The sequence below is a fragment of the Lagenorhynchus albirostris genome, chromosome 13, assembly GCF_949774975.1.
Source record: "Lagenorhynchus albirostris chromosome 13, mLagAlb1.1, whole genome shotgun sequence".
Classification (NCBI taxonomy): domain Eukaryota; kingdom Metazoa; phylum Chordata; class Mammalia; order Artiodactyla; family Delphinidae; genus Lagenorhynchus; species Lagenorhynchus albirostris.
In genome coordinates this window covers 81791658-81935836 of record NC_083107.1, presented here as the reverse complement: position 1 = coordinate 81935836, position 144179 = coordinate 81791658, and the positions used below count along the sequence as shown (strand labels likewise).

The 144179-nt window shown below is 44.6% G+C and overlaps 1 protein-coding gene across 3 annotated transcripts; it reads right to left on the bottom strand.

The window, feature by feature from the left end:
* Positions 1 to 39733: 39733 nt before the first annotated feature.
* NOL10 (nucleolar protein 10) lies at positions 39734 to 127299 on the bottom strand. Of its 3 annotated transcripts, none has more exons than XM_060168923.1 (21): positions 127139 to 127299; positions 123379 to 123424; positions 120994 to 121092; positions 118204 to 118281; positions 116925 to 116962; positions 115575 to 115711; positions 114770 to 114835; positions 113268 to 113328; positions 108525 to 108610; positions 103662 to 103740; positions 102310 to 102459; positions 99755 to 99821; positions 97386 to 97438; positions 69866 to 69992; positions 66241 to 66320; positions 65941 to 66039; positions 64836 to 64925; positions 56489 to 56662; positions 55978 to 56225; positions 46373 to 46475; positions 39734 to 40465 (listed from the first exon to the last, which is right to left on the bottom strand). In XM_060168923.1, the coding sequence occupies exons 1-21, from the start codon at positions 127202 to 127204 to the stop codon at positions 40346 to 40348; spliced, it is 2067 nt and encodes a 688-aa protein (XP_060024906.1). In that variant the 5' UTR covers positions 127205 to 127299; the 3' UTR covers positions 39734 to 40345. The 3 variants fall into 3 exon arrangements, with proteins under 3 accessions (XP_060024906.1, XP_060024908.1, XP_060024907.1); XM_060168925.1 differs by lacking the exon at positions 127139 to 127299 and adding an exon at positions 126811 to 127043; XM_060168924.1 differs by lacking the exons at positions 108525 to 108610; positions 113268 to 113328 and having other exon boundaries at positions 127139 to 127298.
* Between the last annotated feature and the right edge of the window lie 16880 nt (positions 127300 to 144179).

The window sequence follows — 144179 nt, the reverse complement described above, 5'->3', positions numbered from 1 at the left end:
TTGAAGTTTTTTGGCCCCTTCAGAAGATGTGAATGTAGGCTACCAGTCTGCACAAGGGTTAGCATGTGGTTACAACTTCCCAGAGATGAACTTCTCCCCTGACCTCCTCAGTGTCAAGAAACTGGTCCTTGTAGTCTCTAAAGTGGGAGAAGAAGGGAAGTTTGCTTCTGGTCACACTCATCCTGGGTGTGTAGCCCTTTGAAGATGAAGTCTGATGGGCATCAGTGGTTGTCTTCCCCTGCTGGGTAGACACAGTACCTGTCTTTTACAGGATTTATAGCTGGGTCTGTCCTTGGAGACCTCAATCTGGGAACCCACTGGCGATTGTGCAGCAATCCACCCCCCAACCCCCTTTCCACATCCCAACATGGACAAAACATCTCTGGTCTTCAGTCCTGGGGGCCTGGTGAGTGACAGTCAGGACCTCCCAAAGTTGGTGAGTTGGGGTGGGGGGTGGCAGGGTGTGTGGATGAGCAGAAACCCATCCCTGTGAGGATGTTTTAGGGAGGAGGGGGCTGGCTTTCTCCATGCTGGCCACACGCTTTTCTTCTCATTCTTCCTGTATGCCACGCACTTCCCAGACCTTGAGCTACCTGCCTAAAGTGTTACCTCCCAGCCACACCCTGATTTAAATACTTCCCCACAGCCTTCAGATCTTAGTTTCAACACCAGTTCCTGACAGAATCTCCTGACCAGGTGGGCGCTCCTCTCGTTGTCACCCAGAGCAATCACACTTCTCCTTCATAATGCTTGTCACCCTTCAAATGACTATTTACCACTCAGCTTTCCCACTGGATGGGAACCTGCTCAGGGGCAGGAATCACATCTGTTTTATGGCTTCTGTGTTATCAGTGTCCGGCACATGCACAGCTGGCCCGGAATCTGCATTTGCTGAGTGAATGAAAGAATGAAAAATCAAAATCCACAAATGGAAAAATAGTTACTGACACGTTGAAGATACTCATGATACAATGTTAAGCTAAACAATCACACCAGGACTTCCCTGGTGGCGCAGTGGATAAGAATCCGCCTGCCAATGCAGGGGACACGGGTTCGAGCCCTGGTCCGGGAAGATCCCACATGTCGCGGAGCAGCTAAGCCCATGCACCACAACTACTGAGCCTGCGCTCTAGAGCCCACGAGCCACAGCTACAGAGCCCACGTGCCACAACTACTGAAATCCACGAGCCTAGAGCCCATGCTCCACAACAAGGAGAAGCCACTGCAATGAGAAACCCGTACACTGCAACAAAGACCCAACACAGCCATAAATAAATAACTTTATTTAAAAAAGTAATCACACCAGTGAATGAAGGGGCATGAAATTATATCTATAATGTGAAACAATTTGGGGGGGAAATGCCCATAGGAAAATACTGGGAGCAAAATGGAAAGAAATACAGCAAAATGTTAACCTTAATTAATTCTGAATGGTGTGGCTACAAGTGATTCTAATATTTTTGTATCTTTCTGTAATTTCCAAATTCTCCATAATGTACATTTTTGTTCTCAAAATACAAAAGACGAAAGTCCTTCAAGAGACAGAATACGTGGAGACTTGAGTTAAACTTGGGATGTGTTTGCTCATGGTCAAAGCTGCATCAGGTCAACGAGGAGGGAGGAGGGAGCTGGGAGCCCGTGTGACGGCTTCGTCAAAGGGCGTGGAGCCTTGAAGGTCACTCTGTGGTCCGAGGGCACGGATGTCTTTCTATATGGTAAGCCCCGGGGCCCTGAGCGTCCATCATGGGCACATTCCCAGGCATATCTGAGGGCACACTGTCCACCCAATGCAGGTGTGCTTCATGTAGGGCCATTGTCTGTTAGCAGGAGAATTCACTGCAGGTGTGATTGTGGTATTTCACCTGTGTATTCATCTGCATGGGCTGTTATAACAAAATACACCAGACGGGTGGCTTGAGCAACACACACTTACTTCCCACAGTTCTGGAGGCTGGAATTCTTAAGATCACGGTGCTGGCGGATTCAAGCCCTGGTGAGGGGCCCACTTCCTGGCCTGTAGATGGCCAACTTCCTTCTGTCTTCACAGGGTAGAGGCAGAACGATGGTCCCTCTTCCCATCATGGGGGCTCCACCCTCATGACATCATCTAAACCTAATTATCCCCCAAGGCCTCACCTCCAAATACCGTCACATGGTGGGGGGCAGAGGTGGTGGTGGGTAGAGCTTCAACATAGGAATGTGGGTGGGGAGGTGACACAACACTGAGTCCATAGCAACCTGCCTTCACACCTTCCTTTGAGCAGAAATTACATTGTTGCCCCCCTCCCTATGGGAATGCCTCAAAGCACATTACTTATATACCCCTTAATGTCTTCCTACCTGTTCTCCCAGGACACTTTATTTGAATTCAGTCATCTGCTTACCTTATTAATTGATTCACTCATTTATTCATTGAATAAAGACAGACAATACAATGGACAGCATGTGGTCCTGGATTCTGAGTCCCCAGGGCAGGGCCATGCTTTGGTCATCATTTTATCCTCACCGCCGACCTCAGGGCCGGGGTGCCCAGTAGGAATGCCCAGTGGACAGAGGAGTGAGGCAGGGCACTCCTGGCATGAGAAACAGCCCACAGAGCCACGGCAGGGAGTGAGGGGGCAAGGCTGGGGCACAGGACGGCAGCCAGATGGCCCTGAAAGCTAAGCCCCGGGCTTCGCGCCTGGAGCGCAGTGGACCATTCGTTTGAGCTGGTCCGTTCAATGGATCAGGGAAGTCACACCATCTAAAGGACTTTGGAAAGAACCTGCCCAGGGAAGGAAGGACTGGAGAGGGAGGAGACCAGAGGCAAGGAGACCTGCTAGGAGTCCCAGGGCTCCCGGGGTTGCCGCAGCCTTTGGGGTCATTTTGGCGCGTCTGTCCCCCTGTGAGCTTTGGAACCCGATGCCACACAATGCTCGGCCCTGAATGGTGCCCAGTGGAACCGGGGGAGAGCAAGACCTGCCAGTCCCTGCCGTGCAGAGCCACGAACACCTGGTTGAGGCTCCCCCACACTCTGTCCTGTTGAAAGGACACAGCTGGAGGCATCTGGGAAGGCAGGAGGGTCGGCGAGGCCCTGATAGAGGCACTCCTGGTCCAAGTCCTAAAGGCTGAGCAGGTGCCAGCCAAGTGGAAGCAGGAGGTGAAGGACGTGCTGCTGAGGGGCTGCTCGAACAAAGGAGCAGGTGTGAGAACAAAGTGACAGGGCAGGCGGCCAGGAGCAATTTTTTGTCGTTGGAGGGAGGCCAGGGCTGAGGCTGGGGAAGTGCAGTGGCCCTATCAGGTGGCCGTGCTCACCCTGGAGGGATCGGGGGCCTTGTCTGCGTGGTGCTGGGAGCTGGGCGTGAGGGGGCCCTTCCAGCAGGGTCTGATGCATGGGCGCTGTGGACGGGCCAGCTGGGCAGGGGCGTGGAGGCAGGATGGGGGCAGGGACCACAGTAGAGGCTGCTGTAATTACCTGCATAGGAGGAGCGGAAGAGATCCCCCACAGTTAGGAGGCAAAATTGGGAGGGGCAGGTGATGGCCTGCATGTTGCATGTGAGAGAAGGGGGCAAGGAGACCCCCAGGTCCCTGGCTCAGGCGGTGCCAAGACGGAGGGCGGGGGGGAAGTCAGGAGCCAGTCCCGGACGCAGCGAGCCTGTGGTGCGGATGGGACACCACGGTGGGCCGCCGAGGGGCATCTGGATGTGGGGCTTCAGGAGTCACGGGCAGGCAGGCGGGGCCTCCAGAGCCCGAGCAGAGCTCAGGGGGAGCTGGGGGCTAAAGACAGAGCCTCGGAGCCAGACCCTGAAGAGGCCAAGGAGCTGAGGAAGAAGAAGCTGGAACCGCCCAAGGGGCAGGAGGAGGACAGGCAAGCTCTCCTTTCAGAAGAGCGCGGTCCACACAGTCAAACATGACACAGAGATCCAGAGTAAAAAACAACAACAACGGCCCAGCCCAGAGCACGAGAGCGCCATCCTGTGTCCTTGGCCTTGGGTCCCAGTTCTTCTACTTACCTGCTCTGTCATCCTGGGCAAGTCATCTCTTTTCCTCATTGACAGAGAGCATAACCCCTCTCAAGGCGACGTGAGGGCTGCTGCATGGCGCGGGCCCCCTCTAAGCAGTGCCCCTCCAGCGTCAGCTGTTACTATTGCGGGCGTGGAAAGAGGCCAGCTGCTGAGTCAGGGCTTTATCCGTTGTCTCAGCTCCAAGCCCACCCTTCCGCTCCCGGCTCTAAGGATGCTGGAGTGGGGACCCTGCCAACCGCCGTGCCCACACCCCTTGTGGCTGCCTCTGCCCCTGGGAGGCTGGAAGATGGGAGAAGGGGAGAAGGGACCTCCCGTCTGTTTTCCACGTGGGTCAGCGTCACTTCAGCAGCAGCCGGGGACCACACAGCGGGCCTGTAACTCGCAGGTCTCCTGAGCGCCCAGATGGCTCCGCAGATCTGGCCTCACCTGCCCGCTTCTGTCCTTCACACACACGGGCAGACTTCGGACGTTTGCTTGGTGTTCCTCTGACACCACCATCCGCAGATACCCACTAGGCTCGCTCCCCCAGCCCCCAGCCCGGCTCAGCCCGGACCCCTGTTTACTGGTGCTGCCCCCTCTCCCCAGCAGCCTCTAGCCCTCCCACGTGCTTTGGCCCCTCTCTCCTCCACAGCACTTACTTAGTATTTTTGTGGGTCCGCCCCAGCTGGAGTGGGGCCCCCCAGGGAGGGATCTTTCACTGTTTTGTTCACGGATGTATCCGCTGTCTGGCACCTATGGGCGCTCAGGTGATATTTGTTGGATGAAGAACCGGTGAACAATTGAATGAGCGGTTGGGAGTCAGTGCTCTGGAGGGGTTGAGGGTCCGGAAGAGATGAGGGGTAGGGATGTGGGAGGCAGGCATCTCCCCCAGAATGAAGCATGGCCCCTGGGGAGGCCAGATAAGCCAGGAAGGGGCTTCCGGCCACACCGGCGGGCAGGGGGAGAGCAGAGGGAGTTGGCAGGGGGAGGGGAGGCAACCATGCAGGGAGAGGTGGGGAGAGGAGAGGTGGGGGTCCAGGATGGCTCCACAGAGGATCCGACCGGCCTCGAGGCCAGTCAGAGGCAAGGAGGCCCAGGCGGCGCCGATTCCTGGGCGGAGAATCCAGGCCCCGGGCGAGGCAGCTGCAGATGCTGGGGTCGTTGCTGAGGTCAAAGGCACCAAACTGGAAGGGGTAGACCCTCACGGGCATCGTTAGGCCCACCTCACACTGGCCCATCCTGCCAGGCTCAGGTAACCTCGCGCGCTCAGTCCAGCCCGCTGGGGGGGGGGGTGGCGCAACTCGTGGGCTCTGTGGTAGCTCCTTGGTCGTGGTGGCAGAGGGCGGGGCCCCAGAACAGGGGTCACAGCGACCCGGGGTCAGGTCCCCATCCCAGCAGACTGGCTGTGTGGTCCTAAGTGTGTCCCCTTCACCTCTGGATTAGTTTGCTGTTGCTGCCATAACAAATGACAACAGACTTAGTGGCTTACAACAGCCCAGGTTGTCCTCACAGCTCTGGAGGCCAGAGGTCCAAAGCAAACTCTGGGGCTACGATCAAGGCACCGGAGGGCTGATTCCTTCTCTGCTCACCAGCTTTTCTGAATCCTGCAAGGTTACCCACTGGTAATAACTCTAGGTCTGCTGCAGGAGAACCAGCCTGTGCTAGCCTGCATTCTAAACAAGTGAAAATTATTATGTGCCTTTTCTACAAGTGAAAATGGGGGCTCGGAGAAGACGAGTGACTTGCCCAGAATAAATGGAGCGGCAGGATTTGAACTCAGGGCATTCCAAGAGGAGCACCCCGCCTCTCTGCCCTGCAGGAGCCCCTCGGCCGCCCGGGAGCCCGTACACCTGAGGGGCAGGCTGCCTCTCTCAATGGCCTGACACCTGCCCTGGCAGAACTGACTTGAGTTTGTGTCTCTGTGGGCCCAGAAAGCTGGCCTGTCCTAGCTTCCCAGTTGAGAGAGAGAAAAACTGGTGCCTTAGGGTCCATCATAGAGACTCACATTGATACAGCACTTTTCCTAAGTGCTTTGCATGTCTGATCTCATTTGAGCCTCACGACAACTATTTTCCACTTTGAAGATGGGGAAACTGAGGTATCCGAAAGGCCAAGCACTAGGTGCCCACGAGCAGCGCCGAGTGAGGACCGCAACCCAGGTTTTCTGATTCCCCGTCCCGCCTGCTTCCACCACACCGGGTGGGTCCCCGGGCAGGGGCTGTTTCATAGGGAGATGGGCTGTCAGAACCCCAGCGGGAGCCTGGCCAGGCCGTGGCCACACTGCCGTCCGACAAGCCCAGGGGCCTGTCCCAACGAGACTCAGATCCGTGTGGAGACAAGTGTGCAGAGTGACCGGCTGTCCGGGCAGACCTGCCGGCACCCTCCGAGGCACAGAGGGCCGGCTCGAAGGCTGGGCTTCCTTCCTTCTGTGGCAGCACCTCCGGCGCCTGGGTTCCCAATCTGGCCGTCAAAGCCAAATTTCAGCTCTAAGTAAAAATGAGTCTGAGCTATAAACCTTTGAAGATGCGGGTTCTTAATGAAAACGGAGAGAAGCCAATTAGAGTGGCATGAACAGTAATCGCTATAATAAGGGTAACTGAGTTGGATTTATTATAGCTGATGACGGACTTTTTTTTTTCGTTAAGTAGAGAAAAAGAATAATTTACCGATATTAAAACATGGTTTAAGTTTTCCTTCAAACCCCTGAGAAACAGATCGGTTTCTGGAACTTCATCTCAAATGGGTAAGCTGGGACGAAGTGAGAGAGTAGCATTGACATATATATACTACCAAATGTAAAATAGCTAGTGGGAAGCAGGCGCATAGCACAGGGAGATCAGCTCGGTGCTTTGTGTCCATCTAGAGGGGTGGGACAGGGAGGGTGGGAGGGAGACGCAAGAGGGAGGGGATATGGGGATATATGTATGCATATGGCTGATTCACTTTGCTGTGCAAGAGAAACTCACACAGTATTGTGAAGCAATTAGACTCCAATAAAGATCTATAAAAAAAAAATAGAAGGAAGGCATGGTGTTTAAAGGAAATTAATGCCAATTTGAACCCTGTACCAGACCAAAATATTCTTCAAGGATGAGGGCCCACTCAAGCCACTTGTAAAAACTGAGAGCAGTTGTTACAAAGAAACACTGATTCATTTGTTATGCAGCAGAAACTAACACAACGTTGTGAAGCGATTATACTCCAATAAAGATGTTAAAAAAAAAAAAAAGTGAGGCTGGAAGAAAACAAGGAGAAAAAGCCACCCTTAGTGAATTTGACTTTCTCAGGTAGGAGCTCTTCATTTCAGAAGCAAAATCAAATGAATCCAGAAGAATCTGGGAGGCAGTAACGGAAAGTGAGAAGAACAGAAATTGGGAAATCGTACTCCATCGTTGTCTGTGTGATTTAGACAAGTTCCTCAGCTTCTCTGAGCCTTAGTTTCTGTGTCTATAGAATGGTGATAATAATACTAACACTGCAGGTTTGTTGGGAAAATTAAATTAAGCTAAATTACATTAAATTTAATTAAAGAAGGTATATAATATGCCTGGCAAGTGGTACACTCAATAAATGTTAACAACATTGCCTAATAGTAGGGAGTTATCTATGGAGAGAGCCCAGGGCTCCAAAAGTCCAGCCACACTATTTTGTTTTTTTAACAAGATAGAAATTTATTTCTCTCTCATCTAAAATTCTACAGGTAAGTAGACCCAGGCTGACACGGCAATTTCATAATCTTCTGGGACCCAGGCCCCTTCTCTCTTAGTGTTCTGCCACCCGCAGAATGAAGCTTTTTACCTCGGGGCCCAATATGGCTGCCAAGCTCCAGCCATCATGCCCTGTTTTCAGTTAGCAGGAAGGAGTAAGGAGCATGGTGGGGTTCTCTGAGGTTCTTTAAAGAACACTTCCAAGAAGCCACACACAACACTTTAGCTTACGTACGTTTGGACAGAATTTGTCACATGCCCCACTCGGCAACAAGGAATTCTGAGGAATGTAGTCTTTATTGCAGCAGCCACGTGTCCAGATAAAATTAGGATCCTTTTGCTAAGGAAGAAGCGGGAGGAGCACCGGGGTAAAATAGGCCATCTCTGACCCGTTGCCCCGTTTGACAGGTTGGCCACGTGAGCTGATGGGATAACGCACATGTACTTCTAACATCAGTGCCTGCAGCTCCCCTCGTTACACGGGTGCCTCCAAATCTCTCGTGTCTGACTTCCTTGGCTCGAGTCAGAGCCTGAGACCAGCCAGCTCAGAGGTGGAAGTTGTGCAATGCAGGGACAAAGTGGCATTTTTATGTAGATATTTATTTGGCAGTGGGAATTTACCATGTGCCATGCACCACGGGTATCATAACCTCTCCAAAAGTTTAGGCTTAAAAAAAAGTGAATTTTGCTTTTAGATAATGTTTATTAATGTGGGAAAATCCACAGAATATTATATTCAGTTACAAAGCCCACCCCCAGCGTACAAAACAGCAGGCAGTGTGATTCCAGTTATGACTGTTTTTACAGTTATCCTTTTTTTTTTTTGCGTTACGCGGGCCTCTCACTGTCGTGGCCTCTCCCGCTGCGGAGCACAGGCTCCGGACGTGCAGGCTCAGCGGCCATGGCTCACGGGCCCAGCCGCTCCGCGGCATGTGGGATCTTCCCGGACCGGGGCACGAACCCGCATCCCCTGCATCGGCAGGTGGACTCTCAACCAGTGAGCCACCAGGGAAGCCCTACAGTTATCTTTATACACTGAAAACGGCCCAGAAGAAAGACCACAAACACCTACTGTCACTGCTCAGATGCGCGATTATCAGTGATTTTTGTCTTCTTCATCCACTTTCTCTATTTTCCAAGTTTCTCACGAGCACAGGTTACTCTCATAATCATAGAAAGCAATTGAATTATGAACTTATATTGGTGCTCCGGGAATGGTACCCAGGAGACGGCCAAGCAGGGCAGGCAGAGGAGGGGGAGATTAGCACTTCTTGGCCCTGGACTGAATTTGGAGTTTGGGACAAACCCCTGGGGACCCAACTACACCTCCTGCCAGTTGGAAGATGAACACAGTGGCTCTGGGTCACGGGAGGCCATGGCAGGGAGAACATCTTGCTGCCAGGTTCTCACGAGAGGGCCCTGCACTTCGGGCTGTGCTGTCTGTAAGCCAATTGAAGTCTCCAATCAGACGTTTAGCGAGTTCAACATTGCTGTGAGTGAATTCTCCATTTTTCGAGAGCTCCCTGCCAAGAGCTGTGCTCTGCTCTCTCCCTTGGGTGGGGGGCTTCTGATTTATTTTTTGCACAGGGCCTGGGGCAGATCTGCAGGGAAGGATACAGGCTCTGCTGGGTAGCCTGAAACCCCAGGGGGTGGGAGGTAGAACTGCCCGGGAAGTTGAACGAGGCCGAGAAGGCGGGCAGGGTTCAGGTCCCAGCTCCGGGCCTCAGGGTCCCCACCTGAGCAATGGGAGTGCGGGGCTATGCCTCCCAGGTTCTTCCAGCTGGGACGGTGTGGACTCAGGCTAGAGACTAGATTCAGAATCTCTGGACTCAGAAACAGATCCACTGGGCAGGTTTGCTCTGGGGTGACCACTGGCCTCCCTCTAATCAGAACTGTTTCCCCGCCAGCTCCCTCTCCCACTGGGTCCCCTCACGCCCTGCCCCTGGTGTATGGGTGGGCCAGGCGCTCCCCTGGGCCCCCGGAGGAAGGGAAGCTGGAGAGGATGGGTACGGTGGTCTGGCAGGAGTGGATCCGGGGAGGGAACAGGTCACAGAGGACCTCGAGTGCGGCTCAGGCGGCCACCCGGCCTGGAAATGAGGAGAAGCCGCTCCTGGGGCGGGGCCCCCTCTGATCGGCTCAGTGAGTGGAGGACACCTTCGCACCCAGTGAAGAAAGGCGTCCTTCTCCGGGGGGCACAGCTGGGCGGCCCCTCGCAGCCCTCCTCCTATGATGCCCAGCCCCAGGAACCGCTCCTGGTGCTTCTGCTATGGCCTCTGATGCAGGGATAAAATGGGGATGAAACGGGCAAAAGGCACTTTAGACAAATGAGCAGAAGGGCATGAGCCCCGCCGTGGGCTCAGAACGCAGCATTTGTGGAGAGAGAGGTCACACGACAGCTCTGTTGTTTTTTTAAGGTAGAAAGTTACATGGTATCTCTCTCTCTTTTTTTTTTTTTTTGCGGAACGCGGGCCTCTCACTGTTGTGGCCTCTCCCGTTGCGGAGCACAGGCTCCGGACGCGCAGGCTCAGCGGCCATGGCTCATGGGCCCAGCCGCATCATGGCATGCAGGATCTTCCCAGACCGGGGCACGAACCCGTGTCCCCTGCATTGGCAGGTGGACTCTCAACCACTGCGCCACCAGGGAAGCCCCCTGACGTACATGTTTTAGTGAAGGGCTCTTTGTAACACCTGCTCTCAGCTTTTATCTGCAAGTGGCTTGATTGGACCCTCATCCTTGGGGACTATTTTGGCCTGGTACAGGGTTCAAATTGGCCTTAATTTCCTTTAAGCACCATGCATTCTATTTTTTTTATAGATCTTTATTGGAGTATAATTGCTTCACAATACTGTGTTAGTTTCTGCTGTACAACAAAATGAATCAGCCGTATGCATACATACATCTCCACATCCCCTCCCTCTTGAGCCTCCCTCCCACCCTCCCTATCCCACCCCTCTAGGTGGTCACAAAGCACCGAGCTGATCTCCCTGAGCTATGCAGCTGCTTCCCACTGGCTATCTATTTTACGTTTGGTAGTGTATATATGTCCATGCCACTCTCTCACTTTGTCCCAGCTTACCCTTCACCCTCCCTGTGTCCTCGAGTCCATTCTCTACGTCTGCATCTTTATTCCTGTCCCTAGGTTCTTCAGAACAATTTTTTTTTTTTTAGATTCCATATATATGTGTTAGCATACGGTATTTGTCTTTCTCTTTCTGACTTACTTCACTCTGTATGACAGACTCTAGGTCCATCCACCAACGAAATAGCTCAATTTCGTTTCTTTTTATGGCTGAGTAATATTCCATTGTATATATGTGCCACATCTTCTTTATCCATTCATCCGATGATGGACACTTAGGTTGTTTCCATCTCCTGGCTGTTGTAAATAGAGCTGCAATGAACATTGTGGTACATGACTCTTTTTGAATTGTGGTTTTCTCAGGGTGTATGCCCAGTAGTGGGATTGCTGGGTCATATGGTAGTTCTGTTATTAGTTTTTTAAGGAACCCACATACTGTTCTCCATAGTGGCTGTATCAATTTACTCTCCCACCAACAGTGCAAGAACTTCTATCCCTAAGAGTTTGGTCTGCAACCGTTCAGAGGGTGACACTTGTGACATCCCTCCTAGGGCTTTGGGTGTTGCCACCTATTGTGCCGTAAACTCACCTGATCTCTTTCCGGCCACAATGTGATGTCTCACTTTCTGCTCCTGATATATGGAACCGACACGCCCTAGGTTTCGGGGGTACGATGAGGTCGTGGGTGTGAAAACGTCTTTCACAGGAAGGAATGGCAATGGGGACGATGAGGCGGCCACCAGCTTCCTTTCTCCAAAGCCCTTCCCAACAAGGCAGACAAAGGCCAGAACTTGGGCCCAGCCCAGCCCTGGGGGCAAACACGAGACACCTCTGTCTGCTCTGACTCTGGATTTTGGTCCAAGACCAATCGGTTCAACCCCTGGCTTTAAGCTCAGTCATTATGGGACTTTAGAAAGTCCCCCATCCCCTCTGAGCCTTCACCTCCTTGTCAGTAGAACTGGGACAATAATCTCTAGCTCAGAGGCTTACTGCAAAGAGCAGACAAGACAGTGCGTGTACGACGCCTCGCAAACACTCAACGCAGAAAACGGCATCCCCAAGTGAGCAGCCCCAGAGTGGCGCTGGCTCCAAGGCTGCTGCCCTTCTCTGATTGGCTTAGAGCTGAGTTAGAGCTGCCTGTAGCACCATCAGTCAGTTCTCCTGAGGAGCTGCAGCCCCAGGAATCTCCGCTCTTTGCAAAAGGTGCCTCTAATGTGGAAATACCCAAAACGGGTCTGGTGAGGTACACAGGCAGTTGCGCTGGGTAGTACCCAAACCTGGGGGCCCGACGGTATGAGGGCAATCCTCTGGAAGTGGCACGATGAGAAAATGATTCCCAGCAGTGCTTCCATCGGTGTGTGTGTGCAAGGTCCACGGAGCGTGTCCATGCAAGAGCCAGAGCTTTGCCCACGTGGCACAGCCAGGGCCTCTCCGGGCAGCCCCAGGCCCCCTTCTCCTGCTTCCGGGCCCCCTCCCCAGGCTGCCTGCTAATGAGCGAGCAAGGGAAGGACCCAGGAAACTCCACGGAGACCCCATTAGTAAACCGACTCCTTACATGTTAAACAAACAAACAAACAAAAAAAACGTGTGGTCAGTTTTCATTGTGCATAAAGGCCCTGATGGGTGGAAGGACACCCATCTGCCCCCACGAGGCAGATTTCACGCTCTGAGTTGTGTAGACCTGATGGGAAAAGTATGTTTGGGGATAGGGCTTTCCTGGTGGTGCAGTGATTAAGAATCTGCCTGCAAATGCAGGGGACATGGGTTCGAGCCCCGGTCCGGGAAGACTCCACAGGCTGCGGAACAACTAAGCCCGTGCGCCACAACTACTGAGCCTGCGCTCTACAGCCCACAAGCCACAACTACTGAGCCTGCGTGCCACAACTACTGAAGCCCACGTGCCTAGAGCCGGTGCTCCGCAACAAGAGAAGCCACTGCGATAAGAAGCCCGCGCGCAGCAACGAAGACCAAACGCAGCCAAAAAAATAAATAAAAAATAAAATAAAATTAAATTAAATTAAAAAAAGGATGTTTGGGGACTAAGAAGTAAAACCAGGATAGGAGATTGGGGAAAGAGAAGGACCTGGCAGGAAGCCAGACGACAACATATTCACAGGCCACAGTCCAGGTCCTCTGGGGGCCGAGCAAGGCTTCATGGCTGCGTCCCTGTAGTCCGTCCCACCCTCCAGGCCAACCCAAGTGTTTTCCAACATCCACACCTCCTTCGCAAATGTCCCAGGCCCTGGTGGTCCTGCTGGTACGTCTGGTCCCCTGGGCACATGGCAGGAGCTCTGAAGAGACCCGAGTCGCCAGGTGTACTTCTGTCTGGGGCAACTGGGTGGCGTTTCTGCAGGCCACCTCTGCTTCTCTCCCGGGCAGGGGATGAAAGTTCAGGCTGTGCTCTCCCAAGAAGGTCAGAAAGAACCTGTTCATACCAAGGATGGACGACGAGGTGAGCAGCGGTCTCAGGAATAGCATGGGAGGTTTAGTGGACAGTCAACCTGCCCTGCAGGGCTTCAGAGGACAGAGGTCGGTGCTCTGACTACAGGCTGCAACACCGGGCAAGGGAGTGAGGCCCGACCAGGTCCAGTGCCCACCCAGACCGGCCAAATGAGCCCAACCTCACTCCCCAAGCAGGCCGTGGACACGCCAGGGGGCATCCAAGAGGGAGTGACCAGGTCGGGAGCCGTGCGGCCCTGCAGTCACACCGGACCCCGCTCTGGTTTAACGCCCCGTTCCGGAAATTTGTAATAATTTCTGAATAAGGGCCCTACCTCTTTTGCACTGGTGTGAGCTAGTCTGGTCTCTGCCCTGGTTCCTGGCACACAGCTCCCAAGACCTTTGGGATAAGAGCTCTAGAAGAGTCTTTTGCTCTAATATTTGGCCTTTGATCCCGGTTCCTGGCATGAGTTCTTAAATCCCTTGGAATTTCCTGGGTGATAGCAGGTGTGTTTTGTTCTAATGAGGTGACTCTGGACAGCTCCTGGGTGGCGGCTGGTCACCAGAAAGGCCAAGCCACAATGAGAAGCTTGGAATTTTCATTCCCGCCTCCGTCCACCCCTCACCGCCCCCCGTTTCCCAGAGAGGGGAGAGGGAAGATGGTGTTAACGATCAGTCATGTCTGCATGATAAAATCTGCATAAAGATCTCAAAAGTACAGGGTTCAGAGAGCGTCCAGTCTGGTGGACATGCGTGGGTACTGGGGGGGCAGGGCAGCTCCACGCCCCTTCCCACACACGTCGCCCCACGCATGTCTTCCATGCTGGTTACTGATGTAAACCAGTAAACATCAAGGAAATTGTTTTCCTGAGTTCTGTGAGCCACTCTCGCAAATTAATCAGAGGAGGGGGTCGTGGGAAACTCCCCTTTACAGCCGGTCGGTCAGAAGCACAAGTGACACCTGGACTCACAACTGGTGTCCAGAGGGGAGAATGAGTTTTTCCTAAATTATGAAATTATGACATTTTCCTGCAGACTCTGCAGCTGGGCCTGAGCGCTGTGGCGAGGGGCCTGGTCATAGGCGGACCCCTTGCAGGGCCAGGCCTGTCAACTGGGAACACAGGGAGGACTCACGAGGGGAAGGCCGTGTCCATATACCTGCAGCGCCCGGCAGAGAAAAGAAGGACCGGCTTCCTCCGAGCGGCCCTGGAGGACGGAGCCGAGGCCGGTGGCCGGAGCCGGTCTGGGGCGCAAGGGGCTGCAGGGCTCAAAGCTGCAAGGGCTTCGCACCAGAGGTGGGGACGCCTGGCAGACATGCAGGGGATGCTGTGAGTGAGACCTGGGTCCTGGATCTGATACCTGGAACAGCCTTCCTGGACCTTGAACCTCAATTGAAGGCTGTGAGCCACCTGGTGATGGAGAAACCACCATCCAGCACCCAGAGGGAAGTATGACGATGACGGGGTCTCCTGAGCACAGGCGGCGCCCCCTGCCCCGGCCCAGATCACAGACAGGAGGCCTTGCCTTTCCCAGGTGCTCTTCCCCACGCGGGGAGCTGGCAAGCTCCCAGACCAGGCGCTGGCTGAGCCCAGCTGAGCTGCAGCGGCCAGGCCTCCCAGCATACCCTCCAGTCCCGTCATCAACTTCTCGGGCTGCCGTTTCAGATTTGGCATCTCTCGGCCCTGGGGCTTGACACATGCCTCCTGTCTGACTGCTCCTCAGCTATTAAAGATGCAGCCGGCTCTCCCCGTGCTGCCCCAGTCAGGCCCCAGTGGTGGTCCTTTAACCAAAGATGCAGCCGGCTCTCCCCAGGCTGCCCCAGTCAGGCCCCAGGGGTGGTTCCTACCAAGACCTGTAAGACGCAAAATCACCTGAGCCCCGTTGTTCGGAAATTCCTTGCCTTGGAACCTAATATTCTTCTGGCTTTTCGCTTTGATCTTGTGTCTGGAAAACCTTTCTTTCTTGGCCTGGTGAAGGCTATTCTAGCTCGAGTAGCATGTTTGGCGCAGAGAGGTTGTGTGGGCAAACTGGAGCTGGGGATGGTGATGTCCAGCATGGGAGCGGCCTCCTTCCTTCATTTCTCAGGAGTGAGTTGCTGCTGACGCAGGGGCCAAGCTGTCCTGGTTTGCCCAGGACTCTTCTAGCACGGGACGTCTCACAGTCACACCAGGCCTCGGCCAGGAAGGAGGGGCTGGGGGCCCTCAGCGGAGGTGGCAAGGATGGGGGAGGTTACCTCAAGGACAGGGCTCAGAATTCTCTCCCACTATCCCCCCTCCCCACCCCCTCCCCGCAGCTCTGCAAGGTGGCGCTGGCTCGGAGACACCAGCCCACAGCCAGTGATGGGCTAAGAAAAACAGAGTCTGCTTCCCAAGCCCTTCCCTGTCTCCCCCCATTGATGCCCCTCCAGCAGTCCATCCCACCACCATCACTCCGAAGCCCTCCCTTTCCAGCATTTCCTGTATGCCTCACGTTCCCACAGGGTCCTGTGCAATAGACACTCCGACTGGCCTGTGTCCGCTCCTTGGAAGAGCATCTAAATCCGTGGGATTTCCCACATGGTGAGGTGTCTTGTTATTCACAGTGGGCCCCCAGACCACACCTGACGGTTTATGCTAACCGACGGCTCAGGATAGGGGCTGGTCACACCAGGGAGACCAACCGTGTGACTAGGGGGTTGTGGCTTGAGCCACAAGATATCAGACCGGACCTGGGGGGCGGGGACGGAGCAGAGACTGAGGTCAACCACACCGGCTGTGAGTCAATCAATCATGCCACGTACTGGGGTGCCCCCCAAAAGTGCTGACACTGACGCTCAGGCGAGCGTCCCTGCTTGGCAAACACTCTGACAGTCGTACTTTGCTGCTGGAGGCGCGCCATGACCCTGAAGATTATGGAAGCTCTAGAACGCTCCTGACCTCACCCTACACAGGGTGAGGTCCTCTGGGCGGTTCTAATTCATTATCTTGCTGTAATAAAAGTGTAACCACTGAGTCTAGCACTTTCCTGAGTTCTCCCAGTCACTTTAGGGAATTATCAGACCTGAGGGAGTCTACGGGAACCCCTGGATTTGTAGCCAGCTGGTCTGAGCATGCAGTTGGTCTAAAATGAGGTCTGTCTCGGGGAGGATGGGGCCCTTAACCTTGAGTTTGCTGACCCCCGGAAGCTCCCCTTCCTGAGGCCTCATCCCTCCACACCACCCCCCAATTACAACATCCCTCTCACTGGGTCCCTGACTCCTGTCTCTTCTTCTCTCTGCATCATCCTTCAACTTGCTGCCAGAAAGACCTTCCTAAAACTCGAATCTTACCTTGATCCCTTCTTCTGCTCTTCACTGGCCCCCGTTACTTTCTGGGTAAGATCTAAACTCCTTGGCCCAGGGCTCTTGCTGACCTCTTTTTTGCCCATCTCAACCTCAGGCAACTTCCCTCTGGCTTCACCGCCTTCCTTGGAGTTTCCTGAATCTTACTGTCACGACATAGGTCATAACTCTACTTTAATCTTCGAAACTCAGCCAGAACGTCACCTCCTCCTGGAAGTTTATCTTCGACTCTTTTCCTATGCCTCATGACTGACGTAGGCGCCCCCGTACTGGTCCCAGCACTCACCATCACCCCATGGTGCTTACACCCGGCAGCGCAACTGTCTATCTTTCTGAATTGATGGCTACACTGTGCACTTCTCAAAAGCAAGGACCGTGCCATTCAACCTCATGGCTTCAGCCCCCTCACGTCATTTGAAACCCAGGAGGCTCCTAGCACATGTTTGTGGGATGAATGGGTGAAACTTGAGAATCGTCACTGACTCTGTCATCTGAAGAAAGCAAGATTTACAAATATTTATTATTCCATTTGACACTGGTCCCACGTAGCCTGTATGTCAGAAGGTTGTCCTGCTCACAGTATACAGAGAGCTCCCAACCACATTTTGTCCCACATTTTGTCCCTTTTTAGATTTGTGTGACATTTGCAGATCACTTGTGCCCAGGGGATTCCTATAGATAGTTGGATTACATCATCTGATATTAGCTAAAGTAACTGTGTTAAAATGGAGAAGTGGTTTTGAAATATTCAGCAAAAAACCAAAAAAAAAATACCCCAAAAACCCTAAGAGTGGAAATAATCCTAATATGCAGGCCCAAGTGGATAATAGATATGGTATAAAAAAATAAAGATTTGGTCTCTATCCCAGTTCCTGGCATAGAGCTCCTAAAATCCTTCCTGTGTGATGAGTGTCTTTTGTATGCCGATGGGATGACTCCTGGGGGGGCCAGCTAGATAATTTCAGGATGGGGGTTGCTCACCAGAGAGACCAAGTCATGATTAGGGAGTTGGAACTTTCAGCGCCAACCCCTGACCTCCAGGGAGGGGGGCGGGCTGGAGATTGAGTTCAGTCGCCAATGGCCAATGATTTACTCAATCGTGCCTATGTAATGGGACCCCATTAAAAACCCCTAACCACTGGGTGAACACATCCATGTGCCAGAGGGGGATGCACCCCAATTCCATGGGGATGAGGCGCCTATGCTTCAGGCCATTGCAGACTTGGTCCTATGCTTGCTGTTCATTTGTACCTTTTATGATACACGGAGACAGTCCGTAAAGCGTTTCCCGAGTTCTGAGTCATTCTAGTGAATTAGCAAACCAGGATTGGGGGCAGGGGTGGGCTTGGGGATGTGGCTGGGGGCAGAGTTGTGGGAATGCCTGAATTTGTAGGCAATGGGGTCAAATCACGGGCCAGCTGGGGATCCCAAGTGTGGCTGGCATCTGAGATGGGGGCCATCTGGGAATCCCCTGGCGGCCCAGTGGTTAGGACTCTGGGCTTTCACTGCCAAGGACGTGGGTTCAATCCCTGGGGGCCATCATATAGGACTGAGCCTCTAACTTGTGGGGTCTGACATTAACTCCAGGTAGGTCATGTCAGAATTGGGTTGAATTCTTGGTCCCCCAGAGTACTGGAGAATTAGTTATTGGTGTGGAAAAACAACACGCGTTTAGTGCCACCAGCGATGGCAGAAAACACTGCACGATAGGTACCGAGCTCACAAACATCTAGTAAAAACCGTGCATATCTAGTGACAAGTCTGTGACAAGAAGTCAGCCATTCTTTAAAAGCTACCAAGACCATTCGAAATGTGGATTTATACTGATTGCTCTTACTGACAGGAAGCCTCCCTCCAAGTTCACGTTCATGCATTGCATTGTGCCACGCCACTTCAGTCAGCAGCACATTTATTTATTTATTATTTATCGATGGCCGCGTTGGGTCTTCGTTGCGGTGCGCGGGCTTCTCATTGTGGTGGCTTCTCTTGTTGCGGAGCACGGGCTCTAGGCGCACGGGCTCAGTAGTTGTGGCTCGCGGGCTCTGGAGCACAGTCTCAGTAGTTGTGACGCACAGGCTCAGTAGTTGTGGCTCGCGGGCTCTAGAGCACAGGCTCAGTAGTTGTAACGCACGGGCTCAGTAGTTGTGGCTCGCGGGCTCTAGAGCGCAGGCTCAGTAGTTGTGGTGCACAGGCTTAGTTGTTCCGCAGCAGGTGGGATCTTCCCGGACCAGGGTTCAAACCCGTGTCCCCTGCATTGGCAGGTGGGTTCTTAACCACTGTGCCACCAGGGAAGTCCCTCAGCAGCACATTTAAAAACTAAGCCCCCAGAGCCCAAGACACACCTCAATACTTTTCTCTACAAACTTTAGTTAATCCAGTTCTTCACAAACTCTTGCAAATGAACTCTTTTCACTCTTGTAGTGAAAAGTGTCTAGAAGCTTCTTTTGAGTTTTATTTTAATAGAAAAAGCCTAAGAGGCATTACCAGTGTGCAAACGCTTAAATGGATGAAACAGTGATATAGAAGAGGGTAACAAACCAAAACACATTCCTTTGTCAACAAATACTGTTGGAAAATGCCTAGAAAACACAAGTGAAAATCTGAACATTCATTAGAACAGATTATTCAGTGGGAAGTTTGCTATATACAGTTGGATAAAACTAGGGATATTGTTACTGTATCTGGAAAAGATTACGTTTCAAGATCGAAGCGCACAAAGAACTACTATTATTTTCATGAGCCACCAAAGGAAGGTATTTTCTCAACTCTAAGTGACTCTTCAAAACAATGTGTTATTGAAAACCTCTGTGAGCAACGGGAGCTTCATTTTCCTTGGAATTAAAAAAAAAAAAAAAGGGATTCAGAATCAGGTTACAAAGCGGGAACTCATTGCCTCCATCGCTGAGGAAGGCAAAGAGTGTGACGCCAACGAGCAATGGGACCAGAAGTGGTTAATTTTATAAAAACAACACTTTTAAACATAGTAGGATCTTTTCAATACTTTGCAATAAGATAGGAGTGAAGAAAATCTCTCATTCCACGGAGATCCAAAGGTGACCTTGTGACAGAACACTTAAAAGACCCACTGAGCTGAGAACAAACGAAAAACAAGTGCTCCAAACGCAGGGAGCCTTTCTCTGATCACGTGACCACCACCTACAGATACTTTCAACATAGACACCCGCCCGCACATGATCTGTCCCTTCAGAAAAAAAAATGACATTCTGATAATTCTAAGACAGTCCTTGCTATAGTTTGTGCAACTGAGCATTTGAAAAATATATTTGAAAATGTTCCCATTGTCGTGTGATTTTTTTGAGGGGGACCACTGGTAATCAAGGTGTCAATAAAAAACTTCCATATCTGCGCACCCCAAAAACTTGGGAACAACAGCAAAGACACTTGGGAACACAATTCTCTGTTTCCAATTCATCCCAATAAAAAGTCTTGGTGGGTTTTGAATACCTTTATGAAAAATATAATAAAAGCGTCTGATTAGTTTGCAAAAACAACAGGTAGACAACAGGGAAGATGGAAAGTTATTGGCCAGATTTTAATGATAGAAAGAAGATCTTTGTGTCATTGGTGGATTTATTTATTTATTTATTTATTCATTTATTTATTTTGGCTGCACGGCTTGTGGGACCTTAGTTCCCTGACCAGGGATTGAACCCGTGCAGTGAATAAGCAAAGTCCTAACCACTAGACCTCCAGGGAACTCCCTGTAACTGGTGGATTTAGAAGAGAAGCGTGATTTAGTCAGAGTAGACAGATGACAAGGCCCTCATTTGTTTGTTTGTCCTTTATTATCATTTACTTATTTCACTTAGCATAATACTTTCCAGGGTCATCCACGTTGTACCATGTGTCAGAACTGTACCTTCCAAACTTATCTCCCTCTAGACCCCGCCACGACCTCTGCTGCTCCAGCCAGGCTGATCTATTGTTCCCCAATACACCTTCCACATGTCTGTCTCTGACCCATAGCTCATCCTATTTCTCCCTTCTGGAATGTTCTTCCTTTGTTCTCACCAACTCAAGCCCTGCTCATGCTTGGAGCTCAGCTCCAACCTAACTGTCTTTACGGAGCATTCTGAATGACCCCTTTATCCTCAGAGGAGGCTTTCTCCTGGGGTCCCTCAGCACTTACAACTGCACCCAGCACGCTGGGCTGTCCCCTCTGTGTGCACCCTGCTTCCCAGACTCACAGGCGGTTCTTGAAGGAAGACTTGGCCTTGCGTGTCCCTGGTACCCCTATGAGTTCCACACCAGCCCACTTGCACAGCAGGTGCCTGGTAGGTGCAAACATGCGTGGCCCGCGATACATTGTCCTCAGCGCCCTCTGCACCTGTAGGTCAGCACAGGAGCCACTTGCCGTGTCTGCCAGCCAGTCAGCGGTCAGGACCGCCCCGCTGGAGCAGGCGTGGCTCAGCTTTGAAGACCGACAGGCCCCAGCTCACACTCCAGCTGGGCCCCTCGGTGGCTGGGGGACCTTGGTTGGTCAGCTTCGATTTCTTCATCTACAGAATGGGCAGACACTGTGGGCTTTCTGGGGTCCGTGTGCGCAACAGTTGGATCCCACGTGTGAAGCGTATCGCCCACAGTATCCAGCTCTTACAGGTGCGAGGTCCGCAGTGGCTGAGGGACCTGGACACCGTCCATGGTGGGGGCATGCCTTCCCCACCCACCTTAACCTGGGTGGGTAGGGAACACGACGCTCACCCCAAAGCTCTGCCGTCATTGGCCTTTTCTGACGGGAACCCCACTTAGTGGCTACAGGAATAAACTGAGGGTGGAGAGAAAGAGATTCCGTGGGGTCCTTCCACTGTGGACGGCCGCGTGACGGTCATGACCCCCTGGCTTCACCCCAACCCAAGCCATGTGCCCACCACTGCCATCTGCCTCTTTATTTCACAGGAAGAAAAGAACTGGAAACAAAACTGAGTGTGAGGCTGGGCTCTGGGTCAAGGGACGACAGGGAGGTGTTGGGACCCGGGACCCCCCTGGTGCCCAGAGGACAGGGACGCCACTGCCCCTCCAGTCTGCGCCTGCGGCTACTGGCTTCCGTTCTGACATTTCCCCCCAAAGCCAAGTTCTCACAGCAAGTGGAATTCCCAAAGCTTTTCTCACCAGTGACCCCTTGTCTGGTTGACCCCAAGGTTGGAAACAAGTCTCATTGTCAGAGAAGGCTGCAAAAGACATTCCTGGGATTTTATCTTTAATTGTTAACGAGTTCATATTTATTTATTTGTTTGTTTATATTGAAGTATAGTTGATTTACAATGTTGTCTTAATTTCTGCTGTAGAGCAAAGTGACTCAGTTATACATATCTATACATTCCTTTTAATATTCTTTTCCATTATGATTTATCCCAGGATATTGAATATAGTTCCCTGTGCTATACAGTAGGACCTTGTTGTTTATCCATTCTAAATATAATAGGTTTCTTTATCTTTCTTTCTTTCTTGCTATTGAAGTATAGTTGATATATACTATTGTGCTAACTTTTGCTGTACAGCAAAGTGACTCAGTTATACACATATACACATTCTTTTTTATATTCTTTTCCATTATGGTTTATCTCAAGATATTGAATATAATAGTTTCTTTCTTAAGAATCTGTTTAAAATGTTTCTTTTTCAATGACAGAAGTGGGCAAATAGGCTTTGAAGAACTAGAAATAATACAAACGTGTACAGAGGAGAATATAAAAGTTCCTCCCCTCTCCCCACCCCAAGCTGGGAGGAAACTGTCAGTGTCAGAAAAAGAGCCTCTGCTTTTCCACCCAAAGGAAGCTGGCCTCGTGGCCCCGACGCTTTGTCCTCTTTCAAGCCTACACAGACGTTTCCTCAACAAGGCTGGCGTCGGGCTGGCCCGGCTCCCCAGCTCCAGCGATTCTCCTATGTTTGCGGCGTGTGCTCACTTCTGCCGGGATGGCTCCCGTTCCCAGGGCGCCGCAGGCCCTGCACCAGAAGGCCTGCTCCACCCGCCGGGAGCTGCCCAGCCTTGAACAGCTGACCCCAGTACTTCCTTCCTGGAGGCCCTTCCTCTCTGGGACGCTGACCCGCACATGGCCTGGGCCAAAGGCTTCATCCAGCAGCCTCTGGAGGGAACTTCCCATCTGGAGAGATTGGTGCTAAGAAGTGATGTCATCCAGACCTGTCCTCCACATAAATTAGGTCAAAAGTGAGCTTGGCATCCCTCAAAAGGGGCCTGTCTGGAACTTAAAATAGGTAGTTTTTAGAGTGAAAAAAGAGAAGTATTATTGGCACAGCAGGAAGTCACTGTATAGATTTTGTTACTCCTTAAGTAACACGATTTTAAAAGGTTGGATGAAATCAAATTAAAACACTTATTACGTGCTAGATGGTGAAAAGAATAAAGACACATAAACCCTGGTCTCTCCCTTCAGGGAGATTTAAAGTCATGGCTATTGCTGTCATTTGGATATATTAGTCATTTGATTTTGCACTGTGAAGCAAAGATCTAAAGCTTCATCCTTTCATATTCCAGAAGTTCAGCCCACAGCCTTGCTGGTGCTGGTACAGGAGCTCCACGAAATCACCAGGATCTGGGCTCTTCCCAACTCTCAGTGCCTCGTCCTGGGGTGCGTGCCTTGTCCTCATGGCCCAAGACGGCTGCTGGAACCTGGCCATTGTGCTGAAATTCCAGCCATTGTGGAGAAGGCTGGAGATTGGAAAGGATGCTCCCTCCATAAGAAACATTGGCTCCCAGAGTGGCACTTATCACTGCCATTTTCCCTTGTCTAGAACCTGGTGACATGGTCACACCTAGCTCCAGGGAGGCTGGGAAGTGCAGTCTTTATTCCAGAAGGGCATGTGCTAACATTTGGGATTTCTATTGGAAGATGGGGAGAGACGGTATTGGGGATGTTGTTACTACTATGCAGTAAACATAAAGGAAGTGCTGGGCTTTGGAGGGCTGTGGCCTCGGGGAGAAGCTGGGCGGACAGGCCTCTCGACACCATGCCTAGAGTATGCAGACCACTGGACCTGTTTGCTCTGGTTAGTTATATAGATTCTGAGACACTCAGGTTGAAAGTCCTGGAGGACACTTGTTCCCGCTTCAAACCCCGAGCTGACTTTGCAGGCCCCTCACAGGCTGCCCCTCTTCTGTTTGAACAGACCCGTGACACGCATCATTTCCTTCCAAGGCAGTTCTCATTTCTTCAACTTAGACGGTCTCTCTGTAGCTGGAACTTAAACCAGCTCACAATTTCTACCCAGGAATAACTAGATTAAATTAAAACGCGAATGAGGTGTGGGTACCTTGCCAGGCCAGGGGACGCGAAAGCCACTGAGAGGGGAACCCCCGATGTGCACACAGACCTCAGGGCACTCAGGGCATGAGTATGTGCCCTGTGGGTGGGCAGGAAGGGACCTCCTGCCCAGAAGTGAGAGCAGGCAAGGAGGGGGCTGCCCCAGATGAGGGGCCAGAGACAGGCTCAGGGCTGGGCTTGAACCCGGGGCCGCTGGTCTGCAAGCACCTTTAGCAATAGCATTCTTTCCCCAGCCCCTGCATAAACCTGTGTGCAAACCCCAAGGGCAGCTCCACTGAGGGGGGGCTAGACGGGCAGGACACCCCCTGCTGGGATTCCCAGGCCCCCACATTGCTGCAGGCAGTGGGGAGCCCCCAAGCACCCCTGAAATGATGCTGCCCTTGTCCTGTCAGGCCCAACAGCCCTACAGGTCATCCTGACAAAAAGGCCCGGAGGAGTGAGACACCCCCAATATCATGGCCACGTTCCCAGGGGCCGGCCACACCTCAAGGGTCAGGCGGGTTGCCTGCCCACGCTGTTGGCTTTTTCCATATTTACCCCTGAGAGTTCCTCCAAACAATTGAGAGGAAATACTATCAACCCCAGCTGTCCAGGATACACGTGTCTGCAGCCTTTTTCCAGGGAGGGATCTGCTGATCACAGGAAGGAAGCCCAGCCCGCAGGAAGCAATACTGTGGCATCGCTGATTTCTCAGCCACTGCGTTCTCCAGGCCGTGAGAGACGCATTGCCTGCATCCTTCCCCAAATGTCGGGTTTGCTGTGGTCCCCGGGGCTGCCACCGTGCTCCACCAGCAAACAAGATGCCACGGAGGGCTGCACACCAGGCCACGCGAGGCTCCCCTCATACACACACGCAGCCTGGCTCGAGCCCCACTTTGAGAGGTTTGGGGTCCCTCTAGCCCAGGGACCCTACCTTCTGACATGTATTACAAGGCAAGCCTCAATCAGCCACTCATGATCTTTCTGTCCGCTATCCCTGAGGACCACGGGAAAGATCGAAAATACAACCGGAACATGCAGTCCATCCCTGTCGAGGACCCGGGCCCAGGTGGGAGAGGGAGATGGGCCCAGCACCACCCTCTCAGCCCCCAAGCCCTACTTCTTCAAACCAAGTGACTCTGTGTCAGCTGTTTGGTTCACCAGGGCTGCCATAACAAAGCACCACCAACTGAATGCCTTCGACAACAGAAATTCATCAGCTCATGGTTCTAGGGCTGGGAGTCCAAGGTCAAGGTGTTATCAGGGTTGGTTCCTTCTGAGGCTGTGAGGGAGAATCTGTGCCAGGCCTTCCCCCAGCTGCTGGTGGTCTGCTGGCGATGTCTGGCATTCCTTGGCTGGTGGAAGCGTCACCAGGATTCTGCTTTCATCTTCACATGGCTTCTCCTCGTGTTTGCATATGTGTCCAAACTTCCCTCTTTATAAGAACACAGTCACCTTGGATTAGGATCCACCCTAATGACCTCATTTTAACTTGATCATCTGAACGACCCTATTTCCAAATAAGGTCACGCTCATGGGTACAGGAGTTTAGGACTTCAACGTGTAGATTTGCGGGGGACACAACTCAATCCATAGTAGAGATAAACTACAGGACCCCTGGTCATAGGTGAATATCAGTGTGTCCCATGCAGGAGATGGGACATACTTACAGTAAAAAATTATTGGTTGTTTATCTGAAATTCAGATTTAACTAGGCATCCTGGACTTTTTTTTTCCTTTCCACTGGCAACGCTACTATGAGTAAACCCCACCTATGAGAACTGAGATATTCTCAACAGAAAAATGGGATGATTCGTTGTTTTATGAAAAGATTAATCATAGGATGCCTTTAAACAGCAAACTCCTCTGGAGGCTTTAAGGCAATCGGAGTAAAGACCAGCATCTGCACAGGCTAAGGCAGAACCCCCCTGTCTGTCCTACATCCAGGGCTGGGGTAGGGAGGGTCAGCCTGGGGAGATGTACACGATGGAGCCCTTCTGGATTTGGGCTCCCAGGTGTGTGAGGGTGTCAGGGGTGAGCCAGGTGGGTGACCCTCCTCTGGGCCTGGGGCCCAGGACCGTCTTGGCCCGGTCGTCCACCCTCTGAGCCTCGGTCTCCTCTCCCGCACACCGGTCTCTTCCTCCCCGTCTTCACAACCCCTGTGGCAGCTCCCCACACAGGCCCCCCAGGGCCACGCCTTCAGTCCTGGGCTTTAGACAGTTCTCCAGGTCGAGCACGAGGGGGAACAAACATGCCAAACTCCAAGGCCAGGTGACAACGAGGACACCAAGGGACATGAGAGGCGGGTAAGTAAGGTAAGGGATGCTCAGGGCAGGGGCAGGTGCTGAAGTCCCCACGTCCAGGGGTCTGGGTCCCCTCGGGGACGTGAACTCCTCTGTCCTTAAGGCGAGAGGCTGAGAGCCTGAGCCCACCCATGGGAGGCTGGCAGGCTGGAGGCTCCCTTCAAGGGAAGCGCCCTTGGCCTGCACCCCCCGGGCCGCCAGGCCCTTCCCACACAGTCAGCTGCTCAGTTGAGAAGACATGGCCGGTCTGGCCGTGGGCTGCCGGTGTTGGGAGCTTTCTCCACTGAGAGAAGGTCTGAGGGGAGCTGAAGTACATCACTCTCTCCAGGGTTCCAGAAACCCAGATTTTCCATTGTGGTGAGCAGCTCCCCAGAGATAATGGCAGGAAAATTATTCAGACAGATGGGATCAGATGTGGTTAGAATTCACCTGGAGTTCTTCTGTGCCGAGGAGCTGAGCTCCGCCGTAGCTGAGGTGACAGTAAATCACAGTGTCCATGTAAGCGGCATTGGGCAGCATGAGTCACCAGCAACTAGACAAGGGGCAGTTAGCAGTGCCAGGCAGAAGCTTCAGGGGGACAGGGCCTGGCACCTCTGCCTAGTGGCTCAGGGCTGCCTCAGCCCCATCTGGCTGGCATAGCAGAGCTGAGCCGAGGGACAGAGCCGGCATTCACTCCTGGCAGCCACAGAGGCCCCCTCATCCCCTCGAGCCGCACTGAGCGCCCCATTCCAGTCTAGGACCTGACCCGTCACATTTGGCTTGCATCTTCCTTCAGACGTGCTGCTCACTACCTATTCCCAGGTCCTACGGAGCCTCAGGTGTTCACTCCTGGAAAAGCGCAAATCCAAGTGGTGACAAGGTGGGCCTAATCCTTGGAGTCTGACTGTGGGTGGCAAACACCCATGAGAGGAGGAATTGGTCTGTCTGCACAATTTGAGGAATCTGACAGATTGGGTATGACTCAGATGGGTAAGTCTACCATCTCCTTCGAATGCATCATACCTCGTGTAATAATACTGGCGTGGGTTTTGTTCTCTTTTTCCATCACTATTATTTAATGTCCACACTCATCGTTTTCCCTGAATGATGAAACTGCATCCACAGACAGCCGTCAAGCATTGCAGACACAATCCCTCCCCCAGAGCGGATGGGTGCTGATGGGCGCAGGGAGACGCACGAGGTACAGGAGGGGAAGCAGGCGCCGGGCATCTGCAGGTGGTGTCTGGGGGTCACGAGGGGCGACCCTGATGCGCCCGGTGGGCAGCGGGAGGTAAGGACAGACCGTCCTGGGCGGGAGGGGCCGTGGCTGTCCTCCCTCACGTCACCTTGGCAACCACGCGACAGCTCCACGGATCAGGGCTCAGTCACTTCAGTCAAGCCTCAGAGAAAAGACGGAGCGTCCCAGCCCCTAGATGGGACACCAAGAAGTGGGGTGTTGCTGTAACAAATACCTAAAAGATGTGGAAGTGGCCTTGGAACTGGGTGATGGGTAGAGGCTGCAGGCGTTGTGAGGGGCGGGCTGGGAGTACGGAAGCGAAGGGTGATTGCGGTGAGGACGCAGAAGGAAGCGGGGAGAGCTGGGAGGAAGGCCCAGTCTTCTTAGGGAACATCGAAGCGGCCACGAGCAGAACGTGAGCAGAAATGTGGACGGTGTCAGAAGGACCCACCGTGTGGCACAGGGAACTCTACTCAACACTCTGTAAGGACGTATACGGGAAAAGAATCTAAAAAAGAGCGGCTATATGTACAAGTACAACTGACACACTTCGCTGTGCACCTGAAACTAACACAACATCGTAAATCAACTACACTCCAATAAAAATAAACAACAGGGCTTCCCTGGTGGCGCAGTGGTTGGGAGTCCGCCTGCCGATGCAGGGGATACGGGTTCGTGCCCCAGTCTGGGAAGATCCCACATGCCGCAGAGCGGCTGGGCCCGTGAGCCACGGCCGCTGAGCCTGCGTGTCCGGAGCCTGTGCTCCGCAACGGGAGAGGCCACAACAGTGAGAGGCCCGCATCGCAAAAAAATATATATAAAAAATAAAATAAATAAATAAAAATAAACAACAAACAAACACACACACAAAAAAACAAGAAATGTGGATGGTAAAGGCCATTCTGATGAGGCCGCAGATGGAAGCAAGGAACATGTTATTGGAACCTAGAGAAAAGGTGATCCTTGCTATGAAGTGGCAAAGAACTTGACGGAACTGTGTTCATGTTCTAGTGTTTTGTGGGGGGTAGAACTTGTGAGTGAGGGAATTGGATATTTAGGAGATCTCTAGGCGAAGTGTTGAAGGAGCTGCCTGGTTCCTCCCGACGGCTTCTGCTAAAATGCAAGAAGAGAGGAATGATTTGAACGCAGAACTGTTAAGCAAAAAGGAACCAGAACCTAAAGATTTGGAAAACTCTCAGCCTAGCCATATTGTGAAAAATAAACCAGCGTGTCTGGGAGAGAACACTAAGGGTGTGGCCAGCGACCATCTGTTACGGAGTGAACTAAGACAGAAATGGAGACAGACGGGAGTCCTCCGGAATGTTTCTCGGGAATGGAAGGGACTCTTCAGGGTCTGGTTTTGTCATGTTTTGTTTTCAAGCTATTTATGTGGTGCTACAAAGAAAGGCTCGTGTTATTCCAACAAAGCAAGGTCAACTTGTCAACTTCACGTCAACTTTAGGACTGAAGACATTGGCCCCAAGTACTCAGAACTTCCAGATAATAGGAATTTGGCTTCTGCACTCAGGTCTTAGGAGAAAATGGCCCAAGACAACTAGGAGAGCTTGTGTTCAAAGGGCAACCTGCTGCAGTCAAAGCCACGTCTTTGCAAGAGGTGCCCTAGCCCCTAATTCTTCCTACCTGCTCTCAAGTCAGTGCCAGGCCCTGGGCCTGGGGACCCACCAGGGATTCACGGCTGGGTAAGATCCGGTCCTGGTCTTGAGGACTCAGTTCGCTCCTGTGGGGAATTATAACCCCCCAGTGCAGCCCTCAGTGAACACGGGAGGGCAGTTCTGGGCACTGAGGGGGCCGCTGTCCTCAGTATCCCTTTGGAGTCCTGTCCAGTGGTACCTGAGTTTCAGAACGAGAGACCAGCCACATCCAGTCCGTTTCTATTCCAAGACAGGACTTACCACGGCAGCAAAGGAAATCACAACTCTTTAGAAGGTTTTGCTAGAATGGGTAACTTTCCCCTTAGCTGGCTAGAGAATGGATTTAACTGCCCAGCCATGAGATTCTGCTACCCCGGACACTTGCTCTCACACGTCGAGATGGAGCCTGGAGCTGGCGTGACGTGGGCCTGGCTGGTCCTTACTGGCAATGCTGCAAGAATGTCACCTTAGCGTTTACACCCATTAGTGAGGCTTTGGGCAAAACCACAATGGCCAGAAGACTGGAGATGATAGAGAGCTCAGGAAAGAGCCTTGTATTTCTCTCATGTCATGGTCTGTAAGGAAGTCGTCTGAGCCGACGGGGCAGCCCAGCTGCAAGAAGTCCCTGAGGGGCCCAGGTTCCCTCCCTCCTGTGGCTCCGCCACCTCCCCATGCGCGTGGTCAGAGCTGGCCAGCAGCTTATCTGACACATCCCCACCTCTCGGGAAGAGAAAGAGAGGAGGTGCAGGAGAAGACATTTCTCTTCGATCTGGTGACGTGGAAGTAACACATGTGACCTGCTCACATCCGCTCCCGGGGGCTCGAGGACGCAGCCTTGGGCTAGATTGTGCGCCCAGCTAAATCCGGGAGTGTTCCGTGACTAGAGGAGTAAGGGGGACAGTTAGCAAACACCTGCACAGCCGGAATATACAACGGAATATTATGCAGCCATAGAAAAGAATAAAATGTGGATAGATGCTACTGCCACAAAGATGCATCTTGAAAACACATGGTTAGTGAAATAAGCCAGATGCGGAAGGACAGGTATTGTATGGTTTCAGTTATATGAGGTACCTAGAATTGTAAATTCACAGAGATGGAAGGTAGAGTAGAGGTCGCCAGGTCAGTGGGTATCGCGTTTCTCTTTGGGATGATGACAGATTCTGGAGACGGACGGTGGTGATGGCTGCACAACAAGGTGGATGTGCCTAGTACCACTGAAGTGTTCTCTTACAAATGGTTAAAATAGCAGAATGATTCTCCCCCATGAATGGCACAGGCCACTGTTACTTGTATTAAGAATGGCATTTTCAGTGAGCAGATGCCCCGGTTAGCAGAGTGAGGCTCGCTGGGCACTGGGGCCTGAGCCGGCCCTGGGGAAGGGCTGGTGCTATGACAGAGCAGGAGCCTGGCCCGGGGCCCCCACTGTGCCGCTCGCTCCACGGTGCAGGCCCGGCAAGCATGGGGGACGGAGGGGGCGAGTCGAGTCGAGTCATCTGCAGGATGTGTAGATCCGGGGAGGGTCTCCAAACCTGGTGGCCGTGGAGGAAATAATTTTCATTTTTTCTGAACTCTCATATAACCTAGACATTCAGCTGGGACTCTGAATTTCAAGACTTCTCCATACAGTTGTGTTTGCAGAGACCTTCATAAACAGACATCCAGGGGAAGGAACCAGAAGGAACCGGGCTTCTCTGGGGCCGCTGGTCAATCCCTCGGACCCAGCGCGCCTCGAGGGTTTGAACAGGAACACGGTGGCGGAGCCAACCGAGGGGCAGGAAGACTCTCAGAGAAGCTCTCTGGATTTGACCTCCAGCCATGAAACCACTGTAAACAGGAACGGGAGTCAGAAGACTTCCTGAGCATCTATTTACTGGCACCTACAGAGCCCTCCGCCTGGCTGGCAGAGGAGGCCTGAGCTGGTGCAGTAACGCCGGCCTCTGCCCCCCCCCCCGATATGGGTTAATAGTCCCCTTTCTCTTGTGGCTTTTCCAGGGCTCTCAGAGGGAGCACGAGGGCCGGTTTCTGGATGGGGCCTCGGATTGCTCTCTCCTGGAACATCCGTCTTGCTTCCTTCGCCCCCCATGTGGCTGGGAGGTGGTCCCCGGGTGAGAGCCCCTTGCGCGACCACCCCCGGAGCCGAAAGCCTTGAGCTTCTCCTACCTCTGCACACCGCTTACCATTTTGCCTGATCTGTGTTTCCGGTTTGTCTTTTATTTATTTTTTTTAAATACACTTAATGTTTTTCAACAGCTTTAGGGTTACAGAAAAATTGAGAATATGGTACAGGCTGTTCCCAGGTACCCACACCGGTTCCCACTCTTGCGAGCATCTCAGATTCGAGTGGCACATTTGTTACAGCTCATGAATCGATGCGGATATTTTATCCTTAACTTAAGTCCAGACTTTACTCAGATTTCCTTGGTTTTAACCTAACGTCCTCTCTCTGTCCCAGGACCCCAGCCAGGACACCGTGTTACATTTAGTATCATGTCTCTTTAGGTTCCTCTTGGCCTAAGTTTCTCATGGATTTTTGCCTCCCTCCTTAGACTGGAAGCTCCTTAAGGACAAAAAGCACCCCCAACCCCTCACTGTGCCCTGAACGTGCTTTGCCCACCGAGTGCCCCATAAATGAGGAAGCATCGGCCTGTAGCTGTTTTCTCCCAGCAAATATCCAAACACCGGTAAGATCAAGCGAGAAAAACCAGTGGTTGTTCCTGTAGAGACGGGGTTCTGGGGGAAATTCGCTTTCCTTGTTACATTTCTATAATGTTTAAATCATTTTAAATAATCAGCATGTATTTCTCTTCTAATTAGAAAGAATAAGGGAAAATCGAGTTGCGAGTTGGGGCCTGACGGTTTGAGAACACAGCCTGGGGGCGTTCGTTCAGCACCGGAGGTGTCCGGACGTCACCGCCTCAACACACGAAGAGGCTGGTGCCCTGAGCTATGGGGTGGCCGCCTGGGGTGACCATCGGGTACAAGATGTGCCCAGAGCACGGTGTACTGGTTCCTTCCAGCCCTCACCCACCCACCCGGGATGCCAGAAGAGACGAGAGCTTCAAAGCCATTTGGTATAAATGAAACCCGACGCACGCCCATGACCCCCAGGCTCCTCCTAAGGCATTTTGGACACCCAGGTCCCACTTCCGAAAAGAACCATTGTTGGAATGAGCAAGGCGATGTGGTGATGGAGGAAACTGGGGCTCAAGGTGGCCAAGTCACCCTTGGGCGCAGGAAGATGCCGGGGTACCCTTGCTCCGGAATCGAGGCCCCGCCCCTCTGGCTCCCGTGCCCCGCCCCCCCCCCCCCCCACTCCCGAGCCCTTTCACCTCCCGGCATATCTGCGGGCTGTCACATTCCCTGGGCCAGCCCTGTGCCTGGAGGTTCCGACTCCACTCCCCCAGCTCCCACGTTTCCCCTGCACTCCCCATCCGCTACTCCCAGCCTGCACTGCCTTGCCCTGTCACGCTTTTCTTAGCTGAATTCTGTCCCCATGCAAGGAGGGACCCGGTCTTATCTGTCTCTTATATGTCCCCGCCTCTCATCCACTGTCTGGGACAATGCCAGGCACACACTGGGGGCTCAGAACACACCTTGCTGAAGGGTTTGAAGAGCAAACTGATTGAACAAGTATTTTCAAGTATAATTGACATAAACCCTGAAGCCTCAAGCCGTGTCTAGAGACCATATCCTAATAAGGGAAGCTGGGAATCCAGGCAGACAAGCCAAGTCAGGTCTCCAGGGCCTGACTGCCCCCAGCTCTGGGGCCTCCAACCCGTAACAGCCATGCCCGCCTGGCTGCCTTCCCGCGTTTGCCCTGACCTGGTGACCGTCTTCCCAGCAAGGGCCCTCGGGGAGAAATGGGCAAACAGTGAGGTTTTTCCACCAGACACTCTGCAGCCTAGAAATGATGGAAATATTTTCTAAAACCGCTGAGCTATAAGTCAGATTTATATATTGTGTGTTGTTACTTAAACTGCAGATTTGCTTTGGGCAGAAGTCAAATATTCGGTACCCAAGAAATTCGGATTCTGAAATCAAAGGCAGAAAGGACAGGGGTGAATGGGTGCAGGGGAATGTTCAAAATTCACCCGAAGCTCAGGGTTTATTCTCATCCAGAAGACTGCAGGGAAAGGAGCAGCAGGGATTTTTCCATTAGGGGTCTTGGCAATGTCCCAAGCAAGGGAGGAGAGGCCATGGCGACCACCAGGCAGCGGGACGAAGGAGGGGGGAGAAGCAGGCGGTGAGTCCTCTGGTCTTCGTCCCCAGCATCCTCTGAGATGGCCCTTCAAAGATAGAAGCTGTCTGGCAGGTTGTATCGGGAAGCGGGAGTGACCATCTGGTGGAGATTTGGCTACTACTGATGAAACTTGTGGCGCAAATGGGGTCAGGCAGTGGGGAGCGGAGAGTAGGACTGCATCAACTGTTTCCATGGTAACGGAGCCTGTGACCCAAGTGTGGAGCTCACGTCACTGACACGGGGCCTGGGACCTCATTTGGGGCTGAGTCTCCACCGTGGGGCTACCTTGTCACACAGTCAGATGACTGTCCTGTGGGCAGAACCCACCGGAAGGGTGTTCCTGCAGTGCCACACTTATGTGCCAAGCTGGGTCCACACTGGACCGAACGTGTTGACAAGACTGGGCAGGGAAGGGGGGTCAGATGTTGAACAAGGAACCTACCATTTTCTAAGCACTGTCTGGCTCTTTACACACTTTATCTCATTAAATGGCCCTGCAGCCTCGTGAGGTAGAATTATGCCCACTTGACAGAGAAAGAAATCCAGGGGCTTTTAATGTTTCCAAGTTTCTAGATGTGGTAACCGGTGAACCTGGCTGTTTCCTCTGAGCCTTTGGTACCCGGAGATCTGCAGGTGGGAGGCCAACGGTGGGTGTGGTCCCTGTCGAAGAAGTTGTTGCTATGGTTACCAGTAGCAGGGAGGAACTCTCAACCCACAAAGTTCACAGAGGTGCAGCCCAGTCTGATGGCCTTTTTTGTACGGGCACGCTCAGCCCCACGTCACAGGAGCCAGAACAGGGTAGAGACGTGCAGTGTATTCTGTCCCAGCCCCTCACCCTTTATCAGCATCGGTTGAGACGGGGCTGCGTGGGGCTGACACAGCCCATCTCCTGGGGCCTGTCAGGGCTGGGAGAGTTAATTGGAGGGTTAAGGGTAGAGACGATGGATGGCCCTGTGACGGAAGAGCGAGGGGTTAGAAAGTAATAAGAGATGAGGATGAACAGAGAGTGAGGAGAGGTGGATAGAACGCTTAGATGGTGCGGCCCCTGGGGGCTCCCCAGGCTACGGGTGAGCTGGTGGGTCTTAGTCCCCAATCCTGATTTTTTCACCTAGTGCCTGCCACTCAGCTCTCCACAGTGAAGAACACGCTGGTTCTCCTTCACGTGCCGCTGCACTCAACTACACGAAAAGCAATGACCCATACTTGCTAGGCCAAAACCTGAGGAAAATCTGCAAAAGCAGAACCCAGACTTCTCAACTCTTACGTCCTGTGTTTTATTACTCTGAGGAAGCAATTGGTGTTCTACAGAGATGCTCACGGTGGGTGGAGGGGCAGGAAGGAGAGAAGGAACGGGATGGACAGTTCCTGGGGATTGAGAGATTCGGCCAGAACAAAGGGTTCTGAATAAGGGTGAGCCTGGTGTGTAAGCACAGAAGTTCACGACGCGGTGAGCGGGGGAAGAAGCTCACCTCGGCCCAATGAGAAAACGGAAGCTATTAGAAGAGAACGTCCACCTGCCTGCCTGTCGCCTATCTGAACCGCAGTGGCCTCTGCCCGTGTGTCTGTGTGAGGTGGGTGTCTCTGTGCACTCTATCCCATTCCCTCTCAGGCTAGTGTGTGGGTGCTAAGATTTGTCTACAGATTCTTTCTAGGGTTGTCAAATCTAGCAAAAAAAAAAACCAGATCATCCATCACATTTGATTTTGAGATGAATGATTTTTTTTTTTTTTTTTTTGGTACGCGGGCCTCTCACTGCTGTGGCCTCTCCCGTCGTGGAGCACAGGCTCCGGACGCGCAGGCCCAGTGGCCATGGCTCACGGGCCCAGCCGCTCCGCGGCATGTGGGATCCTCCCAGACCGGGGCACGAACCCGTGTCCCCTGCATCGGCAGGCGGACTCTCAACCACTGCGCCACCGGGGAAGCCCGAATGATTTTTTTAAATCTAAGTATGCCCCATGTAATATTTGGGACATATCTATACTAATAAGTTATATTTATCTGAAATTTAAATGTAATTGGGTGCCCTGTATTTTATCTGGCAACCCTACGGGATACTCCCTCCACTTAAAAGATGGTACCCAATTCCTCTCCCACTGTGAGTGGGCTGTACTTAGTGACTCACCTGTAACAAATCAAAGAAAGGGTAAGTGATGACGTGCCACCCCTGACACCAGGTCATGAAAAGCACAGTGGCTTCTGTCTTGGTCTCTCTTGCTGTCTGGGATCCCTTGCTCTGGGGGAGGGAGGACACTCGAGCAGCCCTATGGAGAGGCCCATGGGGCACGGAACTGAGGCCTTCTGCCCACAGCCATGTGTGTGAGCTTGGAAGAGGGATCCTCTGGGCCCAGTCAAGGCTTTAGATGACTGTGGCCTTGGCAGACGTCTTGATTGTATCTTCATGAGAGACCAGGAGTCAGAACCACCCAGCAAAGCTGCTCCTGAATTCCTGGTCCACTGAGGCTGTTGGATAACTGTTACGTTAAGCCACTGTGTTTTGGGGCAATTACACGGCAACGGCAACTGCTGTACCTACTGATGGATGTCACTCCAGTAGCTGTCCCCTGTCTCTCTGACGTCACCGTTTCCTCTTCCTGGCTTACTTCCAGTGGTGTGCAGTCATGCTGGATTTCTCCCGTTTTAAAGAAAACTCTCTCTTGATCTCACATTTTCTGTTCCCCTGTATTCCCAAACTCCTGCCAACTGCTGTCTGTAGTCACTTCTTCTGACGCCTTTTTTCCTCTTCTTTCCTGAACTATTCAATTAGGCCTTTCAGCTCTGTACAAGCTCTTGTCAAGTGAGAATCATCCCTCTGCTATTCAACCCCAAGTCTGATCTTCCGTCCTCATCTAACTTGACTCAGCTATTCATTTGATAAATACTTATTGAGTAGCTACTATGTAACCAGGCATTGTACTAGGTGCTGGATACACAGCAGTAAACAAAACAGACCAGAAAAGAAAAGAAAAAACCATCTCCCTGTCCTTACGGAAGTCACATTCTGGCGTGCGTGGAGGAGGGGATAAACAATAAACAAGTAAAGCGCTACGAATATTTCTTGTAAAATGATACGATGTCTGGGGATCAAAACACTTCATAACAAAGGGCCAATGGACAGGAGTAAAGAGGAAACAGGATGAGCTTCTGTGGTTAATTACTGAAGCTGGATGATGAATGCGTGCACGGAAGCTCATTAAACTGTTCTCCACTTTGGTTTGTGTTTGAAATTTTCCACAGTAATAAGTTTGTTTGCTTGTTTTTCTTCTCTTAAAGCACATTGTGGTGGATATCGGTGCCGGGAGCAGGGGTGGGACAATTCTACGCAGGGTGGTCGCGACCTGAAAGGTGAGACAGACGTGCCGTGGGCCGACGAGAGAGCACTCCAGGCAGAGGAAAGGGCAGCTGCGGAGGTCCTGGCTTAAGAGAACACTCTGCGTGTTCCAGAAACAGCATCACATGGTGATGAGGAGTAACTGGAGGGGGTGCAGTGGGGCCGGACCTCATCACGCCATGGAGGCTCTGAGGATCTGGGTGTTTGCTCTGAGGGCAGCCCCTGCAGGGTTCTGAGAGGAGAAGGGACCTGATCGGATCCAGTCCGAGTGGAATCCGTCCTCACCCCCTCAGTCCCACACCAGCTCGGCTGGGGCCCAGCACTGGGGCCACGGCCTCCTCTCCCCCTCATGCGGCGCCGCCAGCCCAGCCCAAATCCTGCCAACGCACCTTCAAAACAAATCAGGTCCCACCACCGCCTCCGCCCCGTCCAGGCCCGCCCAAGTCACCCAAGGGCCTCAGCGCTTCTGCCCATTCTTCTCATGGCAGCTGGAGGATAAGTGAGGCAGGTCTTTCATGAGGTGGAAACCCGTACAACTGTCTTAGGAACTTTAATCATTTCAGTTGCAGGCATAATAAGACATCCATGAATGGTACTTGAACAGCACGCTACGGTATGAGGAACATCTCAAATAGCACGGTTCGTTGGTATCGTGGTAGGTATGGTAAGAGTACACAGCTGTTCACAGACATTTAAAAGGATATACCTTCTACTGTGAGTAGTTACGGATTAGTTGGGAATTTGTTATCATGGGTACATGTGACTTTGATGAAATCATTCTGTTTCTTATGACTTTAATTGAAGTATAACATGACACAGAAAAGTGTACCAGTCATGAGAGTAGCTCAGCTCCCAGGTTAAGGACTGGAATCAACCAGGTGCTATAGATGCCCCATCATGTCCCCCTTCAACCACTTTCCCCTCTCTCCAAAAGTAACCACTGCCCCAGCTGCTGGAAGCAACTTTCTTTTAATAGTTGGATCAAAAAAAAAAAAAAAATTAGGCATCAGGTCGGGGGTGTCAGAGAACGAAGGGGATCTGGTACAGGCAGGCTTAGAGAAGTCATGACTCAGTAACTGCAGGGTGGTCCTGAGGTAAAACCCACGCCCCCAGCTTCAGGCTGGGCCTCTCCTACTGGCTCAGGAGCCCCCTGCCCTGGAGAAGCACGGCCACATCATCGGGTTGCTGAGGAAGCTATCAGAAACACAGGGAAATTGTGGAGCACGAAACTCGTGTTTAACATTTTTAAAACAGAAGACTTCAAAGAAATGGGGGGATTGTAGCAGGTGCTTCAGGAATCGCCACCCTGAAGAGGTGGGCCTGTTTCAGGGGTCGCTAGGGGAACAGCGGTGTCTGGAGGATGCGCTCTGCAGCTTTCTATCTATCCAGCAAGTTCTTCTCGAATGTCCCTCACAGCTCCAGCTCAGGCCCTCCATCTGCCCTTTCAGGACTCCCCCAGAACAAAAGCTGAGGGGCACCTTGCTCTAGGAAAATCTTGATATTAAAGAATATGTTGAGGGACTTCCCTGGGGTCCAGTGGTTAAGAATCCACCTTCCAATGCAGGGGACGCAGGTTCAATCCCTGGCCAGGGAGCTAAGATCCCACGTGCCACGGAGCAACTAAGCCCGCGTGCCACAACCACGGAGCCCACGCGCTCTGGAGCCCGCACGCCACAACTAGAGAGAAGCCCGCACGCCACGACTAAGACCCGACACAGCCAAAAATAAATAAATAAATGAATGAATTAAAAAAAAAAAAAAAGAACGTGTTGAGTTCAGAGGGGCGCGTGTGCAGAGGGGAGGGCGTGGCTGCTGAGCGAGCACTTCATCCAGCACTCCTGAACCCGCGCGAGGTGCTCGTGCACGTACGGGCCGCATTCGCTCCTCACCGAAATGAAGCGTCAGGCCCGCTTACAGGAGGAAACGAGACTCAGAGAAGTTACGGTCAGTGGGTACGGAACTGGTAGCAACAGGCCTGGGACCCCACCCTGGGTCAGGCCGGCCCTGCTGCCAGCGTCCCAAGCGTCCAGAATGGGTCCACACCATCCTCCTGGCCCTGGCGATGCACCGGACTCAGACGCGCCCTAGCTTCACAGGGCGAGCGAGGCCCCTCTGCCAGATGCAGCACTGCGTCTGGAATCTGCCACATGGTGTACTGGCTCCCCACGTCACACGGAGGGCCCCGAAGAAGGAAAAGGGGGGCCCGGGAAGGCCAGGTGTATGTACGGAAGAGCCTGACCCCAGGAAACAGGTCTGGAGCACAACCCTCAACCCCTGGGGAAAAACTCCAGCTGGCAGTGTCCTTCTTTAAGTTCTTCTCAAACTCCCAGCTCCTGAAGACAGCAGCGTGGGAGACAGAAAAGCGAGCCACAGAGAGCTGAAGCCCCGTGAACAGCTTAGGGGACGAGCTGAGAAAGGAAAGTACCAAACAGGTGCGGGACCCTCTGGTATCACAACGCAAGTTGGGTTGGCTGCCCATGTAACCAGAGTCTCTTTCTGGTGACTGTGTCTGTACGTACACACACACACAGACACACAGACACAGACACACACAGACACACAGACACACACAGACACACAGACACAGACACACAGACACAGACACACACACACACACACAGACACACAGAGACACACACAGAGACACACACACACACGCGCGCGTGCCTACTCTCTCTCAGACCAGAGGTAACAGTGTGACCCATGCTGTTCCCTGCCTGGGGGAGCAGGCCAGTCTGCACAGAAGCGGAGATATAATGGGGAGGGGGTGTAGGAAGAGAAGAGGGGAGACCTGAGCAAACAGGAGTAATGTTGAAACAGGAGGGAGAAAAGAAAGGAGGGCAGACGGGCCTGAGTTTGGAAGGCCTGGATCCAGGTGTCCCGAGGCAGCTAAGGCTCGACAGCCTGGCTGTGTTAACTAACGCCTTTGCCTCTTGGCTCACAGCATTTCAAGTTAGAGTCTATCATTCACAATCCAAAGAGTCACTATCCCAGTTGTACATAAAGAAACGCATCTCCAAAATCACATTCATACACAAAAAACTAAGGAAACCAAAGTTATTTTTCAAATTAACTCAAGGAATGGGTCTCTCTCCAAGAAGCTGTTCAAATGAAAGCATTTATTTTTATAAACATTTTCTCCAGCCAGTATGTCTCTAATTACACTTACGAAACAGAATAATAAAAAAAAAAATCTGTATTTAATCTTGTGCCAAGTTAAAAGAATATCCAGTAGCTTCCGCTTCTTGTTTTAGACTGTTATTACCATTACTTTATATTCTCTTGGTATAAAAATATATTTAAAAAAATCCCAAACTAACACATAAACAAGCAACACAGCTACCAGCATATCCTCATAAACATAAACACGACCGACGCTCCCAAGTCGGGCAAGACAGGAATGGCATCTCGGGGTGGCTGATTCACGGATGGTGGCAGGCAGTGCAAGAAAGTGTCTGGAAGACCGTCAGTCCTGGTTTTCAGCACAAGAGAACCTCTCATGTCACGGTGCACGTTTCACAATATTCAAAAACAACCACCTCGTTTACTTGATTAAAACCGGGGAAAGGGACAATGTTCTCGGGGAGCCCTGGGGGCACCGCATGGCCAGCGGGCGCAGCCCCGCAGTCTGACCAGAGGCCTGGGACCGGCTGCCAGATGTCGACCCCTGCAGACGCAGCGAGGGTTTCCGCGGGGCTCCGGGAGCGTGCGTCCCCGGCGCAGACAACACCCTCTAACGATGGTCAAGTAGGGGAGGCAAGGTCCTCCCAACCACACGTGGGGTCGGTTCCAGACTCAGTGGAACGGCCGTCCTCTCCGGGGCCTGGACTTCAGGTGGCCGGCTGAACGGCGGAGGGTCTTCCTCTCTTGTCGGTGCAGTTTCGCAGCCTCCTGCTGCTTCTTCTGCTGTTCCGACTAAAAGAGAAGATTAAATGGGGAGAGAGAAAGAGAAAGGGAAGGCCAACACCCCTTTTTTGTGACCAGCAGAACGCCAACAGCACAACCACCAATCACTGCCCTGCTCCGGCAGGGACAGCAGGACGAGGGCCAACCTTTACGGTCACTGTGAAACCTGAAATCCTAACCCCCTGGGTAAGAGAACGGCCTTGACACACGGGTCTAAACCACACAGTCTGAGGCTGGCCTTCCAACTCCCCACACAACACGGCCCCTCCCAGGAGAGCCAATTTTAAGAGGACGCTATTGCTTTCAAGATGTCCACGACTTCTCATGTAGAACTGTCTTTCGTTTACAAGCCAGAGACACTCATTAGTTTACTCAGACTGTCTTAAAGACACAAAAGTACTTCTGTGTCCTGAAAGCGTATAATAACCCACCCATGATTAAGCGTTCAGTCTCCAGAGCTGGTTCCAAAGAGTTTTTGGCTATTTCCAGAAAGTCAAACTCCCCTTGAAAGGCAGAGATCTACCATTAAATGCTGATAAAGGCTCGGCAGACACATCAGTCACAAGTTCATGGCTGGAACAGGCGCGTGGGTGCTAGGCGGGCTGCTTGAAAGGAACCGTTCTCAACACTCAGGCGAGAGCCAGACCTCCTCCAAACAGTTTCACTACGTTTAGCAGAAATTCTTAAGAGAGAGGAGTTTCAACGCAGAATCCGCAATGAAGGTAAGAGCTATAGAGTTTTAAAGACATTTTTGGTGGTTTGGATAATACAAACTCCTAACCATGAAGCTCAAAAAAAAAAAACCTTAGCCGGTGGAACTGACAGAAGGTAACTGTGAAAGCAGGGGCAGGGACAAATTTTTAAAGGTTGAAAAACACTGCCTTATAGACACCTACGTATGCAGCCTGCCTGCCTGTGACCTGTATTTTCCATGCACCTGAAAATACTATTTGTATTTTAGTCTTGAAGAGAAAGTCCCTGTGTCCTTGAAGAGAAAGTCCCCAGCTGGTATCATTCAATATTTTAAAGAGTTGGAAGGTGAGGGAATCGTGAGAAAGGAAAGCAATTTATAAGACCAAAAAGAGACGAATCGCCCCTATAGGAGACTCTTAGAGATTCCGAATAATTATTTAACTTCTTTTTCTGACTATTACCATTTTTGCAAAGCCTTTTCACAATAAAGCCTGCCCTGTGTACTCCTCCCCTTAGCTCTACCTTGGCCCCGTCCCAGGCCGGGGTGCTGTCCGCACCCCACGGGCCCCTCACTGCAGGGGAGGAGCCTGCAGCCACAGGACTTTTTAAAAATAAAAACAGTATGTAGTCTTCTGCTAACTAGAGCTTCTCAATAACTTTCCACGGCTCTTAGGATTGAGGTTAAAATTGAACATGACCTACTCACCAGGCCCCACAGGACAACTCTACACGTCTTTCTAGTTACACCCAAAGCCACGGTTCCCCTCCCCAAGGTGGCTGTTTCGCACGCATAGGCGCCTTCAGATCCCCGAGCGCGCCTGGAACCCTGCCTGCCCCACCCAGGCTCTGACTTGACTCTAAGATCCAGCCTGTCCCTCACTCATCCGCCCCGCACTCCATGGTCCAGGCCAGGCCCGACACTCACAGCCCCGGGCCTCCCTGGGAGCACGTCCCACATTACAGTGATGTGACTGTATGTGTATCCCCCTCTATAGCCTGAGGACTGCGGTGGCAAAGACCAAGTCTGCCTTGTTCTGTGCATCCCCAGAATGTGGCACAGAGCAGGTATTTGATACACATTTGTTAACGGAAAAGTCAGAAACCCCGAGGGAAACTGCATACTCCCTAGCAGACCAAATAACGGTGTCAAGACCCCTGTGAAGTCAGTGAATTTGGTTTTGCATGTTAAAAAGTATCCCTGGGGCTTCCCTGATGGCACAGTGGTTAAGAATCCATCTGACAGTGCAGGGGACACAGGTTCGAGCCCTGGTCCAGGAAGATCCCACGTGCCGCGGAGCAACTAAGCCCGTGCGCCACGACTACTGAGCCTGAGCTCTAGAGCCCGCGAGTCACAACTAGTGAGCCTGCGTGCCGCAACTACTGAAGCCCGTGCACCTAGAGCCCGGCCCCGCACAACAAGACAAGCCACCGCGATGAGAAGCCCGCACACTGCAACAAAGAGTAGCCCCCGCTCGCTGCAACTAGAGAAAGCCCGCGCGCAGCAACAAAGACCCAACGCAGCCAAAAATAAATAAATAAATAAATTTATTTATTTTTTAAAAAAAGTATCCCTAAAAAAAGTGCTTCTTGTCCAAATAACTTTGGGAAAATAAAATAAAGATGAACAGGGTGTTCTGGGTGGGGCTTCTAAGTCAGGTGCTGTTGTGCGTCTCTAATACAGACATCAGTGGTAGATTTCCCTTATGTGTCCGGTGGCAAAGCCCCTTTCCATGAGGCCCTGCCCACTGGTTCCCACAAGGCAGGAGCCTACGCAGGAGCTCGTATGCAAGAGCGATCGTCCTGCAGACAAACCCCTGTCCAGAAAAACCTCTCATCAGCCCCCTTCTGAAAAGAGGCTGCATTTGGAAGATGTCAGCACCACGTGACCCATTTGCTATGACCGAAGAGCCAACTAGCTCACTCCCCTCCTTGCTCCTGTCCGACTCCCTCCCCTACAGCCACAGCAGCCCCGTCACAGAGGCAGGGGAGGATGAACACAAACCCACACCCTCGCACTAGCGGCGGCCCAGGGCCCGAGGGACTGAACTGCAGGGCATCTGAAACAGGATCTGGGGCCTAGTCCCAGTTCTGCCGCCTCACAATTTTAAATAACATTAAAGCATAGGTTTTCTCCCTCAGTTTGATTCACATATGAAAGTACTGGGGAAACTCGAGATCTTACCTGACTATATTGTACCCCTAGTATGAAACGATCTGTATAAACAAATATACAAACAATTCCCTAAATATTCTTAAGTAAAACTAAGACTTAATCGTTAAACTTCTGTTAGCCAAGTGATAAAACAGGCATGAGCCAAACACCAACTGATGCATCCCCCGAATAGTTCCCAAGCCTCTGCTGGACCCAACCACGAGGCTGTGTTAAGTACTTTTTACTCAGTGTTGCTTTTGTTTTCAGGGGGAAAAACACCCAAGAAAATCAGAACCATATTATTTTCACTTTACCACGAATTACAACCTGATATTCAACTCAGTACCTTCCAATTAAGGGGAAAAAGTGGGAAAGGAGTGTGCATGCATCCTCCTTGAAGCTCACTCCGTGCCACAGAGGGAGCGCAGGGCCAGGGCAGCCGCGAGCCTGAGGTCCTCCCACAGCTGCCGTGCGCCTGACGCCCCCTCGGCCTCTTGGACTTCAGGGGGAATCGGGAAATGTTTGACGGTACACAGAGAATTTCTAAGAAACTAGGTACAGGCACAGTTAGTTCATCTGAACACAGAGCCAGTTTTGGCTTATTTAAATGAGAAGTGTAAGAGTGCAAATTTGCTCTAAATGGAGGCAGATTTAACTGAAACACTTCTTACGCTTATAATAAAGATGTTCTGAGGCGGGGTGGGAGGAGGGGGGACTTGGAGAAAGGTGGTCAAAAGATACAAACTTCCAGTTAGCTAACACTGCTGTATTATATTACATGAAAGCTGTTAAGACAGTAAATCCTAAGAGTTCTCATCACAAGGAAAAAACAACTTTTCTTCTTTTTTTTTGCTTTTTCTTTTTATTGTATCTAATACAATGGATAATGGATGGTAACTAAGAAAAAAAGTGTCCTTATCATTTGCCAAGCCTCCTGATGACACCAAGAGAACTGTCAAAGGATCAGAGATGAATGGGAGAGGATGTGAACAGACAGTTCTCCAAAGAAAATATACAAATGGCCAATAAGCCCATGAAAAGATGCTCTACCCTCATTAGTCACCAGGAAGATGTAAATCAAAACCATAATGAGATACCACTTCACACCCACTAGGATGGCAACAATAAAAAAGACGAACAATAACAAGTGTTGGCAAGGAAGGGGATAAAGTGGAACCGTCATACACTGCGGGTGGGAGTGTAGAATGGTGCCGCCACTTTGGGAAACAGTCTAGCCGTTCCTCAAAAGGTTAAACAGTTATCATATGGCTCAGCAGCTCCATTCCTAGGTATATACCCAAGAGCAATAAAAACATGAGTCCATGCAGAAACATAGGCCTGAATTTTCACAACAGCATTATTCATAATAACAACAAAAAAAAAACCCAACCCAAATGTCCATCAACAGATTAAAGGATAAGCAAAATGTGGTATATCCACACAATGAAATACCAGTCATAAAAAGGAATAAAGTTCTTCACATGCTACAACATGGATTAATCTTTAAAACATGCTAAGGCGAAAGAAGCTGGTCGCAAAGGAAAACATGTTGTATGATTCTATTGATATACAGTGTCTAGAACAGGCAAACCCCTAGGCAGGGGAGATGTGAGTACGGGGTGATTGCACAAGGGGTTTCCTTCTGGGGCGATGAGGACGTTCCAGATTTAGACAGTGGTAATGAACACCCAACTTGGTGATATACTAAAACCTCTGAACTGTATGTACACTTTAAAAGGATGAATTTTATGATATGTGAATTAGAACTCAATTTTAAAAAAGAATCAGAGGCGGAGTCTTTGTCACTCTTTCCCTCTTGGAGACAATGTATATTAAGGAAGACTGACTAAATGAGAAAAAAAATTTGACAAATAAAACCATGTAGCAAAAATAGAAATGAAGTTTTCCCTCTCCTGAGAACAAAGAAAAATAAAGGGATCAGTGAACAGGCTAGAGAAGAAACATAACCTGGCCTGAAAGAGTTAATCAATCCTAGTTTTATTTTAACTGTTACTAATCTGTAGTGTCTGTAGTTAGATCTGCCCTTCACAAAGCTAACCTGTCACCCCTAATCCTGTGTGATTTACATTCTACACCTGGTATTTGCTCCCCCTGTAATCTCTTGTAGCAAATCACCCCTTGTAGCCGTTTGCACTTCAGAAAGGAGGTCACAGACCGATAACCCAGAGACTAACGGACCCAATTACCGGGCTGCTGGACCCAATTACCTGGTTGCCTGACTCCAGTGGGGACTGTCTTGAAATAATGCAAGAAGAAGAATGTAAGACCTTCACCATTTTGACCCTTATCACTCACTTCGGACTGCGAACTCCCCTATAAGAATCCCTGTACCTCCCCAGGAAGCGGGGGCACAGTTCTTGAGGCGCTGGCCTATTGTGTCTTCCCTTTGCCTGGCACAGAAAATAAAAAGCCTCTTCACTTCTTATCTTCCCAATCTCTGTATTTGTGTTCGGCATCGGGGCACAGGGAGCCAAGACTTGGCAAGAGCGTCACCCATGAGTTCCCAGCAAATATTTAAAGCAGCTTATTCCTCCTTCAATCGGTGCCAGGCATCACCAAAGCCGGCTGAAGAAATGACTGTTATAAGTCAGTTTAGAATAACTTACTACCGACAGAAACTACCTACCCTGGACAAGCTGATCTTACTGCCATGAACACATCAGAACTCACCAGTTCTTGATCTCCTTTAAGTCCATGTGAGCCTGAGCTCTTCCATTATACCACAGGAGGCCACGACCTGTGCTTCAGAAGGCCCTATTCAGGTGGTCCAGCCACCCAGAAACCACACGGCAGCTCCTCACCAACAGTACCAAGCCTGGGGTCACTGAGGCCCTGTCTCCCTCAGGACACCAGAAACACGCCAGCTCTGCCGAGGCCAAGCCGTGTGCTTGCGGCCCAGGACGCGTCCTGGCTGCAGGAAAAATGCCTGAAGAGAGCACAGCTCCTCAACAGGGGAAAAGCCTGGGAAGGCAGCTCTGAGGTCACACACACACCACTGGAGGCCTGTTTTGCTTCTCTAAATTAAAAAAGAACATTAAAAAGCAACTTACCTTCTTTAATGTAAATGTCAACTGTTTGCTGCCAACCGTGGTGTCCGATACACTCAATGTCCCATTTTTCGCTTCGAGTTTCAACCGGTCTTCAAGGGTTTTACTGCAGGAAATTTAAGAGAATGACATATTAATTAGCATTTTGTTTCGATTTACCATTTGAAACAAGTTTTAATTAGAATTGATCACACGAAGAATGATCTTTCACAAATTTAGTAAAGACAGAAAATGGCATTCGTTTAATACCATCAATGGAGAGAATCGTCATTATTCAGACTCAGCAGATCCCTAGAAACAATGGCTGCCCCAAACACCCACTAATTTAATATTTTAAGTGGGGGTTCCACATATTTCAATGGTTGCTACTTATCTTACTAAATCACATTTCTGAAGCCAAAAGGCAAAGGAGCAATATTTCTGAAGCCTGTAATTTACCGTAATAGTCAGCGGCACTTACGCTGCTAAAGCATTTTATATGTAATCCACGCATGAGTTAGGTATGTGAGCAGCTCGGCAACTCATTCACCTTCTACAAAGGCCTCAACACAAAGGAAGCTCTCCAGGTCGAGCCACAGAGAAGTGCTATGAGAATTCTGATTTGTCCTTCACTCGGTCTTAGCTCGTGGACCACACTCATCACCACCGTATGACCAACTTGAAACGTGAATACTCGTCTGATTACACAGAGAGAACAAGAGCAGTTACACTGAGGGTAAATTCTATCTGATCCAGCCCTAGTCACTGCTACTTCTCCAGGTGTTTTCCTTTCAATTTCTTACCTGAATTACCCTTTCTGACACCATTTGCCCAAATTCCAATTTCATTTTATTTCTTGATCATGTTTCTAAGGTCTCTTTTTATAATCTTTGTCACTGTTATGGTTTGCTGTGCCCGGCAACTGACTGCCAGCTACCACAATCAAGACGTTAAATTTGAATTTTGTGCCAGTTATACAACACTTCATTGAATGTTCTTATAATAATGGATTATTATAAAATCAGATCATTGTTAAGCTGGTTTAGAGCGAAAAAACAGAATTAAGCCTAAAGATAGACATTTTGAGTAAGTTTTAAAGTTAGCTCTAGCCCTTCTAGAAAAGGCTAAAAGCAACACCCTCCTATCCCTGGGATGAAACTAGGAGGGGAGAAGAGAGGGAACAAAAAACAAGAATATGGTTTTCTCTTCTATTCGGTTCCTTCCTCAAAAAAAAGTAAATATACTTCCCTTTCCAATCCTCCTTGCACCAACTTAAAACTGTGCACCCTTTTTAAAAGTTAATATGAAAAAACTTGGTTGAATTTAAAAGGGGGTGTGTGCACTGTGTGAAAGGGTCTTCTTTTTCCTGAAATATGATCTTCGTAACTAATCACTGAGTAGAACACAGCTCCTAAATGATCCATTAGACAAAATGATGCTCCTTTGAAATTCTGAAGCCAATGTTTGATGTTTACACCTTTGAAAGCCCTACCTCTAGTTTATGACTACTAGTTAGTACTAAACATACCTTCTTTACATGATTTGAGACGTAAACGTGGTTAGCATAAAAGTGGCACTGTTTTCTAAGCAATAATGTTATTAAGAAGCACTTTTAAAGTACTTTTCATCTTCAAGGTTCTTAACAGACTAATTCTTTCAACATCCCTGAGACAGAAGCGTTTATCCTCTATAGATGGCACAAAGGGAGGCACGATGTTCTCTGACTTGCCCCAGGCCACAGAAGGATTCAAGCCTAAAACCAGGACTCCACCTGAAGAATTCCTGGTTTCCAGGCGTGTGTCAGACCATGCCTGATTTATAAAGGTTTGCTCAGGAAATGTGTCCACTAAGTATTCTAAATGACAAGCTTCCACATGACAAACTGAATGAGAAATTAAGGTTTGGTTTCGCCTTTTTTTTCACTTGAGCAGAACTCAAGGGTGACGTGTAAACTGACTCCGGCGCGCCTGTGACTCACGTCAGCTCTGCAAATTCCTCCAACCCTTCATTGCACTTTTGTTCTTTCCTTTCAGAGCTACAAGTGCTGAGATTTTAAAGGTAACAGGAATTCTGAGTAAGTATGGAGCCACTGAGACAAGGTGGTACACAGAGAACACTAATTTGGGAAGAAAAAGACTTTTCAAGTAAACTGTGGGAAATGACTGCTCTTTTCAGGGTGACCTATTTCCTGCAGGTAGGGCAGAGAAGCTCTGGTCTCCTCCCCGTGTACCTGGCCGGGCACCTGCAGAAACTTGTTCTGCCTCGGCTGCTTGGAGAGCCCTGAGCTTCAGGAGGAGCCGTGGCACAGGATCAGACGCGGGGGCCGAGGGCAGAGGCTCCTGCAGTAAAGCAGGCCACGCTTCCCTCCCTTTAAAGGCGGCGTGTGGAAAGCGGCTGTGAACCACCAGTCCCGAAGCCTGAATTCCCGAAGTGTGAATTCGCTCAGAGGCGATTGAAGACGCAGGCAGGCCCCTGAAAACTGTCTACTGTAACCTTAGAGGAAAAAGCAGAACCCCCGCACCCCCGCCCGTCCTGCTCCCGTTCGCCCAGCGCTGGCCGGCCCTCCGTCCTGCTCCTCCTCCTGTCTAGGCTTCGGGTCGCGGGCCTCTGGCTGCTTTGTAACTGACGGTGAAGTTAAGAGGTTTAGGGAGAAAGTACCCCCCTGCCGGTCACAAGATGATCAAAACTCCCCCACATCTGCGGGGACTGCTGAGAAGACAGACATGGGCTGCAGAAGGTGGAAAGTGACAGGAATGACTCAGTATGGGATGGAGAGGGTATGGGGGGAAGAACCTACACGATCAGTGCAGCTGCATTAAAAGCATGAAGAAAAACGGGCATACACTACGAGGGGAAAAAAATCAAATTAGATATTTATTAGATGCCCCAAGACAGCTGAATGATTTACTTCTTTGAGGCTTTAAAACACACACACACTAGTATCTATTTCCTTAATTAAAACTAATTAAAAATAATGCTCCTTCACAGCGTTTTTAAATCACTCTGTGAGGAAAGGGAGGTAGGGGATTGGAAGACATACCTAAAGGCACCTGCTTTAGTACAGCGTTGAGAAGAGTGAAATGAGCTTAACAGAAAGGAATCACCCCACACCGTCTACATCAAAGGGAGTAAGAAGAGAATGGAGAAACAGAAGTACTTAAAATTTAAGTACTTATAACTTTGACAAATATTTACATACACTGTCAAGGTTACTAGAAACTATTTCAGTGCTTTCAGTTTGCACTCGTGGCTTCAAAGCCTCTATCTCAGCAGATACAAGTTCAAGCAACCACGAGATCGGTTATCTCAATGTGCAGCTCAGTTAAAATTTTAGAAGATCCCTGATATCCACTGTTGTTGCAAGTGTGGGGAAACAGGCACCCTGGCAAGAGGGCAAAGGGCCCAAAGCCCTTCTGGAGGCCGATCTGGCCAAATTGATCACACACCTCTTTCGGTCCAGCAAATTCCATCACTAGGTAAGGCAGTCTAAAGAAATTCTTGCGCATGTGTATACATTTATAACTGTGAGAAAGGAAGAGAAAAACAAGAAACAATCTAAACATCGAAAATTAGATAGCATGGCCCATCCATCTCATGAAATTTTTTTTTTTTTTTTTTGGCGGTATGCGGGCCTCTCACTGTTGTGGCCTCTCCCGTTGCGGAGCACAGGCTCTGGACGTGCAGGCTCAGCGGCCACGGCTCATGGGCCTAGCTGCTCCGCGGCATGTGGGATCCTCCTGGACCGGGGCACGAACCCGTGTCCCCTGCATCAGCAGGCGGACTCCCAACCACTGTGCCACCAGGGAAGCCCTTCATGAAATATTTATGCAGCCATAAGGCAGACCTCCATGTATTTACCAGGAAAAAATTTCAAAACTTATTGTTCAGTGAAAAGAGCACATGAAACAGCAACAAGGTTAGTGCAATCCTTTCATGTCAAAGGCAGAAAAACTAGAACTGTACACGTGAGTGTGTGCATATACAGGAGTGACTGAAACCTAAGAAGGCGCCCGGCGCAGGACCTCAGGAAGGGAGTGTGGGTAAGAAGAGACTTTCACCTTCCATCCTGTGTTCCTAAGTATTACACTGATAATATGTTCGTGTATTACTGGAGCACATATTACTGGAGTAAGAAAAGATTCTCTTTTTTTTAAAGTGAAAGTTTGGAATTAAACTGCTTTCAAAATTAGATTTTAAAAATGTTTATATTAAAAACGAGACTGCGTTCTTTTAGTTCTTATCCACAGTCAGTGAAGAAAATTAGCTGAAGAGTAAAAACTGGCCATAGTTATTTAAAGTGGGTAAGTTTGCAGACATGATAAGCAGCTCACCAAGAGCTACTGAAGTAGCTGGTGAAGAAGATGAGGTCGTCAAAGGCAAACAATGTCTTGAAAATCTTTGAATTTCCAGGACCTACCAGAGGGTAGGTGCTTCAAAGAATGCTTTCATGAATTGGGCTGAAAGGGCCACCTAGCATGTAGTATTTATTACCCAAGAAGAGGAGCTACCCTCAACTACTGAAATTTAGAAAGTTATCCCAAGGACTCTTTCTCTGGGGTTTACCAACAGACACCTCCAATATTTACATCACGCGCTGCAGACCGAGGCTGCCCCAGGTAACTGAAGAGGCTGATGTGCCCAGATTCCCGACGGCGGCCAGCTGGCGTGAACTCCCAATCTTTCTACCTAGAAACACAATCATCTCCACCCATCCTGACTTCTCTCCCTTGTCTCTGAAGATGTACTGGTGCTCCTGGCCCCATGCACTCCGGACTGCTCACCTAATTAGCTCTGCCAATTCAGTCCAGTCTCTCACTTCTTCACTCTCCCCCTCCTCTCTGCGTACTGATCAGTCACATCTCTCAAGCCTAAAAACCCTTTCCTATCAAGTTACTGGCTCTGAATACCTTCCTTTCACTGCCAATGTCTTGAGAGAACCATCTATGCTAATTGTTTACAATATTCTTTTATCTCCCATTCATTCATCAACCCTGAGAAATTCATCGCAATAAGACACTCTTCCTACGGCCTTTTTCCAATCTCCATTCCGGGCCTCCCGTGCTCCGCCTGACATTCGAGCCACGCCCCTCTCGGTGAAAGTCTCTCCATGCTTGGCTCTTTCGTTTTCCTCCCGTCTCTAGGGCAGCTCCTGTAATGTTTACTGCCCACACTCTCCTTTACCAGCCCTCGAAATCAGAATTCTCAGCCCCAGCCTAGCGATATATTCCCAACACCGCTAAAATCACATGTGTTACTTTGCATGCACTTGTATGCTGTCAGAGAGGTGTACGGTTTTCATCATAGACACAAGAAAAATACTTGTTCCCAAGGGCTCCACTCTTAGCCCTCATCTCCTGCTACATAATGGTGGGAAGTCTTTTTTATGCCACAGTTTCAGTCCCACAATGAAGCTGGTATCTCTTAAACCAATGTCTCTGGCCCACCTCCTACATCTCCATTTGTCAGCTGGACATTACCAAGAAGACATTTGGGTCTTGCAGACTTAATGTGCTGAACACCCGGCTCAATACTTTAGCCTTAAATTTGTTTTTTCATTCTGTATCCCTTATCTCGGTGGCAACATTGCTAGACATTTCAACGTCACCCCTGACTCCTGTGACATTAAATTAGTGACCAAACAGTGCTGTAGTGTGTGTGTCTTATTCTTAGACGTACTTATGAATACTCAGGCTCCTCTCCACCCCACACTTCAGGCTTTCGTCACTTCCCGCCAGGACTGCTGTGCAGTGTGTGAGCTGACCTCACAGGCCCAGTCTCTCCCTGCATCCTCTCTAAAACTGCGGTATTTCATAACAGTCTCTGGGAAATAGGGACTTTTTCGCTTATGTTTTTATTTTCTATGACAAACATGTACTGCTTTTACTGTATAAGTATTTCCATCGTTGGGAGGAGGGGCTGAGCAGATCTGATCACGTTCATCTTAGCCCAAACCCTTCCCTGGCCCGCCAGGACCTGGGTCGGGGCCTAACACGCCTCTCCGGCTCATCAGCTGTGCCCCTGACACTCACTCTGCGCTCTCGCTGCACAACGAGAGCGCTTCCCTCACTTCCACACAGCAGTCCTCCCTCCACGCCGCTCCCTCGGCCTAGAATGCCAGCTTTCCCACCCTGCTTTCCGTGCTCATCTTTTTCTTTCAAGAGACCAGTTTTAATAGGACCTCTAATAAAGACGCCCTCAAATCTCTAAAAACTGACCCTCTTTCTTCCCTGTACACATTCCCCAGGCCTCTGAACAGCTCACAGTGTCAGCGAGAATGGGAATGCAACGGGCATGTGAGCTGTGCTTTTCCTTTCCATCCCCCGGGCCTAGAATAGCACTTTGCTCACACGAGGCACCCGACGAATGACTGACTGATGAATGGGTGGGTGGGGAGGCTGCCAGGTGGATGAGCAGACACACAAACAAAGCGCAGCATACTGGAAGGCATATGAAAAGGTGCTGACAGACATGTGCATTTACCTAAAGCCTTGTTACTACGTCAAGCAAAGGACTCACTCAAGCACCCGGTCAGGATTCACTCTTCACTTTTCCCTTTATAGAAATGGTTTTACGGTTGGGCAAGTCCAAGTGAACTTTTAAACATAATACACTTGCTTCTGATGTTGTGTTTTGTTGGTCGTCTTGTGGTAACTCACAGAATAAACATAAGGAATCACTACAGCTGTCTGAAGGATAAATGGTTCAATGCTTCATTAAATAACATTAAAATATTACAAGTTCAGAATTTGCCAGAATAATCCGGTCAAGACCAGAGTTCAGTAAGCAGTATGTGCCAAAACGCCAGCCAACTGCAGGCTGTTCACACCAAAGGGTCATTACTTTAAGCAACTGGATTTGGCTTTTAAGCTTGTGTAAGTATCATCACTCATATAGCTCCTCTTCTCAAAAAAACTGTTTAACTTATTGACGTTTAACTTAGTAAGAACGTTTAACTGCAGTGCATTAACTTAGCTATTATTTATCATTAAATACTAAATTTTCATCCCTTTTGTTTTTTACATTAATATCCTACTACAACCCACAGGCAAAGCAAGAATGTCAGTGAGTTTAGTCATGACTCCCACCCCCAAATTGTGGCTTCCTGTTACCACGGTTACCCTGAAAACAACTGCTCCCAGATTTTCCTGGGTTTCAGGTAAATGAGTTCTTTTTCAGCAGATCTTGAAAGGGTAACTTCCAGAGTTGCCTGACATGTAGGCAAGGCATAGAAGATTCACACTCTCACAAGGATTTATCAAGTGCCTACTCGGGTCTAGGTACTGATCCAGGAGCTAGGGGTAAATAATGCAAGACAAAAACAGCAGATAATCTAAAAAGAAATTCACTCCACGGAATCAGAATACTGAAAACAAGCAGTCTTCCCTCTGCTTCTGAGTAGGACTCCAGATAAAAATCTAAGAATGACAGCTACATAAAGAGCGAGGTTGCACATACTGCTGATGGAAGGTAAAATGAAGAAGCCTCTTTGGAAAACAGGGCGGCAGTTTCTCAGAAGGTTAGACACAACGATACCATGGGACCAACAATCCCACTCCTAGGTACGCAGCCGGGAGAAATGAAAACATATGTCCATGCAAACACATACACAAATGTTCATAGTACCATTATCTGTGATAGGCAAAAACTGGAAAAAACATAAATATCCTTCAACTGATAAATGGATAAATAAAATGTGGTATATCCATATCCTGGAATATTATTTGGCAATAAAAACTAATGAAGTACTGACACATACTACAACATGGATGAACATGTAAAACATTACGCCAAGTAAAAGCCGTTGGACAAAACACCACATACTATATGATTCCATTTGTATGAAATGTCAGGGACTTCCCTGGTGGTCCAGTGGTTAAGAATCTGCCTTCCAACGCAGGGGACGTGGGCTCGATCCCCGGTCGGGGAACTAAGATCCCACATGTCATGGGGCAACTAAGCCTGTGTGCCACAACTACTGAGCTCCCACAACTCTGGAGCCCATCCACCTCGACTGGAGAGAAGCCCGCGTGCCCCAAATAAGACCAGACGCAGCCAAACAATAAATAAACAAACATTAAGGGAAAAAAGAAATGTCAGAATAGGCAAATCTACAGAGGCAGAGACTAGATTAGTGGATGCCCGGGGATGGGATGGGGTAAATGGGGGTGAATACCAACGGGGTAAGGAATTTTGTTTGGGGGCAATGAAAATGTTTTAAAACTGACTGCGGTGGTAGTCGCAGAACCCTGTGAATAGGCTAAAAACCAACGACTTACACACTTTAAGTACGTGACCTGTATGTTATACAACCTACATTTCAAGAAAGTTGTTATGAAAAAAAAAAGTGAGGTTGGTAGGTAAAGAAAATTTCTTCAAAAGATAGTAAGCCTATGACTAGATCCTTTGTCTACCAACGTCTCTTTTGTTAGTCAGAACCAGAATTTTTAGGTGCTCCTGGATCTAAGTTGAAGGGTTTGCTCATCATTTGGTTTCCCAGATATTTGCGAGAATCTGCTGAAATAAAGACGAACAGGCACATCTCCACTCCAGAAACAAGTCAGCCTGTCTGTCAATATCCTCCCCACCTTTCCCCCCTTCTTCCGTCTGAAAAACCACATTTTTCAAAACGGGAAGGTGGGGGCTCGAGAAGTACAGGGTGCAGCGCTGGTACCGCCTCTGACCTAATGCCTCACCTGTCTTGCTCGGGCCCTCCTCCTCCCCCGCTTTCCTTGGCTCCCCAGGCCTTTAGGCTCTTCTTACAAGGTCATCTACTCTGACTGGCTATCGATCCAAGTCCTGTATATCAATACTCAGCCTAGAAATTCTCAAAGCAGAGACTTGGGTGACTTAGAGCTCATACACGTTTTGGGCTTACATACCCAGCTAGTTCCTTACTTAGACACTTGAAAACTGAAACTGTTTAAATAATACCATTTCTTTTAAGGTTGATTTTTTTATTGTGGTAAAATATATATAACATAAAACTCACCATGTTAACCATTTTTCAGTGAACAGTTCAGTGGATATTCACACTATTGTGCAACCATTACCACTGTCCATTTCTAGAACTTTCTTATCATTCTAAATTGAAACTCTGTATCTCATTAAGCAATGTCTCCCCACCCCTCAACCGCTGGCAACCACCATTCTACTTTCTGTCTCTATGTATTCGACTATCCTAGAACACCACTCTTTCTGATCTCTCAGTTTTCCTACAAAAGGCTTAAAATTCCTGGCAAATTTTCCAAGTGACCTTTTTAATAATCAGGTAAACTACGATGAGGGTAAACATAACTGAAATTCTAACTTTTAAAAATAACTTTCTGTTAAAGAAGTTGTTACCTCTTAACTACCGCCGTAGTGTAAGAGTGTGGCTTCTGCAGTGTGAAAGTGCTCCGACGTACGTACTCACCAATACTCATGGGGCCACGCCCTGCACCTTACTGTATGTAAACTATACCTCAAAAAGTTGTTAAAAATAGTCACAGTAAAGACCAGTGTATTTCCCCTCAGGCCTTGTGGTGCCTCCCTCACATTAACTCCAAAGATCCAAACGCCACCTTTAGGGCAAGGAGAAAAGCAAGGCTGGGACAACTCGATGAACCTTCACTGAAGGCTGTTCTACTCACTTCATCAGCTTCTGCTTTGTGGCAGAATCTCTGAAGCTTCTGAATTCTTCGCCTGCTTTGATCTCATAAAACTGGGGCTTGAGGACTGTCTGCCGGTCCTCCCTGAGCCGTTCCTGCCGCTTCACTTTTTCCTCCTGTTGGAGAAGTCGGCGCTGTTTCCTGACCTCTGCAACCCAGTCTTTGTCATCATCCGAACTCTCAGAACTTTCTGCATCACTTGGTTTTCCTTCCGGTTCTTCCTCCTCTTCCTGAAAATAAAAATAGTAAGAAGCAGCTCCTCTCCCCCAACCCAAAACACTGACCCACTATTTTCTTTTAAATAGCATTAGCCCATCAGAGTACGTGACCTTGCATGCATCGGAAAAAACATCTTTAATTAAATAAGATATATTCCTAAGCTGAAGGTCAAACAAATTACAGCTCAAGTTTGTTCAAAGACTCTTTCAACCTACACAGAAAACTTTATTTTAAACAAACAGGAGCAAATTCTAAATGATAAAGAGTACGTTACTTTTTCATGAAGTTCCTGTTGCTCTAAGAGTCTTAGTTTCTTCTTCCTTTTTTCACTAATTTTGGAAACAAGTGGATTCAAAAGCCTAAATTCTTCACTCTCTTCGTCTACTTGGAAGTCAGGGTTCTCAAACATAACTTTAAATCGATCATCGGTGAGAATATTAGGAAGGCTCTGTAAGAAAAAGAATGTCAAAATTTAAAGTTAATACTGGAATAAAATCTGACCAGAAAGATGGCTTAAACACATTTTACTCAATAATAAATTAATAAGCTACATAAAGCACAACTTATTAAATTATGAAATTGTTAAACGAATCAGTTTCCAGAACTTTCTAACTGCTTATCTCTTACCCACAATCAAATTCGATTCACCCATTTCACAGAAAATATGTATTAGTTGGCCGATGCACACAGTGAGCTGAGACTGAGCCTTCTGGCCTAACTTTATGCTTAACACGTTAGAAAGAATTTCCTTCAATTAACATTTTTTGATGCAAAAACATTTTTCAAGAAAATACATGTTTTTGAAACATGGCTTTTTAAGCATAGCTACTATACTGAATGAAAATTAGTGAGACTTTCAACTTCATATTCTAAAACTGGTAGAGGAAGTTGCGTCAATCACAAGTCAAGAATTAACAAGGTGGGGAGCTGGTGGTGTAAGTTTACTGACTCTGAGCTATTCGGAAACCTAAGGGATATTTCCTTCCCTCATAGGACAGCCTCATCGATCTTTTTCTCCTAGGCCATTTAATTGTTCTCAAAGGATATAATGTGAGACCCTACGATATTGACATAATAGAACTTTACTACTGAGACCCATTTGGGATAGCTCAGGACTTGACACTGTATTCCCTTTTATTTATACCACTCTGAACAGAAACATTTTCTAGAATGTACTGTAAATTTATCTGTTCACTTGAACAGATGATAATCTTATACACTCAGGGCTCTCCTATTGTTCCTTATCTGCACTAGGCTTGGAAACAAGATAAATTAACCTGCTTAACATGGTTTGTAAAGTAAACAGCCTGAGCACAGGCTGTAAAAAATGAACCTGTTTGTGGTAAACTATGGCTCTACTTAACAGACTTTATTTTACTGGCTGCTTCTCCACTATTGGGAGTAAATAAGGCCGTAAGTAGTTGAGCTCAGAATGTTGTATAACTGAGCTACACAAAAAATCGGTAAACCACGAGACATTAAGGAACTTGGGCTATTTATTACCTGTATGTACCTAAAACCTGACAAACCCTTACTAAAATTCTATGATATACTGAATATATATTTGAGATATATCGAAGTCTTCCCTGACTAAGTATCATTTCCAAGACAGATCAGGTTCAAGGAAGAAACAAAGATAGGTAAGCTCTAGTTCCTGATCCCAAGGCATTCACAATCTAATGAGCAAAAACCTTAAAAAGGATGCTAGACAGAGTTGAAAGTGCTCTAGGAGCAGAGAGGTAAAAAGTAATTCCAATAAGGTACACCTCAGAAGGGTTCACAGGGGATATGCATCGGGGAGGAAGCTTAAAAGATGGGTAGTTTTCAACAGATAGAAATTTGGGAAGAACATTTCCAGACAACTGAGGAGTGGTGAACAGTCTGATAATGCAAGGATAATGGCAAAATTTGAAAAAGCAATTTTTGATCAGGCCAGATGGTAAAGGATTTTAAATACCGTGACATTATTCTGCAGGTAAGGGGAAACTATTAGGGAAGAAGAGGATAAGGAGGAAAGATACAGACAGAAAAGTGCGTCAAGAATCTCAGATGACAGGGCTTCCCTGGTGGCACAGTGGTTAAGAATCCGCCTGCCAGTGCAGGGGACACGGGTTCGAGCCCTGGTCTGGGAAGGTCCCAAATGCAACTAAGCCCGTGCGCCACAACTACTGAGCCTGTGCTCTAGAGCCCACGAGCCACAACTACTGAGCCCGCGCGCCACAACTACTGAAGCCCATGCACCTAGAGCCCGTGCTCCACAACAAGAGAAGCTACCGCAATGAGAAGCCCACGCACTGCAACAAAGAGTAGCCCCTGCTCGCCGCAACTAGAGGAAGCCCGCATGCAGCAACGAAGACCAAATGCAGCCCAAAATAATAAATAAATTAATTTAAAAAAAAAAAGAATCTCAGATGACAAAAAGAAGCCTGCTTTGCGATTCCGCAGCGGTGTGCTACATGATGGGCTGTTGAGGGAGAAACCTGAGTCATGAGGAAGACGAAGAGGCCTCTTGAGGAAACTGGGAAAAGAGACAGGGCCTGAATTAGGGCAACTGGAATCTAAAGGTGTTTTAGGAAAGGATGATAGTGAGATACACTTCTAAGTTCGAACTGATAGATACAGCTACAGATGAGATGGGAGGAGGAAGACTGAAAAAGAGGGGTAAAAATTTTTCTCAAGGGTCTAGCTTAAGTCACTAGAAAGCTGGTGATACAGTAAGTCAGGATTCATCACTGGAGATGATCAGAAAAAGAGGCATAGGGTGGAATAAAGGACAAGAAATTATGTACCAAGAAACCAAGACATCCCCCAGTAGCTAAATAGTAAGTACACCGTGGTACATTCAAGCAACTGAGTATTATTTAGCGCTAAAAAGAAGTAAGGTTTTCAGCCACAAAAAGACATGGAGGGACCCTAAATGCATATTACTAAGCAGAAAGAAGCCAATAGGAAAAGGCTACGATCCCAACTATATGACCCTGTAGAAAAGGTAAAACAATGGAGACGGTAAAAAGATCAGTAGTTGCCAGGGCTCAGGAGGAAGGGGTGAACGGTGGAGCACAGAGGATCTGAGGGGATGTGAAAATATTCTGATGTTCTAATAGTGGATACGTGTCATTATACATTTGTCCAAAACCGTGGAGTGAACAACCCCAAGAGGAAACCCTAATGTCAACTGTGGGCTTCCGGGGATGACGATGTATCAATGTAGGTCCATCGATTGTAACAAATGTTCCCTCTGGTGGGAGATATTAATGGGGGGAGGGGGGATTACGCACGTGTCCGGGCAGGGGTATATGGGAAATCTCTGTACCCTCCTCTTGATTTCGCTGTGAACGTAAAACTGTTCTAAAGTAAAAACTGTCTTAAAAAAATATCCAGTGCATGAGAACAGTTAAAGAAATTATGTTCCATGTGTATATGTATAACTGATTCACTTTGTTATAAAGCAGAAACTAACACAACATTGCAAAGCAATTACACTCCAATAAAGATGTTAAAAAAATAAATAAAAAATAAAGTCCAATTGTTTGAAGATCAAAAAAAGAAATTACGTTCCATTTAAGACTGGTTAACTCAGTCTATGGCTCAAGGAGAACATCATCTGGATTCTGACAGACACCATTAGGTGCCTAATATCAAGGCACCAGGACTCAGGAGAGAAGAGGGGGATAATCTGGATAAATTTTAGAGTTACCTGTAAACACAGGATACATAATACTGCCAAAGACCACATGAATAGCTATTGGCCTGTTACACATTTTCAGGTTTCGTGTGTGTGTGTGTGTGTGTGTGTGTGTGTGTGTGTGTGTGTGTGTGTGTGTGTGTGTGTGTGTGTGTGTGTGTGTGTGTGTGTGTGTGTGTGTGTGTAAATCCCAAGGGAAAACTTTTCTTTTTCATCTTACTGTATTATTACATAATCACATTTAACAAATAACTGAGAAATGTGTTAAAAAAGGATATGTTGGCTAGTATTCTTTTTTCCCTTACTTTAAAACAAATAAGTTGCATTGCCTAAAGACAAGTATGCCTTAGAAGAACAAATATAAAATACAAACTCTTCTAACCCAGCTGTAAAAATATTTCCATCAGAGTTTCCTAGTCTGTTTGTTTTCACAGCTGTCTAGGATGAGATGTAGTTAGTGACGTTCTACAGTAGTTCACGAGCGTCTGGCTAGCGATCTGCCCTACAAATACACATGTACACATGCCGAACACTTGCCCCTGGAATTTAGGAAGCATCTTAAAGTATTGTTCATGCCACAGCCCTGCCTCAAAGAGGTATATTATGTGTAGATCTGAGTAGCATGCTTATTATCAATACTTTGTCCCAACACAGTGACATATATGAGAAATACTTAACATTTAAAACAGATTAATTCTTTCAATGCTATGATATCTATGAAACTAAGGTGATGCAGACTTCTGAGTAAAGATGGTGGTTTGAACATGAGCATCTTCTAATCTCTGCTAAAACCCCACTAACACAATAGAAAAGGGGCTTTAAAAAGACACAAATCCTTAAGGATGAGAAGGATAGGAAAGGAAACAGGAGCGATGAGGTTGCGGAAGCTTAAGCTTAAGCTAGGCTTAGGGGGCCCGGCACTCGCGGCCTCCAGCTGGAGGGAGGCTTCTCTGGAGGGCAGGACGTGGCCAGCTGGGACCACAGCACGGCGAGGCAAGGGGGGCACCTGACCAAGGGGGTGCAGGCGAGGGGCCGAGGCGCCACCCACCCCGACAGCCCAAGCCCTCCTGATGGTAGCTCTCAGTCCTCAGAACGTTGGCAGCCAGGCCACCAGCCTCCAATCAGGAGACTCGGAGCGGTGGAGAGAAAGGCTGAGAGATGCTGCCGCTTGGCGCTTCCCCAGATAAACAGTTTGGCCAGGTCAGCACACAGGACTGATGAGCCCTGTCTCCACCTCAGAGCCTCCCATCAGCTTTTCAAACCTTTCACTCTTTAATTTGAACAAATGACCATGAATCACAGCTGGGAAAGACTGCTTAAAATTTTTTTAAGAAAATTTCCCAGTACTGTAGAACCTAAGTTCCTGGATTGAAAGAATAAAGCTGAAAGAATAAATGAATTAATTCTTAATTAGAATTAATACCATCAAATTAATTAATACCAAATACCACCAATTAATACTACCAAATTTCTAAGTTTGGATAAGGTCCAGATGTTTCGCGACATTATGAGGTGGGTCACTTGCCACTGCAGATCCAACATCAACTGAAAGGTAAACATCTTAGACTTTAATTATGTTATCAGTGATAGTGATATCTGGGAACATATTTCACCGTCGGCCTCCATGAAATTTCAGCCGGAGCCAAAGCAGAACATAACTGCACCATGCTGACTTTCAAATCAGAAGCTATCAGAGCTATTAAAGCTCCTGCGGGTTTAAAGAGCTGAATTCAAAGACGAGACTAATGAACTGCTGATGGATTTAACAATTCCTTCAAGTCTTCTTTACAATTATAATGAAGAAGTCTTTCCTTAATTCACGAATGGTTTTTAAGGTCTTTTTTTGGGGGGCGGGGGGGGGGGGAACCACACCACGCGGCCTGTGGGATCTTAGTTCCCCGACCAGGGGTCGAACCCAGGCCCTGGCAGTGAAAGTGCGAAGTCCTAACCGCTGGACCGCCAGGGAATTCCCCAGGTCATTTTAATTAGATAAAACTGTTAAACAAATCATACAAACTGTCTAATAACAGACTCAGATTTTTAGATGACTATATTTAAGTATTTCTGGCAAGAAACTGAGCTCTGGTAATGGAGCCTGACTTGGGTCAGCAAGCCACTAAGAGCAGATGAGCACACTGTACAAACGCCGCTCTCTGGCAGGGTTCTACAGTTCACACAGCTACAGACACCGTGCTTCCAGCTTCCAACAGCTGAAGGGAAACTGCTTGATGGAAGAAGATAAGAATTTCCAAGGTTCTTCCTCTTTGCACTTGCAGTAGAAATAGCACATGGTCTGATGATTCTTTACAGGATAACCCTATAAATGTTTTGACTGAAACTGTCTTAAAGGCACAGACAACCATGATTTTCCCATTGACTCTACAGATCACTTTGCATGTTTTCAGCTCCCAGGGTCGTTGTTACCATCCCGCACTAACGTGCACAGCAAGGGCCGCCTGTGTTCTCCATCTCTTCCGGCCGTCCCTAACCTCAACGAAAGTCTGTGAGGCAGATGGGGGGATGGTGAGAAAAGGGTGCTTCCCCCACATCTCCACAATCATAAGGCCTTTAAAAAGGATCCTGATCCTTAACTTTTTATGTGTATGCCGTGCTGCACAAAGTATCAAAATTAAATTTTAAGTGCCCTACTCTCTATAACATTAAATGTAATAAAGACTCATAAGCATAAAACATAGAAAAGAATACATCTGCAGCCTAAATTAGCTTCACTCCCTCCCTACTGAAACTTTAGGGCATGTAAATCCAAAGACCACTTCCATTAAGCTTGCAGAAGGACATATAAAGCTGAAAGGTACCTCCCTAACCATCCTCAGGCTGGGCTAACAAGACAATCAATGTGGGGACTTCCCTGGTGGCGCAGTGGTTAAGAATCCGCCTGTCAATACAGGGGACACGGGTTCGATCCCTGGTCCGGGAAGATCCCACATGCCGCAGGGCAACTAAGCCCATGCACCACAACTACTGAGCCTGTGCTCTAGAGCCCGTGAGCCACAACTACTGAGCTTGTGTGCCGCAACTACTGAAGCCCGCGTGCCTAGAGCCCATGCTCCGCAACAAGAGAAGCCACTGCAATGAGAAGCCCACACGCTGCAATGAAGAGTAGCCCCCGCTCACCACGACTAGAGAAAGCCCGTGTGCAGCAACGAAGATCCAACACATATATAAATAAATATAAATAAATTTATTAAAGAAAGAAAGAGAAAGAAAGGAAGGAAGGAAGAAAGAAAGAAAGGAGAAAGAAAGGAAGAAAGAAAGGAAGAAAGAAAATAAATCAATGTGAATACTCTGCGGAGAAAGTCAACGTACAGGAAGCACTTACATTTTAAACATTTTAAGATATACATATATACTTAATACACTGATGTAAAGCAGGAAGGTGCACAGCCACAGCATATAGATGTATAAATTCATATAACAAGTTTAAGTCATTGTTTCAACATTGGTATACTATTCATGTAATCAAAGTAGAAATGTAAAAGCCATCTATGTACTTACTTGTGTGTGGGGGGGGGGGTGGGATGAACTGGGAGATTGGGATTGATTCATGTATACTAATATGTATAAAACAGATAACTAATGAGAACCTGCTGTATAGCACAGGGAACTCCACTTCCATGTACAGCAGAAACTAACACAACGCTGTAAAACAACTATACCCCAATAAAAAATAAATTTAAAAGAACTGGAAAAAGAAGGGAAAAAAACAGCATATTAAAAGAAGCGAACAGACCAGGATAAGAGGATGCAGAAAGAATGAGGAGGCCAAGGATGACGGAGGGAACAGTGAGAGTGAACCCGTTCATGGCACTGGGAACGCCCCTCGCTGGTCCTATTCCTGCATCTTAGAGAAGAACAAGCTATGACCCAGTGAAGCTGAGGATCACCCATGATGACACAACTAGTTAGCAAGGGGGCCAGACTCAAGACCCTTTAGTTGCAGTCCCTTGACGTCACTGAAGAGAATGGTACAAAAATTAACACATGAAGAGCTCACTTATCTCCTGTTCACTTACCTGGCTAAAAACTAGAGAGAGAACCTAGAAAGAATAAACAAGCAAACAATCCCCTCCTGAGAGCTCAACACAGCTGGCCCAGATACGAGGTTCGGCCATCTATCTATTCAGGCAGGTCCTGCAGGCTTGCAGGAGAGATCGGATCTTTACACCTCATTCCAGAGAACAGCCCATCTTGGTCATCTGCCTGCCTGATCTAAGCAGGTGAGAAAACAGCACTGGGGAGGAACGAGGAAGCCTTCGCATATCCGGGAAAATCAGAAAAATCTCCTCCTGTCTTGACAACATCAGCTAAATGAAGCACTGACCCTTATTTAGTTTACAACCGATCTTTCTCTACTTTACATTAGGAACGGAATGTAGAGAGCAGTATTCATAGGAGTGCACAGTCCCAATGATGCCAAGTCTAAATGAAAACTGGTTACTTGTGAAGTTATAAACAAACCTAGTTAGTACAGAGAAAAACAATAAACAAACTCAGTATTGAACAATAAAAGGATTACTTAAAATACATGCACAAGATAAAATACGCAGCTCTCAAAAATATTTACGAAAGAATTTTTAATAAAAATGGGAAGCTATGTGTGTTATTTTATAGAACCAGGATAAATATTTTATATATACAGTAGTATCCTGCTATTATAGTTTATAATTTTAAGATAAATAAGACAGGAAGGAAATTCACTAAAATATTAATGATGCCTTTGGATAGAATTATATGGGTGACTTTCTTCTTTATATTCTTTTCTACAAACTTCCCATATTGAGCACATACTATCTTAAAAGCAAGGAAAACAGAAAACTAAATGCATTTTTAAAGTAAAAAGAAAAAAGATACAAGTTACTGCCAAGAAAGTGGAGAAATAATTTATCAGTATTTTCTCTGCCTTATAAAATCTTACCTTAACCTTCTTTTTCCATGTAGATCTTTGCTTTTCCTCCTCTTCCTCAATTAATTTAAGTGCCAGCTCTTTGTTAACTTTTGGCAATTTCTAGTAGAGGTGAAAAAAAAAAACTGTACTGAAACACCTACAATTTAGCTTTAAAGGTTAAAGCGAAAAGCAGGGACAGGAGGACTCCACATCCTAGCCTGACCTGTGGCCAATATACACACACTCACTGCTTCTAAAAACTTAAATAATCTGGAAAAAGGAAAAACCTGTCACTAGTCTTTTGCACTGAGAGTGTGTGCATGTGTTTTAAACAATGTCCAGTTAGAAATGATTGTATCCCTTGGTGGCTGACCTCAGTCGGAAGGCAGAAGGAGATGGGGTTTGCGCTTCCCCTCTGCTTGCCGTTGGCGCGACGTCACCCATCAACGCTTCGTTGTCCTGGCAACAACAGGTGGCTCCAGCAGAGCAGGGGGCCCACTTTGTGGTTCTCCCACGCTCCCGGAACAGCCTCATCCCACCTCGGGAAGCCCAGCGCCAGCTGTCAGCCCTCCACGGAGGTCTGAGCCCCAGCTCTCAGGCCTGCCTCTCTCCTGCCGCCCAGCCCTGGAGTGTTAGCTGCTCCCTGAAGCCACGGCCTCTCTTACCAATACCTCGGTATTTTTGCCTTTTCAGTTCTCTAATACCTGGGTAACAATTCTTTACATTAAATTCCTGATTCCTGTCTGGGCCCTGGCAGGCTAATGACCATTTCCCATGATCCAAGCAGCTAGCCTAAGACACCCCCAAATGTCAGAAAGAAATGGGGATTAGCAAAGCAACAACACTCCAAAATCTATATCCCTATTTGAAAATAGCATCATGTTTTCCTGGTAGGACTGACACTCTCAGCTCACCTGGCATTATTTTCCCACAATACCATTACCAGAGTCTATAATGATAAAACTGTAAAGAGTATCTACCCTCACAACAAATAAAATATACCAGAAATATTAGTAAAAGATGTAAACTCAGGATGGAAAAACTAAGAAATGGATGGCAGGTTTCTTTGAATAATAAATAAAATACAAATGAAGTACCTTTCTCTAGTAGATTCAATGCTGACTACAATATTTACCTTTAATTGGACTCTCTGTGCTCGTGTTTCTTCTATCTTCTGTCGGATCTTATCTTTCCTATATTCTTCAAAAGCAAATGGATTTACCATCAATTTCACCTTTTCAAAGTGGAAAAAAATTAAAAATAAGAGAATTGTATTTAGCAGCACGTCTCATATACAGCATGACTATCATGCCAAAGAACAGACAGATCGCTTACAAATCTTAAGTATGTTTTATAAAAACGAAAGTAAGTAGAGAAGAAATGGCTACAGAATGCTTTTATTTATCACCTAAAATAACTGTAGTTCTGTACTTACCCTGTGGTAGAGTCTTATATCCATGAAAAATCCATGCATATATGCCCGGAGAAAAGGCGATCCAATGAGATGGGTAAGCCCTGGGCAAAGTTAATCAAAAGAGGGCAGATCTTTATGAAATCTTGATTAAAACTCAACGATCTTTCATGACAACAATTTGATTGTAAGTTCACTTCTGAGTAAAAATTTAAGGATCAGAATTACTGATCTTCTTCAATAATTGCAAAGAAAATTTTACTCTGCTTCAGCAATATCATCCTTACTTCTTTTTAATGCAATACTAAGCATAAAAATGATGGCAAGGTCTTTATGAACTATGACAGGGAAGTAACGAAGGGTTCCCTATACAAGTGGTTCCCTATACAAGGGTTCCATGAGCTATAGTTTAACTTTAAAAATAACACTGAGGGCACTTCCCGGGCGGTCCAGTGGTTAAGACTCCACGCTTCCACGGCAGGGGCACAGGTTCGATCCCTGATCGGGGAACTACGATCCCGCATGCCGTGCAGTGCGGCCAAAAAAAAAAGCCCAAACAAACAAAAAATGCTGAGCTCAACGCTAGGTTTCAAACTGCCAAGTAGGAACAGTGCTGGGGTTGGGGGGAGACCACTGTTATGGCCCATAATTTCCAAAAACAAAGGACACTGTCACAACAGTAATGTAGATAGGGCATGTTTTTCCCCCAAAAGAACAGCTTTTGGCAAATTTATACCAACATACATATTATATACAGACATACTTCATCATGGATGAATTAAAAGTTCAATGCCAATCAGTGTTTGGAAGCTTTAAACAGTATCTTTCACAGGGTTTCCTAGATTTAGATTTCATTTACAATTAGTGGTGCTGGTGGTCACATAAGGATACTCTGCCTATGTCACAGAAATTGTTTATTAATTGCAAATATTTACATAGAGAAAGGTTATGAGAATATTTATCTTCAGAATAAGACCACCTATGACATACTCACATAAAAGGCAGCTTTAGTTGGTATAATACTAAGTGACTACGTTTCCAAGGAAAACATTACCCTGATTTCCAAATTTAAGAAATAAACATCGCTCCAGACCTAAAAATCACTTACTAGGAAAATCACATAGACGTACAAAACAGTACACATTACAGAATAACATCAAAAGGCAAAATTAAATTTAGGATAATCTCATAAAGTAATAAGACTTGGTCAGAAAAATACTTTCCTAGAATTCATTAGGTTAATAAAACCACAGGGTTTGGATTTGCACAGGAGAAACTTAAAAGGTGGTAGGGGGGTCGGGGGGAGGGAGGGCTGAACCTTAATGAAATGTCCAATGCGTAACAATCTGCATTTAGGTACCTGCACATGTGTGCTCCTAATTATTTGTTTCCTCTGTTAGGTATATAAAATTTATATTTATGGCCCAGCATTACTCCCATTCCAGGAGAAAGCTTTTCATATTCAAATAATTCTACACAGAGAATCTGGCAGGAGCAGCAGCTTTTCTCATCATTAGCTCCACAGAACACTAGTCCCAAGAGATCTTTGAGGAAGAAGAGGTTCTATGATCAAGTTAAGTTTGGGAACTGTTTCATATTCTCCTCCCACTCCTGGAGATTTATAGTGTATGATGGCATTAAAGGCTCAAAGAAGTCCATAAATAGAGAAACTGATTTATCTTGGCTTAACCTAACATTTCTCAAACTTATTTGCCACAAAACTCTTAAAATGATAGGTAACATTTATGTATTATGTTTCAAAACCGTGCTGAGTACTTTTCAAGCGTTATCTGATTCATTCTCCAAGCAACCCTACGGGTAGGTATCATTACTATTGCCATTTTATAGATGAGGAAACCAAGGCACAATGAGGTTAAGTAAATTGGCCAAGTCATAGAGCTATTAGTCATGGGATGTGAGCCCACATCAGCCCATCTCTAATGCCCATGATATCAGCCACAATGCTACCCATCCAGCACTGCATACACAGTGGCCCATGAAACACGGTATAGGACCTGCTAAAGGCCATAATTGGGAAATGTCAGAACTTGCAAGTATTCAATGCTATAATCTTAAGAAATAAGGGAAGTTAGTTACATGGCCTTATTTTTACTTTAACATAAATTATTTAAAAAGGTTTTATATATGATCGTAAAATCTGTTGAAAAATTATAACCAATGGCTCATTTAATATTAAAAGATATTACTAATTTACATGAAGATGATTTCTAGTATAACTTATTTTGTTGAATATCTATTTCCATAGTTTTAAAAATAGGCAGTATGAATGCATTTTAACAAAACGTATCTAAACCTTTATCACTGCCTTCCTCACCCAAAATAAACACAGTGAAGAGACTGAAAAAACACCCAAAATATACTAAACACAGTAGTTTTTAAAAATCCACAAAATAGCAATGACTTTCTAGTCTCCAATTTAAGAAGGCGGGTGAGTGTGACGCAAGCAGACTGCAAAAATCACGCTGGGGGTGTGTAAGGAGGCACTTCAGTAGGAAGACTTAGTTCACCCTATTTCATCCATAAGTCATATTTTTAAAAGGCTAAATACAACTCTTTTCTTTTTAAACACATTAAAATTTAAAGAATTATTTTGGTGGTAGTTGGTAGAAAATAATTCTGCCTGGATTAAGTGTGCTAAAAGATATAGTTTAAAAATAGAATTTAAGAATCTCTCTTCTAATCTACTTGTTATGTGATTCTATTTTCTTTTAGCATTTAACTGCTATAGTACCTCTATTTGTTCTAAAGACAACTAAGCTGCCTAGGCTTGTGGAGAACGGATCCTCTAAGTTTTCCCATTCTCAGTAATTTGCCGTGTAGCCTTTTCCCAACAATAGAACAAGATTAGCAAAACCTAGTCTTGTTATCCTACAAAACAGTACTAGTCAACTAAGATAAATATGTTCTTCAGAGGGGTCAGTATGGCTGAGGTTAAGAGCATGGACTCTAAGTTTAAAACTCTAACCCTCACATTTACCAACCACTGAAGCCTTTGGCAAGTTGCTTTAATCTTTCTGGGAAAAAAAAAAATCTTTCTGTGCCTCAGTTTCTTTACCTATAAAATGAAATCATAATAGTATCCACTCCATAGCTGTGAGGATTAAATGAGTTGTATATAAAACATTCAGCCTGGCACGTGTAAGCCCTATTTTAAATGTTGGCCATTATTAAGAAGCATTTCTTGGTTTGTATTCTTTAAACCTAAGTAACTGTTAAGGTTCTACATATTTGAGGATTCAATCTATGGATTCTAAGTTTTGGATTAGGTCTTTTAATAAGCAAACCTACAGGGGGACAAAAATCATTTCCGTGCAGTCTCTGAGATTTCTCAAAATCTTATTATATTCAAATAGTACTTGAAAGTCACTGCTCCCTTGACTGAGACTTTTCCTATACATAGGTGGTAGGTTAAAAAAATTATTCCTCATTTAAGATACAAAAAAGCCTCAGTAGGTTGAATTTATCTGAATCTTTTTCTAAGCAGAGATTATATATACTAAGTTTAATGTCTGATTTGTCAGAAAGAGATTTGGACAATCAGATAAATGTGACTCCATCACTTCTAATGTTCAAAACTCAAAAACAAGTAGAAATAATCTTATAAACATTTCATCATAATTTTTTTTACCTAAATTTTCAAGGTCCTTCTTGGTGACAAATTTGTAATCATCATAAACTGTGCTTTCTGGATTCTCTTCCAGTTCTTCTGTCAAGTTGTCTAAGAAGGAACACCACCTGGGAGCAGGACCCAAAACCTGCCGGCGTTGATTAGAAGGTTAGCAAATGTACATTCTAATCATGTGAACTAAGAGTTATTTTACAACCAGATTTCGTGTTATATTTATATAATTTAAAAATCCTTGATTCTATCAGAAGTACTGAGAAACAACTGCAATATGCATAATCAAGTCTACAATGGAAGAGAAAAAACAGAGTAGGGAGAACTTAGTCCTATAAGGGAAAAATCTCAGTCTGGGACACAACAATATTAATGAATATTCTTACATGAGAACTATGAAAATATAAATAATAATTCAGGTAGTAATAGTAACATCCATCTATAATTCTATTATCTCTTTCATTCAAAACAGTACTAGAATCTACAAAAGCACACTTGGCATATCAGACCTTTTGTTTGCCACTCATGACGAAAGTCCAAACTGAGAATTACCCTTTTTAAGGGTTTTCAACTAATCACTTGATAATTACATTCTATCTTGTATGGTCCACTTCATTTAATTGATTAAAAATTAAAATTCTGTATACAGAATTCTTTAGATTTAACCTAAATGGGCTGCCAGGATCCACAATCAGTCCCAATAAAAGGCTGAGGAACAAAGGATTGAACAGAATTTATAACCAAGTAATAAAATATGAATACTTCAATTTGTAACCCAATCACTTCCATAAAATACCGTGATTGCTTCTTACGCTTTTGCCCTCGGTACAAATCTTTCCCAGGAGATGCCTCACGCATTGAGGTCAACGCTTATCCCAAAAGAAATAACACTCAGCGGGAGAGCCAAGCTACTGAAACCCTCTCTCACGGTGGAGGCTTTCAGAAGAGAGAACTCTGGGCTCTTACAAAACGGAACTTCCAATGACTTCTTGCCTGTGTATTTTGACAGTAATCAATCATACCGAGGAAAAAAAACAAAACTCATAATGGAAATTATTAAATCTAGCTTCAACTTTTTGGAGAAGGGAAGGTAGGAGGAAGAGAGTTATAACAAAGTAAGACAGCCCCCAACACCCTCTTCAACCATTTAAAAAAAAAAAAAAGTAAATGTAAGATACAGCCGTACTAATTAATTCTATTATTTTGCCTGATTAGAGAGGGTGATCCCACCACTCCTGCCAAAGGCTATGGGGCTCAGGAACATGAAAAACAACTCTTAATGAGCAGTAAAAAGTCCCATGGAGAATTTTCTTACTTGCATAATCTGTACAATTTTTAAAACAGAGGTAAAGGTCTTGATATGCTAAGTGGTTAGACTAACCATAAAAGACAAACCTTCAAGAAATGAAAGGTATTTTTAAAAAAATTCAATGTAGACCACTTTAAAGAAACTGCTGTGATTTTAAGCAATTTTAGGACAGTAGCTTGAAGTCGACAAATATCGATATTAATTGCTACTACACATAAAGCACGGTGCTAAACCAAGGTCCCCACTATCCTCTTACTCCCCAAGGAGTTAGAAACCTAACTGCAGCAGATGGTTTGTGCATGCACACACACGTGCACATGAGCACACACTCAGCCGTTTAAAGCAATGAACTGAGATTCTGCTGAATCCACGTGGAAGACGGCGAGGGCTAGATGAAACAGGCCGGGTTGGGACACTCAGTAAGTATATTTGAAAGGACTTCCGGTTAGAATGAACACGTGAGCAAGCTAGGAAAACCACGGGGGGCACCTTCTGAGAGTGAGAGTTTAGGCACCTGCAACTACAGGGTATCTGCTTCCCATCAGTCACAAATATGCAAAAGCAAAGCTCGACCATGTACTGGTGTATGACCTGAGGACAGCAATCGTCTCCTCTTTTAGAGAGGAAGAAAGTACACTAACGCTCAGCACTTTTCTAGAATGTAAAATCCTCAAGAAATTGTTCTCATGGGAGGGTTTAAACTTCATCTGTTTTAAGTGCTTAATTTCCAGTACCTAGAACATTGCCTGCCAAGTAGTAGGTGTTCAATAAGTGTTTCATAAATAAATCTAGTCACACATAAAACATGTATAAATGCATTCATGAATTCCACTGCACAAGGCATGAAGACTTAAAGGGTTTACTCTGGCAAAAGTATTTTTAAAGTTGTCTAGTTGTCCTTACTCAGATAAAAACATTCAAATACCTCACCATAAAATTACTGGATATAAGAACACTCTTTAGTGAAAGTCGGATTTATTTTGCCTCCTATGCAAGGGGGTACTGGTACCAAAGGACCTCATAATAAAGTAGTTTCACCTTTAAACCTTAAATCAGTCATAAACATGGGATTCAAAGACAATGAAAAGATTACACTGTGTTTACTGACTTTTCTTGGGGGATGAGGGGTAGGAATACTAAAATATCAGACCAGATCTGAACTTACTTTCACATGGCCCTTTTTTATAATGTTCCACAACACTCTTTTTGACAGTTACCTGGATTCTAATGAAACTGTTTCAAATTCCCTCTCCAGGGACAGCTCTGGTTATGGAAAATAATCTCTGCAATCAAATTCATGGCCATTAAATTTTACAGGAGGAAATATTTCCATCAAAAACAAAACTAAGTCTAATGGGTTGATTATTAATCACGTTTCCCTACTTCCTACTCAGAGAAAAAAATCAGAATAACCATAACAAAGTTCAAATTACTGATTTAACTGGTATTCACTGAAGGTTTTATCCGCATCAGAGCTTTCCTCAAAGGTCTACCACTAAGTTGTAAAAACAGTGGTTGGCTTAACTAATAAGGAGGGTTTAACCACGTGCACAGCTCTGATGTACCTATTAAGACCACAATATTAATTCATGTGTAAAAATTCCTCGGTCTTTATTCATAAAATATGTTAATCCTTCAACGAATATGTAAAAATATATTAATTTATTCTTAAATTTCAGGCTTTACAACTTGAAGAAAACATCTTTTTTAACAATTGGTGTACTATCACTACTACGTCAGAAGTTTCCAGGTTTTCTGTAGTGTCATTACATTGCTATATTCTGTACTGCAGCCAAAACTGATTATTGCTTATCTACATTTTTATGCACCAGAAGAGTTTTGTTTCAGAAACTTGGTAAAGACTGTTCTATTTTAAACTTCAGTTATCTGTTAATGACTTTCCACTTTTTATAAGAATTTCCTAAAGTCACAGGTCAGTAAAAGTAGAGAATTGGACACGGACTCATCAAACTGCTATAAAGGGATACTGTGGGTCCCTCAGCAACTTTAATGACAATCATATCAATCAATTTAAACAGAAATACTTGGTCCTCCAAAATAGGAAAGAATCTTTGTCAGTGTGCTTTGGGAAGGCCTTGACTGAAATGCAGCCGAGTATCTACTTGCTCTAATCCGTTTGGGCAAAAGAACCAATTTTAAGGTACATGAAAATACATGCCATGTGCCCAAGCTCATTGCCTGTATGATTACAATCTACCTTTAAGATGTTAATTACATATGCTTAATTTAAAACCTCAAAATTCTCATATATTCTGGTAATGGACAAAAATGACTAAGAGTGGGGAGGACAGACGATGAATATTAAGATTCTTAGGGAGTTGACAGAAGAGGGTACCCCTTCCCCCATTCTTTTGAAAAACCACTGTGCCACATCCTAAAGCTGGGTTAAGGCAGAAATAAGGACTGAGGATTACTGGATGGATGGTTTTAACAGATCAAGGGTGATTAAAATAACAACAAAGTATTATTAATATCATTAGAGACAAAGAACCAAACTGTACTAATTCAATATAGATGCCATAATTTTTCCCATTTACTTATAATGCTTAGTATTTCCTATTTATATGAAAATCGCTGATAATATAGCACAGCAATTAAATATGAAATTGTTACCCTGACTTTTAAAAATAAATTTATTTTTTGGCTGCGTTGGGTCTTCGTTGCTGTTCACAGGCTTTCTCTATTTGCGACGAGCGGGGGCTGCTCTTCGTTGCGGTGCGCAGGCTTCTCATTGCGGTGGCTTCTCTCTTGTTGTGGAGCACGGGCTCTAGGTGCACGGGCTTCAGTAGTTGTGCCACATGGGCTCAGCAGTTGTGGCTCGTGGGCACTACAGTGCAGGCTCAGTAGTTGCATCACACGGGCTTAGTTGCCTCGCGGCACATGGGATCTTCCCGGACCAGGGATCGAACCCATGTCCCCTGCACTGGCAGGTGGATTCTCAACCACCACGCCACCAGGGAAGTCCCTTCACTTTTAAACTAATGATTTAAAAACAATTTTAAAAACCTTAGTAACTAAGAAAATTCTTAATTACTCCATTTGGTAGTACTGTATCAACACACAATAAATAACTTTTTTCTTTTTCCACAATAACTTCGAACAAAAATGGGAAACTTTAACTGTATGTAATATATCCAAGTGTTCTAACATGTATCAGTTAAAGTTTCCCCATTAGAATTTTAACCCACATCTAACCTGAAATCTGTTGCTCTCACTATAAGGCCATAACTCTTTATCAGAAATAACTGGGGCCAGGGACTTCCCTGGTTGTCCAGTGGTTAAGAATCCACCTTCCAGTGCAGGGTATGCGGGTTTGATCCCTGATCGGGGAACTAAGATCCCACATGCCATGGGGCAACTAAGCCTAAGCACCGCAACTACTGAGCCCACACGTGCTGGAATCCGGTGCTCCACAACTAGAGAGAAGCCCGTGTGCTGCAACGAAAGATCCCGCACGCCGCAATGAAGATCCCGCGGTGCCGCAACTAAGACCCAACGCAGCCAAATAAATAAATAAATATTAAAAGAAGAGGAAGAAGAAGAAGAAACTACTGGGGCCAAAAAGCATTTGAAACCTTAGAATCTTCTGCATTTTCAAAAGGTAACACAGTACGTATAGTGCTTTTATGTAAAATCTTCAGTGGGGTCTGGGTCAGTGGTCCATAATCAAACACGTTAATAGTTCTCTGCGGCAAAATCTACACATCTTCATACCGGTGATGTGGATAAATAGACTAGAAAGAGCCTCATCATTACATGTCAGATTTGAGTCCTAATGAAGCGATTCAGGTTTTGCCACTGATCAGTTATAAAAAATTCAGGGCTTTTTGGATTTCAGAATTGCAGATCAGAGATGATGCGGGTATACCATAATGTAACTATCGTTAACCACTATTACGATTAATCATAATTTTTCTAAATGTATAGCCTGTATCTCCAGAAGAGAACGGGATTTTGCCAACTAAGATGACCAACTCTGCAATACACAAACTCAAAGGCAAACTTCCTTTTCAAACTTTCCCTCTATTATTAGTTGAACAGCACCACTAGTACCAGCATGTATTTTTAAATTCTGACAGCTGGGGCTTATTAATAACCGGTCATAAATAAGCCTAAAAGAGGAGAGACAGCTGGGTGAGCCAAGGGAGTGGCCACGAATTTAAGCATGTAACTGCATTTGCAACATAATGAGCTGCCTAATTGCGTATCCAAGTTTACATGTATTTGCGTGAGTAATTATGAGTCATTTAAAGGTACTCTACTTGTAGTACTTTGTTCTCTCATTCCTAAAAATCAGATCAGCAAAAGAGCAATTTAGTTTCAACATTTTAAAATATTTATTTTAAAAAGGAGAAAAATTATTATCTGCCATGATTTCAATTTTTTTCAATTCACTTTTTGAAAAGCAGTTTAGGCACTGAAATAAAATGATAATAAAATAAGGCCAGGTGATAAAGAAAAAGATCACCTATGCCATTCTGTCCGTATCAGCTGACAAACCAAGAGTTAATCTATGCAATGCCCTATGAGTACAAACAAGCATGCGACGGAGCATCTATACTCAAGGGTTAGGGGAGGACAGGACACCCCAAGCTAACAATTCAATGGCGCACTAACTATGTATTTTTATCTCCTTTCCCTCCCAAGCCTACTTAAAATGATAGTAAACCAGTATAAAAGGTATTACCTTCAAGGACAAAAAGAACAAAAGAAGAAAATATAGCGGTTAAAGGATTTAGCACAGTATAAATGTTGGGTACAGGCTTCCGTGGTGGTGCAGTGGTTAAGAATCTGCCTGCTAATGCAGGGGACACGGGTTCGACATGCACCAGGACACGGCTTCCTGGTCCAGGAAGATCCCACATGCCGCAGAGCGACTAAGCCCATGCGCCACAACTACTGAGCCCATGTGCCACAACTACTGAGTCTGCACGCTAGAGCCTGCGAGCCACAGCTACTGAGTCCAAGTGCTACAACTACTGAAGCTCATGCTCCACAACAAAAGAAGCCACCGCAATGAGAAGCCCACGCACCACAATGAAGAGTAGCCCCCGCTCGCCGCAACTAGAGAAAGCCCGGGCACAGCAATGAAGACCCAACGCAGCCAAAAAAAAAAAAAAAAGTTGGGTGCTTACAGAGGTAAGTATCAAAGAGGAGACTAGATTCTTAGAGTCCTTGAGACCCAGCACTTCCAGGCTCCATGCATCTGGGAAGATGGGCCCACACAGAGGGGAGATGATGGAGTTGATGAATATCTAAAGTCCCACCACCCCTTAGGAAACCAGAGGATGATTTTTTGGAGAAAGTGAAGGAAAGCTGCTCCGCGTGGGTGGATACCTGGCACAGGTGACTTGAGCTGCGGGGGCTGAAATTAGCAAACTAACTGGCAGCCTCCACATCAGTGTGTGACCCTCAGCCCCTTCTGCAGCTCCCAGAATGCCAGAAGCCAAACACAGGTTGCTGTGCTTCCATTCCAGCCAGCCTAAACCCCTGACACTCCTGGTGAGGAACCGGGGGATTCTCTATAGAAAACGAAAGATCCCCAAAGACAGACTTCCAGATGTTGATATCTGGGAATCCTCCAATATAGGCACAGACCTCATGTTATTGCACTTTGCAGATATTGTGTTCCTTACAAACTGAAGGTGTGTGGCAACCCTGTGTTGTCAGATGGATGACCGTTAGCATTTTTTAGCAATAAGGTATTTTTAAATTAAGATATGTACATAGTTTTATAGACATAATGCGATTGCACACTTAATAGACTACAGTATACTATCAACATAACTTTTATATGCACTGGGAAACCAAAAAATATGTGACTACCTTTATTGCGACATTTGCTTTATTGTAGTGGTCTGGAGCCAAACCTGTGATTTCTCCAAGGTATGCCTTTGGTCATTAGCTGAAGAGTTAGCATGAAAATTACCAGAAGACAAGACCACGGCATACAAAGAGCTTCCAATCAGCATTTAGTATTTCATTCTTTTTTTTTTTTTTGGCTGCGTGGGGTCTTTATTGCTGCACATGGGCTTTCTCTAGTTGCGGCGAGCGGGGGCTACTCTTCATTGCAGTGCGCGGGCTTCTCATTGCAGTGGCTTCTCTTGTTGTGGAGCACGGGCTCTAGGTGCACGGGCTTCAGTAGCTGTGGCACGCGGGCTCAGGAGTTGCGGCATGCGGGCACCCTAGAGCACGCAGGCTTCAGTAGTTGCTGTGCACGGGCTCTAGGGCGCGTGGGCTTCAGTAGCTGTGGCTCACAGGCTCTAGAGCGCAGGCTCAGTAGTTGTGGCGCACAGGCTTAGCTGCTCTGCGGCATGAGGGATCTTCCCGGACCAGGGATCAAACCCGAGTCCCCTGCATTGGCAGGCAGATTCTTAACCACTGTGCCACCAGGGAAGCCCCTAGTGTCTCATTCTTAAATAAGAATAGATTGCCAAAGATCACCATTCATTTACTCAATAAATAGTTATTGTCAAGCATTTTTCTCTTCACTGTAGATACAGCAGTGAACAAAACAATCAAGGATCTCTACCTTTAAAGAGCTTTCATTCTGGAAAGGGAAACAATAAACAAAGGAAAGAGTATAGAGTATGACAGACAGTGATAAGAGCTATGGGGAAAATAAAGCAGTGAAGGGTGATGGAGAACACAGGGGAGGGGGAGCAGGGGTGGAGAGGGAAGCCCATGTTGAAGTGACAACTGAATACAGACCTAGAGGAGAGGAGAGAATAAACCATGAGAATATCTGGCATATGCAAAGGTCCTGAGATCAGAACTGTTTGGCGGGTTTGGGTATCAGCAAAGAGACCAACCCAGTATGGTGTGAACAGAGGGAGACAGGAAAGGGCTAGATCAGGTAGGGTCTTGCAGGCCACTGCAGGACTTCACCTTTTCCTTGAGTGAGACGGAAGTCACTGGAGGGTTCTGAGCAGAGGCGTGACATGATCTGACTTATGTTTACAAGGATCCCTTTAAAAAGGATGGGAGACTTACTGGTTCCAGGAAAGCTCTGTCATCAGCTGAATTAAGTCAACTAAGCAGAGACTTTGGTGGCCACACAGAACAAAGCTATCAGATTTTACAGAGTTAATCCAGCAGAGTCTCTAAACAAACAAAATGGCAACAACAGTGAATTCAGGGTGGGGGTCATTTGCGTTCCATAACTCCCAAATTATATTATCTAAAACATCTAGTTTTCAACAAAAAATTACAAGACGTGCAGAGAAAGCACGGCTCATATACAGGGGATAAAAAGCAGTCAAGAGAACCTATCTTTTGAGGAAGTTCATACTTTAGACTTACCAGACAAAGACTTTAAATCAGCTATTACAGATATGCACAAAGAACTAAACAAACAAACCCGTGCCTAAGAACTAATGAAATGTATGAGAACACATGTCTCATGAAATAGAGAATATCAACAAGGAGAGGGAAGTTATAGAAAAGAACGAAATAAAAGTCTTGGAGTTGAATAATACAATGATTGAAATAAAAAATTCACTAGAGGGGCTCAACAGATATAAATCAGCAGAAGGAAGAATCAGCCAATTTGAAGACAGGTAAGTTGAGATTATCCAGTTGGAGAAATAGAAAGAAAACTGAACAGAGCCTCAGACACCTGTGGGACGTCAAACAGACCAACATACACAAAATGGGAGTCCCAGAAGAAAAGAAACAAAGGGGCAGAAAGAGTATCTTTAGAAATAATGGCCAAAAACTTCTCAAATTTGGTAAAAACTGTTAAACTGCACATCCAAGAAGCTCAACTCCAAGTAGGACAAATTCAAAGAGATCCACACCTAGACACATCACTGTCAAACTGTGAAAAGACAAATGTACCTGAAAACAGATATTCATACCACTCCTTTCCTGTTTTAAACTTTTGAATTTGAGGTATTGTAATGTCAAGAAAGCTTCTGGGAAACTGAAGTAACAATGTACTGAAAACTGAACACATACATCCACTGGAGATCTACTGACTGTGAGCCTGCCAACATTCAGAACATGCAAGCTTACATCAAATACTCCTGCTAAATTGAGGAAAAGGGGAAAGAGAATTACTCTCAAACCACTGCAATTTAAGAGAGCAAAAATCTTGTTCAAAACCATGAAATTCCTTCATAAACCAAATCTCTTAAAGTTCTCTTGTAAGTATTCAAAACTGTATTATACTTAACCTAAGTAATTCTAATTTGAGTTAGAATGAAAAGCTTTTCCTGAAAATTACAAACAGTGCATTAAATAGCATGAAAAAGTCCTCAGCTTCCATCTTCCTTCAATTCTCAAGAAAAAAGAAAAAAATATCTTATTATGGTCCCTGTCTTTTTCAAAGTCCACTGTTAGTTAAACAGGACAAACATGGTTCTTTTAAGGTCTCCCCTTTATTCTTTCCTGAAGAGCCTGGCTCTGCACCTCTGCTGCAAATCACCACTGGATGTTTATCATCATGTTACACTTGAAATCCCATGCAGTTTCCCCAAGTTCACATCCAGAGTTAACAGTTCCAACGACTCCAAGCAGTGCTTAAGTCCTCTACTTCCAGCCTTTTCCTGTCCCAGTTTCCTAACTACACTAAAAATGCTCAACCTTGACAGCTATGTCTGCACATAAGTGTACACACAACAGTCCCATGGGTGCTAAAGGCACTAGGCCAATTTTATCATTTGAGAATGTATTTATTATCTTTTTGATCACACACCTGGTAATGTGCACTCTCCAAGATCTTGTTTTGTCATTTTATTCCTGCCAAGAGTTACACAGATGGTTTTAGTGTGTTATCCTGGTTACCACATCAGCAGTTTCCTGGTTCTATCCTACTTCCTCACAGGCAAAGAAATTTATTAATAATTTTTCGGCATATTCTTACGCTTTCCAATTCTTAAGTCTATGTAAAAACTAAGGGCATCCTAATATTTAAAAATATCTAGGGGTGGAAACTTGGCAGAAACAAAGGAAGAGTAAAATGTTTTTAAATGAAGGTTATACACTTGAACACTGCTACTCTAGAAGGGTCAAAAAATATTTTGCCACCATTTAGCAGTTAATGTTTATCTACAGGGTGCCACACATGGAACTAGGAAATCCTGAAGAATATATTTTAAATTCAAGCAAAAGGAGATTTCCATATATTCTCAAAGAAGGCCAAAGTAGAGCATTATACTGGCAAAACAAGAGGGTAAAAGAACCCAATTTTGACTCATAATTGAATAAAATGTAACCAACCATAAAGCACGTAAGTAATTTTCTACAACCCAGGTAGAATGTCTATTTCAGATTTTAAATACATATATTTCCCACTGTGATGGTAAACAGGATTCATACACATGACAATATTAATGGCCCTATTAAGATACATGATGTATGTGTGTGCAGGGTTGTGGGAGGGAAGTAGTGCGTATATTGTATTTATCTTTTTTTAGTGAAGTCTTAGGATAAATTCCAAAAACTTCACGTAAATCTAATCATTTTCAAAAAGAGAAGTGCTTTACAAGGAAAACCATACACATAATGAAATATTTAAACTCAGACTGAAAGGAAAGCTATATAGTTTGGTGGGAGGAGTGATGAAAGGGAAAAGATTACCTGCTGTAGCAGAACCAAAAATTGAACTTTGGACTCCATGGCAACCATGGCAAAAGAGATGCATAATGAGGTAGACAGAGATCATTTACTTGATAAAGGAAGCATACTGATATGTCTGGAAAGAGAAACTCTCTTTTGCAACTAAACTCGAGAAGCATTTCATAGATCTCCCCCTAAGGAACTCTAACACTGAACAATACTTCTTTAGAAGAGGTTTACAAGAGAAACTTTATATGACTGTTAAACATCAAAGAAACACCATTAAGCTGTAATTGATGAAGGCCCACGTAGCGTGATCCAAGCAAGCACCTTGATGGCCTTGGCAGATGACCTTGACTCTGACATAGTTGAGAGCTGCGCTGTCCAATACAGCAGCCACTGGCCACATGTGGCTACTTAGATTAACTAAGATGGAGTAAAATCTAAAATTCGGCTCTTTCGGCACACCAAGCACATTTCCAGTGTTTAATAATCACACATGGCTAGTGGCTGCCATGTTGGACAGAGCAGATCTTAGAATATTTCCATCAGAGAAGTTCTACTAAACAGCACTGGTCTAGAGAACTGAAAGAAATGAGTGGTGAATATCCATTAACAGGAAACTAGACAAATAAATTATGACATATCTATAAAATGAAATATTGTGCAACTATTAAAAAGAATGGGTTTGCTTTATATTTATCTGACCTGATCAGAACAACATATTGTTAAGTGACAAAAACCCCTTTCGAAATTGTATGCATCATGAGACCCCAATTCTGCTAAAATGCACATGCTAGTGTTTGGGGGGTTTGGGGGGGCATGGAGGGAGACAGAACTGACTTGACTCTGCAAAGAGTATGCACCGACCTGTTAAGAATGGTAGTGGGAGGGGCGGTTATGAAGGACTTTTTCTTCCTTGGTTATATATTTTTACAATGTTTGATTAAAAAAAAAATAGAGCATTTTTCCTAAAGTAATAAACAACATCTCCAAAGGGACAGAGGCACAGAAACAGACAGAGTTACCAAATGATTAACAAGCCCCCTACAACATCAAACTGAAACATCAATTGTTTCAGAGCCTGTAATTCAGGATTGAGACCCTTAGTGAACATCTGGATTGGTATTTGTGATATTGACTGAGAAGAGACCTTTAAGAAAGACAAAAGATCCTTTTTCTCTCCAGAAAATTCAAGAACTTAACTCACTCACAACTTTTGATCCTTTCCATAGAGATAAACCAAAAGATCAAAACGCCCTCCCAGGAAGTAGCTTGCCATTATCTGAAGCTTCGGAGTTTTAAATCATATACCTGGGAGAGAAAACTTCAAGTCATCTCAACACTTCCAAAACTCAACTGAGCACCTGCTCCACCACCTGTAGCTTTTACCTTTGTCAACGGCATCATCACTCATTCAGCCCCATCTGCCTCTTAGTCCCCACTCCCAACGATCACCAAGCCCTAAGGAGGCATTACCTCCTGACCGCCTCTTCTATCTGTCTCCTCCTTCACCAGCCACTGCCACTACCTCAGAGGGTGCTCTCAGGACCTTTCCTGGTCAATTATGATCTGTCCTAGCCCCTGCTTCCAAAGCCACCCAATCCCTATAGGCAGAATAATCCTACACCCATATCTGATCGCATTCCCCTGAATAAAACCCTTCAAAGGCATGCCGCTCCACTTTAAATCAAAAGCAAAAATGCTAACATAGTACAAAGGTTTAGATTTAAGGCCCTTACATCTCTCCAGTTTTATTTATTTCTTGCCCCTCCCTGCCCCTGGAAAACCTAAGGAGCACACAGAACAGATCTGAGGCTCTAGCATCTAGTTTCAACTCCCTGTGTGTAGAAAGATCTCCCTGATTCCACCACCTTTCTTTCTACCTCTTTGTTGGTTAACTCCTACGTGTCCTTCAAGATTCAATTCAAATGTCTGTACTCCCCGACTATCCCACCAATGGAAAGATGGCTTCCTAGCGTGCTCCTACGACTGTAATGTTTGTTCCTTTACAAAACTATAAGCTCCAAGGCAACAAATAAAATGTCTTTGATATCCCAGGCCTTAGTGCAGGTGCATGAAAGGTGCCTACTAAGGATTAGTCCAATGACCCTTACTCCCCCCAAAACTCAAAGTAGAAACTAGTCAACATAGACTATCTAGTCAAGCCCACAAGGACAAAAAACAAAGGGCTGGATTTCCTTCAGTGACCAATATAAAAATAAATGTACTTACAAATTAAAACACTGAGATACCATTACACATCATTAGAATAGCTAAAATCCAAAACACTGATAGCACCAAAAGCTGACAAGGATATGCAGCAACAGCAATTCTCTTTCATTGCTGGTGGGAATGCAAAATGGTACAGACACTTTGGAATAGTCTGGCATTTCTTACAAAACTAAACATACTTTTATCAGACAATGCAGCAATCACACTCCTTGCTATTTACCCAGCAGAGTTGAAACCTTATGTCCACACAAAAACATACACATGAATGCTTAGAGCAGCTTTATTTATAACTGCCAAAACTTGAAGCAACGAGTTCAGCAGGTGAATGAATAAACAGACTGTGGTACATCCAGGCAATGGAAGAGCATTCAGCAATAAAAAGAAATGAGCTATCAAGCCACAAAAAGACGTGGAGGGATCTTAAAGGCATATTACTAAGTGAAAGAAGCCAATCGAAAAAGGCTAAATACTGTATGATTCCAACTATGTGACATCTGGAAAAGGCAAAACCACACAGATAGTAAAAAGAGGAGTGGTTGGCAGGGGCTTGGGGGAAGAGGGAGGGATGAATGGGTGGAGCACACAGGATTTTTCGGGCAGTGAAACCATTCTGTATGATATATAATGGTGGATACACGTCATTATACATTTGTCAAAACCCACAGAATGGACAACACCAAGGGTGAGCCCTAATGACTTTGGGTGATAATGATGTGTCAATGTCAGTTCATCAACTACAACAAATGCACCCTCGGGTGCAGGATGCTGACAGTGGAGAAGGTGGTGTACACTGTGTGTGTGGGGGTATGTGTGTGTGTGAGAGAGAGGGGGTATGTGGAAACTCTGTACTTTCCACATGATTTTGCTGTGAACATTTTGAAAACTGCTCTAAAAAAAATAAAGTCATACAAATAAATGACTGAATGCATGAATGATACAACCATGTGCAAATATGAAAGACACATAAACAGACCTAAACTTCCTTTCAATATGTCTCACTATTATCATTTACACATTATTTCTTTCCAACCAAGAATAACGTTCTGTTCCTCAAGAAGGTAAACAGAGCCTAACTAAAGATCTGTGCCAATGTGCAGATCAATTATTCATTTCCAGTTAACAATTTTCAACAACTTCTTTCTACAGCAATTTAAACTGCTAATAATACGAGTCAATCCCACCACCGCCCCCCAAAAAAGCATGGGGGGAAAGCACATGATACTGAAGCAAGGAGATGGATAGATGGGGGCTCTTTACATATATTTGAAATATTTCCAGAATAATTTTTTTTTTTTTTTTTTGCAGTACGCGGGCCTCTCACTGTTGTGGCCTCTCCCGTTGCGGAGCACAGGCTCTGGACACGCAGGCCCAGTGGCCATGGCTCACGGGCCCAGCCGCTCCGCGGCATGTGGGATCCTCCCGGACCGGGGCACGAACCTGTGTCCCCTGCATCGGCAGGCGGACTTTCAACCACTGCACCACCAGGGAAGCCCCAGAATAAAATTTTTTAAATGAAATGTCAGTAATAGTCATTCCTTCAAATTGGCACGTATTCAGCAAGAGCCCACGAACTGTTCTGGGCACCAGGGACACAGCAAAAAGTAAAACACACAAAAGTCCTGCCCTCAGGGTGCTTACATCTGAGCACATGTGCATTAGAAGACAAACTTGCCTGGGATTTGAGAGAACACTAAATCAAAGTAAAGAAAAGTCTAAGTCTTAGAACTTTCTTCTTATTTTCTGTATTAGCTGGGCCTTTTAAAGGAATGTAGCCCAAATTTCTTGCCTATTTGTATAACTTGCCTTCTATTTTTAAGGAAAAAAAACCAAAACAACAAAAAAAACCCAAAATAGGTAATGGGCATATTAATCAAAGAAAGTACCAGAGGGTTCAAGCAGGCAGGTAAACTCAGAAACTAAAATCAATCCCTGGTTTTGAGCACTACATCCTACCGCCGCCAACTAGGTGACCACACCAACAGGACAAAAGAATACTAGATTTACTTCCAACTCTATCTTGTCCAAAACAAGAATGGTAAAGAGATCAACCTGGTAAGCATGTAATCACCAGGGCTGGGAGATAAGATCTTTGGTCAATATTTGATTCAGAACTGAAAACCTAGCATCTGAATAGGAAGTTGTTATTTACTTTCAAGAAAACGGGCATGCCAGATGTGTAAACATTTGTGTAAAAAATAAATATCATCTAACATATTAACATAATAAAATAAATGTCATATGTGCGTCAAATATTTCCATATGGAAATTACATTCATTTTTACCTCGCTGGAACTGAAATTAACTTTTGAAAATGTGACAGGATGCTCAGAAAATTACTTCCTGAGTGTCACACATTAACGCTTTCTGTATGTCTGCTATTCTTGTGACCCAATAAAATGTGATGGGAAATGGAGGATTTCCTTTGTTGAGAAAAATGCCACAGATACTATGTTACTGCCTGAAAGTGTTTAGATTAAAATAGGAAGTCCACATTTCCCCTTTGTAAAGACACAAACAACTTGTTTGTATTAGATCAGAACACTTTATTAGCCACCTGACATTTATGCCCTACTTCCCATTTCACAATTATGAATATATAACTGAAAAATTACAAACAGAACACAACACCTTATAAAGCGATTTCATGCATAAGATAAAATTCAGTTACAGTAGATCTGCTGTGAATTGGGTTAGAAAGGAAGCTCACTAAAAAGAAATGCATCTGCTTTTCATCCCTCTCCTTTTTTGTTAATTAAAAGAAGGTAATGAAAATACATGGAGTTTGGAATCTAACTTTTCCACTAACTTGCTGTTCTGACTTTAAGTGCTCAATAATGAAAATTTTCTTCCTTAGTCTAATGCCCCATCAGTTGTTTTTTTTTTTTACCTCACAAAGGGTGACTTTCTTTTATGAACTTATTCTTTTCCTAAACCCTAAAAACATGCCTTCTCTAGATGCTGCCTGATAACACAATTCCTGAGCTCTTTTCTGATCTTTCTCTAATTCTCAATCTGTGAAATATTTCTCAATGAACATTCACGTTAACAGCCCCAAGATGGCCCTTTCAATTGTACCCCCTCGTCCTTCCCCACCCCCATTCACATGTGGAATCACTGCCAACATTCTGCTTAATTTATTCCTTTGATTTAGAGGTGAACAAAACCCCTGGATCCCTTTTTCACAAATGCTGCTGCTAAGCCCTATCTCACTCATTCTGAACTTGTTAACTATATTTTTTATTTATTTATTTATTTTTTTGCGGTACGCGGGCCTCTCACTGTCGTGGCCTCTCCCCTTGTGGAGCACAGGCTCCGGACGCGCAGGCTCAGCGGCCATGGCTCACGGGCCCAGCCACTCCGCAGCATGTGGGATCTTCCCGGACTGGGGCACGAACCCGTGTCCCCTGCATCGGCAGGCAGACTCTCAACCACTGCACCACCAGGGAAGCCCTGTTTTTTAAATCTTTCCCTTTCTCCTACTCTGTTCACTGCAATTAAAATTTCTGAATTTCATTGGTTTAACCTCTTACATAGAGACCAGGTTCTAAAGTCAAGCAGCTAAGACTAAATAAAGTGTAATCAAACTTGAAAAATCCCTTTGGGATGTCCTTCAGTATGTCTAAAAGAGCACCTACGCCTCAGGTGTTGGACCAGATACAGTGACCTTACAGCCAGGAGCCTTGCCATACCAAAAACCCCTTACCTTAAATTACCCGAACCACACTCAGTGTGGCAATGCTATGAGAGGTAGTGGGAACAAAAATCTTTTGAAGAAAACATTCAAGCGGCCTCTTTTTTGAATGGCGTTCCTCATCTCAACCACATAACACAGGAAACGACTGTTTTCTCAAGTCTCCCAAGAATGATACGTAACTAGCACCTTCCTAAATGCATAGATGAGAAGGTGACCGACTACACTCAGTGGATGCTTTAGAGAATTAGGGCTGATTTCTGTTGGTTGAGAAACGATCTTCCACCTTAAATTCAGTCCTAGACACAGGCCTGCAGCGTGAGATGGACGGAGCCACATCGCCCCCCAGCACCCACACCTTGAAGGACTTCTATTTAAATCTACGTAAGCTAAGTGAGCGTAATTATAGGATTTAGGTGAGAATGTAACCAACAGCCACCAAGATGTTCCCAAACGCAAGGAAACTGTAACAGAAGCATCAGCAAGAGTGCCTCTGACTTGGCGAGACTACAGTTGGTTTTTTCATCTATTTAAACATTTTTTAAAAACTATATACTATTTTTATATTCACACACAAAACCCACTTTTTAATGATCTCCAAGAGCTTATGATAATTTGGGGAAACATTAATTAAGTGGGAAAAAGGCAAGATATTAAACCATATCAACGTTTCAGATGAAAACAATGGAAAAAATAGAGCCAAGTGTGTTTGCCTTTGGATGGTGGAAGAGTGACGTTTCTACTTGTCTTTATTTGATGTTTTCTATAAAGAGTGTGCTCTGTTTATATAATGTGGGGAAATGGACTTCACTTTTAAAAATCAGATTTTTAATTTGAGCAACCAGATTTCATCACTGCTTTCTGTTTCAATAGCTAACCGCAAAACCAATGGCATATTCAATAGTTCTTTCTCAACCTCTATTTTATATGATCTGTAACAGACCGAACAATCTCAAATCATATTTCTGAAGTCATTTTCCTCACTCACACCTATGATTCTGTCACGACCTTTTCAGTGTATCTTTATTGTGCTCAGTATCACATTCCTCCTAAAAGCTACATAAAAGCCCATGTCCATATAATGCTAAATATAAATACTCTTTGACACTGGATCCATCAAATTTTACTCATTGCAAAAAGAGTATAACAGTAACAATCAGCTGAACATCTACCAGGCACCAAGCACCATGATAAGTGACTAAGTATCTACCGTACACAGCTGCCTTACAACATAACATCATTCTTCCTTTGTAGCTCAAGTAACCAAGGCTGAGACAAGGTAAGTAACTTATTCAAAGTCACCATATTTACAAGTAGCAAAGCTGGTATTCAAACTCAGGTCAGACTAATTTTGAAACTCCTTCCATAAGTAATATGGAATGAAGAAATGCCTTCTATGATTCACTTTGTTATAAAGCAGAAACTAACACACCATTGTAAAGCAATTATACTCCAATAAAGATGTTTAAAAAAAAAAAAAGAAATGCCTTCTAGATCCAGCTCTGTGACCAACTTGTCATTTGATCTTGAACAAATGACTTGACTCCGCCTATATATTAAGGGGCTAGACTAGATGACCTCAAAGTTCCCTTCCTGTTCTAGTGTTCTGTACTTCAAAAGCTTCCCCTGTTCCTTCGCAGCACATTGGAAAACCCTTTATTGTGGAAAGCCATTTCAGCAACCATTTGTCCAGTTTATGTTCTGTTTTGTTTTGTTTTGTTTTTTCGGTACGCAGGCCTCTCACTGTTGTGGCCTCTCCCGTTGCGGAGCACAGGCTCTGGACGCACAGGCTCAGCAGCCATGGCTCACGGGCCCAGCAGCTCCGTGGGATGTGGGATCTTCCCAGACCGGGGCACGAACCTGTGTCCCCTGCATCGGCAGGCAGACTCTCAACCACTGCGCCACCAGGGAAGCCCTATGTTCTGTTTTGTACATCCCTTGTATGTTGGCAAACTCCCCCGAGGACAGTTTTCTTTGCATCTGGTACTACCTCCCTAAACCAAGAGAATATGTTGCAACTGGCACTAGAAAATAGAAATTTCTAAATCTAAAAAAACTTAAAAAACCAAAACAACAACAAAAAAGGAATTTCTAACAAAATTACTTCTGTCGCTACATCTAACAGCTCTCTGCTTAAATAAGCATCTTAGAGGAAAACGTGATCCATCACTTTTAGGACTCTACATGGACACTAATATATTCAGGGCCACTTCAACATACACTAGTGGTCTGAAGAGATCTCACATCTGGGGAATCTCTGGTATCAAATTAGTAAACATAAGTGCCTTCAGCCTTGGCTTCAAATCGAAATGGATCAATGGTCCGGATTCAAAGCCAAATCTTAGGGAGCAGCATGCACAGGACTTCCACCACCTCCAGCTAAAGCACAGGAAGAAAAACAATGGCATTGTTTCCAATCTTTAAAACACGTAAGTCCATCCTGAAGCCAACTTTTCCACAGATTTCAAAAAAGGTACAACAAAAGCTGAATGCCCTTACTTTCACATTCTCCTTTTGTATTTTTCTAAGAAAGAGTTCATCTTAACAGCACCATCAAATCTTTTGGACAAGGCATTTCTTTTAGAAATCTGACAGCATTCCCAAACACAGTGATTGCATCGTCCCAAGATTCTCTGATTCTGCTGATTAGAACATACTGTCAGAGCGAAGGAACTGATCCTTACCCTACTGTATAAAAATTATGTCTAACACTTATGAGTCATGTTCTCCACTTTTTAATTTCACTAATGGTAGGAGAAAAGGGCAGATGGTAAATTTGAATTTGGTATAACAGCTAAAAATCACTGCAAACCAGTCATTGTCAAAACATGCAAACATTATCCAAGATTCTTCAAATTACGGTCATCATATTACTCTCATATGTATTTGTTTTATTAATCTTCAGCACATATTAATTCAATGTCTACAGTATAGTAGACTCTGCTTTAGGTGCTGGGAATATAACAGGGAAAAGAGCACAACAATATCCCTGTGTCCATGTTTTACATTATCATGAGGAAAGATATACATTTATCATTTATAAATGTATTCATATATTTATTATTTATATAAATTTACAAATAAGTAAATAAATATAGGAAGATTTTGTGTTCAATGGAAAGCTACGCATACTCTAGAGTGGGGGCCACAAACTTTTCCTTAAACGACCAGGTAGAGATTTTAGGGCTTGCAGACCACAGGGTCTTTCTGTCATAACTACACAACTATGCCTTTTTAGTCAGAAAGCTGCCATAGACAACACGTGATAAATGAATGCGTGCACTGTGTTCCAGTAAAACTTTATTTACAAAAACAGGCAGCTGGTGCTTACGTGTTTAGTTTGCCAAACTCCTGGTCTAGAGATTATCTGATTCTGATTCCATGGGATATATTTTACAACTCTGTAAATTGCAAGTAACTGACAGCAATGCAAGATAACTGTCTACAGTCACGTAAATGCATTCTGTCCTGGACAGATAACCCTCCACAACTTCGGAAAGGCCTATCTATTTATTTGCACATTCCCAATCCAATATCACTTTATTCCACGTAAATCTGTGCTATTTTAGACTTCACCTTTGATGACATGTACCTGATTCCCTTATTTAATAAGTTAAATGAAATTTTCAGCACGTATTCATTTGGTATCTATGTGAAGATCATGACTTCACATTTCTCTGAAAATCATCCTTTAACAGTTTTAGAGGTCCCACCAAGATGCACAGTGGATTCACCTGACAGTGTCAGGGAAACTCCATCACCAGAGCAGCACAGCCAAGCGCAGCTTTTCTTCTTGGCTCCATATGAATCCAAAGGAGCAGCAGGACTTCGGTAACTCTGTTTCGCTAACTTTAATTTTCCTCTCTACTAATTCTGTGCTTGGGTTTTGGTTAATTTATGGCCTATAAGTTATTCCCCCTTGCTGGCAGCAATGACTGGGGATTTGGTCTTATGCTCTAACCATCTGGTGATCCCTGTAAATGGATAAATGGTTTACAGAGATCTAGTCTCTAATGGGTGAGAGAAAATGGAGACTCTGGTGTTTTAGCCTTTTCCTGTTTGTGGGACATTTTAAGTTACGATAGGAGTTAAGATGCTATGCTATGCAAAATGATAAGCCTTTGGAAGGTTTAGGAAGAATGATAGACTCTGATTTTTGTTTTTATTTTTATATTTTAAATCAACCTGGCTGTTGTATGGAAAATAGAATGCAAGAGAGACAAAAGAGAAAGAAGAAAGATCAGTTAAGAGGCCACTAAGGTAATCCAGATGAGTGGTAGGAACGGAAGTACTGAAAAATGGCTGGATTTGAACCAATATTGGGAAAAGAGTTGATGGGACATTCGGATGGATTGACGAGGAGGCGTGAAGGGAGGGGGAGGAAACATGGTGGTGCCTGCGCTCTGGGCCTAGAAACTGAGGAGGCAACGGTGCCTCTGCGGGAACGGGAGACAGGCAGGGGTGGGGCGGGTGGAGAGCTGGGATCAGGACTGCTGCTGCAGGCACCTTAATACAGGGCACCAAGTAGACGTCCAGGTGGAGAAGCCCAGTAGCCCAGTGGGTATGTACCTCTGCAGCTCCGAGAGGAAGGGAAGGCTGGGGACAGAAGTTTGCAAGTCAGCAGCACGCAGGCGCCTTACAGAGCCTAGGGACAGATGAGCTCCCCGGGGGAGAATACACAAAGAGACAAGCACTAAGCCCCAGGGCTCACTAACATTTGGGTCAAGGGGAGAGAGCTGAGGCCCAAGCACTGGGCCATGCCAGCAGAAGCCACCAAAGAAGACCAACTGGAAGGGCCAACTGGGCGACGGGAGGAGAACCAAGAGAATGTGGTGTTCTAGAAGCTGGGCACAGCCTGGTCAACTGTGTCCAACGTTAAGTGATCTGCATACGAGATGTACTTTAAAGGAGAAAACACATCCAACTCTCCAGGAAAAGCAGAACCTTCTCTGTTGGCCAAAATTCTCTCTGCTGTTTGCGTTGTTTCTAGAGATTGTGGGACAAACTTGTCATTCACCATTTTGCCCCCAGGTGTGTGATGTGATCATCAGACAAAAAGAAGACCAAGGGACTTCCCTGGTGGCCCAGTGGGTAAGGCTCCACACTCCCAATGCAGGGGGTCGGGGTTGAATCCCTGGTCGAGGAATTAGATCCCGCATGCGTGCCACAACCAAGAGTTCGCACGCTGCAACTAAGAAGGCAACATGCCACAACTAAAGATCTCGTGTGCCTCAACTAAGACCCTGGGCCACCAAAATAAATAAATAAATAAACATTAAAAAAAAAAAAAGAAGGGCTTCCCTGGTGGCGCAGTGTTTGAGAGTCCGCCTGCCGATGAGGGGGACGTGGGTTCGTGCCCCGGTCCGGGAGGATCCCACATGCCGCGGAGCGGCTGGGCCCGTGAGCCATGGCCGCTGAGCCTGCGCGTCCGGAGCCTGTGCTCTTCAACAGGAGAGGCCCGCGTACCGGAAAAAAAAAAAAAGAAGACCAAGTTTCTAACCCTAAACTTTAAAACTAAAATGGAGAAGATAATAGCTATATAAAAAGGAGACATAAAATATCTGTAAGACACTGTCAAATCTAACGTTAAGCTAAAATAACATATTTACAATTTGGACAGCTGGTAAAAATATGTTATCTATGGTGAAGGTAAGGAATGATTGTTAGAAAGCACTATATAACTATGTTCTTAAGCCATCTGGAAAATTATGCCAAAACATACCCAAACAGTAATATTTGAAATACTGGCCTTGAAAAAAAGAGGCCATCTCTGAGGGAGGCCACAGAAATACCTGGATAATGGACAATCTAATATAGTGGCTGAGTTTAGAAGTAGGCTGACAAGTTCAAGACAGAACAGTCAAAATTGTTCATAACTAAATTTCTTTGTTTCAGTCACAAAAGCCCTTAGAGAAAAAAACACCAGTGAAAAGGTTATGATATGCATTTTTAACTCTTTACTGAGCAACAAAAACAAAATGTGCCCAAATGCAAATATCCATATATCTACTACAAAATTTTTCATTGCACTTCTCTAAAACCGACTTCCAAACACTACAAACGTATTTCAAAAGCACCTCTCTGATCACCGCCAAACCAGGCGGTACTCGCTGACCTCTTGTCTCCTGGAGGGCTGAAGCACAGGTGTTTGATCTATATCAGACTAAACCACTCTGAACAGGAGCAAGTGAACCCAGCGATGGTATCTGGAGGCCATGGCTCTTTTGAAGACCTTTTGGGTTGGTGAGTGATAACTCACTGAAGTGAAGAGACTTAAAGACATTCACTAGACTGAATCTTTTATTACATTTCACAAAATTTGACTAAACTTCACTAATTTGTTTTGCACTTCCTTTGGCTTTACGTGCCTTTGGGAGGATATGTGCGTGTGTGTTACAACTAGTGAAGCAAGCGCTCTTGAGATTTTATGCTTCTTAATACGCAGTCATCTCTCTTTGCAAAGACAGAGTTCCGGAGGTTTCATGCATTATGCTGGATAAGTTCAAGTGCTATTTTCTTAAAAGAAACAGAAGCACTGGTGCAAGTTAAATATAACCCTTTATGCTTTTAACTCTGCCCTATTTGCAGGTACTCTGGCTCCAAAAGTACTTTCCAAATTTAAAATATAATTTTAAATTAAATAGTAAATGTTAAAATATTTAATACAGTTTTTTGATTCATTATAAAGAATAAAAACATCTCAATAAAAACAAGTATTTTGAGCTTCCCTGGTGGCGCAGTGGTTGAGAATCTGCCTGCCAATGCAGGGGACATAGGTTCGAGCCCTGGTCTGGGAAGATCCCACATGCCGCGGAGCAACTGGGCCCGTGAGCCACAACTACTGAGCCTGTGCGTCTGGAGCCTGTGCTCCACAACAAGAGAGGCCGCGACAGTGAGAGACCCGTGCACCGCTCGCCACAACTAGAGAAAGCCCTCGCACAGAAACGAAGACCCAACACAGCCAAAAATAAATAAATAAATAAATAAGTAAAAACAAGTGTTTTTTCCCCCTAAGAAAATGTTTTAAAATAAAACACCTAACTGCCAATACTGAAAGATGGGTTCAGTGACATTGCACATAATCATTATAGTGGCTTAAATTTACATGTTCGGAAAAAAAAAAAACCAAACCATTGATCCTTAATCAGCTGACTTTTATTCTTCTAATTCAAATAGCTTCCTAAACAAATAATAATTCTCTTTTTCCCAAGTTTACGCATCCATACACATTATCAAACACGCAAGCCATCAACTATCCCGTCATGAGTGGTCTCTGGAGCTCACTGACCCACGGGGCCTTGGAGCCCAAGGAGCATTTCCAACAGAAACAGTACGCAGCACACTGGCAGGTTTGGGGCTGGGTGCCACAGGACCTGGATTCCCTCTGGAGTCTATACAGTTGCCAAAGGTGTTAATTATGAAGAACTAACCTACGATTAAATTACATTTCAGAGGAACCCAAACTTGAAAAACTACTTCTGGCATTAGTCCTGAAAGCTGCCGTTGAATTAGGCCCTGGAATTTAAAAAACAAACAAACAAAATAACAGATCCTGGTCTCCGAGAGGGAAAAAAAAGAGAGTACTGAGAAAAAGGGGAAAGGGCTGGAGAAAATCCATTTGGTCATAAAAGACTAGTTAGCTATTGGGATATGTAAGTAGCACAGAGTATATAAATCAGTATTTGCATTTAATCTAAAAAGACTTCAAGTATTCAAGAAAGATGGTATCAGGTAGAAGGGCAAAACTTAATAAGCTAAAAGAACATTAAGCTGTCTTCATTTTTAGCACAGCCCCAAAGCAGGGAAAAAGAGTTTTCAGACCTGGTTTATAAGATGTTGATACAAATCACAGTCCCAACCTCCCATATTGGGCATGAATTATATATTAAACACACACTTCTCTGTTTCTATAGGCCTCAAATAAACCTTTGTGCCAAATCAGCTTGGTGAGTTTGATAAAATCTTATGAAAGATGGCAGGCTTTCAGACCCCTGGGCTCTCTCTGCTTTGAAGGAGTGTCACAAAGAACAGGTTCCAAGTAAAGACAAGCGGCACTCGGAAACCTCACTCTGTGCAAGGCAGCAGGGCAGGAAGGCAGGTCAGGAAGGACCACTTACGTACCAGCTGCAGCACAAGGCTTAACTGCACGAGAACAACTCCGCTCTCACTGTCCGCACACGCACAGTCACCTGGGAGCAGCCTCTGGACTCTTTTTCAGCGCTCAAGTTAAATCTGAGCTACAGAGTCGAAACTAAAAAGACCTTATAAGATAAGCTAACATTTGTCAAGAAAGCAGTTTCTCACCACCTGGCCAGCATCTAGCCCCTCTCACATGTGCAAATTAAAGTTCCCAGAACTTGGAACAAAAAAGCCCACTCTGAGAAATAGACCCAGAGAAGCAGAAGGGAGTAAGGGTCTCCTCCAGTTCTAAGAGTCTATTATCCCATTTCTCCTCCTGGATTCAGCGAGGGACCTCCTCGTCTGCATGTTTACCAAGCAGAAAGCAGCTGTCATCTTTGGTTCTTTCCTCTCCTTTCCTCCTCACATCCAATCAATGACCAAGCCTGTCTTACAACCTTGACAATCTTTCCAATTCTGCCCCCACTGCCACCATCTTAGCACAAGCTGGTAACACAGCCTTCCCACAGGAGTACTCAGAACTGCCCTCCCCGGCTCCACACCAAGGGGCTCTCAGCCCATGACTGCTGACCAGCTGAGCAGACCCCCCATGCGGCCTCCACGCTCCATCTCAGATTCTGGCGGATTCTACACACTTCTGACGGGAGGAAGGGCTCTTCCATTCAAGACATCGACGCCTTATAGGCAGCTGCTGACAATCAAAACACAGTAAGCGCTCCTGAGAGGAAGACGGAAAGAGACCTCCGCCAGGAGAAGTAAAGGGAGGGCAAGCTGATTTATTCTGCCTCTCCTGACGTGCCCAGAGGGGCCGACGCTGCGAGAAGACTATTAACACTGGACCGAGGGAAGGCTCTTCTCGTGATCGACACAGGTCTTCATCAGTGGACACCTCCGGACACACCACCTGGCTATGCGTGGACAACAAGCCTCTGAAATCACTGCCCACCAGATCAGACTTCTTTCAAATTGCCCCAGGACCCCCAAAGCTCCAAATACTAAAAAGGGAGGCCTGGCCAAGGTAACACAGGGACCGTCACCTCTCCTGTAGATTGCTACAGCCTGTTTTCGCTGCTTCCGGATTGGATCCTACCTAATCCATTCTCCTGATGGCAGCCCAAATAATCCTTCAAAACTGCAGATCTGACCACAGCACTCTCCCGCTTACAGCTTTTCCAGGAGTGCCTGCCCTGCACCGTCACACCTGGCCTACAAGACCATCAGAGCCTGGCTGCAGAGAACCTTTTCAGCCTGAGCTACCACCAATCCTCAAGCGCTAATTCTCGGCTACGTGTGTTATCTTCTCCCTGATCTTAGCACACGATGTTCCCTTTACTTCCAAGACCCTTCTCCCATTCTGCACCCCACCCTCTTCATCCAGGAGACAGAACCAGCCTTCTGGTCTCTCCCTGGAAATCAATTCCTCTGGGAAGGTTTCTCCGAGTATCCTCCACATTTCCCACCAGTTTCCAGCCCCATGATGGGTTCCTTACTTCTGTTACAGCATTCATCACACTGACTGGAAATTGTCTACTTTCTTGTTTTATTCCCTAATAATGAACTCCTTGAAGAAAGGGGCAGGACCCTATATACTGCCAACCTATAGCACTGTGTCTGCCACACAGTTGATACAATCACTTATTGATCAGATGAAGATAAAGACATATAAACTAACAGGAATATGGAAGCAGTATCTGTGAGACTCCGGGGAGAAAAGGAACAAATGACAATTTAGGAAAACGGAAAAGCTGCTGTTTGAATAGCCTTCATTTCACTATCAATCAAAAGAAACATCTCAAAGTGCTTTCAACAACACATCAGGTTCCTGAAACCACAGAAAGTCAACATCAACAGAATACTTTTTTTGAAATACACACATGGTTGAGATATTTCAAAAAACCATCATCAATATAAAGAACCTTCATAACTGGAGGCTAACAGCGACTATAGAGAGTTCACTGCCCTAAAGATGTGATCTTCAACACCCCTCACGCTCCTCCCCAAATCTCAGAAAAAGGGATGTCTGCTAACCGTAATCTAATGCCAACTTTGTACTATATGCTTTTCTGTTTAGGTAAAGGTAGGGAAGCTTCTGGCAAACCTAACAGAAGAATTCTTTAAGGAAGAAAAAACGGCACAAGATTGCAAACTGCATGTCATCACTGATCATGGCAATCTAAGATAGTTTCTTTTATATAAACTCATTTTTAAAAGACACAAACTACAAAGAGATGACTGGAAGAGAACTAGACTTTTATTTTAGAGGATTAGATCTCCTGATCACTAATAGCTGAAAGTTTTAAGATTCTGGAATGCTTTGAAACAAAAAACAAATGTAGATCTGAAGAATAAAGAAGAATTTCTACTATTTTAATGGGATATTAAGTAGTTTCCCATGAACAACGGTTAAGCATTATTTTACCGGTTCCAGGAAGCACAGGGAATTGACAAGTGAGCCACTGTGTCTAATTTACACAGCCACATGCAGACCCAAAGTCCCTCGACACAGCCAGCTTAAAAAATACAGTATCTTTTCTTGTCCTATTTTTATCATACCTCCTTTCTGTATCACTTACCGGAATGTAATAGATGCCCATCTTGGGGGTTTCATTGGCAGTAAGAAGCATTCCTAAAAATAAACACAATGAAAAAGGTAAACACATGGGGAAAAGAAAAGCTCCCTTTTCTACTTGTTTTACGTTTTGAAATGGGTGAGGTGCTCAGAACACGGCGAACGGCAGAAGAGCCAGACCGGCAGCCAGGCACCCTTGGAGTCAGCTTGTGGCCTGTGGTCCCTGACCCTCCCAGACGGGGCACCTTAAGTATCAGAAAGACCAGCCTCCCCATCTGCAAAACACTTAGGCTGTCTGTACTAGCTAAGTGACTGAGCAGTTCCCACCATGAAGTGCTCAGGTCTATACAAAGTTCGCCATCATTTTTAAGGGGGAAAGTTTTAAGGTTCAGACACATAGATAAAATGTAGTTTTGATGCACTATTTATTATAATATAATAAGGAAGTCAAGAAGAAAGGTTTCTCTCTGTTAATCAGGAATCAAAGAACCAAGGTAAAGTATTTCCCACCAAATGGCACAGCAAAGTAGTTCCTAATGTTTGAATTAAACTTTACACCTTAACAGAAAACAAAATGGCTTACAGGGAATGCTATGTGTAGCTACACTAGAAAAGACCCATACAGAATCCAACAGCCTGGGACTTCCCTGGTGGCGCAGCGGTTAAGAATCCGCCTGCCAATGCAGGGGACACGGGTTCAAGCCCTGGTCCGGGAAGATCCCACATGCGCGGAGCAACTAAGCCCACGTACCCTAGAGCTTGCGCGTTGCAACTACTGAGCCCAAGCGCCGCAACTACTGAAGTCTGCGTGCTCTAGTGCCCCCGTGCCCCAACTACTAAGCCCACGTGCTGCAACTACTGAAGCCCGTGTGCCTAGAGCCCGTGCTCCGCAACAAGAGAAGCCACCGCAATGAGAAACCCGTGCACCGTAACGAAGAGTAGCCTCCGCTCGCTGCAACTAGAGAAAGCCCGTGTGCAGCAACAAAGACCCAACGCAGCCAAAAATAAATAAATCAATTAAAAAAATAAAGAATTTAGCGTCTGCAGACCTGCTTTTCTCGAGACCACACTATTCACTGTGCATGGGACGTGGCTCCCAGGGTGAGGCTGTGGATCAGGGCGGGGCTTCACAGCCACTTGGGAAGCATGTGAAAAGTAACTCATTTCGGGGCTCTACCCCAGACGCCGAGTCAGTACCCCTGATGTGTGTAGGGCCAAGCAAGCCGTACTTCTAAGACGCTCCCAGGCGATCCTAGGGGTGGCCAGGCTGGAGACCCTCTGCCAGATGCTGCCACCACCCCCTGCCTCCTCATATTCAAAGGCTCAAAGAAGAAAACATAATCTTTCTCTCCAAATTTGCTCTCTCTCCTGTGCTCCCAATCTCGGCTCCGAGTATCACTTCCTACTCATCTTAGTTCAAAACTGATCTACCTTTTACCTGGTGGACAGAACCACCTCTGGAAGCAGGGTCTGAGTAGGTCCTGACCACAAACAGCACCCAGCCACTCAGCAGCTCACTCCTGGGTCCGCACCACCCGGGCACCACCTGCTTCCCACCCCATTCCTCCCAGAGCTCCTCCGTGCACCGTGCTGTGCCTCTGCCCATCCTTCCTGCCCTTCTTACACTGTCCCCTCATGGGGATCACCTCACCTCCCAACTCCACCCAGCACCCCACGCTCAATGCAGACAAAGATCTCCTCTATGTTCTCCTCTCATTGCTTCAGCTGAATCTCTCTCTCTCTCTCTCTCTCTCTCTCTCTGTCTCTGTCTGTCTCTCTCTCTGTCTCTCTCCTGACATCTGTACATACATAACAGAACTCTTCCTGCTTTGCCTTGTATCCCTCCGTCAAAATTATCTGTGTACGTCCGTCCTCAGAATATGACCCTGCTTGAGAGTGGTGCTCTCATTTTCCAGAATTCTTCACAGATCTGCCTTGAAGGGATTGTTAAACCTTAAAATCTGCCAGGTAATTTACTGAACAGCCTGCAACACAGAATATACGAAACCCACGGCTTTATGAGCCTGTGTATCATCATCAGGGAGCTCCAGCCTCCTCCAAATCCCTACACACGATTACCAGTCACATAAAACAGCTAAAGTGCACACTACGTAGCACCTCACCTGCCACCGACCTATGGACTGCTACCAGTTTCTACTAATAGCTAGGCTGGCTGAGGCCTAAGTCACTGAGAGGGTCACCTTCTCCATCATCCACGCCACTTCCTGCTCTTAATTTTTCAAGTAAATACAATATCCAAGAATTGTCCCAACCAAGCCAAACCCTGTCTTAAGAAATAAAATGAGTTTAAAACCCTATAAAGCATAACCTAGATTCATCTCACAGAATGGCCCGCTGCTACATACTGCATACCTGAGTTGGGATAGAGGCAAACATCATTAATGTCATGTTCTGGCTCCAAGGAAGTAAATATTTTTCCCTAAAAGAAGCAAAAAGCAATTATTAAAATAAAGGAAGACAACTTTTGGCAATGTGATATACAGAAAATAACCGGGAGACGTAACTCCACTACACTCTGCTGATGTGAAAAAATAAAATCACCTAATTGAAATCACAGAATTTAAGTTCAAAAAAATCTTAGAGAATTTGTTTTATCAACTTATCAAATCTTCTCATTTTAGAGAGGAAGAAACTGAGGCTTGGGGGGAGAGGTGACTTTCTTGGGAAACTGAGTATAAACTTTTAAAGATAATGTCTAAACAGGAAAGGGTAAAGTCTAAAATAAAGTTGTATATCAACTTTAAAAAATTCTCATAACCTGGAGAACACACCCTCGGTAAACTTGTCCTCAAAGAAACCAAAGATGAAGAGACGGTCAACAAGGCAGAATAAGGATGGTATCTGCCACACCTGCGTCACAAGGACTTGAGGGGGATCGAGTAAGATGATGAATATAAAATAACTTACAAAAAAAATCCTATAAATACATAAAGTGTTAGTTATCACATAGCAAAGGGTAATTTTTTTTTAATATGGGGGGAAATATACTCTAGTTTTAAAAATTAAAAGAAGTAAAAGAAAAAAGACAGAAAGTAAGTAGATGGGAGTGGAAGAAGGTGATGAGAAAGATAAACAAGGAAAGCAAGTCGAGCAGAACCAAGTAATTCGGGTGTTGGTCAAGAGGACGTATTTAGTCACTGCAACAACACCAAAATAAAACTTACTGTAGCAAGTACAACGTGATTTCAAGAACTGCTGTTGAAAATGTCTGCCAGCTCTTGCATTTATTAACCCATTATTAGAGGCTCCGCGGCAAAGTGGGGGCAGCAGTTAAAAAACTAATTTTGCACCCAGTGAAAAACAGCAGCCAGGTTCTAACTGGAGACAGACGATGGGACTCGCACGGCTACCTCCCTCCCTTTCGTCTCAAGTGCCCCCGAAACAAAAAACGGAAAGACGGAAGGAACAAGGAAGGTGAAATGGGAATAATAGCATGGAACAAAAAAGAAAAGGGGCCACAGTTCATAGAAATCCATGTTGGGGAAAACTATGCAGCAGTTAGAGGGCCTGGGAGGATCCAAATTGGTAAGTTTACCATTAGGTAGGATGGAAGCCAGGTCAAGGGAAACTTCTACTTTCCCAGTATGCTATGACCTTTCAAAAATAATATGTCTGCATTTGTAGTATTAAAAACAAATACTGTTTCAAAGTAAACTAGTTTGGATTATCAGAAAAGAGCAGAGAAAATTCCAGCCTAAGACACCACGTATCTTCCTAAGAAAGCCCTCAAAACCCTCCAACTCAAAGCAGCATAGTCGGTTCCCGGGCAATCGTCAGGGTAATTCTTCCAGGAATTGAGAAAAGCCGGAAGCCCTTCCTCCTCTCCCTAACAGAGTCTCAGGAGCTACAAAGGTAACAGGGCTGGAGAGACGGGACACACCCCAAGGATAACTCTGAACCTCCACAGCACATCCAGAGAAAAAAAGAAAGGGAGCTAAGTAAGGTCAATACTTCGAGAGTTGACAAAATGAAAATGAAAAACAGAAGTAATGGTCCAAACAGGCAGGGATTCTGCTCAGTAGCTGAACCATGATGGAGCTGCTGGTGGCATCTCTGCCCTAAACGCGGGCAGCCCTCACAGGAGAGACCGGCGCTTGCCCTCCGGTAACTAATGCTGGGGCTGCTGGGCCTTCCACCCACATCCATCTCAAAAATGAATTTTTTTTTTTTAAAGTAACACTTTTTGACTAAAGATGCTAAGTTTGAAATCAATAAATGCAAAGACTCTTAAAAGCAACTGCTACACTGAATGAATTTTTTCCCAGCTGGTGAACTAATCTTTTACTACTCTCTCAAAATACTTAGGTTTTAAAATGAAAAAGCAAAAACAGAAAGGAGAATAAAACCAGCAACACAGGGTTTTGTTACCTTTTAAATGACACTCAGAAGGGCAGGGAACATCAAATATTCTGACGAAAATATTGTTTTTAAGAAAAACACTATAGGAAATTATTGTGAAGGTATCATATCTAAAATCCAATTGTTTGACATGGGGAAAGGGTATGAAATTGAGATGTATAATAATACTGATATGGAAAGATTAGTAGTAGCTCATAAAAACCTTCCAAGGGTTGTAAGACAGCCTCAAAATCTAGGAGTTTCTCATGGATCAATCTTTTTTTTAAACAATGATTTACTCTCTACCTAACTGAACATGTAAAAATGCATGTCCGTTCTAGCAAATGAGGAAAACTTCTTAACAGGAAGAAAACAATCTTGACTACTTTGCATATGAATATTATCTATCCCGAAGTAACTGACTTCCAATACTAAGCCCAAACGGATGCTTAGTATCGATACTTCTTTCTCAAGAACGCACACTGCTCAAAAAAGGCAACAGAAAGAAAAGAAACATTACATGGAAAATAAGCAAATAGTAAGTAATGTTAACAACAAAAAATACGTACTGAGTTCTTATTCCACATTTTGATAATTCGAGAGTCAGCAGACAAAATCAAATCTAATGAATCCTGGAAATGAACTGATTTAATGGGCAGCCCATACTGGTGATCCTTAACTAGCAATGGCTTATCAGAACGAAGATCATACAATAAAACCTAGAAAGAAAAAAAGTTATTTCTGTTTAAACGAACTAAATATTTTATCTTGAAACTTTTAAAACTTAGAAAAACGGCTGCCATTTGCTTCATTACCTTTTTAATCAACACAATGAACACCCTTCACTCAGGGTACAAAGATTCTAAAGTCAGCCAGCAAAAAACACTCCAGAAAAATCTCTTAAATTACCCTTCCAGTATATGGTTTTATGAATGCAACCCTGAGAGTAGTTTTTAGGCACACTAAGATTGAGAACTATTTAGCTATATTAAGGAAGGAACCAAAAGGGAAGTCCACAAGAATCTGTGTCATTTATGAATTCAACAAATATATACACTGAGGGCCTACTGTGTACCAGGCACTGTCACAGCGGCTGACAGAAACAAGAACAAGAAGCATAATAAAGACAGCCCTGGTAGATTCAAGACAAATGGCGGTTGCAGGGTTATGACTTTCGGGGGGAGGGGGGTCTCTTCTGAGCCCTGTCTTGATAGGCAAGGGGCCTGGTGAAGCTGGATCTCAGTCCCAGGTGACAGATGACAGAGGCAGTAACTCTACTGGAAGCAGGGCTCACACCTGTGCTGAGGTCAGAACAGACTTACAAGTGTGTGGGCTCTGCCTTGAAGGAAAGAGAGAAAAGATGAAATTAAATCCCTGAAGCTATTTCATTTGTACTCCTCAGACTAGCGTTTGCTGAGGTATGTCCCACTGACCACGCACTGCACCGGATGTGGGTGATAGTGCTGGCTGAAAAAAAAGGTTCCTCGGGCAAATACATTTCGGAAATACTTACTCAACACATTTTTTGTCTGCAGGAATTCTCCGAGCTTTCAATAGATATTTAAATGCACTATAAACCTCACAGAGTAGAAATGTGGAGAATTCCAAACCTGTATGACCACGGAACTCCGCTCCACACTCTCTAGAAGAGGCTGCTCTAAACCACAGTCAGGACACCTGAGGCATAGCCCGCTGCAGCTTCAGCTCGAGAGCCTCTCACACCAACCATTCAGGCCAGGACCAGAATTTCTCAAGGTACTAAAGGAACACAGCATTCTGAGTACCCTCTCCACTCTGGCCAAAACAATAATGCTTCATTTTCTGTTCCCACAGTGAACAGACATGTGGATGTTTCTTGTGACACATACATGCCCCTGAAGCAGTAACTGAAGTGTGAAGTTTCCAACTTAAACATATTTACCTGCCCCGTGGATGTTCCAACTGCCATGGTCAAGGCACCATTAAATTTCAAAGCAGAGATCGTTGGTAAACTGTTTATCCTGAAAGGCAAAACATTTGTATTTCATGTATATATGGCCAAATCTCCTTCCAAATAACAAATTCATTATTAATCTTCACTTCAATTCTAATGGGGACAATCACATTTCTTAGCCTTCTGTTTAAAAGGTAATTGTAGCCAAACTTTCTTAATCAAAATGAAAAATAACCTTTACTTATAAATGTAATCTACCTTTAAAAATCTGTAGATTATGTTCTTTAAAAACTGTAAGAAATATTTTCAAAGTAGCTACAAGCAAAAAAAGTTTCTGAAAATATAAAACCAATTGAAAAAGATCAGTATGACAATATCTTTCATTTTGATTAAGCCAGGATAAGGTATTTACAGAAACATGCCCTTTTTTGCTTAAGAGAAAACAGTTTTATATTCGGGCATGGGTATACCCATTTTCTTTCTTTCTTTTTTTTTTTTTTTTTTGCAGTATGCGCGCCTCTCACTGTTGTGGTCTCTCCCGTCGCGGAGCACAGGCTCTGGACGCGCAGGCTCAGCGGCCATAGCTCACAGGCCCAGCCGCTCCGCGGCACGTGGGATCTTCCCAGACCGGGGCACGAACCCGTGTCCCCTGCATCGGCAGGCAGACTCTCAACCACTGCGCCACCAGGAAAGCCCTCCATTTTCATTTTTAACGTTAGTGATGTCAAGCTAAAATAAAGACTAGTCCCCAAACGGGGACACAGAACCTGTAAAGGTAACAAAATGATGGATGTTTATGGCTCTGAATCTGGAGTATGCTTCTCACTCGGTAAGCAAGAATAACGTTCTGAGGGGGAAAGGGTCCTAGAAGATAAGCCAGAAGCGGGCCACAGTCCTGATTTCAATACCTATTGTCTCCATAACCTTGGACCAAGACCTTCAGTCCAGGCTGCTGACTCTTGGCATCCTCAGGTCTCTTATGCCACCTAAAGCCTCAGCCTGCAACTACACTGAAGCATCCACGGGAACCTGGAGGTCTCTCGTCTGCATCACTTTCAGTCATCTACTCTTCAAAATAAACTCTGGAATCATTCCTCAGTGTGGTGACATTATTTTTCCTCATTTATTCAAACTCTTTGTTTGTTGTTTTTTTAAAATTTATTTTATTTATTTTTGGCTGTGTTGGGTCTTCATTGTTGCACGCGGGCTCTCTCTAGTTGTGGCTAGCGGGGGCTACTCTTCATTGCAGTGCATAGGCTTCTCACTGCAGTGGCTTCTCTTGTTGTGGAGTACGGGTTCTAGGCGCGCGGGCTTCAGTAGTTGTGGCTCACGGGCTCAGAAGTTGTGGCTCGCAGGCTCTAGAGCACAGGCTTAGTAGTTGTGGTACGCAGGCTGAGTTGCTCCGCTGCATGTGGGATCTTCCTGGAACAGGGCTTGAACCCGTGTCCCCTGCATTGGCAGGCGGATTCTTAACCACTGTGCCACCATTCTTAACCACTGGATTCCTTGACTAGGAAGCCCTAGTCAAACTTTTTTGTTTCTTAATAAAATTTTGTCCCTTTCTTCAGATAGTCACTTCTTAAGCTTATCCCTCAGTATTTTACAATTGTTTTGTTGTAAATTATTTTGTTATGAGAACTGCTTTTCATTGTACCTTTCTAACTGGATATTGCTGATAAACATCAACGCCACTGATTTTGTACATTTATTTTGTAACCAATTTACTTAACTCTCATATTAGTGTTTATAGTTTTTCAGTTAGTTCTACTGGGTTTCTTAGGCAGACAATCACATCATCTGCAAAGAACAAAAGCCTGTCCTCCGCTAGCCAAAATTTAACACGTATTTCTTTCTCTGACTGTATTGGCTCCACCTTCCAGAACTCTACCTATGTCAAATAACAGAGGTGACGGCTTATAATGTTTGTGTAGGAAAAAAATAAAGCTAAGCATAAAAAAATTAATAAATAAAATCACCTGGGGCTTCCCTGGTGGTGCAGTGGTTGAGAGTCCGCCTGCCGATGCAGGGGACGCGGGTTCGTGCCCCGGTCTGGGAAGATCCCACATACCGTGGAGTGTCTGAGCCCGTGAGCCATGGCCGCTGAGCCTGCGCGTCCGGAGCCTGTGCTCCGCAACGGGAGAGGCCACAGCGGTGAGAGGCCCGCGTACCGCAAAAAAAAAAAAAAAAAAAAAAAAAATCACCTGAAGCTGAATCAGCAGGCAGAGCTACTTTTAACACTTTGTAACATATGCAGATTTCGTCCCTATGACTGGACACATAAGTTCATTGTTTTCCTTATAAAAATGTGATAAAACTCTATAGGGAACTGTATGATTTGCTTTTCTACTTAACAGCATATTTGGAACATCTTTCCCTAGAAATAAATATGCTTCTGCCACATAATTCTTAAAGCCTTACGTAGGCTATTGGTCAATACTTCCTCATCCGTAAAATAAATACAAAACAGTACCTGCATCAAAGACTGTTGTTGTTTTATTAAATAAGTTAATATATGTAGAGAACTTAGAACACTACCTGGCAAATAGAAAGTATTGTTAGCTATTATTTCTACCAAGCTGTATTTTGATTTGATATCCCGGGCTCTTTCTGACATCTTAGTATTATTATAATGGGATTAACACCTTGGGCTATGGAAGGTGGGAGAATGTGCACTCTGTACACGTAGGTAGACCTTTAAATTGATGTTACCTTTTCCTGTCAGGCAATTTAGCAATGGGTACCAAAAGCCTTAAGAACATGTATGCTGTTCAAGCTCTTGATATTTTCCCAGGAAATAATCATAAAACTGTAAACAGACGTGTACTAGTGAAAAACTATAAGCATCCTTCACGAACCAAGAGTGGTCTGTTACTTAAATTAGACCTACCTGTATATATGCAGAAGTCATTTTTACTTTCTTCCGTGCATTTTTGAAACTGCTTAGTATCTTTTTAGATTAAGTACACATCATCTTTACAAAATGAAAAAAAAAATTTAATAAATAAAATAACCTCCATCATGACAGCTGAAAAATGCCTCACCCCTAAGGACAAAAGAGGCCACCAAAAATATTTGTGAATCAATATTCAAACAAAAAAAGAAAGACTACTCCCATGTTTCTAGAGACCACAGTTAAGATTATTTTTTAACATCCCTTCCTTAAATTTTGTATAATGGTACTTCTATTATAGTCATTAAAGTAGAAATAACCTTAAGACATACTGCAAATAACTCCTGCTGGCCTGTTTTCTTAAATGACTTTTCAAGATTAAACAATTAATGACAGAGTTTGTACACAAGTCTCTTTATTCTAATTCAAACACAAGTTAATGCTTAAGGGTAAGAGAAAATTAACCTCTTTGCTTCCTATAGAGTAAATATCTTTCACTTAAACCTGATTTTCTACTTTCTAAAAATAAACAAGTTTCTGATTCATTTTCTTTCATACCTATTTGATGAATACTAATAAGCATTTTCTGTTGCTTTATTCTATTAACAAATGTAGAGACTCATAATTCAGTAATATGCACATTAATGTTTTATGAGTTTTTCTGTATGTGTACATTTCACAGTAAAAATGTCTAAGTAATTCCAAAACAAAATGAAAAATCAAATGTAGAATGAGTTTTCCATTTTTAGATTGTTTAATACACTGTACTCCATACCATGACTAATGAAGTTATTCATTACTTTAATAAAACTCAGTAACAATACTCAGGAAAAAAATTTCCTATACTCACTTTCAATGTCATAATTAAAAGATGGAAAAAATTTTTTCTTTACTTATGACAGAGGGAAAAATGTATACATTAGAAACAGACATCTTTCCATTCAGTGATTCTTAGCTTTTTTTTCTAGGTCAAGAATGCTTTTTTACAAAGCTGAGTTTTTCAAAAGAAAGAACTATATTTCTTCTCTCCCCCAGAAAAATGCAAATCACACAAAATTCTACAATAAATTTAGAGTTAGTCTCTCTCAGCCCACCCATCTAACACTCCACCTCCTATGTGACATGACTGTAGATAAATGTCTCATCAACTGAAAGACAAAGTAAAATGACATTTCCATGAATAACAAGACCCCAGAGAAAGGGCATTCCCAAGCTGATTATAGCAACTAATCCCATATCAAGGATCTGACAAAGAGAGTGATAATCTGCATGTGTTAATATGAGCACAGAAAAATGTCTGAAGGGAATTCCCTGGCGGTCCAGTGGTTAGGACTTGGAAGTTTCACTGCCGGGGGCCCGGGTTCGATCCCTGGTGGGTGCAGTAAGATCCCGCAAGCCATGCGTCAAGGCCAAAAAAAAAAAAATGTCTGAAAACATATGTACCAAGCAGTATAACAGTAAGTACTCTTGTGAGTGGGAAAAGGACAGGGGGCTTATAGGTATTACTTAATTCAAGCTTTAGAGGTTTTCATCCCCCAACTGTGATTTACTTTTCCAATTATTTTAAGTGTTGGAATGGCCAAACAGGAACAAGAAAATATCAAAAACATTGCTTCCCTCTACATTAGAATTCAAAGCACATATTTTTGTTTGTTAAATGGAGTGGTAGACTCCTGGTTCCACCACCATATCCTACAGAATGGGAAATACAAATTCCTGCAGTGTATTTGTTTTAACAAAATTCCACAGCAACTATATAAACAAGGAATTCCATCTGGCTTCCCCACTTAGTGACCTTTCACAGGAAAGGATTTCTACATAAAACAATCACAAAACCACAACCTCAGATAAACGTGTTTTAAGAGTGTCATCCTTTAGCAACTGATTTTAATTTAGTGTTGATACGTTTGTTTAAATCAGAAGCTGATGAGAATTTAAACTGCGACTTCACTCTCACTTACTCTGAATCAGCTGTGACACTACTTAAGGCGCAATCTAACAGGCCAACTCTGCCACGCGTCCTCGGATCCCAGCACTCCACTCGGCCCTAAACAAATAAAACACAGTCATTTTAAATACTAGAAAATTTTTAGACAAATACCAAAAAAAAAGCCTCATTAACACTGATTATCTCGTGGGGAATAAGAATTTAACTTTTTCTGTATGCAAAAAATTATAAGACACTGATGAAAGAAATTAAAGATGATACAAATAGATGGAGAGATATACCATGTTCTTGGATTGGAAGAATCAACATTGTGAAAATGACTCTACTACTCAAAGCAATCTACAGATTCAATGCAATCCCTATCAAACTACCACTGGCATTTTTCATAGAACTAGAACAAAAAATTTCACAATTTATATGGAAACACCAAAGACCCCGAATATCCAAAGCAATCTTGAGAACGAAAAACGGAGCTGGAGGAATCAGGCTCCCTGACTTCAGACTATACTACAAAGCTACAGTAATCAAGACAGTATGGTACTGGCACAAAAACAGAAATATAGATCAATGGAACAGGATAGAAAGCCCAGAGATAAACCCACGCACATATGGTCAACTGATCTTTGATAAAGGAGGCAGGAATGTACAGTGGAGAAAGGACAGCCTCTTCAATAAGTGGTGCTGGGAAAACTGGACAGGTACATGTAAAAGTATGAGATTAGATCACTCCCTAACACCATACACAAAAATAAGCTCAAAATGGATTAAAGGCCTAAATGTATGGCCAGAAACTATCAAACTCTTCGAGGAAAACATAGGCAGAACACTCTGACATAAATCACAGCAAGATCCTTTTTGAGCCACCTCCTAGAGAAATGGAAATAAAAACAAAAATAAACAAATGGGACCTAATGAAACTGCAAAGCTTTTGCACAGCCAAGGAAACCATACACAAGACCAAAAGACAACCCTCAGAATGGGAGAAAATATTTGCAAATGAAGCAACTGACAAAGGATTAATCTCCAAAATTTATAAGCAGCTCATGCAGCTCAATAACAAGAAAACAAACAACCCAATCCAAAAATGGGCAGAAGATCTAAATAGACATTTCTCCAAAGAAGATATACAGACTGCCAACAAACACATGAAAGAATGCTCAACATCATTAATCATTAGGGAAATACAAATCAAAACTACAATGAGATATCATCTCACACCAGTCAGAAGGGCAATCATCAAAAAATCTAGAAACAATAAATGCTGGAGAGGGTGTGGAGAAAAGGGAACACTCTTGCACTCCTGGTGGGAATGTGAATTGATACAGCCACTATGGAGAACAGTATGGAGGTTCCTTAAAAAACTATAAATAGAACTACCATATGACCCAGCAATCCCACTACTGGGCATATACCCTGAGAAAACCAGAATTCAAAAAGAATCATGTACCACAATGTTCACTGCAGCTCTATTTACAATAGCAGGAGATGGAAACAACCTAAGTGCCCATCATCGGATGAATGGATAAAGAAGATGTGGCACATATATACAATGGAATATTACTCAGCCATAAAAGGAAACGAAATCGAGCTATTTGTAATGAGGTGGATGGACCTAGAATCTGTCATACAGAGTGAAGTAAGTCAGAAAGAGAAAGACAAATACCGTATGCTAACACATATATATGGAATTTAAGGAAAAAAAATGTCATGAAGAACCTAGGGGTAAGACAGGAATAAAGACACAGACCTACTAGAGAATGGACTTGAGGATATGGGGAGGGGGAAGGGTAAGCTGTGACAAAGTGAGAGAGTGGCATGGACATATATACACTACCAAACGGAAAATAGATAGCTAGTGGGAAGCAGCCGCATAGCACAGGGAGATCAGCTCGGTGCTTTGTGACCACCTAGAGGGGTGGGATAGGGAGGGTGGGAGGGAGGTAGATGCAAGAAGGAAGAGATATGGGAACATATGTATATGTATAACTGATTCACTTTGTTATAAAGCAGAAACTAACACACCATCGTAAAGCAATTATACTCCAATAAAGATGTTAAAAAAAAAAGAATTTAACTTTTTCAAACTTTTTACCTATATCATTTTTAGTACTGTTAAATGTTTTATCATTAGCTGCATTTCTTTTATAATTTAAAAGAAGAAAAGAAGGATGGTTAGGAAAAACAAGTGCAAAATGTGCTGCATGATCCTTGAATGGACCCTAATTTGGTTGGTGTGGTAGCGGGGAGAGGAGTTACGAAAGACATTTTGGTATAACTGGGAAAATATAAATTTGTAAATATTATTGTATCCATGATAAAAGTTTAATATATGTACTACAATAACTATCACAGAAGAAATCAAAATCCAACATATAATGTAAAAATTAGGACTTCCCTGGTGGCGCAGTGATTAAGAATCCGCCTGCCAATGCAGGGCACACGAGTTCAAGCCCTGGTCCGGAAAGATCACACGTGCCACAGAGCAACTAAGCCTGTGGGCCACAACTCCTGAGCCTGCACTCTAGAGCCCGCGAGCCACAACTACTGAACCCACATGCCACAACTACTGAAGCCCAAGCGCCTAGAGCCTGTGCTCCGCAACAAAGAGAAGCCACTGCGATAAGAAGCCTGCTCACCCCAATGAAGAGTAGCCCCCGCTACTCTTGCAGCTAGAGAAAGCCCGCATACAGCAACGAAGACTCAATGCAGCCAAAAATACATCAAGAAATAAATTTATTTTTTTAAAAATTAATGTAAAATGAATTTTAAAGTCTGGTCTGACTATGCATATCAAATTTCAAGCCCCCAGTAATCAAGGTACCCAAGGAATTTCAGGAACCCAGCCTTTGGTCTGGGGGGTTCTGCTCTCCCTTCAACAAGTCTCAGGGCTGGTCTTAAAACAGCTGGTGAGGGATTCCCTGGTGGCACAGTGGTTGAGAGTCCACCTGCCGATGCAGGGGACACGGGTTCGTGCCCTGGTCCGGGAAGATCCCACATGCCGCGGAGCGGCTGGGCCCATGAACCATGGCTGCTGAGCCTGTGCATCTGGAGCCTGTGCTCCGCAACGGGAGAGGCCACAACAGTGAGAGGCCTGCGTACCGCAAAGAAACAAAAACAAATAAACAAACAAAAAAACAGCTGGTGAAAGAGCAACCTGCTCTAATACGTAACTTCTCTTACAGAGCACGCTTCCTGATTTCTAGCCTAACTTGCTCTGTAAGGACTCTATTCAAATAAACAATTTTTTCAAGAAAATTATTTGAAAACTTCCCCTTGGTAATCTCAAGAAAAGTAATTAGCAAGATAATGCTTCACTGGCCTCACTTAGGCTTAATAGTATTATAACACTGTCAACATAGTTTTATATGTTTCCATTAAATCAACCTCATGTGTTCCATTTCAAATTTTAACCTTTCAACATAAAAATAATTTGAGTAAAGAAACCTAAATTTCATCCAGATGGATTGGTTTAATAAACTACAGTACATTCAAACAATGGAATCCTATCCATCAGTTTAAAAAAATTACTTTAGGGGCTTCCCTGGTCACGCAGTGGTTAAGAATCCACCTGCCAATGCAGGAGACTCGGGTTCGAGCCCTGGTCCAGGAAGATCCCACATGCCGCGGAGCAACCAAGCCCGTGAGCCACAACTACTGAAGCCCATGCGCCTAGAGCCCGTGCTTCACAACAAGAGAAGCCACTGAAATGAGAAGCCCGTGCACCGCAATGAAGAGTAGCCCCTGCTCGCCGCAACTATAGAAAGCCCGCGCGCAGCAACAAAGACCGAATGCAGACAAAAATAAATAAATTAATTTTTAAAAAATTACTTTAGCTTTATAAGTAATTACAAGTACCAATGTATAAAGACATACATTATATACCATTACATTAAAAAAAAAGCAAATGAAGAACCATGGTATAATTTCAATTTTGTGAAAAACTTTTAAAACCATATTACTAACACATATGCATACCTGCACATACACAGAGAAACAAAAAAGAAAGGAGAATACTGCAAGCCATTAGAGTCACCTCGGGTGTACGAGGATTTGGTAACTGGAAAGCACAGAAGGGTACTTTTTTAATAATACATTTTTGACATTTTTACCTTTTTTTATTATGAGTATTTAACAATGTTGTAATTAAAAAATGCAAATCTAGAAAAACTACTGGTAAGCATGAAGGACACTGATTGAAAGGTGCTGTAGTTTAAAATGAAAATGTTGTGCATTTATCAAATGCTACTATAGAGGATGTCCAAATCACAACCCCATATACCTTTCCAGTTTATAATGTTTTCAAATAGGTTCTTTCATGTGATTCTCACCAGCACAGCACCTCTATACAGTTGCCAAGGTAAGTATTACCATCTCCATTTCACTGATGAGAAAAACAAGCCTCAGGGAAAGTCAGTCATAAAACTATCAAGCAGCAGAGAGCTGGGACTGCCTCCTGTTAAGAACAAGGGTGGCAATCATACTGGAGCTGGCAATCCAGCAGCGACTTCAGGTCTCACCCCCGACGATGATGGCCCTCGCAGACCAAATCAATGCACAAGGGGCACAGTCTGCAACAACGGCACAGCTGTATCTCTGTGGAATGTGACCCACGGTCCATACGAAAAGCAAACCAGTGGCCTGTGGCTTCATCAGCACCCTGCTCTTAGGAACCAAGCAACGCTGTCTTTAAATAAAACTCCATTCGTTATCAAATACAGAGCAAATGTTCTAGAAAATAAAGTCAACATACGCTTACCTCTATTGTTCCTGCGGCAAATAAGCCATGCACTGAATTTACGTCACAAACATTATTCTCCCTAAAATAGTAAAGCGATAAGGGAGTTTTAGCATCTACTTTTGCAGGCGGCGGGGACGACAGACACTCAATAAACTTTCTAAACAAACAGTAAACGCAATGCTGTGCGTAAGGTGGCAGCAGATTCTCGCGCTCATCTGCGTAGGCGAAGCACCGAGGCAGCGAAGGGGCCAGTGCATCGTACACAGTCCCCGCAGTGTCAGACCCCAGGGTGACACTCTGTCTGCCAGGGGACGAGACAAGGAAGGGCCTTCTTCAAAAACACTACTCCACCATCGCGAGAACACATTTCCCAATATGTTTTCTCCCAAAGCAAAAAGAACGCAGGCTATCACGATGCCAATCCTGAGACTTGACCAGCTTGTTGAGTACACTGATCTAGGCTCGTTCTCTTTTTCTGAAAAATGGTATTCACCAATCTCATATGGTTGTTGTGAGGATTAAGTGAAAAAACTACATGTTCAGCACAACGTCTAGAGTTTACAAGACAATAAATAAAAGTTGTTATTATAAACAGGAAATTCTGCAACTAAAGAGCATATAACTTTTTATTATTCAAGGATGCATCATGACATTACTATAATTTCTTTGTAAAGAAAATAAGAGTATTTCAAATCAATGTGGAAAAGAAACCGAGAGTTTACCTGGTTTTTATCGCTACCTGTTCTTCCAACCTTTAAAAATCCCCTTCAAAGCAATAAGGAAAATCCAACAAGCTCATTATATACACAGGTGAGAAGTAATCCAGCTTCCACTCTATGCTAGCTGTGTGAACTTAAACAAGCTACTTACCCTCTCTGAGTCTCAGCTGCCCTAGCTGTAAAATGGAGATAACAATAGTACCTATACTGTAAAAATATGTTGTAAGTTTCAAATGGGTGAATATATATAAAATCCTGAATAATGCTTGGCGCACAGTAAGTGCTTTCACTACTGCTGTTGTTACTATTACTCAGTATTAATACTATTAGGACAGATTCATTCCTGAAGGATTTCTCTATGAATAAAACAAAAGTACAGACCATAACATACGATGAAAAGAAAACGTGAAAAACTCTTAAATGTCTGCCAGCAAAAGCATAACAAAATAAAATAAAAAAACAGTACTCCAAGTTACTTCAAAATTTCTCTATAAAAGAAAATACCACAAAACTAAATCACGAATGAAAATTTAAAGAACACAGAAAAAAACAGCAGCTGAATTTCTGGAGTGAGTTAAAAACTCTTCACATATATTAAAAAAAATTTTTTTTTAATTTTACAACATCCCCAGGTCTTCTAGTGAATTTTTTGTGTGGGAAAAAATTTAATGTTACTCTTTTACCTAAGCTGCCCAGAGCTCTGCTTACAGGCAACACGTGTCATTTGACAACAAATTGGGCGTCTGGCTTCATCTCCTGGCCAAAATAAATACAGCAGGATTCTTATAACAAAACACTCACGCAGCATCAGTCTGTAGAGGATTCAGGAACCGTCCTTGTTCCAAGTTCAATCTATAAACTTCAGAGCTGCCAAACAATGAATAAAGTGAAAAATCCAGGAAACTACAATGAACGTTTCTTCAAGTAAATATAATTTTTAGAAACATGGATCTGTCACAAAGCATCACTTCCCTTTGTAAAACTGACACAAAAATGCATTCTAACCCTAAAAGATAACCACCTTACTTGTAAGTTTGTTCATGCATAAAAGTGATTTAAACGACCCACGTGCCAAGGAAATATTATGAAGTCATTAAGTAGGATATTATTTACAAATAACACGGAGAATACAAGATCCAAAATGTATCTATAAGTGTATGTATATAAGACTACAATGAAATAACAATAAAATACTAATAAGGGTTTCCTCTGAGTGGCATAATTATGGGTGATCTTTTTGCTTCTTTATTCTTTTTTATATTTCCCCAATTTTCTAAAATGGATATGACTTATTTTTATAATCATAAAGAAGGTAGCATTTAAGAATAAAAGTTTTAAAATGCATGCAATGGGGCTAAGATACTGACTCCACACCACTGCTACACTACTGGGTCACCCACGTCTCTCTAGATTTAGAGCACCACGCTAATAGAAGTCAAGGATGTAATTCCTAAATGAGCCAGTCACTTTGGAACTACACTCTTGGAGCAACCATAAGGCAGGGATAATGTCTTATCCTTCTTTTAATCCCTCTCCTCAATTTTAAGAACAGAAGTTGCTTGGGGAGGTGGAAAGGAGAAAACAAAGGGTGATTAGACCCCAATACCTTGCGCCAACAAAGTACAAGTCACAGGATGGATAATGGTAAGAAAAATCTCTCCCGAACTTTGGTATTCTGGTTTTGTAGTAGAAACCTGATTGTGAATGAAATTCAATGTATCTATCATTATGCAGGAAGACAATCTGAAAATGAAACAAGAAAATTAGTTTGCTTAGGTTAAAGTATTTATTTCATCATCATCACTGAAACCGGCAAAGCAAGAAAATCTCTGATCTCTCATCCTCCTCCTTGCTCTCTGTAAACACACGTGTATAAACACAACTCGCCACGATGGTTAAGAAATGTGTTTGAGAATCAAACCTCTCCATTAGTTACTTAATGCGTTCCTGCATCTTAGATAGGTTTTTGGCAAACTTTACCTTCTAACTGAAAGACTTAATACGAATGCCCTTCATCTATCTGGCGCCAGCACTCTGTAATGTAGAGCACTGCTCAGTAACCTCAGTGAGTCATTTCCTATTTCACTTAAGAACACGCTTTAGTAATCTCACTATTATCACATGGAGTTTGATAGGCTCCTTGTATAAATTTAACTTTAACGTATTACAAAGGTATCTTAAAAATCTGCAGATGGTATTGAAAAGCAAATTTATCAAGATCTAGAGAAAATATACTATAAAATTACAAGTCCCAAAACGTACGATAAACGGCTACCACAGGCAAAAGGATAAACTGTACCCCATAGTTTCCAGAACTGAAGACAACACAGAAAGCATGTCAGCTCTGAAAATTCAATTTTCCTTCATGATGACATCTCTCAAAGTTTTTCATTTTAAACTGAATAAGGCACTTTTACTGACAACCTTGTAACTGTTGAAAATTACCACAAGAGTTGAAAGATGCACTAATGGCACCAAAAAAGAAAGAAAAGGAAACATAAATATATTAGCTGTGTCTCGAGCTGTTTCAGTATATGCACAACCACTTATTTGCAGGGTTAAGAAAATTAAACATACAACACTGCTGCTGTACTTTTCACATATGAATAAGGAAACGAAAATAATAAATGCAATAATGAAAATCACACATCTAGAACACAGGATGGTCTAAAAAGATGACTGCTACCAATTCTTAAAAATATAGATAAGGTTTCATTCATACATGCTATGGCAAACTTATTTCGATATTAGACTGGCCAAAGGCTATCTCTATCCCAGTTGTCACATACATGTGACAAACTAAGTATATATTAATAGAAAACAATAGCTTTTATTTTACTATACAGCCATTTTAAATTTAACAATGGAAACATCATAAAAACACTTATCATAAAAACAAATCCCACTCATTCATTTCCTGAGGAGAGGCAGGATAAACCAACGCTACAAAGCATACCTTTGAATAGTCATCAGACAAAGTTTCAAAGGTGACAACTGAAAAATAAGAAATAGGAAAAATACAATTATCAGTCCACTTCTTTAATAAAAATACAAATTTGATGCAAAGATTCTAACTCAACACAAATACTATATACAAATGCTGGGTTTTTCTTCCCTTTTTGCACCTACATAACACAAGAACAAAGTTTCCATGCTATATTGCCCCCCCAAAACACCAAATGGAAAATTAAAAGCTTTATAGTTTCTTTATACAGATCAGCTAGATTTTCTACAGAACTGAAGCAAATTAAATAATAAATTTACAAAACATAATGACTTGTAAATTTTGTCACAGTTTTTCTGAGATGTTCAAAGTAAAACAACAAACATTAAAAACTCAAAACTTTTTGCTTTAAAAAAGGTAACAGTAACTTTTTACTCATTCATAGTATACCTGCTAAATGAAAATAAAGAATGAAAACAGTTATTATTAGCAGCACATGGAGTTTGTACTGTTTTTTAAAAAGAAGACAGTGAAACAAGTTAAGAGAATACATATCCCATTAACTTCTTTTCTCTCAATCTCAAACACGGGGCCACCTGAAAAAAATACCTGAACTCTCCCATTTCAACCTGCGCCCTGTGCCAGGCAGAATTCTAAGAATGACCCCGCTGACCGTCCCCCCAGGGCAGTCCCCTCCTCTGGAGAGTGTGGGTGGACGCTATCAATGTGAGGAGACACCGCTCTTGTGATTACATCACGTTCTATGGCAAAGGAAAGATTTATAATCACACGAGCCCTTTCAAAGCAGAGTTTTCTCCAGCTGGCGGCAGAAGGGGTAGTCAGAGAGATTCAGAGCACGAGAAGGATCCAATGAGCTGCTGCTGGCTTGAAGGAGGAGGGGACCAAGTGAGGAGGAATGCAGGGGTCTCTAGAAGCTGAGCATGCCCCCAGGCTGACAGCCAGCAGCAGAGGGGTCCCTAGCCCTACAACCAAAACAAACTGCATTCTGCCAACATCCTGTAAGTTTGAAAAGGGGTCTTGCCCAGGGCCTCTGGAAGAGTCCCACCTGGCTGACACCTTGAGGTCAGCCCTGAGCACAGAACACAGAAAAGCCTGGACGGACTTTACCTACAGAGCTATGAGCTAGTAAATGAATCTTTTTTAAGCTGCCGCGTTTATTGCAATTTGTTACACAGCACAGAAAACTGACACAACCCATGCCCATTTTAAAAAGCAGAAGAGCAGCCAAAAATAACTATTTTTGTGATTTCAAATAGAACCTCTTACTTACCTTCTGAATCTAAACACCTTTCAAACTTCAAGGATAATTGATAGGTGTCATAACATCGAACTCGAGGTTTGTATGTTCCTATAAAAAAATTTAACGTGATGTAAAACCTAAAGGACATACTTTTCATTATCAATATCCTGCAGATATGTTGAGTATACTTTTTGTTTAGAGGTAAGCAAGATTCATCACAAGCATATCAAACAAAAAGAATTTAAAAGCAGCCCTCTCCTAAAATGGACGGCTAGTGGGAAGCAGCCGCATAGCACAGGGAGATCAGCTCGGTGCTTTGTGACCACCTAGACGCCTGGGATAGAGAGGGTGGGAGGGAGGCTCAAGAGGGAGGGGATGTGGGGATATACGAATACATATAGCTGATTCACTTTGTTGTACAGCAGAAACTAACAACACTGTAAAGCAATTATACGCCAATAAAGATATTAAAAAAAAAAGCCCTCTCCAACATCCCAAGGGAAAAATGAACAAAGGATATAAATAAGCAAGACACGGAAAAGGTATACACCTGTGTATGAAATACAACTAACTAATCAACTTCACAAATAATCTAACAAAGTAGATTTTTTAAAAATTAGTTTTTGTCAGTATTTATAAAATAGATAAATAATAAGAACCTGCTGTATAAAAAATAATATTCAAAAATTCAAAAAAAATTCAAAAAAATTAGTTTTTGTCTATCAAATGGCAAAGATGAAAAACTGGTTAGGATCTGCATTGAGGTTGATGTTCAAAAAAAGTTCTCTCATACTTTGGTGATAAGTATAAATTATTAGAAATTCTTTGGAGGACAATCTGGCAATATCTGTAAAACATGTGATGCTCATACACCTTATATCTGTATTTCAACTTATACAAATTTATTCTACAGAAACACCCATAAGTGTACCAAAGACATGAAGAATGTTCACCGCAGCATTATTTACTGATGGCCAAAAATTGAAAGCAAATTAAATGTCCACAGATAGGGAAACGATTAAATAAATGATGGTAAATCATTATAGAGGTTATAAAGAGGATGACGCAGACCTGTAACTCCTGACATGGAAAGCTGCCAAAACATACTACAAAGTGAAAGGGAGAGTGAGTACAGCGGGTGCAGTGAGGGCTGCAGAGTGGCGCTTATACTGTGATCCGGCTTTTGTAAAACTCAACAATGACAGTGTCAGTACTCTGTACAGAAAGAAGATGGAGGAATAAGCACAGTGATATCTTGTGTATTTTAGTGCAATCTTTCACATTTTATCTTATGTATTTCTATAATGTTTGCATTTTTTATAAGTTTATCATGAAAAGAAAAAGACTGACTTTTAAAACCACTAAGGATATTTTTAAAAGAAAGGAATGAAGTAGTCCTATGTTTTCTGGCATGGATCAAAGCCCAAGATCTCATTTAAAAACAGTACATAGTATAGTATATATACACACACATACTCTATATACAATATATGTGTTACATATAAACTATAATTATAATTTAGATTCTGACCATAAAACTGGACGCTAAAAAATGTGGATAGTGTTAGTAATGAGACAACCATTGACATAGAACAAAAGAGACTAGCACGTGGATGTAGAAAAGTTGTCAAATAAGAAAGTGGTTGGAAAAGAGATATAGATGGATAATGTGAAGCCAACAAAACAATTTAAGTGGACAATACCCAGGATAGACGTAGCAAATCACAACCATAAAAAGGCTGGGTAATGCTGTTCTAACTTGTAATATATTAAAAGTTCCCTGTATTTGTTGACTTTTTGATACTGATGAATACTGCTAACATAAAATCTTAGTGACATAAAAAATACTAGTACATGATAGAGAAAATCATTACGATAAAAATGACCTTTCCTGGAACCATCATTCATTGCTGGTGGGAGCGCAAAATGATCTGACTGCTCTGGAAAACCATCTGGCAGTTTCTCATCAAACTAAATATATACCTACCCTCTGACCCAGCAATGTCCTCAAAACAGACTTAGACAAGACAGTTCATAATGCTTTACCAGTAACAGTCGAAGAATGAAAATAGCCCAGGTGTCCACCAAATGAAGAATAAATTAACAAAGTGTGGCATATTCCTATAAGGAAATACCATTTGCTAATAAGGAAAGAACACATTACTGACACATATAATGACATGAATGAATCTGAAATATGAAGTCCTAGATGAAATAAGCCTTACACAAAAAAAATACATAGTGTATGACTGCATTTACATGAAGTCCATTTAAAACAGGCTACACTTGTCTGTGGTGAAAAAATCAATCACAGCAGCGGCTGGCTACACGAGTGGGAGCAGGGATTGACTGTGGGGGGCATGACGGAATGCTCTGGATGAAAGAATGTTCTGTATCTTGGTAGGGGTTTGGGCTACACAGGCGTATGCATTTGTCCAAACTCATCAATGTACTTATACAAATTTATCTTTTAAAAAAAAAGCAATAAACGAATACTGAACTCTAGTTAATGATGTACACACTGAGGTATTTAGGGGTGAAGTATACTAATACCTGCAACTTACTCTGAAATGTATCAAAAAACAGGATGGATTGATGGATGGCAGAAAGATGGGTAGACAGATATGTGATAAAGCAAATACAGTAAACTATTGAAGAACCTAGGTGACAGGCTGTTCACGGTACAGTTTTTTCAATATTTCTATATGTTTGAAATTTTTTAATAATAAAATGTCAGGGTAATTTTTAAAAAGTGACCTTTCCCATCATAACATTTCCTGCTACGAAGTATATGTAAATCATAACCAAAAAGATGCTTACCGGTTGCTAAAATATACTGTCCATCTTTTGACACCTTAATAGTGGTACAAACAGTAGGCATTTCAAAATCCTGAATAAGTTCAATTCTCCTACGGACATCTACAAAGAAAGAAGATAAATAACTGGTTTAACCGCCATGTGCTTACTCTTGTGTCCAGGAAGACAGTATTCAGAGCGGGGTCACTACCAACGGCAACGTCCCAGTGCCTCCCAGCGTCGGGAAGGCGCACGGACACAGCCCCGCCCATGACACAGCAAGCTTTTCTCTTAGCTCACACCTTATTCTTCTAAACTAAGTATTTTATTTTTATTTTTCGAAAAGGAAAAAGTGTCATCGTTAATTGGGAAAAAAAAATGTCCATAATAGTGCATCAAACATCCAGTTTCAAGCCCGGGATAAAGGGGCAACAGAATAAACATTAAACCACCATTGCTATTCAATCATGGACCACGGCTAAGACAAAAATCTTTACCTTTTTTCTCCTAAATAATAACAAGTCTAAACCTTTAAAATCTTAACTTTATATAAGAAGCTGCTACCAAGCTGACTTTTGCCTCTTTGTGGCAGCACTGATCTGCGGCCAAGAAGATCCAGGCTAGAGGAAGCCTTAGGGCAATCTCTGGGTCTAAACACTTAAACGTACTCTCACAAAAACTGGTTCCCTGCAACAAGAAAGTGCGGATTCTTGCTGGCTGCTACTGTAACACTGCGCCCACCGTAAGGACTGTGTATGACTCTCTGGCACATTACTGCCCTGTTCACTAAACCAACCAACTGAGCAGGAATGGCCCACTAAATTCGGAAGACACACGATACTCTTGAGATGGGCTGGAAAGGAGCCAATGAACAATTTTTTCCTCTAAGTAATCTGAACCTGTTTTCTTACACACTAGAACACTGGAGTGCGATGAGAGAATCAGAAGGAATCAAAATCAGTAAGCACTGTGAAAGCAGCAATTATTCTTTTCCTTTGATTTAAAGTTGTAATTTTCTGATTTTATATAAAGCCTACTTCTTCTCCAAGATGCTTGCTTTGACGTATTTATCTCACATCCAGAAACCTTTTCAATATCTTAGGTCTCTGATTTTCAGAAAATAACTTGAACAAAATATGTGGAAACTTAATCATCTTTCAACTATGACAAGTTGTAATAGAGAAAATTTAATGAAAATTTGTCCAAAATGATTTAAGTTAGAAACTGATCTTACAAACCTATCTTCCCTGCTGTCATAACTTAAAGAATCAAAATCTTCTACAATGACCATATGTTCATGTTCATATGTCCTGTACGTAAAATTACTTTGTTCAGAAAGAAAATGTTCATTGTCTCTATAGCTCAAAAACTGACAAATGGATTTAACAAATGGAAAAAGATATGATACACTGGAAAACAAAGTGATTATGGAACTGTTAGGGGAGCCAGTCCTTCTAGGACTGCTTGCATTCCTATTGGTCTTGCTGGGTACGGCAAGACTGTAAGGCCCTGGCCACTCCTTTACCTGAGCCATTTCTCAGCATTATTTATGCAGCTGGGAACCTCCACAGGTAAGTCTCCTCTAGACAAAGAGCAGGTTTGTTTACTGCTTGCTGTGAAGGCAGTGGACTTCTCAAGTTCAGTGTTCCTCAGCTGCAACACAAAGCCACTGCACGCAGTGCGCCCATCTGGGCCACACTGAGTGCCCCTGTGGAACGTGGGCAGGGGGGTGACAGAGCATGCTGGTGATCATGCTATCTGCTGTGCCGCCTGAGTAATGCAGCCCTTGTCTCTGACCCAGGAGTCTTACGTCTTCTGCTATCATCCATGAAACAGTAACAAGCTAACTTACTAGTGCTTAAGTAGGTAAAATCAAACCCCATACCCACGGGGCTGTATCAAGCACAACAAAGGTTTTCTTAAGAAGGAAAAGGGGGCTTCCCTGGTGGCGCAGTGGTTAAGAATCCACCTGCCAAGGCAGGGGACACGGGTTCAAGCCCTGGTCTGGGAAGATCCCACCTGCCGTGGAGCAACTAAGCCCGTGCGCCACAACTACTGAGCCCGTGTGCCACAACTACTGAAGCCCACACGCCTAGAGCCCATGCTCCGCAACAAGAGAAGCCACTGCAATGAGAAGCCCATGCAGGGCAAGGAAGAGTAGCCCCCGCTCGCCGCAACTAGAGAAAGCCCGCGCACAGCAACAAAAAAACCCAACAGAGCCATAAATCAATAAATAAATTAATTAAAATTTTTTAAAAAAAAGGAAGGAAAAGGGCAGAAAGTTTATTTTCCACTGCATGAATTCCACTGTGTTTTTGTAAACCTTCACTTAAATATGATAACAATAAATGAGAAAAGCATTATAACGTGGATCACAAATGTAGCTGAAATGAAAAAAATAATACTCACCAACATCTTTCTTCTGAAGTGCTCTCTTTTTTCTGTCAGAAAGCCACTTAAAGAAAACAAAGAGACTTTATTTTAAAACATATTTACTTGAATTGTTTCTCTGCTTACAAAAATAATACATGCTCATATTAAAAAATTGAAACTTTACAGGAATATATAACATAGAAAATGAAAATACTCTGTAATCCTAACCCTACTGTTAACATCCTGTTACATGGATTTTTTTCTGGTATATATTTACATATACTAGACAATAAATTTTTAGAACTACCATATTTTATATAAGAGAAAACTAGTTCATCTAATCAACCTAAGGGAAAGGAGTAAGCCTCAAATATTATGGGTTATACCTAATATATAGAACTTTATTTAAGTGAAATTTTAAAAAGCAAACATTAAATGGAGAAAGTTTCTTAAAGAAATATATTTTTTACAAAACATAAACCTAGATAAATAAACCTGACCAAACAGCTGACACTTGATAATAAAGAAATGATACTTTTAAAAGTCACATTCGCTGACACCAGATTTTGTTCTGTAATTCCTGTACCTTATTTTAGCTTGCAGCATAAGTCCATTGCATGAACAGGTGCCAATGATGAAGCACTAATCAGTTACGATTACCTTAAAGCAGTGGTTCGCAACCAGGGGCAATTTTGCCTCCGAAGAGCATCTGGCAATTCTTAAAGTGTACTTGGTTGCCACAATGGGAAGGGGTGGGCACTCCTGGCAACTAGTGAGTAGAGGTCAGGGACGCTGCCAAGCCTCCTACAACGCACAGGACAGCCTGTACAACAAGCACTGTCCAGCCCAAAATGTCAATAATGACGAGGTTAAGAAAACATACCCTCAGGAAATCAAAGAAAAGCAAGAGAAAAATTAACAGATGTCATTTCTAAAAGCACAAACCCAATGTACAGCCCATGTTAGACACAGGACATTATAATCTTTAGGGCTCTCTGGTCATGTAGTCCCACTCCTGAAGACCCTAAGTGTGACGCCTGAGGCAGTGTGGACGCTGGAACAGGTGTCACTCTTTGAAGGGCCCCAGTCTGAGCCAGAGCTCTCCTCCTGCCTTGTGTTTAGGGCATTGGTTTACAGGTCTGTGCTAGTCTTTGTGATTACACTGCTCTGATTTCATTTTAGGCAGAAATGTTTCAATTAAAGGTGATGTTAAACTATATTTCTGGGCACTCGATACATTCTTCTACATCAACTTAATAGAAGCAAAACAAAGGGCTTCTCCTTTCATAGGGGATTCGATTTCCTCTTCTCAGGGAGTTATGCTAAAGAAGGGGGCAGTTCATTCAATAGCTGGTCTCACACATCAGGAGCTTGGGGCAAAGGGGAGGGGACTGAGATTGCCTTCTCAATGGGAGCCTGGGACCTAAAAGAGCCAGAAATTCCTTACAACGGTGACGATGGAAAAGAGTAGAAAAATGATGAAAAAACAGTTCACTCTGGAGTTTCTGTACACACTGACAGCACTACAGGAGAGCACACCAGACAGAGTCAGCACGGGGCAGGAATGAACTAGTCTAAGTTTTAAAAGTTCAACAAAGAACTGAAAGTTGTCACTGATACCAGGCATCCTCTTTGTGTTCAAAATCACCTCTGTGTACAAAATCACAGCTGATAGAGAACGTCACTTTACCAATGCCAAAGAATTTAACCAGAAACCCAGCAAAAGAGCTCTGGAAATGCTGATGACCTAATTCTCTCACTGGACAGGCATCCCGCCATTGTTGAAAAAAAACAAAAGAAAAGAAAAGAAGAAAAAAACCCAAAACCCTGCTTGATCTTACATTTGAAGTAGGTAAAGCAAAACAGGCAATTTGTTGATAAGTCAGAATTACTTTAAAAGAAGATTTAGAGAGATTCCCTAACAGGATACACATACCTGTTTACTCAACATTTCCATCTGATGTTTATTAGAACATCAAACCTTCAGTATCAAAAATAAAACTTTTCATGCCTTTTGCTCACTACCTTCCCCCGACCCCCAATGTGCTCAATTCTCCATTTCAGTTATCAGCAACACCGTGTACCCAGTTATTCAGATCCACACCCTAAGAGTTCTCTCTTGATTCCTTCCTTCACCTCAACTTCCTACGACTATCCAACTCATTAGCAAGTCCCATTAGCCTACCTCCAAAACACCTCCTTTACCCCACCCAGTCTTAGCATCTCCTCTGCTACCATCCTAGCCCGAGCCACCCGTCTCTCAGTTGGACCACCTAACTCATCCCCACTCACACCCTCCCCAGCTGCAGTAATTTACCAGAGAGCAGCCAGTCTGAAACCCAGCAACAGCTTCCAACAGCACTAAGAATAAAACCCTAATTTCCTGCCTTGGCCTACAAGGCCCACCTCTCCAGCCTCAGCTGTCCCCACCCTCTTGCCCCACTGAGCATTCCACAGCCACATCCGTGCTTCTCCTGTTTCTCCAACGTGCCAAGTGCCTTCCATTGTGGGTCACTGACACTTTCTGTTCCCTCAGTACGGAAAACTCTTCCTTTCTCCCATCTTCAAAAGACTCAATCCTTTTCATCAACCAAGTTTCTGTTCAAATGTTACCCCCTTGTAGAGGGGCCTTCCCTGAGGGCTTGAGTCCAAACCACTTTCTCTAAACAATTCATCCACAAGTGCTCTCTTATAGACACTCAAAGCACTTTTCAGTATCTGAAGTTGTCCTATTTGCTTACTTATTATCCTTTTCCCCAACAGGGAACCTTATCTGACCGGTTCATCACGTATCCCAACACTTAGAACAGGGCCGCCTGCAGGTACTCACGTCTCAGCAAATGTGCAGAACCAAAGAACAAAATGAGAAGGATCATGCTGTGTGACAAACAGCTGGAGAACAAGGAGTTATTTAACCTGAATTCTGAGAAGAGTCTAATCACTGGCTCCAAATCTTTTAGGGTCAGACACAAGGAAGAGTTACACTTATTCTGATTTCCAAGGGCAGGACTCAGAGCAACCGCGGCATGTAGAAAGGGGGCGTGTTTTAAAACAACTGTCTAACAAGCAGTCGCAAAATGGAAGAGCTTCTGCCAAAAGTTTCTTCTTACTGGCAGTGCTTCGACAGCAGCCTGACCAGCACTTATGAGAAATAACATACAAGCTACAGAGCCTAGGTGGATGACTCTGGACAAGTCACCCTTCCCCCCGCTGGATCTTTTGCATATTTTCAACATGAAAAGATTGGAAGAGAATGGCTGACTTTCCAAACGCCTTCCAATTCTGATGTCCTAAGACTCAACGAAATCAAGTTAAGTTCAGCAAGGTTCAAAAATACTGCCGTCCACATCATAAATGCTGCTGACGCAAAGTCTGCATTTCTCTTCACTGCTGTATTTCTAGAACTTGGCATATAACAGGAATTCAACGAAGAGCTGATGAGCGGGCATTAAAGTGGGGGAGAAATACCTGTCAACCAATCTGTCCACGTCTTCCTCCTCGGTGTGGCAGCGGCTGTGAACATTATACAAGCCCAAAGGGACAGCTCCTCTGTTCTAGAGAACTTTACCCGCAAAAAGTTCAAGCCAACTCATCAATCCCGATCACCCCTCGGCCCAGGCTCTGGCGCGGTAACAGCACTGTCCTCGTCTCCCAGCACCGACCAGCTCCCCCAGGCACCGTCCCTGGACTCTGGACCTCCCCTAGTCTGGGGCCGGCCCGGGCCCAGCTGAAACTACCAGGAACAGGGAGGAGAGGGGCGGCTGCCCCGCGAAGAGGAGGACCCGACGTGACTCACCTCGGGAAGGGACTTGCCGCAGCTGAGACTGTAAATCTTCACTTCGTTGAGGCTGGAGACCTGCATCGCGGCGCCGAGGGGCAGCCACCCCCGTTCCCGTCCAGGACGCTGCAGTGCACGCAAGCACCGTAATCTCAGGGCCTCCTGGAGCGCCTGGGCGGCGTGGGGCCCGGGCGCGGGCGCTGGGTGATGACGCACTTCCGAGCGCCGGAAAAAGCGCCGGTCCCGGAAGTGGGAAAGTGGCGGAGTTAGGGAATGCTAACTAGAGGTCCTGGAGGCGGCGGGGCTGGGAGCGACCTTAATATAGGGAGGGCGAAGAACTGCTTTCCCTTTTCTCAGCAGGGAGGAGCAGGAAGCTCTTAGGGTCTCTGCTCAGGCCGAAGGGTCTAGGTACCCGGGAGGGCGAGGCTGTCTGGGCTGACTGAGGCTTTGGGGGGCCCGGTCAGGGAATCCAGGGAGAGAATGCGACCTGGGAGCGAATTCAAAGTGGAAGTGAGTTCTTTTCTCACCAGTGTTCCTGCAATATTCCATTAGAAATAAAAGCTTTTTTAAAATGATATTAAAAAAATATTTTCATCTGGAATTGACATTCATCCTGCAGGGGAGCAAAATTTGCCATCCCAAAATGTCTCTTTGGCGTGCGTATTATTTCTAGCTGAAACCAATCAAGGCCCAAAAGACACAGGAAAAAACTTTGACCTTCCCCTTCACTGTCTAGAAGAATGTAGATAGAGGACCTGTTCTAGCAAGGGCGCTGTCGCCATGGATAACTAGAGTGTGAACTGGGTGTGGTAGACAGGGAGGAACCTAGCAAAGTCTGTTAAAATTCCCCTCTGTGTCCCATTGTCTCTGTGATACCCAGCAAGCATTTGTTTACCAAACACTTGCTTTTTAATCTCCATGTCAGTTGCCTTCCTCGCCTTTGAAGTCTCAAACCAGTGCCCGAAACAATCTTTTTTGTCTTTAGCTGAAGATGGTATTTAAGATGAGGGTTTCCAGCATTTTGGTGCATTACTCAGTTTTCCTGGGTCCCTCCCATGTATACATGTTATTACACTTTCGTTTGATTTTCACATATTAATCTGATGTCAATTTAATTCTTAGACCAGCCAAAAGAACCTAGAAAGGTAGAGAAAATTTTCTTCCTGGCAATCTCACTAAATAAGGAAAGAAAAGAAAAAGCGTAGTAAGAAGAGGGGAAAAAAGGTAAAAGAAGAGGTGATCAGGGAAGAAATGGAATTGAACCTGATGTTTTTTGAGATGGGTGTGTGACAGTATTGACAGACAGACCCTCACTTAAGTATCGTTTTCAGAAAAGTTCACAAACTTTCTCTGTTGATCATCCAGTTACTTAGAGACTGTTGCCTAGATCTGAGGACTTAAGAATTCTTGGTGTAGTTAGATGAAACTTCAGCAGAAAGTGTCGGTTAACTGTGCAAAAGGGTCCTTTTGAAACTGGAGAGTAGTACTCACTCCACTTTCATATAACTGAGGTGGGTCACTTTGAGCACAAGCTATATTGTTCATGGCAGAGTAAGGACTTCTGAGCTCAACAATTTTGTTCCTATTGTAACTGTCATTCTACCTTAAAGTTCCAGTCCAAATTCTACCTTCCGCCTGAGACTTTTTTTGAGAAAATACGTAGGACTGCCATCCTCCTTGGGGAGGCGGTATCCCAAGGGAGAGAAAGATCATGGGCTTCAGAGTGGTAATAAAATAGGCCTTTTAAGCAAGTTGTAAAAATAGAAAACGTTAACAGAAACAGACTGACAGATCTAGAGAACAAACTAGTGGTTACCGGTGGGGAGATGGAAGGGGGAAGGGACACGATAGGGGTAGGGGATTCAGAGGTACAAACTATTGTGTATAAAATAAACAAGCTACAAGGATATATTGTACAGCACAGTGAATATAGCCAATATTTTATAATAACTTTAAATGGAGTATAATTATAAAAATATTGAATCACTATGTTGTACACCTGAAACTAATATTGTACTCAGCTATACCTCAATTTAAAAAAAAAGGAAAATGCTTATTTTCCAAAATATGCAGGATGATTTCCAAGACACTTTGAATACTTTCATACACAAAAAAATACTACCTTTATTTTTTTTTAAATAAATTTTTATTTATTTATTTTTATTTTTGGCTGCCTTGGGTCTTTGTTGCTGTGCGCGGGCTTTTCTCTAGTTGCAGTGAGCGGGGGCTACTCTTCGTTGTGGTTCCCGGGCTTCTCGTTGGGTGGCTTCTCTTGTTGCAGAGCACGGGCTCTAGGCGCATGGACTTAAGTAGTTGTGGCACTCGGGCTCAGCAGTTGTGGCTCGCAGGCTCTAGAGCACGGGCTCAGTAGTTGTGGCGCACGGGCTTAGTTGCTCCGCAACATGTGGGATCTTCCCGGACCAGAGCTCGAACCTGTGTCCCATGCACTGGCAGGCGGATTCTTAACCACTGTGCCACCAGGGAAGTCCCTACCTTTATTATTTTCAAGAACGTATTGTAAAGACCCATTGAGTGTAAACCACAAGCATGTCTGTCACTTATTAAGTGACATGTGTTAGGTATAATATATATAGATATAGCCTACTCCTAACTTTGATGATAAAGAGTCCTAGACCATTTCACTTTACCTTATTCAATCCGATTTCCCACTGACTGACCCCTAGATCTGCCATCTACCTCATGAACATCAATTTCATTTCTCTGCTTTTGAATCTTGGCTGATGGTCATTTGAAGCCCTCCCCTTGTCCTTATATCCATAGGCCACCATCTCCTCAAAACTCACCTTCTGAATATTTTTCTCATTCTCCCATGCCTTCACTGTACTGAATAAATACCTTTATTTTTTTGCAGATTTTTATTATTAAAATGCACAGTAATTTAACACATCCTACAGACAATAATAAGGAACACGGATGCCATGCGATACTAGATGCCTGTTCTTGGCGGTTTCCTGCAGGCACTCTGGTTTCCTTAAGTCACAACCTCTCAAGCCTAATTAAAATATCATTTTTAAAATAGAGCCCATAAAGCTTCCTTTTTTGTTAAATTTGGGATGGGCTCCTTTTTTAAAATTTAAAAAGTTTTTGATTTCTATACAATTTTTAAAGGTTACTTTCCATTTACAGTTATTACAAAATATTGGCTGTATTCCCCGGGTTGTATAGTACATCCTTGTGCCTATCTTACACCCAACAGTTTGTACCTCCCACTCCCCCACCCCTGTATTGCCCCCCACAACTGATAACCACTAGTTTGTTCTCTATATTGGTGAATCTGCTTCTTTTTTTACCTTCACAAGTTTGTTGTCTTTTTTAGAACACAAATAATACATATAAGTGATATCATACAGTATCTTTCTCTGTCTGACTTATTTCACTTAGCATTATGCCCTCCAAATCCATCCATGTTGCCACAAATGGCAAAATTTCATTCTTTTTTATGGCTGAGTAATATTCCATCCTATACATATACCACAGTTTCTTTATCCATTCATCTGTTAATGGACACTTAGGTTGTTTCCATGGGGGATGGACTCCTTTTGAACATGTTCTTCACCCTGTTATTTTCTTTCTCCCTCATTTTCATTACTCTAGGAAATTTTTTAACATATTTAGAAGTATAATAGTGTATTGAACTCATGTACATAAAACCCAGCTTCAACAATTCACACATGAACCATTTATGTTTCAGCTATACCCTCACCACTTCCTCATCCTTGGTTTATTCTGAAAGATTTGAAGTAAATCCATGGCAATTACCTTTGTGGTTTGTAAGGTACTTGTCTGACCACCCTTTGCACCTAGACTTGATGACAGTCTGGGCCTTACTTCATCTCTGGGTTCCCTGGGCCTAACCCACTGCCTGGTGAATAGCACACTCTCAGTAAATATTTCTTGATAAAAATGAGTCAATTACTCACTCCACATCCTGACCCAAAGTCCTAATTCTTTGTCCCGTACATTTTGGCCTTTGGCATATTGGAAACAGCACAGCTCTCTGCCAAATGATTGTTTCAAACATGCCCAGTTATACATCTTCCTTCTCCAACAAGAAATGTCAGAGAGTCAGGAACCACACTGCAAGGAACATGGTGTTTTCTGCCAGGTAGAACAAGGTGTACTTGGTCCTCGGTGCCAGGATGGTGCCCCTCCCGCAGTCACTGCCCTGAGGGTTCAATCCTCTGCGTTCTAGGGTTGTTTTCCACTGAGGGTGGAACTACAAAGCAGGTGCTGCTTCTTGGGTGTTTCTAGTTTCATCTCTAACATGAATATTCAGTCCCTAGACTGTGATGAACTTGAATGTGGTGCTTTATCCAATGCCCGTGTACAGGAGCTAAGAGTACAGTCTTCAAAGCCAGACTGCACGGGTCCAAATCCTGGCTACCTGGATAGAGGCTGGATAGAACAAGTTCATGTAATCTCTCTGCTTCTGTTTCCTCATTTGAACAATGAGGATAATAATAGAACCTACCTCAGAGGACTGTTATAAAGATAAAATGAGTGTGTGTTATAATTCACTGAGTCCAGGATACCTATTTTTATCATCCCTGAAATCAGGTGTGTCTTGTATGTCATGCATATTTAATTGACAGTATTTTTCTTCTAATGGTACATGGGATAATGGTGCATCTTATAGTTAATGGGCTTTTAGATTCAATAGAATACAGCACATATGAAATGCTTAAAACTGTTCCTAACATAGTAAGCACTATTTATTAGTTATTATTATTTACTCCTGGGAACAAAAACATTAAAAACTGTCTAAGAAAAAAAATAAAGTTGTAGACTCCAAATAACCTTAACTGCTGTGTTATTAGTTGCCATTCCAGAGACCTTCAAGTAAACATTCAAGGTTCCTCTCCCAATTCTTTACGTCCACAGCCAATCCAACTCCAAATCCTTTAGAGTCTCCCTTTCAGATGTCAAATTCATTCTTCTCTGTTCCCACTGCCAGAGGAATTCAAATTTCATCCTCTCCCACCTGGCCATCACAATCCTTTTATTCTGGTCTTCCTGCCCCAAATCTGTCTCTCACAGGAGACAAAGTCATGTCTCTAATGGGCAAACCTGATCACATCAACAGTCTAACTCGAAACTCTTTAGTTCTCCCCAAGCCTAGAAGAACACCTTTGCTGGCCCCTTCCAACTTTCCCAGCCACTGTACCTGATGCTGCCCCCTCCCCAGCTCGTCTCTCACCCCCGCTCACTCCCTTAGACCCTCCAAGCTGAATTACTCACAGCGTGAAAAATACAAGACCCTCTCTCACACCTCCTTCGAGTCTTTGCACCTGCTCTTCGGACTACTATTAATCCCACCCTCTGTACCTCAGTAACTCCAGTTCATCCTCCTTCACCTCCAGGGGGCCGTAAATACCTAGATTCTCATCATACATTGTATTTAATCTCACTGCAGTGTTTCTTAAACTGGGGCTTACAGTTGTATTTGCAAAATAACATTTCGTTGTGTTTTTTTTTTCTATTTCAACAATAAGTTTTTAACCAACTGATATAAGCATATCTGATTATCTGGTTGGCGTCTTCCGAAAAGTACTACGGCTCATATCAGCGCCAAGTTTGTATTTAAGTTTACAGTTCACTGGCTCCACGTGCCACTACTTTTATTGTCTCGGTTCAGTGATTAGAAGGAGAGAGGATGGCATGAAATAATATGATAGAGACACGTCTGAGCCAAGTGAAAGCCCAACGATGTCATGGCCTATTATGTGAAAGAAGGTTTTGCAATTGATCATGTAGAGGACGGTGGTGGGAAGAATTAAATCAGGTGGGGATAGAGAATGCAACAGATCTCATGTCATAGCAGTGCTATATATTCATCTAGCAAAGCAGCAACTGGTTTTCATCAAAAATATCTATATATCAATTATCATAGTAAATTAATTTGAATTCTATTGGTTTGAAGTTTTACATGAAAATAATGTATCAGTTTGTTTTGGTGTATAGTAATACAAGAGCTAAAAGCATAATAAACTTATACTAGGTTTACATTTGTGCATCTTTAAATAAAACACTAAAAAGAATTAAGTCCTAAATGCAACATGGTGGTGTCCTGGATTGGATCCTGGAACAGAAAGATGATATTAGCAAAAACATTGGTAAAATCTGATAAAATCTGTAGTTTAGTTAATAGTGTTGCACCAATGTTAATTTCTTGGTATTGATACATACGCCATAGTTATGTAAGATGGGTAGAATGGGGGAGCTGAGTGAAGTGTATATGGGAACTCTCTATAGTATATTTACAACTTTTCTGTACATCTAAAATTATTTCAAAATAAAGTTTTTTTGTTTCGTTTTGTTTTGTTTTGTTTTGTTACGATGAAGCCAGTGTTGAGAGTCCTCCTGCTAAGCCCATGGAGCGTCTCTGTTTCTTCTAGAAACTCCTTCCTCGTTTTCTCTCCATGAGGCACTACAATAGGCTGGGGATAGATTTCCCAACCATCCACCAGAACCAGAGCTCTTGATACCCGTCACCCCTGGCCTTCCCCCTCCCAATAAACAGGATTATATTCACCAAGCAGTTCACTCTCCAAGTCAAATCCACCGGGAAATCTATTTGCTTTATCTCCAAAGAAGATTTTCTGGATTTCTACACTGCCACTGCCACCCACTGCCTGGCTCCCCAAGCTGCCAGCTGGTCTCCCTGCTTTCACTCGTCCCCTGACCCTCAGCCCTCAGAGCAACCTTTTTAAAATAGTGCATCAGATGGTTTCGCTCCCTTGCTTGGAACCCAGTGCACTCACATTTAAATCCAAACTCCTTCCTGATGCCTAACAAGATCCTCCACCACCTGTGTTCAGCCTACCTCTCTCTCCCCAGTGACTTGGCCACACTGTTTTCTTGCTTTTCTGGCCTCAGGGTCTTTGCACTTGCTGTTCTCTCTGTCCAGAACGCTCTGTCCTCAGCATGTCCACGCTGCTACTTTGCAGCATCCGGATCTCATTTCAAATGTCACCCCCCATCCCCAAATGCCTTCTCCGACCCATAGCAGCCCTGCCCCCGCCCAGCTGGGTCCATCATATCCATGTGCTTTATTGTCTTTCTTGCATTTATTACCTGAAATGACTTTACTCTTTAACACTCGAAGTGTTTTATACTCTGGTTCCTCCACGCTTACTAGCGTGTAAGCCCCGTGAGAAAAGGGACCTTATCCATCTGACTGCTATACATATATGTAATTATATGCAACGCTGAGAAGAGAGCAAATATAAGTATTTGTTGAATGAAGGAAAGAGGAAGATGTTACTATAAGTGATCCCCAAAGATAACGTTTCTCTCTTCCAGACGCTTGCTGGTCGCGTGGTCTTCTTCTCGCCTGTCAGACCCCATTTCAGAATACTGAAATGCCTGATAGCTAGCCACACCCTTCCCAGCCCAGGATGCCTAGCTCACCCATTTCCCTGTTACTCTGAATCATTGCTTCGGGTTCCGCATAACCTGCAGAGGAATTTTCCACACCTTAAAAATACCATTAACCACTGGATTCGTTTTCTATTGCTAATAGCAAATTACCACAAACTTGGTGGCTCAAAGCAGCGTAAATATTGACCCACAGTCCTGTAGGTCAGAATTATGGCATTGGCATGGCTGGTTCTCTGGCAGAAACTAAGGTGTCGGCCAGGCTGGCTGGTCTGGAGGCTCTGGGGAGAAATCAGCTCCCCAGATCATTCTTGTTGTTGGCAGAATTCAGTTTTCTTCAGTTGTAGGGCTGAGATCCCTTGTTTCCTTGCTGGCTGTCAGCCGGGGGCCACTCCCAGCTCCCAGAAGCCGTTCTCAGGTCCTTCCTCCGTGACCCCCATGGGCAGCTCACAGTATACATGCTTGTGGTCTTTCAAGCTGGCCACAGTGGGTCTCAGGGACTTCCCCTCTGCATCCAGCAGAGAAGACTCTTCTAAAGGGCTCATGTGAGTAGGTGGCCCTATCTTAAGATCAACTGATTAGTAACCTTAATTATATCTGCCAAATCTTTTTTGCCATGTGATGTAACATAATAGCCTATCATAGTTACAGAGGAGGGAGCTATGCAAAGGTGAAGGACATTGGGTCATCTTAGAATTCTGCCTAACTACATGTGACTTGCATGGTCGTCACCATCATCATCATCATCATCATCCTCACCATCATCATGTACAGGTTGTCTTTCCCACCGAGGGAAAAAGAGAATCACTCCTCCCTCCATGCGATAGACTCCTGGAGTATAGCAAAGATGTGAGAAATTAAATTTAGTTAAGCACACATGTATTCAGCTACTACCATGTGTAAATGCCATGTTTGAATTGAATTGAAATGCCTTTAGGACTTACTATAAAGTTTTTGTGTTATTTTAATAATTAACTCTTAATCATGTGTCCTGTAACACTATTCATTCATACACTCATTCAGAGAATATCTATTGAGTTACTACTATGTGTTCAGACATTTGTCAATATGTCTGCCTTAGGCTGTAAGTTTTTAGAAGGCAGATTTCAAGTGAACTTACACATGTGAAAATGCTTTGTAGATGACATTATTATATAAAAGTAAGACAATACCATGTAAATCTTTCTCTGTGGGCTGAATTGACACACAGACTCCAGAATGTATGAGATAATGTTAACATGCAGATGCAGTTTGCATACCTGAAATACAGTGCTGCCCTGTATTTTTACACAGCCTTGTGTTATGCCTTTTGTCCATTTTATGTGACTTGAGCAAAAAAGAGAAAGGAATAGACAGTTAATAGTTTTACTGTTAAAAAGATTTACTTTGGGGCTTCCCTGGTGGCGCAGTGGTTATGAAACCACCTGCCAATGCAGGGGACACGGGTTCGAGCTGTGGTCCTGGAAGATCCCACATGCTGTGGAGCAACTAAGTTCATGCGCCACAGCTACTGAGCCCGTGCGCCTAGAGCCCGTGCTCCGCAACAAGAGAAGCCACCGCGATGAGAAGCCCACGCACCGCAACGAAGAGTAGCCCCTGCTTGCCACAACTAGAGAAAGCCTGCACAGAAAAAAGATCTGACTCAGCCAAAAATAAATAAAATAAAAAAATTTATTTAAAAAAAGATTTACTTTTTTATTATGTTAAGTCCACAAATGGCCAATGGTGAAATAAACTATAGAATGTTTGGTCATGAAAATCTACTCCCTAGTTGTAACACAAAATAGGCACTCAATGCCTGTTGAATAAATAAATAAATGAATAGCTAAATTAAAAAATGGTTAAAGCTATATGCATGTTATTAAGAAAATAACTTTCATAAATGTTATTAATATAAATTTATTATTGTTTTCATCAGTATTATTAATATGGACATTTAACTGTCTTAAATGCACCAGAATGAGTTATTACCTACATTATGGACAAAGTTAAGCTGAACTTTAGATTAAGTAAAGCTGTGTTTTCTTTGCTTGTCTGCTCTGGGTGGTGGTGGTAGGGATAATATAAGTTAACTTACTTCCACAAGATAATATAATCCAACGCTGAAATCCCCCTTCTGTTTCCTTCCCTCTTTTTTTCTCCCTTTATCTTCCATTCAGTAGCCAGACATTTACTGGACCTATTGCCAGACCTTGTGCATATTAGGAACAAAAGTCTGCATAGGTTGTAGTCCACATTGCCAAGGAGTTCTAGAGTGGGAGAAATCAAGCCAGGGAAGTTGGCAGTAAGATAGACTGGAAGACCTCTTATACTTGACCATGAAGACCCTCACTAGGACCTGGGCCCCAAACCAGATTGCAATAAACACCCCACACCTCACCCCAGGCAGTGGGATGCTACCTCACTGCACGTTTTCTCCTTCAATCACACACTAATACTTTGCATAAATGATACCAAATACACATGGGCGTGCATTTCCAGTCTATTTGAAGGAGCTATTTTGGAGAGTTTAATGTATAAAATCCTTTGAATAAGAACAGATATTTACTGAGAATGAACACAGGCTAATTATACTACCCGGAAACTGGTGACGTCTGTGCTTGAAAGTTTATCACAAGCTCCACCTTTGTGGTGGGATTACTGGCTGACATCACAACCACAAGCAAATTCATTCCATCAGGGCTCTCAGTGCCCTGATCACAGCGGGCCTCACGGAACATAATCATTTGTTGACTCAGTTTTCAGAACTGAGCAGCTGGACTATAATAGTAGTCAATGTTCTACCTTCTAAGGGCATTCAAAGTGATCAGGTTATAACAACAGACAAAAGCCATTGATCTTGGAAGAAAGCAGCTCACTTCATGGATGACTTGCCTGGGTCCTTCAGAGTTCTAGGGCTTCCTGCTCCACACAAACAGAGGCGATGACAAGAGTGGGAAGTGCAAAGGCCCTGTGCAGTCACACAGGGCCCCATGCTCATGAGACCCTCACTCACACCTGGTTTAAAACTCTGCTGTTGTCATCTTGAAATTCTTCATAATTTTTGAGCAAGGGACCCTGCGTTATGTGCCCAGTCCTGTGTACAGGGCATGACTGATGCATCAATGAGGGGTCCCAACTCATGTGTGTGGGGGGGAGGCTTTCAGAAAAAGGAAGGGACAGCGAATGTCAGGAAATGTAGCTGAAAAGGTGAGAAAGAGCCAGGTCATGAACTGGTACATTTCAAGTTAAGGCAACTGGGACTGATCCTGGAACTAATGGGTTTCAAGGCAGAGTAGTGGGGTCAGATGTGCAAAAACAGTCTCTCTCAGGCTGGTGCATGAGCTACAGTTGCAGGGTCCAGGTAATTAACCAGAGATTGCCATTATCTGGGTGAGTAATGAGGAAGGCCTGCACTAGCACGGTAGCACTAGGGACAAAGGAGGAAAATCAGCAGGCCTTCATGATTGCTGTCAGGGCTAAGGGAGAGGGCAAAGTTAAGGGTGCCTCCCAGCTTCAGGGTCAGGTATGACAGTAGATAACACAAGAGCAGATCTTGGTGTGGTGGGGGGAGTGGGAGGATGGGGAGATACATAAATAATTCAAGATGAGATTTGTCATTAAGGTGTCCATTCTCTTGGCTTCCCTGGTGGCGCAGTGGTTGACAGTCCGCCTGCCGATGCAGGGGACACGGGTTCGTGCCCCAGTCCGGGAAGATCCCACATGCCGTGGAGCAGCTGGGCCCGTGAGCCATGGCCACTGAGCCTGTGTGTCCAGAGCCTGTGCTCCGCAACGGGAGAGGCCACAATGGTGAGAGACCCGCGTACCACAAAAAAAAAAAAAAAAAGTCCATTCTCGGGCTTCCCTTGTGGCACAGTGGTTAAGAATCCACCTGCCAATGCAGGGGACATGGGTTCAAGCCCTGGTCCAGGAAGATCCCACATGTCACAGAGCCACTAAGCCCGCGAGCCACAACTACTGAGCCCGCGTGCCTAGAGCCCATGCTCCGTGGCAAGAGAAGCCACCACAATGAGGAGCCCTCGCACCGCAACGAAGGGCAGACCCCCACTTGCTGCAACTAGAGAAAGCCTGCATGCAGTAATGAAGACCCAACATAGCCCCCCCCAAATAATAAATAAATAAATAAAACCTGAAAAATCACATTAAAAAAAAAGATGTTCATTCTCACCACATTAATCTATAGATTCAATGCAATCCCAATCAAAATTTCAACAGGCTTTTCTTTATTTTTTGGTAGAAATTGACAAGCTGATTCTAAAATGTGCAGCAATACAAAAGGTTTCTTCAAAACATTTGAAAAAACCCCCAGAGTTAGATGATGTACACTACGTGATTTGAAAGCCTACTGTAAAGTTACAGTAATTAAGAGAATATGCTTCTGGAGGAAGAATCAACAAACACATCATGGAAAAGAATAGAGAGCCCAGAAATAGACTCTAATTTATGTAATCATTTGATTTTCAACAAAGGCACCAAAGCAATCCAATGAGGAGAGGAAATTCTGTTCAACAAATGGTGCTGGATATATGTATAAGTATAGCTGATTCACTTTGTTATACAGCAGAAACTAACACACCATTGTAAAGCCATTATACTCCAATAAAGATGTTAAATAAATAAATAAATATAAAACAAATGGTGCTGGAATAACTGGATATCCATATAGGGAAAAATAGACCCTGAATTCAACCTCATACCATATAAAATATATGAATTCAAAATAGATCATAGACCTAAACACCAAAGTTAAAATAATAAAGATTTAAAAAGGAAACATAGGAGAATATCTTGTGACTTGGGGGATAAGCAAACGTTGCTTAGGTCACAAAAATCCATAATTATAAAAGAAAATTGATAAGTTAGAATCAAAATTAGAAATTTCTGATCATCAGAAGACATAATTAAGGGACTTCCCTGGTGGCACAGTGATTAGGAATCTGCCTGCCAATACAGGGGACATGGGTTAGAGCCCTGGTCCGGGAAGATTCCCACATGCCGTGGAGCAACTAAGCCGATGCGCCACAACTACTGAGCCCACACATCACAGCTACTGAAGCCTGCACACCTAGAGCCTGTGCTCCGCAACAAGAGAAGCCACCGCAATGAGAAGCCCACACACACAACGAAGAGTAGCCCCTGCTCACCGCACCTAGAGAAAGCCCGTGCATGGCAACGAAGACCCAATGCAGCCAAAAATTAATTAATTAATTAATTTTTAAAAAAAGACAGTTAAGAAGATGAATAAGCAAGATACAGGCTGGTAGAAAATATTCGCAAAACGTGTATCAGATGGTGGCCTGGTATCCAGGATGTATGAAGAACTCCTACAACTCAACAGTGAAAAAACAACAACCCAATACAAAATATATGAGTATATTAATGACCAACAAACACATGAAAGTGTCCTCTACATAATTAGTCATCAGGGAAATGCGAGTTAAAACCACAATGAGCTGTCATTACACACGCATCTGGATGGCTAACATTTTAAATTCTGAAAACACCAAGTATTGATGAAGATTTGGAATGACAGGAACTTTCACACATTGCTGCTGGGGTGTTTGGCTTAGTGCGATCACTTTGGAAAACTAGAATTATCTACATCAGTTAAATATATGTAAACTCCAGGACCCAACAATTTCACTCCCAGATATATATTCAACATATATATATATATATATATATATTCAACGTGTTGAATATATATATATATTCAACGTGTTCACCGAAAGACATGTACAAGAATGTTCAATATATATTATTGAATATATATTGAATATATATATATTATTGAATATATATATATTATTGAATATATATATTCAATATATTCAATATATATATATATATATTCAACGTGTTCACCGAAAGACATGTACAAGAATGTTCACAGCGGCATGATTGCTAAAAGCCCCAAACTTGAAACAGAAGTCCACCAAGATACACCATGGGACAGCTGGCAGTGAATACTGCACACCGGTTAAAATGAACACCCAAGAACATCGAACCTCAAAAGCATAACGTAGGAATCAAGAAGCCAGGCACCGAAGAGTAGATAGTGTATGATTCTATTTATAGCAGGCAAAGCTACTCAATGGCTTTAGAGGTCAGGCTGGCAGTTTCCTTTGGAGGGTGCGAGGAAATACCAAACGGCAGAGGGCCAAGGGGGCTTCTGGTGCATTACTAATACTCTTTTTTCTTTTCTTTTCTTTCTTTTTTTTTTTTAACTAATGCTCTATTTCTTGATTTGGTTCCATGGGTGTTCCTACCTGTGATTCATTGAGCTGTACACCTGTAATTTGTTCTCTATCCTGTATACATTATAGTTCCTCTTTTAAAATAATAGACATTAATTTTTAGAGCAGTTTTAGGTTCGTGACCAAATTGAACGGAAAGTACAGAATTCCCACGTGCACAGCCGCCCCCATGATCAAGTCCCCCACCAGAGTGTTATATTTGTTACAATCCGTGAACCTACATTGACACATCATTACCGCCTAGTTTGTAGTTTACATTAGGTTTCGTCCTTGGTGCTCATTCTTGGTGTTCTGTGGGTTTGGACAAAATGTATAATGACATGTATCCATCATCATAATAATATTATACAAAGTAGTTTCTCTATCCTAAAAATCTTCTGTGTTCTGCCTATTCGCCCCTCACTTTCCACTACACTTCAATGTTTAAAAGTTGTAAAGAATAGATGGTCCTGAGGGAATGTTTGAAATCTCTCTGGGAAAGTGTATAGATGAGGCTTCTAGATCTGGAGTCCGAGAGTCTAGAGGGGCCCACAAACTCCTTGATAATATCATATGAAAAGAATCCTATGTATTGTGTAATGTGCAGTTATTTTTTCTAGGAGGAGAGGTCAACAGAGAATCAAAGGGATCTGTGATCCCCCAAAGTCACAAACCTCCGGTGCAGGGAGAGAAAGGAGCGGGCAAAGAATGGAGTTTTGGGGACAACAAAAGTAAAGGGAGGTCAGAGAAAGGACATGCAGGAGAGAGTCAGGAAATGAGTGGCCACAGGAGAGGATGGAGTCGTGCAAGTCCCAGCAAGGGGTGATTCCAGAGGAGAGCGTTAAGCGGGGCTTAAAAATGGAGGGAGGATTGTTTTAGAGGAAGCGGTGAGGACAGATGGTAGCGGCTTGAAGTGGGAATGGTTCCCACCTACACACACTGTCCCCAGCAGAGCCGGGAGTCTCCTCCCACCAGGCATGGCTCTTCCTGTCCCCACCCCTCACGAATCTGGGTGATTCTAAACTTTCAGGCCCTGTCATTTCTCCAGGGAGAACCCTATTTGAAGTGGGTTTTCCCCGTTACTCTCAATCTCACTACCCCTTTTAATCTTCTTCATAGAACTTTAAAAAAATATGTAAATTTCTCATTTACCTGTTTACTTGCATGTGATCTGCCTACCACACCAGAATGTAAGCTGCCTGAGGCCAGGGCCTTGCCTGTCATGGCTCCCGTGGTTACCCCAGCAATGAGCATAGGTTCAAGCACACAGTAGGTCCTTCAACAGCAGGGGAACTCGGCTGTACCTGGCAGTCAGGATGCGAACACAGTGCTGGAAGTTTAGAAGGAAGGAGAGAGATTGGGGAGGGGGGTGTGTAGAGTGAGGCTCAGGGCCTAAGGAGGGTAGTTTAAAGACAGAAGATGATGGAGGGAGTGCCTTGGCGGTCCAGTGGTTAGGACTTAGCGCTTTCACTGGGGTGGCCCGGTTTAATTCCTAGTCAGGGAACTAAAATCCTGCAAGCCGCATGGCGGGGACAAAATTTAAAAAAACAAACAAACAGAGAAGACAATTGAGCTTGTTTGCATGCCGAGGGGAAGGATCGTGGAATGACGGTGTGACGATGAAGGAGAGCCAGGAGATAACCAATAGGGGAAGTAGAGGGGGTCCTCGGTGATGAGCACGGGGGTGGGGGACACTGGCCTTGAAGAGGAGGACCTGTCGCGTTCTCTAAACAAGAAGAACAAAGCAGCTGTGGGGTTAGAGGTACGTAGGGTGGTAAATTCATAGCTTGGCAGAATTAGAAATGATATGACATCCGAGCGTATCACTTTTCTTGAAGTAGGGGGCAAGGTCATCTTCAGAATGAAGGCTGCAAAGCCCTAGGTAGTAACTGCAGCAGAACAGTGAGGCTGACCCCGCTGGATCACCGTGATGGTCATTTATCTATTTACTGTGTCCCCCCAGCAGCAGGGGAGGTCTCTGAGAGCAGGCACCTGATCTGGCTTTGACCGCTGAGCCCCAGGAACCTTGAACAGCCCTGGCCCGCGTTGGAGATCAAAGCGTATTCACTGGAAGCATGAACGGGTGAGTGACCAAAGGGAAGGGACAGCTGGGAAAGTAGGACAAGAGCGGTGCTGGGCAGCACTGTGGGGCCTCTCTGGCACTGCTGAGCTGCCCAGATGTAGGTGGGGGAGACTCAGCATCAAGGGTTTTGCTGAAATGAGCTGAAGGTGATTCACGGGAGGAGTAGGGCACGAGAGAATCAAAGGTGCTGATGAGAGGGAAGTTCAGACAGTCAGGCCTGGCAGGAAAAGAAGCCAGATTGGGAGGAGGTGACAGAGCAGGGGAAGGCAGAGGCATGCGTGTGTGCGTGTGTGTGTGTACGTGTGTGGGCGCGCTGAGGGCAGCGCAGTGGGAGTTGGGCACGAGAGTGGGATATTGCTATCTAAGCTTTCAGAGGTGGGGCAGTTTCACGTGATGACAAGGTGCAGGGTGCGTCCACAGGAGTGGGCAGCTGAAAGGACCAAAGGGAAGGGCCTTGGAGTGGAGGAGCTTAGAGGCCGGGATGGACGTTGTCCATAGGAACACTCAAGCCATTCCATCTGAGCTGGAGAGAAATACTGCACCAAAGTCAGGTGCCCGGCCTCATAGAGCAGGGGGGAGGGACCAGATGATGACATTTCACTCATTCCTCTTCATTCATCCATTTACTCATTCATTCGTTCAGGAAATACTCATTGTTGATTTCCCTCACAGGGAATCAGGCAGACAGGGGTCTCTCCCTGACAGACCTTGTCATCTCCAAGGACCTACCACCATGCACGCAGGTCCCTTCCTAGGAGGGGGAGAGTGCGGTGGTCTGCTGGACCCTCGGCAGGAGGGGTTTCTTCGCGGACACGGAGGCATCTGGCCTGGCAGCACCAGTTTCCCCATGGATATCCTCAGGGGAGGGCTAAGCAGGAAGGAGGCAGGTTGACATACAACAAGTGTGTTTGCCCTGGATGGTGTCTCCAGGGAGCCCCCAGGCTCAGAGATCGGGCAAGGCCTCAGAGCACCCTGGGAAGAACAGGAGTGAGGCAAGCAGGAAGTGCTCAGGTGTGACGGATGAGCTGGTCAAAGACATGAGGGTCCCCAAGGGCCTCCCAAACTCACAGACGCACGGCTCAGGCTCACACCCAACCTGGACCCACAGCCCTCTCCCGAGAGACTTCGGCCCTGAGTTCACTAACACCTGGAAAGCCCTGCTTAGTACGTCAGCAGGCTTCCGGAAAGCAGAGACTTGCTGAAAATTCGTGCTGCTCCTCGTGGCAGTTATGTGTGTTGAGAACCATCGTTCCTTTAAACATTCTTAGTCAAAATTCCCTAGGACTGCAGCACTCATTTTCCAAATGCGCACCATCATTGCGTCACTCTCGCCAAATATATC

Coding starts and splice junctions, on each gene's coding strand:
- NOL10 (XM_060168923.1), bottom strand. CDS start 127,204: ATGCAGGTCTCCAGCCTCAACGAAGTGAAGATTTACAGTCTCAGCTGC. Junction 69,993..97,385: donor TGGGCATCTATTACATTCCG/GTAAGTGATACA, acceptor CAACGCCGGCAG/GTTTTGGGTCCTGCTCCCAG. Junction 56,663..64,835: donor CATGGAAAAAGAAGGTTAAG/GTAAGATTTTAT, acceptor TTTTTCTTACAG/AGCCTTCCTAATATTCTCAC.